This window comes from Microtus pennsylvanicus, chromosome 2 (genome assembly GCF_037038515.1).
Source record: "Microtus pennsylvanicus isolate mMicPen1 chromosome 2, mMicPen1.hap1, whole genome shotgun sequence".
Taxonomy (NCBI): Eukaryota; Metazoa; Chordata; class Mammalia; order Rodentia; family Cricetidae; genus Microtus; species Microtus pennsylvanicus.
In genome coordinates, this window is record NC_134580.1 from 149,511,557 (window position 1) to 149,655,396 (window position 143,840).

The 143,840-nt window shown below is 49.0% G+C and overlaps 1 protein-coding gene across 2 annotated transcripts; it reads left to right on the plus strand.

Moving 5' to 3' along the window:
* The first annotated feature begins 17,404 nt into the window (after positions 1-17,404).
* On the plus strand, positions 17,405-40,851 carry Edn3 (endothelin 3). 2 transcript variants are annotated; one of them, XM_075963270.1, is made up of 5 exons: positions 17,405-18,041; positions 18,547-18,835; positions 36,069-36,245; positions 37,157-37,213; positions 39,266-40,851. In XM_075963270.1, exons 1-5 carry the CDS (start codon positions 17,990-17,992, stop codon positions 39,300-39,302), a joined length of 612 nt encoding a protein of 203 aa, XP_075819385.1. In that variant the 5' UTR covers positions 17,405-17,989; the 3' UTR covers positions 39,303-40,851. The 2 variants fall into 2 exon arrangements, with proteins under 2 accessions (XP_075819385.1, XP_075819386.1); XM_075963271.1 differs by having other exon boundaries at positions 17,621-18,041; positions 36,073-36,245.
* Positions 40,852-143,840: the final 102,989 nt, after the last annotated feature.

Genomic DNA, 143,840 nt, shown 5'->3' on the forward strand with positions numbered 1-143,840 from the left:
AATGTGGCGAGGAGAGTAGGTGGCCTGGTGGCAGCTGATGGGATGCTGGAATAAACGTGAGCCTGTTCTAGACAGCATCAGAGATGCTGAGCGGGGGTGAGGAGCAGGGCATGGGGGTGCAGAGCACTGGGGTCCTGAGAGCAAGCTGGGCTATGGCTGCTGGCCTTCAAGAAGAACTCTTTCGATCTTTCCCCACAAAACCTCTTCTCTCACGTGTTCAGGTCTGCTATGGAGGCCATGGGGCCTACTCTAGTTTCAGCTGCTGGGCGGGCGGGTGGGGGTTCTGCTATGCAGCTCACGTTTCCACACACTTCCTCAGCAGCCCCTCCTCCCAATGGTATTTTAGTCCGAGAAGCCTTTCTGATTCTCTCCGTGTAGTCTTTGCTGCCTTCCAACTTCAACTCATGCAAGCATTCAGCTGTCTCTGCTTCTATGGCAGCTCTTGATCTGACCATGGACCTGTATTCTGACTACTGATGCGTCCAGACAAAGTCACCAACAGCTCCTGTCTTATCTACACCAGCATCCCAAGCAGCTTCCTGTCTCTTCCTTTATCAACACAGTGCATTCTCTTACACACCCCTAGAGCAGCAGTTCCCAACCTGTGGGTTGAGACCCCTTTGAGGATTGAATGACCCTTTCACAGGGTCTCCTAAGACCACCAGAAAATGCAGATATTGATCATACAATTCACAACAGTGGCAAAATTATAAAGCAGCAATGAAAATAATTTTATGGATGGGGTCACCACAGCATGAGGAACTGTATTAAAGGGCTGCAGAATTAGGAAGGTGGAGACCCACTGCCCTAGAAGGTCCAGAGGGTGTTTCTGAGAGCCACCAAATGTGGGGTCTGACCCAAAGAATGGGCTGAGAGCTACTGGGGCCCAGCCTTACACAAGATGAGGAGCCAAGATGAAGAGAATAGTCCCTAGCTTTGCAGGATGAAGTCTTCAGCCAAAGTGGGGTATCCTTGGGCCTTCAACCTTGGACTGCCCTCTCACATCTCTGACATGCTTGGGCCCAGTGTCTCTTCCATTTCAGGGCCTCCCCTCCTGAGTGGGAAAGTCATTCCTACACTGGTCCCACCACCATATTTTGGAAATGTAACTTGATTTCTGATCCTAGCATCCATAGCTGAAGGCATGTTTTCCAAGGTCAGAGCAAGCCCAGTGTCTCCCCTTTGTCTTGGTTAGACCATGACCTTTGGGATTCTTGAGCTGATGGTACCCAGAGGAGACTTTGGACACAGGGTAGATGTCATCAGGTTTTAGACTTTACATGTTGGAAAGATGTTAATGTGTTTTACATGTGGAATGAATATGGATTTTGGGGAGCCAGAGGGAAGAATATAGTGAGTGAAATGGTGACCCCCTCCCCCAAAAGATTTGCCCAGAACCTGGGAATGTGGACTTACGGGGAGAAAGGATGTTTTGTGGCTATAATGAAGTACCAAGATAAAACCATTCTGTGTTAGTGTGGGGTTGAAACCCAGAGACAGATGTTCTCACACCATGGAGGAGATAGGGCAGGGAGGAGGGGGAAGCCAGGCAAGGATGAGGACAGGGTATGAGGTGGTCCTAGGACCACTGGAAGCCAGATGCAAGACAAGAAGGTCTCTGCTCTAGGACTTTCACAGCAGACTCAGCTGTGGCGTCCTTGGCTTTAGGTCTCTGCCAGTGAGAGAAGTGTTCTGTTTAAGGCCCCAACCGTGAGGTCACTGGTGACAGCAGCCTGGGCTGTCCACAGATTTACTCCGGCTTTTCTTCTCCACCCGACCAGGCTCTCCACACTCGCCTATCCTTTGCTGAGAACACCTTTGGCAGGTATGTAAATGCTTGGCTCCTCCATCTTTGGGATGAGCTCAAATATCGACCCCTAGGGAGGTCTTTGCAGACCGCGTCTGGTCAGTGTCCTCCCTCAGCTACTCCGTGTTGCCTCACCCCATCCAGGTCCTGATGGAAACTTCAGCATGTGTTTTCCTTTTGTGTTATTCACCTGCCTACTGACAGATCTCTCTCCACCGTCACCATGCTCACCCAGAGGGCTCAGCCTTGTTCCCTTGTGTCCCTGGTGAGTGGGACTTGGTCTGAGTGAATGAGAATCAGAGGCCTTTGTCCCTCCTTTCCTTAGCTTGGGCGGAGGAAGGAAGTGCACAAGGCTATAGCCAACTGTGACTGTGCCTGGTGGACCCTGGGAGCCTGCAGGGCATCCACCTCACTGGGCTGTTTCTATCCTTTCTTCTCTCAGCACTGGGGTCCATTCTCCCACACTCTGTCACAGGCTACCTGGATTCTGACTGTAAGTTTGGGGAGGACATATAACACGCCATTTGTTCTTAGTCTGTGTACTGGATAGTTTTATGTCAATTTAACACAAGCTATAGTTATCTAAGAGAAGGGGACCTCAATTTAGAAAATGCCTCAGTAAGATGGGGCTGTAGGCAAGCCCGTAAGGCATTTTCTTAATTTGTGATTGACGGGAAAGACCACTGTGGGTGTTGCCATCTCCGGGGTGGTAGTCCCGTGTTCTATAAGAAAGGAGATGGAACAAGCCACCAGGAACAAGCCAGTAAGCAGCACCCTCCATGGTGTCTGATCAGCTCCTGCCTGCCGATCCCTGTGCTGCTTGAGTTCTCTCCCCGATGTCCTTGGACGGCGAAAAGTAATGTGTAAGCCGAGCAAAATAAACCTTCCCCTCCACAATTCGCTCTTGAGAAACCCTAAGAAATTCTGTCTAGCCTTGATTAGTTTTTTTTTTCTTTCTTCTCCTCTTCAGGGGCAGGATCCCTCAAGACCCAGATCACCTTATTCGGACTAACACATTAATGGCCTCCATTTTGTCTGACGCTGTTCAGCTCCACATAGAGCGGCCATGGCCAGGCACTCCTGCGGAGCACAGAAGGGCGTGTGTTCTGTGTTAGCAGACCATCAAATGCCACAGATGTTTACGCAGGGTGTGAACATGCTTTCAAGTGGTCTAAGGTTCTGACTCACCTGCCTCTTATCTCTGGGCTAAAGGAAGGCTAGCCAGGAGTAGGAGGAGCGCTCAGATTACCATGGAAACTGGCAGTTGGGAGGTCAAACTCATAAGCAAGTGAACCTGGTCAGGTAGTGGTGGGGAGTCCCCCACCTTCTGCACCTAGAACAGTGCTTGGAATGAATCAGTTTCTAGTGGAGAAAGGAACAAGGTCCCCCAAGTCCAGGAGACCCCTGTAGGGTCCTCAAGGGAGGCACTCAGTTCCCTTCAGGTGTCAGAGCTCATCTTATCCCTGAGCACTCCTCATTCACCTTTGCAGAGGTCAGCTCACCTCTGCAAAATTATCAGATGAGCTACCCAATACTGACAACGGCTGAGGTCATCAAGATGACAACAGTATTCACCTGACCCTCAAATGGGCACTACCACACCAAAGGGCCATGCTAGGGTGAGGAGAGGTGACCACAGAGAGGGAAAAGCTGAGGGAACATGGGAATCTGGCAGCAGACAGATCTGAGTTCCTGACCCAGCTTCTTACGTCTTAGCTTTATGACCCACGGCCAGTCACTGAGTCTTATAGTTGCTGGGTTTCCCTGGCAGTAGACATGTTCATGAACATCTGTTCTATGTAGACGTCAGAGTGAAAGACTGGCTCAGCAGATGGAGTCGTCTACAAGATGCAAAACCTTCCTTCAGTTCCACCCTGACCAGGGGAAGGGATGCAGCCTTTCCCATTGGCGGTGCTAGGCAAAGCTCTCACCTCAGGTGCACGTTGGGTGCTGAAGTCCGCCTACGGGATCCCACGCTCCCCTTGAAGTAGATTCTTTCCATCAACATTTTCAATGTTGATGTTCATGCTTAGATTTTGCAAAAGGGGTGATCCCCACCACCATGCAAACTGGGATAACTTTAGAGAGATCGTCTTGTAGTACCTGACCTCAGCTTCCATCACCTGTGGTCATCTGGTCATCAGCAAGCTCTCTGTGGGCAGTCGTGGATCCTTGGATCTACGGTAGGAACAGAGGCTGTGGCCGCACTTTGCTAAGTGGCTGTGAGGCACACCCCAGCAGCCCTTTGGAACCAGTGCCAAGCAGGCCTGAGTGAACACACCCTCATCTGGGAGGCCCCTCTGGCCTTCGCCCAGAGTGGAGGGCACTGGGTGGAGATCCCCAGGACTCAAGTCAGAGTTGTCTGGAAGCAACCACACTGGGACAGCAGATTGTTAGATCTGCTCTCCTGTTGGCTGCCTGTACCTGCTCGTTAGCATGCAGGATGTTCCCTCTTCCTGGTTCTCCTTCCGTCTCAGCACAGAGGAATGAGCTGGACCCTTCTCTGCGTGCATGGAAGAGACTGACTTGCTGGGGTCTCTCTAGGGCCTTCTCTGCTTGCACAGAAGAGACTGGCTTGCTGGGGTATATCTAGCACTTTGGACTTCGCCTTCCAACCACTGTCACCTCTACCCCTGAACTTTGCCCAGACTAAAATCACCCTCCTGCTAAAGTCTTAACTCTTAGAAGGATGGCTACGTGTTTGCTAGATGAGCAAGGAGTGGCGTTGGTGCCAAGGTCTGTCACGCCACCATCAAACAGAGGCAGGGAGTCTCCAAAGACTAGCATTGGCATTGGCTTTGTAGCAAGAAGACGATGGACTCCATGTGTGGAGTTATTCTGAGGAGCATATTGTCATCCCAGTTACAATCTTCCCAACCGTGTTGGGAGCCACTGAGGCAATGTCATTGCTACCATTTTGTCTTCCCTAGGAGGAAGTTAAGGCTTGGGGAACGGAGCCACAGGCTCAGAGCCCATGTTCAGGGTGGCACCTGAACAAACCCAAGCTGGAGTGCTGAAGCCTTGGCCCGCAGTCCCCTGAAAAGCCGCAGGAAAGGGTCAACTAAAACCTTAATCTTCAGTAAACAATAATATCCGGTTAGGTCATTGATAGTCACGGTTTGGGCTTTCATTGTATTTAATTTTATAATCCCTTTCTGTAGATTACACGTGAGACTGGTTTTCCATTTGTGCAACTGATGCCATCTCTTTCTAAAGCAAACATTTTGAGAGGATTGTTTTTCTTTTAAGGCAAAAGACAAATGCAAAGTGGCCAGGGACAGGAGAGCACCCAGTTACAGCAAAGCTCTGGGAAGACAGACCCAGGGGACTTGGCCTTGCCTCTGCTGAACGCCTCCTTCGCAGACAGACTCCACTTGCTTCCAGCTGTGTCTGTCTCCCACTGTTGGATGGCAATCCCCTGCCTCTTCCTTCAGTTTTCTGGCAAATCACGTGCTTTTAAAGTGCAGAGCCTGTGACGCCTCTACAAGCTGCTGGGCACCAACCGCAACGCTGGGGAATCCTGATGATTGACAGATTCGTCCCTGGTGGGCCTAACTGAAATCACATGACAGCACCTTGGCCTCCACATCTGGCATAAAAACAATCATTTATTCACAGACTGAGGAAGAGGCAGGAGCCAGGGTTGGAATTTATCACTGGAGTCACCGGGCACCCCCTCTCTTTAAAAGCTTGGTTTGAGTTGTGGGGCCCAGGCTAGGAGAGGAGATGAGGGGCTCTGTTCTCTAAGGTGATCTGAGGGAGCTAGAGGATGAAGGGAGGTGAAGAACCAGGGGTACTTCTTCTAGACAACTGAGTGTGTAAGCACTTTTGGTAAAATACATATCTAATGTCTCAACCCACTTTGTATCACAGTTTCTTCTCTAAAAATAACGCTGGTGGTGATGATGGCAATGGCCGAGACCAAGCAGCAAGGTATAGGAGGCGGAAAATAGAAATGCTTTAATGTTTTCATAGTTTGGAGTTGGCTCAGGTTACAAAGATAGGCATGTCCAGGTGCGTGTCTGTTTCAAGTCAGGCTTGATCTGGGTCCTGAACCTGTGCCACTGTGACTCCAGCTCTCCAGCTCTCAATCCCACGGTATTCTGTTGCACTTCAGCCTAGGTCCCGGCTGGAGAGCTGATTTCTCCTTCCCGAACACCCAGTCAATGCCTCCTGGTACACGCCCATGGCTCCAAATGCTGATGTTCCCGTCTGGAGAGTAAGGGCTGTTTGTTGAACCTTGGAGTTCGTAACATCTAATATATCATCCATGGCCCCTCCAGCCAGCTCGCCTCCTCCTGAGTGATGTGGGATTCCCCTCTGTATGCTGTGAATATTGGTTAATACAGGAACTGCTTTGGGCCTATAGCAGAGCTATAGGGGAACAGAGGTAGGCAGGGAAAGCTAAACAAAATCCTGGGAGAAGGAAGGTGAAGTCAGAGAGAAGACATGTAGTCCCACTGGAGACAGACAGCAGAACTTTAGTTGGCAAGCCACACGTGATATACAGATTAACAGAAATGGGTTAAATTAATATGTAAGAGTTAGCCAATCTGAATTTAGAGCTAATGGTCCAAACAGTGATTTAATTAATACAATTTCTGTGTGATTATTTCAGGGCTAAGCTGCCAGGAACAAACAAGTGGGCTCCTTACTACAATTTGGCACCCATGTGGCCAACTAAAATCCACTTAAAAACCTGAAAGGGCTTGAAAAGAAATTCTAGATACTAAAAAACAAAGTTTAGCAACATTTTTTTCCTCAAACGGGCTTTGATTGCTAGCAGCATGTGCAGCTCTCTTAAGAGAGGTTTTCCTGATTCAGCAGTAGCAGGGAAAAAAAAGCCACACCATTTTGAAATACTGGCTTTCTGGGCCATGCGGCCAGCATGACCTCTGGCTCTTTCAGGAGACAGAGCATTGGAATGGAGTTTGTAAGCAACGTGTGATGGCGTGTTGGTGGCAACATGGACTGGCTATGTGTGTAGAGATGGGCATTGTACATGGCTCTTGGAGGTGGTGAGCAGCTCTGCCATGCTGGGCTGGGCAGGGCAAGCAGGCAGTGCTGTATTTCCCCTAGCAATGGCACAACTTAAGTTTTAAGAAGCGCTTAGCATTTTAAGAAGTGTTCCTGGACAGTAAAGAATTACAGATACACAATAGGACAGATTTGGACATAAAAGACCTCTAAATAGGTCACAGTGTTGGATAAATATACATAGGCTTGGGGGAGAGAACAAAAAGAATATAGAAGAAGTAAATGGTTATATATATATATATATATATATATATATATATATATATATATATATATAAAAGTCTTTAAAGAGATACAGTTTCTGTGTGATTATTTTGGGGCTAAATGGCCAGGAACCAACAAGTGGCCTCCTCCAACACCTGAGTCTCAGTCTTCTCTCCTGACAAGTGGGCAGGCAGTGGCACTCACTTGCTCGACCGGTGTGAGCAAGCTGAGTCAAGTTAGGGGTGGGATTTGGGGTGCAGCAGGGGTCAGATAGGTGTGACCCATGGCTCCTAATGACATCACAGGGAGACAGTCCAACTAATTGTCACTGGAACTGGCATTTTGTGACAATTCCAAAGAGGGCTTTCTCATTTACTTCTCTGGTCACTATAACTAAATACTTAAAAAAAAAAAAATCAACTTATGGGAGAAAGTCTTTATTTTTGTTTCCAGTTTGATGGGATTCAATCCATTCTGGTGGGAAAGGCTTGGTGGCAGTATCATGAGGCAGCTAATCACTTTGGATCTGCAATCAGGAAGCTAACAGGGGATGTGAAGTGGGATCAGATAATAAAACCTCAAGGCCTACCTTGAATGACCCACTGTGTCCAGCTAGGCTCGGTTCTATAGCCTTCGGAAAGAACACCATTAGCTGGGGACCCAGCGTTCACACACGTTAGCCTGGAAGGAGGGCATTTCACATTCAGGTCACTGCAGAGGGTCTATGGAAAAGCCTGGGTCCTCCTAAGGATGTCAGTAACGGGGAACACAGTGCAGTTGGAGGGGCTGGCAGAGTCTTTCCCAGAAAGTGGCTCTTTCTCTGTGATGGGAGGCACAGAGGGGTGATCTGTGGAGAGCCACTGGTAGGCCGACTTCACACTGCTTCCTGGAGCAAATCGGAAGGAGCTCTGCAGCCATTCGGGTCCCTTGGGGTGCATGCTGCCCTGGGGTACCCTTCCTGCCCCTCTCTTCACTCTGGTCTCTTCACCAATGCTAATGCCCAACCCCTCAATGCTCAGCACACCACAATGGACCCAGGAGCACCAGAGCCTAGGGATGGTGGCCTGAACCCTCAAAGATCATGAACAAAACAAAATCCATTCTCTCTTAACTTTTCTTCTCAGTTCTCCATCACAACAAGGAACAGCCAAGACGCCAACCCTGGCATCTTGTTAATTATTTGTTTTTGTCTCCCTGTCTTTCTCGCACAGAGACACTTCTTGTCCCCACGCAGTGCCAACTCCCTGAAGGTACTTAATGAAGAGCGGCGTGAACGAAGAAATAAACACAGAAGATGTCTTTCCGATTGATGTGTTTTCACGGTGACTACGGTTGACAGTTCTGTAAACTAAGAGTTTAAGCTGAAGGTTTTAAGGAAAATAACACCAAACTCTTTCTCTCTCCCCTCCCCACCCCTCCCAGGGCTCTGGTAGACTCCCAGGCTCTGAGAAGGTAGCCGGGTAAACCTTAGCCTCTTATGGATTTCTGAACTTGAGTTATGACTTCCAGGCTGAAGAGCATCATCCCTTTGTTTAACTGCTGTCCTGCTGAGGCCATTGCTCTGGTCTTTTGGAAGAAAATGGTTTTCACACGAGAAAATGTGGAGCTCATTAAAAACACAATTGTGAAATTTCTTTCCAAAGGAAACTCATCAGACCCATAGCTTGAGACGCTTTTAAGAGAGACTTGAGTTGAGTCTTAGGAGTTGCAGAACCAGCAGCCATGCAGGATCCTGTCTTGCCTTCAGCCCTTCCCTCTTCCTTCCTGCCAGTGGTTTCTTCTGAAACCCTGAAAAGGTGGAAGGTAAACCTCAGTGGGAAAATTCGGTCTCCCCTCCCCCCCATTTGAATTAGAGGATTTTATTATCTCTTTGGGAAGTTCATGCAATGTATTTTAATCATATCCACCCTGTCTCCCAGTTCCTCTCCGATGGACCCCATTCCTAACCCACACAACTCTGCTCTTCCGATTTCCTCATCAAGTTCAATTAGGGTTGCCCATATACTCTTGGGTAAGTGGCCATCCACCAGAGCCTGGTTGACCAACAGAGGTCATGCCCTTTACCAGAACTGCCTTTCTGTCTCCCAAGAGCCATCAATTGCCAATAACTCTTCAGCGAGGGGGTACGATTCATGCCCACCTCAGCACTCCATGCTGGGCCCTTGTCTGACTTGAGTGTACTTGGAACTTGGGCGTTCTGTCACAAGTGCAGTGAGTTCCTACGTGCAGTGCCCTGCTGTGTTCAGAGGATAGTGCTTCCTTGTCACCCACTGCCTCTGGCTCTTACCCTCTTTCCGTCCCCTCTTTCTCAGCTATCCCAGAGCCTTGGGAGGAGGGAGTGTATATAGGTTTCCACTTGGTGCTGAGCATCCCAGTCTCTCATTCCTTATCACGTTGGAACCAAATGCCTGAAGTAAGGTTATAGAAATACCTACTACTAGCTGGGCGGTGGTGGTGCATGCCTTTAATCCCAGCACTCGGGAGGCAGAGGCAGGCAGATCTCTGTGAGTTCGAGGCCAGCCTGGTCTACAAGAGCTAGTTCCAGGACAGGAACCAAAAAAAGCTACGGAGAAACCCTGTCTCGAAAATTCAAAAAAAAAAAAAAGAAAAGAAAAGAAATGCATATGACTAGCCATAGTAGGAGGCACCAAACATATATTTCAAAGGCAACGAGTTACCGACACCCTATACATTCTTCTATTTTTAGCCACTGACTGTGATGTCTAACATTGGTGAGTTAGGTGTGGGTGGGTCCCAAACCCTTGTTTGACTCATCCAGCGTTTATTTACAGATGGATTTCCCCAGTTCAGCATCACGTTGTTAGATATTATTTCCTGGTAGGGTTGGTTGGAAGTGGCCCCATGTCTTCATAACACCTGTGTCACATGATCGTTTCCCACGTGTGTCTTTCTGCGTCACTAGGGATTGGCTATAGGATAAAAGCATGGACACCAGGAGAACTTGCAAATTGCTTGCTCACTGAGCTTTTTTGGTCTCTACTGCCTGTTAGGGACACTACTGGGTGGCCCGTGGAGAAAGAGGGATACGTGCGTGTGACGGAGCTGGATCATTCTTGTCTCTCTCAAGGACACCATGTGTCCTCCGGCAGCTGATCAAGTGGGCTCTGCAGTGTCACCAGTCCACTCAGACGACAGATGCCTTATTGACCATCAGTACCACACTGGAGGACATTTGCAATGTCCATTGTTGTGTCAAAAGACAACTAGGACCAGGTGCTGTGGTACACACATGCTATTCCAGCACTCAGGAACAGATGTGGTGGTACACACATGCTATTCCAGCACTCGGGACCAGATGTGGTGGTACACACATGCTATTCCAGCACTCAGACCAGATGTGGTGGTACACACATGCTATTCCAGCACTCGGGACCAGATGTGGTGGTACACACATGCTATTCCAGCACTCGGGACCAGATGTGGTGGTACACACATGCTATTCCAGCACTCAGACCAGATGTGGTGGTACACACATGCTATTCCAGCACTAGGACCAGGTGTGGTGGTACACACATGCTATTCCAGCACTCGGGACCAGATGTGGTGGTACACACATGCTATTCCAGCACTCGGGACCAGATTTGGTGGTACACACATGCTATTCCAGCACTCAGACCAGATGTGGTGGTACACACATGCTATTCCAGCACTCAGACCAGATGTGGTGGTACACACATGCTATTCCAGCACTCAGACCAGATGTGGTGGTACATACATGCTATTCCAGCACTCGGGACCAGGTGCGGTGGTACACACATGCTATTCCAGCACTCAGGACCAGGTGCGGTGGTACATACATGCTATTCCAGCCCTCGGGACCAGATGTGGTGGTACACACATGCTATTCCAGCGCTCAGGACCAGATGTGGTGGTACACACATGCTATTCCAGCACTCAGGACCAGGTGTAGTGGTACACACATGCTATTCCAGCACTCGGGACCAGATGTGGTGGTACACACATGCTATTCCAGCACTCGGGACCAGATGTGGTGGTACACACATGCTATTCCAGCACTCGGGACCAGGCGTGGTACACACATGCTATTCCAGCACTCGGGACCAGGTGCCATGGTACATACATGCTAATTCCAGCACTCAGGTGGTACAGGCAGAAGGAGAGCCGGTTTGAGGGCAGTCTGGTATAGAGACGGAATATTCTAAGATTCCCAAATCAGTCAATCAGACGAACAAGAAGCATCTCATGTGCCACCTTCAAAGAGCTTCTCATCCCGTGGGAGAAGCGCATCCCCTCAACTTTGTCACTGTACCTGCAAAGGCCTTCTCATCCCGTGGGAGAAGCGCATCCCCTCAACTACAGTCGCTGCACCTGCTGCCACTGATGGGGATTCGTAGTAAGTGTTTGTTTTATTTCTTCTGGGTGTAAACTACACACTTTACCCATGCACACTCACGAATGTGCACACCCATGCACACTTAGAACATGTACAACCTCTCAGTGGACTCTATCATTATCCCGTTCCACAGATGAGGGAACAACTGGGAGAGTTTCAGAGCTGGGAATTGGGGACTTCAAGAAGTGGGCTTTGAAGTGGCTTTGGGTAGGGTTTCATGCAATGAGGTGAAACGCAAGAAGCACACACATGGGCGGTTTTAACCTGCAAACAGATCAAGGTATCCAACAGCTGCTGGAATCAAGTTTCCCAAACCCAGCGACTGGTCTCATTCAGAGGACACAGGAACTCCCCAGAATATCAGCTTCAGGAAAATGCAGTTTGTGAAAAAAAAAGAAAGAAAAAGCAAAAAAGATGCCTGTGCTAAAAATCAATGTTGCTTCAAGGTGGTGTAACAGGCAGGTGTGTTTGTATTGTGTTGACTTAACTTACACAGAAACATCCTCTCATGGATCTGCTGGAATGCCTGAAATTCTCACCGCTAGCTGAGGCACCAAAGGGGCCAGAAAGAATGCACAAGTGTTTGAGGTCTATTGAGAAGAGCTGTGGTGTGTGTGTGAGTGTGTGTGTGTGTGTGTGTGTGTGTGTGTATGAGCACATCTAGGCATAAAGTCTGATAGGGCTTCCTGGGAGCCCTATCAGATATAAGTTGGTGATGTGGTTGAGGAGAAGCCTCTAATTCTCAAGCCAGAGCTGCTCCTTGCGCAAGCTTTCCCCCCAAGGCTGTTTGCTCATCTGTGGGAAGACAGACACATTCCCATCTAGGAATGGGTACTTGTGCCAGGAGGTGTCTGTGGTTAGCTCAGCTTTGCACCTGGGAGCTCTAGGGTATGAACCTCAGGGTTCCCCCGAATACTGTTGACTCCACAAGAAGGGGTTTTGCAGGAGCGTGCATGTGTTGCTGGCCGGCGTGGGTTGTAGATTCTCCACTCGTGGCAGGTGCTGCTCTCTCCTGCGTGCTCATTCTGCTTCCTGAGCACTTCCATGGCTGCATTTCCTTCTGTGGTCCTTGGGTTCCAGAACAACCACAGAGTGGGGTAACCACAGTAAGATGCTTCTGGATAAAGTGGAAGTAACCCAATGGGTAGGGGAAGCAAAAAGGCAGGGTCTTGGCTAAGTGGATAAGTTCTGTGTAGCCATATTGGATCCAAGGACTCATATCTTATTCTGTCCTTCCTGCTGTATCTCCCCCACCCACTCACTCTCCCCTCTCTCTCTCTCTCTCTCTCCTCTCTCATTCACTCTCTCTGCCAGTTCCACTCACGGGGTTGCATCTCAACATATGCTATGCACGGCCACCAGCAGCCTCAGGCTCCATCCGGTGCTGTCCACGGAGACACAGAATCATCTCGGCTCTGGCTTGCTGGGCTCAGCTCTCGGGAGCATCCCCGGGACCATCTTTGTAGGTTGTGTTGAGTCCTGTGGCTCTACAGTTCACACAAATAGTGGTTGAGAACAATACAAATGCCTCCAGCTTCTGACATACAAAGAATGTATGAGCATGTTGGTATCCACAGGTAATCCTGTGTGCCTCCTGTGTCAGGGTTCCCTTTCTATTTTAGTTGACATAACCACAGGTTCTGGGGACTAAGATACAGACCTTCGGGGAATTGCTATCCTGCTTGCGGCAAAGGGAACAAGGATTTTGGATTGGTGGGTGCAGAGTCTCAAGCCTGGTCGTGCAGTGCCATCCAGAAGTGGGAGAAATGACACAGGAATGGGACACTGAGAGCCACTGAGAGCCACTGAGAGCCACTGAGAGCCACTGAGAGCCACTGAGGGCCACTGAGGGCCACTGAGAGCCACTGAGAGCCACTGAGAGCCACTGAGGGCCACTGAGGGCCACTGAGAGCCACTGAGAGCCACTGAGGGCCACTGAGGGACACTGAGAGCCACTGAGAGCCACTGAGGGCCACTGAGGGCCACTGAGGGCCACTGAGAGCCACTGAGGGCCACTGAGAGCCACTGAGAGCCACTGAGAGCCACTGAGGGCCACTGAGGGCCACTGAGAGCCACTGAGAGCCACTGAGGGCCACTGAGAGCCACTGAGAGCCACTGAGGGCCACTGAGAGCCAGTGGGGCTAATCAGGCAGTTCTCTAACGATTCTGGCTGGAGTTGTCCGATTTCTCGCAGAGATCACCTGTTTTCTTTTAAGCCTTGAATGCATGGACTTGAACAAAGTTTAAAGTTCACTGTGATTCTCTCTGTCTCTGTCTGTCTGTCTCTGTGTGTGTGTGTGTGTGTGTGTGTGCACGTGTGTGCATGTATGTGTGCCTGTCTGTGTGTGTCTGTGGTTTGGGGAATAGAATTTGAGGACTCACACATACTAAGCAAGTGATTTACCACTGAGATACATTCCCAGTCTTAAAAACAAATAGATAAAAGTTAGGGTCTCCTTGAGTTAGACAGGCTGCCTTGAACTGATTCTCCTGCCTCATTCAGCATCTTGAGTAAGTAGCTGGGCTGATGGGCTGCAGCCCCAGCGAGTCTGGCTTGTTGTGATGGGTTTATTTCACAGAATCGTAATTGTGATGTAAATTGTTTTTAAAGCCAGAGATCTGGAGTCTTAGGATGAACGATCATGGCTACAGGATGCCCAGGTAGAGCATGGAGAGGAACTTAATTAGCTGACTTCTGCGCAAGTCCCAGGCATCCCCCACTTGTCAGGATGGGTGGGGTAGGGGGAAGAAAGTTTATGATAATGGAAAACTACAAAATGTATTTTGTTCCTGTCTCTTGCATCCCCTAAATTTAAGGGAAAACAATCTTCAAAAGAGTCATAAAGTACAGGCAGGGCAACTGGAGGGACGCTTAGCTGAGATAAACCACAATGTTCTCAACTCTGGGGTTTTGAATCAACCCGTAAGAAGTACAGTGTCAAAGCAACGGCCACACATCTGCCGGCTGAGAGGAAGCAGATGAGAAGCAGAGCGGCAGAGGCATGCCCTTGGCGGAGGCGCAGTACTGTCCTGACAGACGATTCCTCTTGGGACACATTTGATGGCAGAGGCACTCAAGGAAGATCAAGGGATGCTGGTGGACCTCAGAGGGGAGAGGATCATTTACTGGTGTCCTCTGTGGTAGACACATGGTCATCATTCCTCAGCTTGACTTCTCAAGAGAGAATATGGGGACCAGGAAATTCAAGAGATGCAGAGCCCACAGCTCGCCAGGGACACACTGGACAGAATGGAGTCAAGTCTCAACTCGGGGCATGAGTTCAAGAGTCAGCACAGCTTAATGGGTATGAACTCTGCCCCAGAACGAGATAGCGCTGAATTCAAACTGGACTCTGATAATTAGCAGTATTGGGATGCCAGGCCAGGGAGTCTAAACATTTTGAACTAAATAAAACCCTCATTGCCAGTTTACAGCGGAGCCGTCTAAGTCACGTGGTTTCTTTACACCTTGCTGAGGCTGGAGTCCTGTAGAGCGGGGCATGTTCCAGCCAGGATTTCTCTGGTTGGAAGGGATGACATCCCACAGAAGTTGTGCAAAAAGAATCATGGCCTGCTGTAAATAAGTCACAGGCAGTGTGGATTTCAAGTCCAACTGGATCCAGGGGCTTAAATGATGCATCAAAGCTTAAACTCAGTGTCTCCATTGCTTGAATTCCATTTCTTCCAGGTTAGGGTTGTTCATCCTCAGGCCGGCTTGGGTCAAGGTGCCTCGCAGAAGCTGAGGTTGTGAGTCCTTTCTTCTCTATAACACCACTGACTCTGATTCGCCCAACAGGGACACGTACCTAATCCAGACTTGAACTTGTAGCCAGACAGATGGATTGTGTCGGTTGGGTTCTTATCTTAAAATTTCAGACTCAGGAGGTAGAGGACCTCTCTGAACCAAATGGTGGGCAGGGTGTTAACGGGGAGTTTGGATCTCTAGATAAGAGATAGAGAGAAGATGCTGGAGGTAGACAGTAAACAAGGCTCACTGTTGTGACCTTCAAGGTGACTGTGAATAACTCTGTGGATGTGCTAACTGTTGATATTGTGGGCACAGAATGGTCCAGCAGATGGAGGGAAGATGGACTTGTCTGCCTTCCTTGTGACAGTCCTCCAGGTTGGTCAAAGCTCAACACAATGGGGATGAAGTCTTTGGTTGCCCAAAGCTTCGCTAGGTCAGTCAATTACCAGAAATGGACCACTAGGTAGTGGAGTTCCTTCATACCAATTTCTCAAATACCAGTTCCCTGGTGGTAAACACTGCTGTCTCAGGGACACTGCCATCGACTGGCCCTCAGATCTCCCTTCTGTCCCCCTCACCTGGTTTTGTGATTCCCTCCCGATAGAGTCCAGCTGTCCAGGAGTTGGTGGCAGGCAAAGCAGCTTCGTGCTATTTTGCACCCCACCAAACCATCTGAGCCGTGAGTTACAGTGTGTTCCTATCCAGATTTCTTCCCTTTAATTTAATGAAATGAACTTAGAAAGGAATGTTCTAACTCTATGACACAAGGAATGCCAGCATTGGTGGCCATAAATAAAAATGAGCCCACGTAAGAGCAGTGTAGAACATCACTAAAACCCAGCTGGGCTCCAGTCCTGCCCAGCGTCCACCCACTGCCTGCTCTCCTTGGGCACGGAGAGCGAAGTGCTGGCTGGAAAGTTGTTGAGGAGATGCCCACTATTTTCCTGGGATGGCAGCAAGATCAGAACAGGAATGGAGAGGCCTTCGGGAATCCCTACAATGGTGGTGTCCAGGTCACTGCAATGCGCCGCCTCCTCTGAGGGCCAGCTGCCTTGGCTCTGCCTGCCCTGTTGTACTTAACCCTGCTTCTCCACCTTTAACCTTTCTTATCTCAGCTGGAGTGAAGACCCAGGGCACACATTGATCCAGGCACTGCTTTGCTTTGGCCTCGCCCACAGATGCCAGGGAAGACGACAGGCCTGTCAGGGCCCACAGCCACAGATGGATAGTTTAGGGGAAGAAACAATGACAGATATGTCCCTTGACCTGCTGAAACCCTAACATCCAAGATGACTGTGTTAGGAGGTGGTGCCTTGGAGGTGACGGGGTCATGAGGGGAGAGACTTCAAGAATAGGGCTGGTGACCTGATAAATAAGACCCCGGGGAGTACCTGTGCCTCCCACCACAAACCACTATTAAAGCAGAACCATCCATGAGCAAGAAAGAGAACCCATGGTAGACAGAGGGCATGCTGGGACTTCCAAGGCCTCGGAATTGGGAGCGGTGCATCTCTGGTTTTCATGTACCCTCAGTCGAAGGGACTTGGGACAGAAAGCAGCCCAAACCAGCTGACCACCCCTGCTGGCATCCTTGAAGGCAGGGACTTGGGTCACCCTACTCACGCCATGCCAATAGCTGGCATTGGCTGTGAGGCCTCAGCGTCCCTTTAGGTAGAATCCCCCTTGGCACTTCTCTGCTTGGCTGGTTTGGGCTTCTCCCTGGCATGGTAGCTGTGTTCAGCAGGCAAATGTCCTGAGAGACTGAGCCAGTTCGTGAAAATTACATCCGGTTCATGGCTTGCCTCGAGAGCTACCTGGTCATTTCTGAGGATTCTACTTTTTAGAATGCCAGACGTTTGGAAAGTGGGGGGTAGAGGGGCAGGAATGACGTTGAAATCTACCTTTAAAGGTTTGCAGACCTATTAAACCACCAGAGTGTCCTGAGAAGTTAGCCACCTGTGGGGCAGTTGAGGCATGAGAGTGTCTCTAGGTAGGAGCACCTGCCCCTCCTCACTGAATGGGTAGTGAGGAAATGCAACTCCTTGGGATGCTACCTCAGGCTCAATGGAATCTTCCTAACTTTGCTCTGGGCCCACTGCCCCATCTGCCACCGGAACTTTCAGCCGCCAGGGAGCTGGCTGAGCACCCATGAATCAGGAGTGTAAAGTACACTCAAAGCCTTGGCGAGTAGGCCTCAGCAAGGGTAAGCCACTGGTGAACAGGTCTTTCACACAGACTGATTTCAAACAAACAAGAAGCCTGCAGCCCTTCTGTGCAGCTCTTTCATGCTCTTGGAACTCCTGGTGTGGGGTAGGGTTGCTTTGGGCTGGGGAGGGTGTTGCACGTGTGAATCTGAGTGTAAGTGACCAGGGTGCGCAGGGGCAGAGGGTGGCCTTCGTGCAGCTGTTCGGGGGCCCCCACCCTACTCCACCCACGGGGAGCGCGGCGTCCCCGCCTCTTGCTGGCTCTGGGTGCGCCTGGGGCAAATGCGCCTCTGGTCGGCTCCCCCCTCTGCGCTTGGAAAACGACCCCCGTGCGCCCCGGGTTCAAAGGCCCGACGCCTCAGCTCCAGCCCCTCGGAGGGGCGGGGAGGCGAAGGGGGTGGTGCGGGAGCCAGAAAAAGCCGAGCCACAGCCGGCCAGCCCTGCGCAGGGATGGGCAGCGCGCTCTGAAAGTTCGTGACCGCCGCAGGCAACTAACTCTTTGCCGGGACGCGCAGCTCAGGCAGAGGCAGGACTCGAAAGCTATACCCGATTCCAGTGCCCTTTCGAGAGCGGCCACCCTCCAGGCCCGGTGCTCCGGCGCCTGACCAGGGTTCATGGAGCCGGGGCTGTGGCTCCTTCTCGGGCTCACAGTGACCTCCGCAGCAGGTAAGCGGGAGGGGCGGGGCGGCGCGCCTCTCCACGCGGGAGTGCACACAAAAGGAAGCCAGGCGCGGGTCTGTGCTGCGGGAAAGCTAAGTGAGCCTGACTCTTCACCCTCAAGTCTCCCAGGGACGGGCAGAGGGGCCTGAAGACACAATGATTACTTCCACTGAGTCTGGGGCTTTCAGTCTGGGACACTTTGGGCACTTTTCAGAGACTACACAAAATAAATAAATAAATAAATAAATAAATCGTGTTTTCACCAGCAAGAGCAAGTAGTTTTCAGACTTCACAGGGACTGAAAATAACTCAAGTTTTTTGTTTCTTTCTGAGTTTGCAGAGAGCTTTGCAAACTTTTCTAGGCATTTGACTTAGTTTGGAGGCTGCAGGGGAAATGCAACCAGCCCCAGACTTTGCAGAAGTTTGGTTGATTCTCATTCCGGTTTGTGGGGTGCGAAGGGGGGTAGTGAATGCTAAGCAATTTAGGAACCCTTCAATCTGCCTCCTGCAGGATTTGTGCCTTGCCCCCAACCTAGGGGCTCTGGCAGAACCAGCGTGTCCCAGGGCCCCTCTGAAGCTGGCTCAGAGGGGAACTGTGAAGAGACTGTGGCCCCAACAGTTGCACAGCCTGCAAGTCCTGGAAGTGCTGGTCCGGAACGGGGACTGGGCAGGTCTGGGGAGCAGGAGGCTCAGGGGGTTTCTGCACACCCCCGACCCCGGCGGTGCACATGCTTCACATATAAGGACAAGGAGTGCGTCTACTACTGCCACCTGGACATCATCTGGATCAACACCCCTGAGTGAGTTGGCCTGGGGGGTAGGAGCATGGCTCTGTGCCAGACCTGAGGCGTCAGGTTCTTTGCATGGCCCTCAGCCCACCTTAGTCAGACCCCTGAATCTGCCGTGATATAGAGGTCAAATCTTGCAGTGTTTCCAGCCACCATAGGTCCTATCACAGGTCAGGGGTGACTCACCTTTCCTCTGAGGACCTAGCCCCAGAGAAACTCAATCCTGGGCTTGAGATGTGGTGGGCAGGGAGCTAGGCAGGGGCTTTAGATGCCTGAGAAGTGTCTGAGTTCCAGTCCTGGGGTGGCTAAGTGGACTGAGTCTTGCTCTTAACCCTCCTTGGAATTCTTGGCGAACATCCTGGGGCATAGGGGAGAGCAGGAAGGTGGGCTTGGCAGACCCGGATGGCATCCATCCTGTGAAATCGTTTCTTCCTTCCCTTCTGGTCTTGGAAGTCAAGCCAGAGTGACACAAGAGCCTCACAGGACTGCCCTTCTCCAGGGCTGACCCCAGAGTCAACAGCCATGGCCACAGAGGGCCCCTCTGTCCACTCTTAAAATCTCTTAAACTCTACAAGGACCCAGGAGTAGGGTGCTGATGCAGTCTAGAACCAGCCTTTGGTGAGGAGCACCTTTTCCGCGGGGGCTGGGGGGCACAGGGAGGGCCTGGCCGTCTTGTCTTCCACTCGCACTGAACCTCTGGGATCATGCTACACTAAGATGCACCTTGTAAGCAGGTAGGTGGCTTGACCTTGCTCCGGCCACCATCTCCAGGCTTCGTCTCTTGCATTGCTTGCATCTTAGACTTGGTCTGGATGCTGCTAAAGTCAGTTCCTTGGGTGTTCTCTGCATTTCCAGGGACTTCTACTCAAACCCGCCTAAGGATTCTAGTTTGGGAGCTGGGGGATGTCTAGGTGCAAATCCTCAGCCTAGAAAGGTCACCGACTATTCTTCTTTGTGGCTCCCTTTCTCCAAAGCCCCATCCATCTCAGAGATCTGTGGGGAGTGGCCTTGAGGAGCCACTCACCCACCTAGACATTCCAATGATGCCGTGCACAGGAGAGAGGGTCCCTGTGGGGTTCAGTGTCTTTTGAACCTGGTGGCAAGATGTCTAACCACATCCAGGTAGGTCTGAAATCTCCCCTACTTTGAGTGGCAGACAGAGTTGGTTTAGCCACCCTGCATAGGTCCTGGGCTCAGGTGAACCCTGGGTTTGTCTAATCATGGCTGCTGCTGTATTGAATTCCATTGTCCTTTGCTGGACCGAGAGCTTCCTGGGTCCCTTCTGTAGATGACCCCAATGCATCATTTACTCTCCGTTTATGTCTGATGAGGCCCTTGGACAAACTATCAGCCCACCATGGGGAGATGGGAGGCTAACAAGGATGCATCTTGGGCAGTTATAGATTGATTTCGGTTCTCCGAGCCTCAGACTCTTCCCTTCTTAGAACCACTAGTCCCCTGACCATTGTTTTCCTTGACTCCTAACCATCTGCCATCATGGTTCCACCAAATGAGCACCACAGAAATGGGGACACTGGGCAATCAGCACCAAAGAAATGGGGACACTTGGCAATCAATAGCAGCTCTGGGTTCTAGTCTTAGCTGGAGTCTCATAGGAGAAAGAAGAAACTGAGCAATAAGGGACAGACAAGATGGAGTCAGGAATTGGAAAACACCTTAGATTTCTGCCTGTCTTCAAGACCCCTGAGCACTCCTTGGGCAGGAAGTGGGGACTGGGACATGTCCAGAGGCTCTGTAAACACCAGAGATATTTAAGGTCCCGTGTTGGAATTATGAACTGTCTTGTGAGGTGAGAAACGAAGCTCTGGGTCTTCTGTCTTTGCTAGGACAGCCACCTGAGGAGTGTTTCTGGGTGTCTGGTTGATCTCGCCCTTTCTTCTCCCACCTCGTTTTACTTTAAGCAGTGGGGAGAAAGGGGTGAACCCAGTGTCCTGGTGTCCCATTCAACCTCTTGGGAAAGAAAAATGACAGTTGCCAGACTTGAGAGTTTGGAAATTTAAACAAGATACATATGTTAGCAGGGAGATGTTTCCTGGATAGCCTTATTCTCTTCCTGCATGTGTGCGCTCTCTCTCTCTCTCTCTCTCTCTCTCTCTCTCTCTCTCTCTCTCCAATCCAATCCTTCTCTCCTTACTTCTATTAAGTAGATCCATTTTCTCTCTTTAAAATGCTTGGACTAAGGTACTATGAGAGAAAAAGCTCAGCGGGCCTCCAGTGGAATGGGAGCATCTGAAAAGGTACCGAATGGCACACACATATCTACTCCCCATCCCCCAGCCTCAGCCCTCCCTCTCACATTAGCTCTGTCCTAAGCAGACCTCATCTCATTCTCCAGATGCCCCACCAGGATGTGGTTGCTCTTGGTCCTTGTGGCTGACTGCTCAGGTTAGAGGAGGAGCCTTGTTCCTTGCTCCCAAACTAAGGACTTAGACTTTGGGTATTTCTGCTTCTTTGTGGTCTTCCTCTTCTTGCCCGCTCCATTGCATGGAGATCAAGTCCACCCTCTGCCTTTGTCTTTTAAGGGCACCAGTGAGGACCATGAGGATCATGTTGAGGGTAGGCTTGGTTCTACATCCGACACTCTGAAGGAGTGATGTTCGAAGTGGCCATCAAGCCCCATTCCACGTCTTTATGGAAAGTTAACTGCTAGTTTAGGCCCAAGGGACCTTTACTCTCCCAAGAAGATCTGAGATTCTCTGGTTCTCCCATGTTTCTCACACCCTGAGCCCAATCAGCCTCTTCCGGCAGCTCTCAGCATAGATGCTCCATCCATGTTGGCTGACTTTTAGATAAACCCTGAACCCGGTTGTGTTTCCTCCACTTAACTGTTGCTGTGACTATGGTCTGAAGGGCTTTCTCTCTCCCAGAAGGTCTCTTTGTCTAGTGTGTGTGGCCCTCTTCAGAGACCCTGCACGTCACTGCACTGTGGAGGTGCCTGTCTTTCCCAGTGCCTTCCTTACACGTAACTCTCCTGTGCTCTCCGGCAAAGCCCACCGCCCCAAAGAGAAGTGCATTCTCCCTTTCGCAGTTGCACTTTTTGGCATCTGAGATCATAACTAACAGATGGCACAGTAACGTCCTCCGAAAACTTGTCTTGGACGTGTGAGGAACTCCAACTCCCCACAAGCTACAAGCAATTCAAATGTTGTCAACAAAGACAGAGACAAGATTCAAACCAAGGAAAACCCATCCCATCTTGTCCTGGAAATTTCAAAAGCCTTATATAGGGAGTGGGGAGGGGAATGCATGGGATGTCACGTGTGTACACACTTGCATGCTTCAGACTTCCCTGCACGTGTGTACTTAAAGTACATATATCCTATCTTCAAGACGGGGCGGGGGGGAATTGGACCATTCAGGTCTCACCAGAGAGACGGAAGCCATAGGGTTTGCATGTGTCACATGTAGACACAGAGAAAATACTCTCAGGTGATCCCAGCTGAAGGCTACCCATTGCTGAAAATTCCAGTGGGAGGTAGTGACACAGACTGGAGACCAAAGGGAACCTAGACTCAAACTTCCATCTTTGGTAGGGAACCTCCATCTTGACTCTTGCGCTGCTAACTGGTGAGATGAGGCCTATCTAGGTTGTGGGAGGCAATCTGCTGGCTCAGAGGGTACTATGAAAGTGATAACAACATCTGAAAAGGACCTTCACATCAGCTTCTAGACTGGCGCTTGACTCAGCAACTGGGCGTTGAGACACAATTAACCCCATTGAGACATTGGATCTATGAGGCAGTTTCCTTCTGAGGTGGATAGCTGACTGTAAACCAGTCCTACAAATAGCAACAGAGCAGTCAAAGACACCCAGCAAAGAGCCCAATGTGTGCTTCCCCAACTCTGCGCCAGGGGACCTACCATCTGTTAATCCCCTAGGGACATCTGAGGGAGGCCCTGTGAGGCTGTGATGGCTACCATGTTTCCCAAACAAAAATCTGAGCCACATGGCTGACACCAGGAATGTATTTATGGAAAGAGTGGAGCAAGCCGTTGGGAATCGTGACTGCTGTCGTGGAAAGACTGGTAACTCTGATCTCCCGCTCACTCGCTCGCGGGCAGACTCCAGCAGCCCAGAGCCCTGCCCTTGAGTCCTGGCCATCTTCTCTGTATGGTAGGAGGGGCCATCAGCTCTCTGTTTCCTCTCTGTATGGGTGCAGATTCTGCTTCCAGTGGTGGGGCAGTGACCAAGGGGGTCTCCCTGAGTTACTCCAACTATCTTCTCCTAAAGACATCTAGCCTGCCGCCCAACCTTTGCCAAAGCATGCCATGCTGACTTAATCCCACAGGAATGCCATTTGTTTTGGGTTCTTTCCCTCCCCTAAGAAGCAAAGGGTAGACTGATAATAATAACAGCCAGTGCCGCAGTTGAACTTGCATTTGAAAGTCTTCTACCACAGAGAAGCACATACCCCACTTTTACCATCTCTGTTCTTCAAGAAAGGCATTTTAGCAGGCTTCTCAGAGAGTCTGCCCGACTGTTAGAAGATCCTAATGGAGCCTGTGGGCCGGGGGTCACAGTTTCCTGCAGACTGGAGCCAGCTGTATTTCCCCTCATGAGTTCTGGGGATCCCAATAGAAGTCCCCCTATTCTGTGAGCCAGCCCTGGTGGGATTGGTCCTGGAGATGCGTTTATCTGAGAGTGTTGGGAACGTGGAATGAGTAACCGACTAGTCCTGATGACAGTGGCAGTGTGGATTGGTCACACATCACTTTGTGAGAGCTACCCGACTCCGTGTAAGTGTGCCTCCTCCAGAGTTTGCAGGAGGCTGGGTCATTTCCTGAAGTTACAGGGACACTTAGCGCAGGTGTGTGGCTTCTGGATCTGCCCTCCCGGACTCCCTCCGTTCACCTTTCCCAGCACAGGCCTCCCTTCTGGGCTGTAATGAACCCTTTCGTCCATGCATTTGACGTGTGTGTGTGTGTGTGTGTGTGTGTGTGTGTGTGTGTGTGTGTTCATATGTGTATGCCTACATGTGTCATGGAAGTGGAGGTGAAAGGTCAACATTGTGTGTTGTATTCAGGCATTCTCCACATTAGTTTTTGAGACAGAGTCTCTCACTGGGCCTGGGGCTCACAGATTAAGTTAGGGTGCCCACCCAAAAGCTTCCATGGGTCCCCCTGTCTTTATCTTCTCAACACTGAAATTATGGACACAATACCACTATTCCCAACTCAGAACTTCAGGCATGTGTTGCTTCACTGACTGAGCCATCTCCCCTTCCCAAGAAACGCTTTTATGGGTGCCATGTCACCATGGCAGTGGGGTGGGCTCTGGGACAAGGCTTTCATCTCTCGCTGCTTTTGTTCTTTGCAGCAGTGATATTGATCCACATACGTGACTCTTTGGGATAACACATCTGGCTCTTTGCAGGATTATTATTATAAATATGAAGAAATGTATAAGCAAAAGCACAAATCGTGGGTCCATCCCATGCCCTCCATTTTATTTTGGAAGCAGAATGTTGACTTGAGAAGAACATGACTCCCTGTTAACCTTCAAGAGCCCCGCGTGGGCCCTCAGAGATGGTACTATGCATGCCTGCCATACCGGGAGGTTAAATCTGATGATGGAGATGCTGGGATAGCCCACTGGCTCTATCCTCTGAGTGGGATTTTCTTTTTTCCGACTGTTGCTTCATGTACATTTACTCTCTAAGGCCATGCCCTGCCCCACTCCTCACTGCCTGCTGCTTTCACTAAGGGTCTGCAGAGAAGAGAGTGGGTGGGTTTGCTTGAATCCATCCCTTCTTGATGTCCAGATTCTCATGAACTTTGGGTGAAAGACTCATGGCATTTAGAGAGTGAAAAGTTTATGAAATGACCAGTACAAGTATCTGGGGACTGGTCAGCACCATGCTTTGCGCTCGTCACATGCAAGGTCTTGAAAATGTAGCCGTCACATCAGTTCAGACACACCTCTCCGTGGACTGGCTGTCTTGCTAGTTCCCATCCCATGCTTGGAAGGCATCAATGACTAGAAAATTCTTTCTCAAGTGCTAGAGAAGTCGACTTCTTGGACCATCTAACTTTGATCTTTTTCTTGGCCCGGAGTACCTACCAGTAAGTGCCTACCCTCTGTCTCTCTCAGACCTGCAGCACTTCCGGAGGCTTTGCTTCCAGTCTGCTAACTGCTGTCCAGTTAGCAGAAAGGTTTGCAGACCTTGGGAGAAGGCGTGTCTGGCTGTCTCAGTGGCTGATAAGCAGGCACCATAAAGACACCTGTGGCCAAAGGTTGTTGCAGGTGGGAAGGGATTTTTGTTCCACCCTCTCCTGTTATTTCCTGTTGCTCCTCTTTGTTCTTGGTAAATAATCAGAAGGCTTGGGGACTGGGGCACAGTGCTCCCTGAGGTCCCCAGGACAGGCTCCCTTGGCACACTAGGTGGCACCTTGCCCAGTGCAAGGTAAAGGCTGTGTTTGGAGTCTCTCCATTAAATCTCATGGGGAGTTGAAAGGAAGATAGGCCTGCCTTCTTATCTGGGAGAGTCTAGTGGACTCCCAAGAAGAGATTTGTAGCTGACAACCCCCAGGGTTGAGAACTCCGTTCTCAATTTCACTCCAGACCCAGGCCCTGAAGCAGGTACAAGGGACCAGGGGTCACCAGAAGTAATGCAGAGAAGGTTATGTACATGGGGCTGCTCCGAAATAACTCCATGGTGTGCTTTCAAGAGGGATGTGGAGAAAATGATGCCAGCCAGATGCAGTGAGGCCAGGATCAAGGTTCTGACTACTCCCAGTTGCCCCCACTCCTGAGCTTGTGTTTTTCCACGCATCTGTTTCCACCTCCTCCTCGGGAGTCTAACACCTTGCATGTCAGTGTGAGTTTGAATAACTTAGTTCTTAGATCATTGACAGAAATACGCCTTTCTTGAGAACCTTGGGTTTCAGTTTCCAAGTAGGTTGCAAAGGTCTGCCCCTCAAGGTGACCTTTCCTTGAGTTCCCACTGACTGAAAGCCCCTGAGTCAAGGAGGGTGAGAGATGCCTGGAAGCAAAGTCAGGCCAGGCTGGAATGCCGCTGAACCCTGCCTGAAACACATAGGCAGCTTGATTTGAAGCAAGAAAGACTGGTAAGAGGTTGTGACCCTGTGTGACCCCAAGGGAGCTTTTGGATTTCTGCTAGATGAAAGGGGCGTTGCATCTAGGAACTTGGCCTTAAATCTGAAGGCCTTTGCAAGTCCCTGACATCTCTGGTGTGGCTTATTCCTACAAGAATTAAAACAAAGGAAGCTGGGAGGTAAACAATGCTTTCTTCAAGGAGGTTCCACGGCAGTGGCTGGGACCCGCCTGACTTCAACATTCCAGCTCTCAGTCCCAGCTGCACCCTTGGCTCTCAGCACATCTGCTGGGGAGCTGTTAGAGGGTCCATTCCATACTGCAGGAGCCCCTGCTGAGCCCCTACTCAGTTCTATGTCACTTGAGAAAATGACCCACTCCTGATCCTTGTGAGTACCATGGGTGTGAAACACATCTATGAGAAACATATCCATGCAAAAACTCACATGTGCATGCATGCACACTCAACATACCTACATGGGTGCAAACACCTATGCCCCTCAGCTGTGCTCAAAGGGAGAACTGGTTTGCAGAATGGCCAGATGTGATGATTGATGGTTGCTGTAGGAACAGGTTGCTTACCTAGGCACAGTTGAGGAGGTTAAATTCCCAGCAGTTCCCAGGTCTTCCTAGCATAAACCATCAGGGCAGGACCGTCCTGCTACATCTGCCTCAGCCCTGGCACAGCCTCTAAAAGCCAAGAGTTCTTGTAGAACTTGGCAGTACTCAGCCTGCCCTTCTTCACAGCCTTCTGAGGCTGACTTAGCAAGAGGCTCTAATAAGCCGTGACTGGGACAGGCTCTTCGGCTCAGAGTCCTGTATCCCGACCCAGTAAGCTAAAAACCAGAGACAGATTTGTTTCCTAGTCTGCTCCAGATGCCCAGAGACAGGATGGCCAGAGGGACAAATGGCCTATGGAGGATAGGGGATGGAAAATTGCTTTGCTGAAAGACAGAAGCGACTGAGAACACAGACCTGATTTCTCTGTGTGCCTCTTGTCTGTCTCTAACAGGGACCCAGATATTTTTAGTTTGAGGGAAGTATTGGATTTATTGGCACCGCACAATGGCACTGGGACAATCCACAAGCAAGACCTTGTCATAATGAGATGTTGTTAAGCAAGCTGGGTCACCTTTTCCTCCTGACATGGACTCTCCTGGAAAGTAGCTGGGTGGGCGCCATTCACATCCCATGGGTGGTTTAAAGGGAGAAGTGACAGTGTCAGCGTTTTTGAAAACCCCATCTACGGGGACCTCTCCTTCCAATACCTGCTCCGTTTTACCTCCCCTGGCTCCATGTCTGGCAGCTAGTTTGAGCCCCATCTGTCTACAGCTTTGCATAAAATTGTAATGAAGCCAGGTCTTGTGCCTACATCTGACTTGGAGATAGCCATGGTCAATTGGGGTGGCGGGGCTGGAGAAACTCTAGCTCCTTTAATGCCTTTGTTCATACAGTGGTGGGGAAGCTGGCTACTCCAGGCCTCTTTAGACGTCTTATTTTCTACATACCTTATTTCTCTTGACTTTTCAGGGCAAAACAAAGCCTTAACTCTTAAGTTTCCCCATAAACATGCCAGAGTGTGTTCCTATCTCCTCTATTCCTCAGACCCTCTGTGTGAAGAAGCAAGAGCTAGTTCTGTGTCCCACTGAGCTGGGAGCTGATGGTTTCTGTGGCTTTGGGTTTTTCTTATTTGCTTTTCTAAGGCCCAATTGGGTAAAAGCTTTCTAAACATGGTTGGTAAGATCCTGGGAATGTCTCAGAGTGGTGGGGCTGGGGGGGGAGGGGGGATGATGCTGAGTTGTGGTTGCTTTGGAGTCACGTTCTAGGGCTTTCTCTGGAGATGGTTCCATTGATGATGCTTGTGTAGCAGCAAGGGTTCTTGAAAAGACCCAGGTGGGATGTGGAGCTGGGTGGCCTTTCTAAGGAGCCAAACAACATGCCACTTCTCAGGTCCTCCAGCAGTGAAGAAACTCACCTAGGATCTCAGAGAGTCATCAGATTGCCTGGAGCCTCCCTACTGAGGGCCACTTCCAGTCAGGCTCATGCCTCGTCCCTCTAGTTACCCTGAGGTGGAGCAATCTGAAGACCACACTTCTCCCAAGGAGACCCCTCTTATCACTAATGGTTTGCCTTCCCGTCGCCATAGCAACCATCTAAAACAACTTTTTATATTGTCTGTCAACTGGATGGTCCAGAAGCAGCTAGTCTAGTGGAGAAAGTTGTCGCATGTCTGAGGGAGTTTGCAGGTGGGTAGACGCTCCCTAAATGTGAGCAGCACCAACCCGTGGGCTGGGGTCCTGGGCTGAATATGAAAAGGGAAAATGAGCTGAGCAGCAGTGTTCATCCCTCACTGCTTCCTGCCTGCAAGCGCGATGTGCCAGCTGCCGCCTGCTCCCGCTGCGGAGCCCTGCCCGCTGTGATAGTCTGTGTTCCCGAATGGTGACCCTAAACCAACGTCTCCTTCCTTAGCTGGCTCTTGCCCGCTGTTGGAACACATCAAGAAGAACAGTCACTAACATGAGGAGGAGGAGAGATTGGCTTTGTTCATGGGAAGGGACACACCTCTCCGCAGTAACCTTCCTCCTCCTCCTGTTCCTTCTCCTCCCCTCGTTCTTTTGGTTTTGTTTTTTTTTTTTTTATTTTGTTTTTTCAAGACAGGGTTTTTCTGTGTAGCCTTGACCGTCCTGGAACTCACTCTGTAGACCAGGCTGGCCTGGAACTTGGAGATCCACTTGCCTCTGCCTCCTGAGTGCTGGGATTACCCGCCTCAGCCACCCCTGCAGGGCTCAGTGACATACTTCTAATACTTTATATCTACTCTCAGGGACGCCATCATGCTATGACTCCAGCCAGGGCTTAATCCTTTGATTAGGTCAGAGCCTTCTGACCACTAATCCCCTAGGGTTTTGCAATCCAATAAAGTTGACAATTAAGATTAATTACCACATCTTGGCATGCATGGCAGGCATCTCAGCTTCTCGGGGAGCTGAGATGAGAGGATTGGAAATTAAAAGTGACCCAATCAGTTGAAGGCCAGAGTAGGCAACTTAGTAATAGTAGGGAAAAGAAAGCATAGAGCCATGGTGGAAGAGTTGGCTCAGTGGTAGAGCATTTTTCTAGTTGATGGAGGCCCTAGGTTCAATTCCCAACATGGGGAGGGGGATTAAGCGTATCTCCTAAAATGGGTGGATGTAGGACCCAAACAGTAGAAACCTACTCAGCCAGGAAGGCATTCTGTGCAGTTAGGCGACAGGGAGGAGACATCACCCTCATCACGGAGCAGATACTTGTTATTGAGACGTTATGATAGTGTGCAGAGGTGACCAGGCAGACACAGTCAGTGACTCAGCTGGACAAAGTTCTGCTGTTTTGACCCCAGGAGATAGTGTCAAGGCTAGTCCCCAAGGATACCATACCTCTAGAAGAAGATATGTCTGCCAGTCTCAGAACTGATGGTGAGGGGTCAGTGCTCAATAGTGATAACCATTGTTTAGAATTGTCTTAGAAGTCACCCATCAATCCCAGCATGGGACCCTTGGTGTCTCATAGCTCTGCAATCTCCATAGTCTTTAGCTCTTCCAGGGGGCTGGAAGGACTCTGCCATGGGCTTTTTCAACGTTGATCTGCAGCGGAAGCAAAGGAAGCTGCAGGTGGCCAGTTTTCTGCCCCCATGTTTATGAAACAAAAGGTGTGGATGAGATCCTATGCAGGCAGCAACTGCACATGCGTATTTCCTGCTTGGGGACTGAGGACATGTGGAATGTAGGTTTCCTGTGCCATTTTATCCTTAGAGGTTGGAAAGCCACCCTGTAGGTGGTCTGGCGTAAGGCCTGACCCATAGCAGACTTTTGTAAAAGCTTGACGAGCAAGCAAGGAAGGAGGCAAGAAAACCTCAAGGATCCCAATTGGTTCAACCAATTGTCTGGAGCTGGGCTTTGGGCGGAGGGATGGAGGCAGGTAATGTGTTTGCTTCCACCTGCTCAAGGATGGCACATCGAACTTGCCATTTTACCATGGCACAGATGGAAAAAAAGGACTTCAGCCAGCTCAGTGTGTTGCCTTTGTCCTAATTCTTTAGTTTATTGGTGCAGTGAAAAACGTCTCTGCCTGGAGAGTTGGAGGCCTTCTTGTCATACCTGAGAGTGTGGTTGCCAACTCTTAAGTATAGGGTCCAAGCTCATTGGGTAGAGCCACCTGGCACTGAGCAGCCCCACAATGCCTTTTGACCTTGTACCCCGTCATTAGGAATTTTGGGAGAGAGACTGGGTGGCTCATCTGAGGAACAGCAGGGGAAACTGAGGCAGGTAGCCGGAGGGATGAGTCCCCAAAGGAACATGGGAAACTGGATTCAAGGAGACAGGAAGCCCTGATATGAGCCCCAGGCTCTGGATGGAAAAGTTTCTACGTCCCATCATTGGTAGCAAGGCTCCTCTCTCCAAGGCTGTCTCCCCCCATCCCATGCCTTTGTACACAGTAGGCATCTAATAGATGTTTATTGACATGATGAGAGCTGCTCTCTGGCACTCGCGCATCTTGCCACACTGAAGAGAACACAGTTCTAACTGACTAGTGTTTCAGAGCTAGTAAACAAGATGGAAGTCACCACCATCCTTGCCTGAAGGTTTAAGACGATGGGCAAGTGGCTCCGGCTAACGAAGGCTTTGCTAGAATCCAAAACTGAGCCATGGCTAGACAGCACACGAGGACCTCAGACGGGGTTTCTCTGGAGCTTGGGAAGTAAGTGATGCTTCTGTCCCCTGACCACCCACAGCTACTGGGAACCATTGATTTCTCCTTTTGGTGCCAGCATGCTCCCCAAAGCACTGGGAACTGCATGCTGGGTTACCCCATTGTCTTTTCTTGCCTGTTTCAGAAGAGAATGCATGAACCAAAGGAGACAGATCGTGAACTTGACACATCTCCCGAGAGTAGAATGAGCATTCTATACTGTTGCGGAGACGTTCAACCAGAACTTGGGTTTCTTCTTCTTCTTCTTTTTTTTCTTAACGTAAAACAACAACTCTGTTTATATAACAAAATAATAATAGGCACAAATTTTGTCAGTGTTTCTCTCTGCCTGGCTGGCTTCATGTTTTGAGAGAAGCCACTAGCCCAGGAGATGCTCACTATAGCCATATCTGCAATAACCAAGCAGAAACTTATCGCAAGTACTACAGCCCCGGGTTGAGTGGGCTGCTTTTCTGCACCAGCTCAAGGCATGTGGGGCTGCTTCCCAGATAACCCCGAGCTGTGCAAGAGAAGGTGAGCAGCACACTGTTGGATGGAGGCCGCTGACCATGCCAGTATGCTAGCCTGAATGTGAATCCTTGCTTCGTATGCAGGCCCTTCTGTCTGCTTTAATATGCTTGCCCAGACCCTTCTCCAGCACGTGCTGCTAAATGCCGTTCAGTGGGGAAGCGAAGAACGCTATTTCTTTCCGTTTGATCCACTTCCCTCATGGGTTTGAACTCAGCAGGTGATGCCCATCTGCCGATTCCCAGCTGTTCCCTTGTTATATCTGTGTCGGTCCTTACACGTCACATGCAGCTGCCAGCTTCACTATTAGAAGGGCAGAGCTCACTCATTTCTCTAGGAAAAAAACCCAGAACCAGAAACTTTTGTTTTGTTTTGTTTTAAGGTCATTTTCCTTGTTTGAAAACTTCTCATGGCAAGATGAATGGAGCATGTTTGCTGTGGCACTGCAGATGAAGACTGAATGCAGGCGTTTGGGGAGTTTAATATTTAATAACATTTATATATGACATTTGGGAAAACTTGAAAAATAAAGACACTGTGGTAAATAAGATTCTGGCATCTTCATCGCTGATTAAATGATGAGTGTTCTCAGTACATAAGTTGAGAGATAATTTATTACGCAAACGCACAGAGCAGTGGATACTGCATATGTAGGTATGATGGAGAATGTTTTGTTTATCCATCGCTTCATCTGCTTCTCTTGTGTGGGCCTCTGTGGTACAACTGACATCAACAGAAGCAAGGGCTGCCTGTCTATGAGGAGTTGCCTTCTCACACCCTCCTGCTCAACTGTAGGCTGTCAGAGTTGGGCTCTCTGCCAATTGAATTCCACTTCCAGGGTTCCGCTATGAAGTAGTTCACGTTGCTCATTCAGGGGATAGCGACAAAGGGTGGTAACACAAATGATTCTCGTGAGGTGGGCGGTGGTGCATGACCTACCTACCAGAATGAGGGAAGGCGGGGATGGTGTTGCTGTGGTTTTCTGGTTCCTTTATTGCTTAGTCACACATCGCAAACACAGCAGGCCCGATGAGTGGAATTTTTCTATAGATGTAGCACAACTTCTCAAACCAATTAAATAATCAAAGGACCTAATTTTCATCCACTGCTAACTCTTTGCTGAACGTTTTCCTGTGCAGTATCTCATTCCAGCAAATGCCTGACAGTCCTTTTGTATACTGAGAGGATGGGGTGCTGGTTGTGTAAACACTTTACAAGTTAGGAATGGAATTACCTCTCTGCCCTCTGTATGCTTTCTATGCCTGAACATACATGCTTGACATTTCTCTTTTATCAGTTTTCATCTCCTAGTAGCATGTGAATTCTTATAGGCATGGATGTATCTATATTTCACACTTGAAATAATCCTGGCCAGTGACGTTTCTTTGAAATGTGTTTTCCATGACTGAACTCATTAAGCTGCAAAGAATCCGGTCTTGTTAAGTTGGGATCACCTCACAATTAGCAACCAGAGGCTCAATCAATGTCTTCGTTCATTTGCTTGCTTTTTCTGTGTGTGTGTGTGTGTGTTTATGGCGGTTGTTCTCTTGAGACCAGATCTCATTCTGGAGCTCACCCTGGTCCGTGTAGCTAAGGTTAAGGTCTACTGGAAGTGGCCCTCCTCCCTCGTTCTTATTCTGCTTTGAGTCAGGTCCAGGACTAGTATAGAAGAAGTAAAAAGCCAGCTCCCTGCTCTGTTTTGTTGACTTTGACTTTGATTTCCAGACAGTCATATAGCCCAAGCCGGGCTTCAACCTTGTTATGTAATCAAGATTAGCCTTGACCGTCCATCCTCCCGTCGCCGCCTCCTGAGTGCTGGGAGTACAGGTGCTAGCTCCCATGCCCAGCTCTGCTCTCTGTTTGTGAGGAGCAGGTTTTCGGCAGTCAGATCTGGGCAGAAAACTCCCAGACCTGATGTAGAGGCCCACCCGTGGCCCTCCTTTGGCCATGCATCTTCCACCCATTGCAAGGAGACTCTGAACTAAAAAGCACACTTTCTAAACAGCGTTCCCTGTATTCTGAGTCCTGGGATACAGCTACCTGAATCTTCTGAGCTGTGACCCTTCTAGGGCGGTGTGTGGACACTATCTAGTGTCTGACACTTAAGAGTACAAAGGGCCCAGACACATATTCAACCTGCAGGACAGGTGCTGGTAGGCTGTGAGCAGCAGATCTTGGGATACAGCCTGGGAATGGCTGAGGCAGCCTTGGTGTGGGATGGAGCCGGATGGAAGCAAGGTTGTCAGTGCTGATTTGATTGTCATATTTCATCTGAGAACTCCAGTGAATACCTGGGTCCCTACTGCAAGACGACTATTCTGAGGTATTATAAATGTCATTTTTCCAGGTTGGGAGACAGGACTCTTAGAAGCATTTATCAAATTGGCCAATAATCTTTTACTATTTAGATCTGGAGTAGGTGGGCCTCCATGTTTGAACTTTTGTTCCAAACACTATAACATGTTCACTGGGGAGGGCACTCCAAGGAGCTCTGGCTGTCTCCTAAGAGCCTTCCATCCCCTGGGGAGGGGCTTAGCTCTGTAAACACTCTTTGAAGCTGTCGGGGGCGTTTGTACAGGGCTCTTCTTGAGGCTGCTGGGGAAGTGCTAACACATCTCTATTAACAAACACGCAGTCGTCTGGTTCCCTTACTTTTAAAACACTTTAGGCAGAGCGTTCGGCTTCCTCTGAGTGACTCTGTGCCCACCAATTGCACAGTCAACTGACAGCCATCTCAAGATTGCAGGTCTCGATGTCAATGGAGAAATGGGAGCCAGGCTGTTCCTCATGTGTGATTTCCACCAAGAAGCAGAGGACCTGCTTTAATGTCAACACTTAGAGATTTACTGTAACCCTGTTACTGGAAAAATATACCTTCAGCCAAATCTGGGCCCACAACAATGACCACATTATTCTTCTCCCCGCCCCCACCTCCTGTTCCTGAGAAAAACTCCAATAAGACCTTCCTTCTCCCTGCGCAGCGCTCAGCAGCTGGGCCTATCTGGGTTGGCAGGGAACCTCGCTTTTCTGCTTCTTAGGGTGCTTGGTAGCGAGGGGGCAAAAGCAAGAGGGGCAGGGGGTGGGTGAGGTTCTCTTAGGTCTCCAAGCCAGCAGGGAAGCAGGCTGCTGTGTGAGCATCTGATCCCCACAGGCCACCCAGCCTGGCTCTCCTCAAGACCCCCAAAAGCCTTCATAGCTGCGTGCTTCTAAGGAAAAGAAATTCAATTTGATTTTATTTTGAAAACACAGAGAGGATTCGAGGCCACCCTTTGAGGTGGATAATTGGTGATACTCTGTGGGACTCAGAGAAATGGGGATGAACAAGAAGGCCCTGACTTACTGGAAAAGGGCCTTTGGCCCCAGAAGTTTTCTCAGATTCTTAGTAATGTGTCCCCCAGACCAAGTTCAGTTACGTTAATGAATTAAGCATGTGGTTTTAACTTTTTCTCACTTAACTCTAGAAGTCTTTTTTCTCGGGAGAATGAGCCGTGGTTGGGCTGTGCTCGCTCTTAAAACCAGATTTAAACATTTATTGCCCTAGATGACACGCCTCCCAATCCCGGCCATAACCAGAAGTGGTTGGTCACTTCAGACACTTTTTGCTGCTCAATAAGACCTTCCCACCATGAATTCTGTTCTCAGCCGCCCCACCGAGGTAGTGGCGACGGCTCCCCGAGAGCATCGAGTATACCCGCTGGTGTTTGTCTCTTTGAGGAAGCTGCATCTGGGGGCCAGGGTGGATTTCTCAGAACTGTAATTGCATCTGCCCCATTTTCCCTAGTGCCAGCTGCAAGGCCTGCCCTGGAGTTCATTCAGTGAGCACTAAAGTTGCTAGGGTCAGCCTCAGGTATGGAAGGTCTTACTGGCACCGAGTCAGGCCCCAGACAAGGACCAGCACATGGGTCAGGTCGAATTTCTTTGTCAGGAGCACTGGGTAAATGAAGGACAGGTTCTTGGCAGGAAAGTCCAGTGGTTCATGGGTAAGTGTGTCTGTGAACGTGTGCATGAGGAGGCTGGTGTCAACCTCAGGCGTCATTCCCAGGAGTCACCCATCTTGCTTTGGGACAGTTCTCTCAGCGGCCTAAACAGTTAGACTGACTGGCCACCAAGCCCCAAGGATCCTCCTGTCCTAACTCCTCCCTAGCATTGGGAGTTTAAGCACATGCCAACACACCCAGCTCTGTGTGCATTCTGAGAGCTTAACTCAGGCCCTTGTGTGCAAGGATTTTACCTGGGGATGGGCTAGAGGTCTGGGCTGGTTCTTAGGACCTGCTATGCAGGAGTCTGCATAGTTTGATCTGGAAGAGAGAGATATAGACAGAAATTTCTGTCCCACCTGGTTCCGCAGCTATTCAGTCCCAAAGAAACTCTGAGAGGCTTATATTAATTATAAACTGTTTGGCCTATATTGTTCAAGCTTATTACTAACAAGCTCTTACAACTTAAACTAGCCCACAGTTCTTGTCTGGGTTTAGCCACGTGGCTTGGTGCCTTTTCTCAATAAGGCATTCTCATCTTGCTTCCTCTGTGTCTGGCTGGTAATGGCGTCTCTGCCTTTCCTCTTCCCAGAATTTTCCTAATCTGATTGCCCCGCCTATACTTCCTGCCTCGCTACTGGCCAAGCAATGTTTAATTAAACTAATACAAGTGACAAATCTTTACAGTGTACAAGAGTATCATCCCACAGCAGAGTGAAACCCAACAGTGTACCTGGAGGAGCTTGCAGCCTGGCTTCAGGCACCTCAGTGAGGTGTATCAATTCTGTATGGCTGTAGGGGCAATCAGTTCTTCCCTGGGCCTCCTGTATGTCTCTCCATCTCTGCCAACCATTTGGATGCTGGTTCCCTCCAGATGGTTCCCATCTAGCCCTGAAGTGCCAGGACAGACTCCCCTCATTCTCTCCATGCTCTGCAGACAGACTGTGCCCTATGGACTGTCCAACTACAGAGGAAGCCTTCGAGGAAAGAGGTCCTCCGGGCCATTTCCAAACAGCTCCCAGCCTTCTTCACGGACACGCTTGCGCTGTGCTTGTATGGGAAGAGATGACAAGGCCTGTGCACTCTTCTGTGCACACACTGCAGATATCAACAGGTATGACACACCCGCTAATCCTACTCATGTCTTGGTACAGGTCACCGGCGGGCAAAGCTAAACCTGGGGCTTCACACAGTGGGCGAAGGGTGGCTTGGCCAGGTTCTCAACTGCCCTTACCTTTCAGAGCAGAGACCAAAGCTTCTGCATCCTGGAGCTCCACAAAGAGCCAGAATGAGTTGGAAACGTTTAAAGAGTGAAGACACCACCCATCTCCATGTGTCTTTGAGTTTCTTTACAAACAGCAATCAGTAGAGTTGATATTCTCAACACCTCACTCAAAGGACCCCTTGACCTGGGTTACCCATTTGATTTCTCTATAGCCCCTGAATCTCCTCTTCGAGTCTGAAACTGCATGGTCTTCTCAGCTGCACAGAGAAGCGCATAGATCCATTTTGAGTGGAAGCCACCATGCTTGCCCTGGGGTGGCCACCTGGACCACTGTTCCTTAGATAACAGAAAGCTTTTGGCTCCTCTCTCCCTTCACACTGAGCGAAGACTCATGAAGTCCCCACAGGCAGAACAGCCTGTCATCAGCCTGAAGGAAGGGTGGAATGGTTTGGCCATGAGACTCCTGTATCCTCCTTTATGAGCCCAACAATCTGAGTAGAGAGAACCCAAAGTCGAGCGGGCGGGCGTGGTATCCACAGGGCTGGGCTCTGCCATCTGGAAAGCCTGGTGCTTGCTGCTCTTTTGTTCTTCCAACTGGGGTTTTATGAATCCAGTGAGAAGTGTGTTGGTACTCAGACGTCCACCCACTGAGTCCTCAGTCCTACAGTAGGTGCTTGGAACTCAGTTCTTGGAGAATATACTAATGTGCTTGTTGGTGGGGAAGAGGAAGTCGTAATTTGACACCCCAAAACCAACCACATGAAAATACTAATTTCTGAAAAACTGCTGTGTCCCCACAGTGATTCCTGGAGACCAGCTGCAGGAGAGAAGGGGGAGACCAGAGGCGCACGTCAGAGGTGAAGATGGGGTGCATTCGTTCAGGGGCACAGGGTGGGTGAAGAGAGGTGGCATCTGATCTCAATAAGTGACAATTGGGGCTCCAGAGCTCCAGGGGTCCCCACCAATAGACACTGGCGCCTTTTGGTCTGTCAGCTCTTGATGCATGTGGCTATTGTCCCCTCTCCGGTCCTCAGTAAACCCTCTGTGCTTTTGGGGCACCTTGTGCACCTCTTCGTTTCAGGGCGGCTACAGCCAAGCCAGCTACCTGCTGCTCTTACAGCTCTCTGGGCTGAGATGGTCAACCCCACCTTGGCCTCTGCTTCTCTAACAGAGTGATCCCTGTTAAATTATTTCTCCACACATGGGCAGTAGACCCCACCCCCATTTCCAGCTCATTTTGTTATTGTTTTAATACCTGCTTCTATTTGTTTGTTTGTTGTGTGCTGTTTTTGGGTTTTTTTGAGTTGGTTTTTTGGGGGGGGGGGTTAAGCACTCCTGAGGGCTTCCTGCAACCAGGCTGGGCTTATTTGACAATTCTATCAATCAGAAATCATTATCAATAATGGCTCAGCCACACATCTGCAATGGGATGGTAATTTATTTTTATAATAATAACCTGGAGGAGGCTTCGGGTCTAACAGGGAATAACCAAGGGGAGATCAGAACAAGGCCTGCACACAGGAGTTTCCCAAATTCACGAGATGACTTCCAGTGGTCTAGAGAAAATGGAAGGAAGCAGAGAGATCATGGAGATAGCAGGTCCTCAGAGAGAATGTGCCAGATTCCAGCTGGTCCCCACTCAGCCTCCTCCTCTTCTTTCCTTCCTTCCTTCCTTCATTCCTTCCTTCCTTCCTTCCTCCCTCCCTCCCTCCCTTTCCTTCTTCCCTCCCTCCCTCCCTCCCTCCCTTTCCTCCCTCCCTCCCTCCCTCCCTCCCTCTCTCCTTTTCCTTCCTTCCTTCCTTCCTTCCTTCCTCCCTCCCTCCCTTCCTTTCTTTCCTTCCTTCCTTTTTTTCTTTCCTTTCTCTCTTTATCACTTTTTTTCTACCCCAACCAAACTTCTGTTGGTGAGAGCACAGTGTGATTAAAGCTATCGATCCATCGAATCATTGATTAATTTCTGCATGCATTCATTCAGCCGAGCCCTGTCATGCACCTGCTACATGCTGGGTCCTCACTATCCTGGACATGCAGAGAATGGGGCAATGGGTCTTCTTTAGTTTGTTAGTGGTGAAAGCTGACAGCAGACAAATGTAGACACTACGAAGTGGAGTACAGGAAAACAGGCTAGAAAGTGCTGGGGGGGGCTGTGGTTTGTGATTGGGTAGACCGGAGCCATCTCACCAGCCAGGTGACCTTAGCACAGAAGTAGGAGGTGAGGAAGGAACTACACGGATACAGGATACGGGAGGGAGGGGTGTTTCAGACAGGGGAACTGAGGGACGGATGTTCTGGGACTTATCCAAAGAACAGCCATCATAAGAGCTGTGTGCAGAAAACACGTGATGCTGTTATGCCTGTTCTGTCACGTGATCAAAGGCTGAGATCAAGATGCTGGAGAGACAATCCGACCAGTCAAGCCCTCATTGTGCAAACCTGAGAGTGACGGCTGGGGTGGCAGAGAAACCGTTCACGGAGGCTCTCTGGACAGCTAGCCCAGCCTAAGCAAACAGCTCCAGGTCCCCGTGAGAGAGACCCTGTTTCCAAAAAAGGGGTCCTGAGGGACGACACCTGAAGTGATCTCCCCTTCACCCCATCCACACACTCAGTCAAAAATGAGGTTGAATTTGGTGGCAGGAGTCCCACTGGAGCATTCCGGAACCTTCTAAGTCATGTAAAGTTCTTAGAAGACAGTTTCTGCCAGAGGACCGTCTTTGATTCAGCCAGCCTCCCTGCTTCTCTGTGAGACTTAATAATGGCCAGAGTCACACTGAAGACTGAACAGCCAAGGAAGGCCTCCCAGTGGCCACGCCCACTGCTATTATTCTTTTCACACCTTTGTGTGCAGCCTCGGAAGAGCCTTGCTGTAGTGACACCCCTCTTTTTTCTTTTGTTCTCCTTCCTTGAAATAGGTTGAAGTCAAGGACAGATAAAGGCCACCGGCTGTAGCAGTCTGCTACCAATGCTTCTTGCTTCCTGCAGAGAACTTCACCCTCCTCTCCCTGCCTGCCAACTGCCTTCCAGGAAAGAGACATTGTGCTTACTTACACAGTTCAAATTTCCTCTGTAGGGACAAGGAGGGAATTGACCTGAGGGGGGTGGGAGAAAAAGAAAGAAAGACCCACCCAAAGAGCCCCCACTTTCCAGTACACCCCTACCCCAAGAATGCCCAAGTCCAGAAGACCCCAGCTTCCTAATGGGAAAAATGATCCCAGATGTGCCCCGGGGGCCAGATGCCTGCAGCTCCGGTTTCACGGGGAATTGTTTGGGAGGTATGTTAACTCTGAAAGCTACTGACTAGCTTCTGACATGACTCCTCTTGGAGAGTAAGTGGACACCAGGCTGGCTCTTTACAGAAGTAAACACACGCCCATCTCCTAGAAGATCAGGACACCCATGTGGCCGGAGCAGCCCTGCTCTGCAGCCTGCCAGGCCTGCCCGAGTTAGAGGGTGCAAGACCTCTGTCTGCTCCAGACCCCAGTCCTAGCTGAGCTGTAGTCTGTAAACTTGCAGTTTGTGGGATACAGAAATGTCTAGCTGTGCTTGGTACTCACCAAAAGCGTGGATCTCAAAAGTGGGAAGAAAAGGAAGACAAGTGACCTCGACGTTTGTGAGACAAACAAGAGAAAACACATTCTTGATGGTTTTGAACTCCGGGGCACCCAGCAAAGAGCTGTGGGTTCTGCGGGATGGCCTTGCAGGGAGCTGCCCCGAGGAGAGTCCAGCTCAAGGCTATTAGGCTAAATATCTGCTTTCATGAATAAATGTGGATCTTTAGGGAGTGACTGCGAAATAAGCTGGAAACACAAACTCCTTGTACATTATGTAAATTCCTGTTTATCTATATAATTGGCAACAACTGGGAATTGTAACTCCTGATGCTTTAAAATCTTTTAGTTGAACTCTTTCTGCTGTGTTCATGGAGAGTGTGCGCTGGGGAGTGGATCGTGAGTTCCCATGTAAACTCGGCTATGCGGGCCCAGCTGGGGACAGTCTGCCCACCTCCCCACCAGGCTTCACAGCAATGAGGACCTATCTTTGGGCATGTGCCAAGGGTACCATGCGGAGACACTTTAGCCGGTGTGTGAAGTGGGGCCTTAACCAGATGTTGAACTTGGGAGGAGTGCCTCCTAAGTTATTCCAGGTGTGATTGTGCCCGTCTGTTGGGGAGGGGAGGGTGAGAGTGATGGTTTGCTGGGGGGGGTGTACAGTTTAGAGAAGTAATTATTTATTGGGGAACTATTTTCTACTTAACTCCTTTATGGGATCTCTTCAAAGTAAAGGCACTGTAGATAGGTAGCTAGACAGACAGATAGAATTTAAATCATGTTCAGGATCCAAACTCATACTCCTTAGAGCTCTAGCTAGCATGTTTAAATCACATATGCACTCTTTTGGCTCAGTGGCCAGATTGTATCTCAAAGACAAATCTACTCTTTGTAACAACACTCAGAAGATACATCAAATCCATAATAATTAAAAAAAAATCTAGACGTTCGCTCTGGTTTGTGGCTTTTCCTTGCCTTGCGTACACAGTTGCATATCCATCTGGAGAGAGTGGGAGGGAGCCGCAGTTTGGGAAAGTATAGAACAAGACATGGGTGGGGTGGGGTGTTGGAATATAAACATCAAGGAAGCTGGAAAGCAGGTTGGGAGGAAGTCGGCATCTTCCCTGGTACCCTTGCCCTTCCCCTGACACCCACACAGCCTTTGCAGGGTGACACACACAGACCTATTGCTCACAGGGTGACACTCACAGGCCTGTCGCTCACAGTGTTTGTCAATGATCCCAAGTGACCACAGTAGCAAAACCACAGAGGGCAGAAAAGTGAGAGCGAGGAAGGCTGTTTGGCAGAAGGAGGGGCGGAGCATAGGAGGGTGGAAGGATTGCAAGAGCCATTAAAAAGCTACTACTATCTATCATGCATTCTAATAAACTTTTTTAAAAGATTCTTGCAGGGCAGTGGTGGCGCACGCCTTTAATCCTGGCATTTGGGAGGCAGAGGCAGGCAGATCTCTGTGAGTTCGAGGCCAACCTGGTCTTGAAAGAGAGTTCCAGGACAGCTAGGGCTGTTAGACAGAGAAACCCTGTCTTGTAAAACAAAACAACCAACCAACCAAATAACCCGCCAACCAGCAACAACAGCAACAAAGAATTCTAAAGCATCGATAGAGTCTGGTTATAAGGACTCTCTTCCCTGTCTCTGGCTCAGTTTTGAATCCAATCCCACACTCTTCGAGACTTCAGAGGAAGAGAACTGGACCAAGACAAAGACATGGAGCACCCCAAACACAGACACACACACATCCAGAAAACCAGTGTTCAGAGTGGGTTGGATCCCTATCTAATCTGAGAAAACCCAAGAGCCTCTTGTTTTAATTAAACTCATTCTAGAGAGTTTTGACCCTGATGAATTGAGAGAGTTGAGTGCTAATTTATTCAGCAGGATGTGCAGCCGTGCACAGCAGGACCATGGTGTTCTTGGGAAGTGCTGATGGGGCCTGGCATCCTTCAACCCTTGGGGAGGCTGCATGGCACAAGAGCAAGCAGGCCAGACGGTCTAGGAGCTTCCTGGGACAGCTTGGTCCTGAATAATGACCATTCCCAGCATCTGGGAAGAGCGGCAGAGGAGCCATTCTCAAGGAGGGCAAGCAGGGCCCGCTGCAGAAACCACGGACACCCCCGCCCCCCTTCTCTCCCCCCCCCCCGTTCATGAGGGAGAAGGATAAAGATGGCCACAACAGAGCGCTAAGCCAAGCCGGCCCCTGTGGCCTCGAGTCCAGGGAGCAGGACTCACCACAAACAACTGTAGCTTCTGTTCCCTTACTTCCAGGATAGATGTATTGTCTGTCCTGCCTAATTCACAGCTTTCCCGAGTTGTCTTCACCCGCTGCGCCCACACACACAAACAAGGCACCAGTCCCCCCTTTAAAAACGAACGTGTGTGTATGTGTTGTATGTGTGTACACGCACAAACAGCCGGGTGTGCACATGGGTATCCATCCTCGTGGAGGCTAGAGGTTGATGGCAAGTGTCTTCAGTCACCTCCTCCTTCTTGATTGAGGCAGAATCACTCACTGAGCCTGGAGCTGACTGGCTGGGCTAAGCTAGCGGGTCAGCGAGTCCGAGGGATCCTGCGGCTGCCACCTCCTTGGCACCAGGTTTTATGTGCGCACCACTGTGAGAACTGGGATTTGAACTCAGCTCCCTGTGCTTGCACAACAGATGCTATACCCAACTGAGCTCCTGGCAGCTTTTGCTTTGCTTTGCTTTGTTTTAAATGAGAAATTTCTCATGGAAATATACCTTGAGTTTAGAATGTACCTTCACCTAGCGGAATTCCTTTTGGTATTGTCGGGATCACCGATCCCACCCACTCCACCCCTGGAGGAGAGAAGTTCTCCAGATTCCTGAACTGTTTGCTGTGCGTGCTCGAGTGTCTTAAAGCTTGTGTGCACCAAGCCACCCGCCGTTCGGAGCTGCACAAGCCTGCCAGGGCCTCTCCCTCACCGAGCATCTGGTTCTCTCCCTGGCTGGCAGGAAGGCTTGGACTGCCTTCCGTGGTCTGAGTGGGGCTCCGTGCAGGAATGTCGTAAGACTAAGTGACTGTGAACACAGGTCCTTGGGCGAGGTGTGTCTCGTTAGTCCTCCCAGCGGTCCAGAGCTGTGGGACAGGGAGGCTGGCCGAGGACCATGAATTTCACTCCCCGCTCTACCTTCGTCTTCCCCTCTCCCCCTGCCTTTCCTTTGGTGTCTTACTTGAGCCGATCCATCAGAAAGAAACACCAGGGTTAACTTTGCTCTCCGCACTGAGGCTTCCGTAAGCCACACAGGGGCTGATGATCCTTGCAGGACTCTTGTGTCTCCTTCACATCTTTCTCCCACGTCGGCCATGGCATCCTTCGACCCTGCCTCCTCCTCTGCTCTGAACGTCACGGCGAATGGCCCCTTTGGCTATTTATTTGCCTTTTTAGTGTGTATAAGTGTGCATATGGCTGTATGCTCACATGCACATGGAGGCACAGGGTAACCATGGGTGTTATTCCTCAGGATGTGTCCCCTGCACCTCCCTTTTGCTCCAGATAGGGTCTCTAACTGGCCCCCGAGTAGGCTAGGCTGGACGGCCAGTGAAATCTAGGATCTTCTCTCTGCTGTCTCAGTCAGTGTGTTATCGCTGCCAATAGAATGAGCACGGCAACTCGAATATGGAAACGTTGGGGCCAGCTTACGGTTCCGAGCCGTGATGGGAAGCAGGTTTATGTGATGCTGGAGAGTAGCTGAAAGCTACATTCTGAACTGCAGACAGCTGGGAGAGAGGGTCCTTGGTCCTAGCGAGTTTGCGGACTTGGCTTGAGCATCTGGAATCTCCAAGTCCACTCCCAGGGACACACTTCCTCCCGCAAAGCCACACCTACTCCAACAAGGCCACACCTACTAATAGTGCTACTCTCTATGGGCCAAAAGGGCCCGCTTTCATTTAAACCATCTCTGCCTCTCCAGCTCTGGGATGGTAAGTGCACCTCACCCCCCACAGGTTCCGGATAAGGAAGCATTCTACCTACTGCACTATTTCACCAGCCATTGTCCTGGTTTCAGATGTGCATGGGCCTGGAAAGGGGACAGAGAAATAGAGGTGAGTATGTACCAGTGTGTCCAGCACACGCCTATGTGTTTGCAGACTGGTTACACTGCTAGTGATGCTGTTTAGGGAGGCAGAGGAGCCCCTAGGAGGTGGTGCCTGCTGGAGGAAGGGAGACACTAGAGGAAGCTCCACAGCCCAACTTCCTGTCCATCTCTGTCAGCCCAGCACTCCTACGGCTGTGAGCTCCCCGCGCTTTCTCAGCCACCATGGACTGTGTATTCCTAAGCCACGAACCACAGCAACGTATCCTCTGTACATTGCTTCCTGATGAGTGTTCAGGCACAGCAATGAGAAAAGTCACTAATAAAATGAACAATTGTTGTTAGTAGCTCCTTTATTGCTTTTGTACAAGGTAAGTATTCTCCGTGGAGGGGTGACACAGTGTCTATTGCAACCACCCTGCCCTGGAGACTCATAAGCAGCCATTGTGAATAAATGGGCCTGGTCATATTCTATTTTTCTGACTGAAATTAATCAGTGGACCAAGTGGCTAGTGGACCAATACAGTAAGTACTCTAAGGGACCTGAACTTCTGCACCTTCATCAGCCTGCATATGTCTTTATGTTGAGCAGTGTGTGTGATAGTTTAGCTGGTGATAGAATTGTAACTTGGCAACAAAGAGAGCTCTTGTTAGAGGAGGCTGGTCTGTTCCTTTTGGGCAACACTGAGAAATGTTCTACATTAGTGGGTTGAGTATTTTCTCTGTGTGTCTTTAAATATCATTCTTCTTGCTGTCGTGCACTAGAAAGTGACTAGGCAGCGCTTTTGTGTGGTATCATTCCGTCTATGCCAACAAACACCTGGGATGACTTTGCAGTTGAAGGAAGCCCTGCCCTTCTGTCCCTGGGAAACTCTAGGCTCTGCCACCCAGCGTTGTTACTCTGCCACTCTCTCACCACCCATTAAATGAATTTCACTGAAAGTGCATGTCCCCCCCGCCATTTCTCTCTTGTTTGTCTGTCTTCTTTTCCTTGAGTTTGAATTTAGCGTTAGAAATTCACTAACTGGAGAGAAGGTTAAACAGTTTCTGGCAGTTGCTATGCTTTTGGAGGACCTGTGGAATGGCTGACAACTGCCTTCAACTCCATTTCCGGGGAATCTGACATCCTCTTCTGGCCTCATGCATGTGTCTTTACACACACGCGCGCGCGCGCACACACACACACACACACACACACGTAAATAACCCTTTAAAAATGCAAGGTTGTTGTAAGTAGGCATTCGTCTGGGGGCATTTGTTTCTATCAAACTGCCCATCTTTCAATCCATAGATGTTCTTAAGTCTTCTCGTGTGCGTGGGAGGAGCTCACCACATATTAAGTCCCTTACTTATTCAAAGTATACATTATCTTGTCAATAGCCCGTCTGTATAATTCCATGATCTAAGGGCTGCTATGGCTCTATTTTTAGAAATAATCACAAAAGCTGGGGGCTCTAAGGGCGACTCTCCCATGGACAAACAGCTCCCGCCAAGGACTGTCTCACCTGTATACACAGTGCTCACTCCTCTGTGAACTAACTAATTAGCTGGTGAAGTGACCATGAGGGATTAAGGCTGCTCTTGGTTCTGTGGAGATGGTGCCAGCCAAAGTAACTCAGTGAGAACCCTTACATGATTCAAACATTGAGGCCACTCTAAAAGTCTACTGAGGGAAGTTGTGAGCCCAGCCCTGTCCCTGCTACCTCTAGACATCATCGTATGACTGGTCTACCATCTCCATCTCATCATCTAGGTATGAACAAGTGCCAGGGCTCAGAGAACTCTGTCTTCTGGGCATGGCAGGGTCACACCTATCTTGAGATTAGAGTGCGATTGTCCACACTCAGGAGACCCTTGCAAGATGAGGTCTGTTAATAGATGCTCATCGGCGAGCTTTACTATAGATTCCAATCGTTCATTATTTTCTGTTCTCCTGACCAGCCATTGAAGGCAGAGATGGCAGAGGTATGCCATCTATGCAGGTTTTTGGGGGGTACGGTCATCTAGAGTGAGAATTTGCAGTGATGCAGCTGTTTGGGAGTCCCCTGTGCTCCTGTAAGTAACCACTTATTCATGTCCCGGTACATCCCTCAAGCCAGATTTGGATAGAATGGTGTCTTTGGTCTGTCGCTGGGGTGCCCTGCCTGAATGACAAAGTGATGTGGGAGCTGGTCTTGTTTCTTACTACAGAAAAGTTAACAACGTGATGTTTCCCTTCTGCCACAGAATCTTTTTTAATTTCCTGATATCAAATACATGCTGTTCTTCTTCACCAATTCTCCAACACCGCTAGGTGTCCAACAACCTCACCAATTTTCCAACACTGCTGGGTGTCCAGCAGCCTCACCAATTTTCCATCACCGCTGGGTATCCAGCAACTTCACCAATTCTCCACCACCGCTGGGTGTCCAACAACTCAATTCAATTCTGATGTTGTCTACCCAGAAGTCACACCTCATTCCACCAGCTGAAGTCTCAAAACAAGGCTCTTCCTGCTGCAGACATCAGCCACGAGTGGAGTCTCCATGTGACCCACATTTCTGCCTAGCTCCTTGAGGCCCCCCTCCATGTCTGATAATTCACTCAAACACAAGACCTCTAGAAAGTGACTGCCTATGGCTTCAGTTTTGTTGGACAAGACAGGGCACATTCCAGTTGGTGTGGCTTCAGTATGCTTGTTTAGAAAGGAGACAGCTCGGAAATAAACACAGGTAAGAGTTCTGAGATGAGGTATGCAGGATGGCATAGAACTTTCTGGCATACCCTGATACATTCACCAACATGGCAGCACTTTGAACACAATGTTTAAGGGTTCCCCAAGGTTCGCCGTTAACTATCGATTATTGAACTCAACTTCGCAGGTCAGTTCATGGGAACAGAAAGTTCCAGCCCTGCACCCAAGGCCTTTCTGAGGAACTGTTTGTCAAAAATCTGTATCTTACACCATTAGTTCTTTCCTTAGCGAACCAAGGGCTGAAAACTTTCAGTGGTTCAGGAGCCCTTGCTAGGAACCAGGAAACAAAAATAAACATTTTTTGTAAGATATAGTTTTTCTTTTATGTGTATATGTTATGCGTGTGTATCTGTATGTGGTCCACACGTGTGCACAGAGACTAGAAGAAGACATCGACTACCCTTGGAACTGGAGTTCTGGCGCAAGCAGTTGTGAACGGCTGGACGTGGGTGCTGTGAGCTGAACTCAGGCCCCTCTGCAACAAACAGTGAGTGCCTCAAATACTTAAAATATGAATTTTTAAACACTATATCATGATACATACTTTAAAAAAAAGACTTTTCTGGTTTGGCTCAATGGTTTTGCTATGGGTATCCAGAGGTGGCCAGCGGGGTTGTTCTCCATATGTTGTCATAGCAATTAATACGGCAGAGACTAAGCCTGAGCTACCATTCTGCATGTGAGGCTCTCTCTGAAGACTGTGCCCAGCAGCGAGACCACCTGCACTTTTGATAGACTTTGTCAGACTCACCAGTGCTCCGCTGCCATCCTTTATCTGTAGTAAGTTATCTGCCCGAGGCTCAAAAGGTGAGATATTTTCCCCAAAGCGGTTTAAGTAAAGAGGAAGTTGAAAGAGGCAGATAATTATGAAGGGCGTGCGGGGGACCGAGGAGGCAGAATAGGAAATGCTTTTGGGTTAAAACAAGGTGAAATTGTTTAAATTTAATTTTTTATCTTAAGTCGTATTTATTATTTGTGGAGGTGGATGGGAGTTGCATACCACACATACATGGTGCCTACATGGCGGTCAGAGGGCAACATTGTGGAGTCAGTTATTTCCTTCTGCTTTGATGTGGGTCCCAGGGATTCCACCCAGGTCACTAGACTTGCATGACAAGTATCCTTATCCCCACTGTGGCATGGACCCATCTCGCACCAGGTACCTTTCAGAGTGGACTCCCTAGTTTGGGTGTCTAGGACAGCAGCTAATTTCAGAAGCAAGGAAGATTCTTGTCCTGGTCAGATTTCTACTGCTGTAATTGACAGATATCACGAGGGAGAAAGGGTTTATTCTATCGTATCCCCAGGGTCACAGTCCCTCCCTGAGCGAAGTCAGGACAGGAACTCAAAGCAGGAACCTAGAAGCAGGAACTGAAACAGAGGCCATGAAGGAGTGCTGCTTCCTGGTTTGCTCCCCCATGGCTTCTTCGGGCTGCTTTCTTGTACCATCTGGGACTACCTGCCCAGAAGAGAACTAGCTGGGCCTTTCCATATTCATCACTAATAAAGAAAGTGCGCTATAAACTTGCCTACAGGTCAATCTGATAGAGGCATTTTCTCAGGTGAGGTGACCCAGATGGCTTTAGCCTGTGTCAGGGTGACACAAACTAACCAGCTCACCAGCCCACATCTCAGGATCAGCTTTTGTACCTCGTGTGAAATCTGTGGACCTAAAGGCAAGGGGATAACTCTCGTCTAAACAGTAAATTCCCAATTTAACCAGAGTTACTTATACAGCCTCTCTCTCTCACACATACACACAAATGCACACGTGCGCGCGCGCGTGCACACACACACACACACCTTTGCAGTTTTTCACCAAGAACATCTGTTCCTCATCAAGAACACAGACGACCAGGTCCCTATCCGAGGACATCAAGCATGCCGAGTGTTATCCCAAACGTCCCCCTAATTTACCCCTCCTCTCCAGCCACTCCACCCCTAGGTTGAATCTTCATTACAAGGTGACAAAGGATATACTATATGTTATTACTGCTGTGGTTTATCTAATCAGACCAAAGCTGGATACTTCAAAACTCTCTCTCTTTGGAGTTTAGTAGAGGCATGAGTCAGCTAGTTCTCTTTGGCGTTGCACACAGTGGAAGGTGTTGTAAAGAGGGGCTGCTTGTTCATCCCAGCTGCCAGGCCAGCTTAGCCCTCAAATAACCACATGGAAACTGTATTAATTAAATCACGGCTTGGGCCATTAGCTCTAGTTTCTTAATGGCTAATTTTTGCATCTTAATTTAACCCATTTCTGTTAATCTGTGGTTCGCCATGTGGCAGTGGCTTACTGGGTAAAATTCCCAGCATCTCTCTCTGGTGGATCCATGGCATCTCTTTGATTCTGCCCTTCTTTCTCCCAGCATTCAGTTCTGTCTTCCCTGTCTACCTAAGTTCTGCCCCATCAACAGGCCCAAAGCAGTTTTTTTTTATTAACCAATGAAAGCAACACAAAGACAGAAGGACCTCCTACACCAGGAAGGGACATCAGAATCCACACATGTGGAAGAGACAGGGGTATTGGAGGAAGGAAAGAAAGGAAACTCCATGGTCCTTGGTGACATTTCACCTCTGGCTCACCGCCCTGCAAGACCGGCTCTACTTCATACTAGGGTTTCATTGCAGCAACAGAGTTTCCTCTCATGCAAGCCCTTCCAGACCCCTCTTCTCCAGTAGCTGGCTAACAACCCAGTGGGCATCCTCTTCTAAGTCACCAGAAAGCCCACTAATTATGGCTCTCGTTGCTCCACTTCCAAGGGCAAAGAGAAAGCATCGCTCTTAGCTGCCTCTAAAGAATTCTGGCTCCACTGTAATTGGATCAGACGGGTCATGTGTCCAACTGCTCGCTGGCCTAGGAAGTCACTATAGGTGAGAGGGTGTGGGGCTGATATCCAGTCTTTGGGCCCAAAAGATGCTTTTCCCGGAGAAGAAAATGAGTGACAGGCAGAAATGACCACCAAGAGCCCACTGAAGGTGCTTAGCAACACAAGAGCCTTGATTAAGACATCATTCCTGTCTTGAGTTAAGTGGAGTGCTTCTTAAAAAAATAAAAGCCGTGGTTTTCATCAATTTCCAGACTACCAATAGGAAATGTGCCCTGACAGGCTTATTCAGACTCTTCCTTCAAGCGTGTCTTTTCAAGGTTTCTAGAGATTCAAAACATCTTTATTTCTCCCCTCACCCCATGATTTAAGAACCGGGGTGTGTGTATGTGGAGGGGGGATATTCAACAGGGAAACTCACACTGTGATAAAAGAGGCAGCCCCTCCCCCAGTCATATGATAACCTTCAGTTGGGGGCCAATGATACTGCTGCCACGGGGATACCCTGTTGGGTCCAGCCTGACTTGTTTGAATGTTCCAGAAAAGGGGAGTGGGGATTGAGGAAAGAAATAAACAAGAGACAGAAGAGAGAGTTGGGAGGGCTTCCAGTGAACACTGTAACAGCTTCAATTTTATTATTCATAGCCCTTATACACACCAATCAAAAGGGGAGGGGCAAAGACTGCCTCTTATGATGCAAGGAACAGACAAGCCTAATTACCTCCTTACATCTCCAAATACCCAGTAACCACGTCCCCAGTCAAACATTCTCTTGTCTGGTCTTTGAGTAGCAAGACATCCAGTAGACACACTTTTGGCCAGATATCATGCCTGTTATTTGTCCTTGAGGATCCTGAATAGGTTAGTTATGAGCCCTCGGAACTTTAGTCAAGATGGAACGGATTCAAAATGGTGGGCTCCAACAATACCCCAAACCCTTTTATCTACAGTTAGGTCCCAGTCACCCCTGGGATCAGAGTGTCTTGGGTTTCAAAACTTCACTGTCTTAAGGATTGATTTCATTAGCATTCAAACACCGGGGGAAATACTTCCCAAATAAGTGAATGATTTACTTTGGGGCTTAGGATCCAGAAGCCCAGATGTGTCACTGAATATTCTTTAAAGATATTTGGTGGTGACAGAGATGCATCCCGTTGGATGAAAACAGGGTGGGGGTGAAGTCTGACGGGTTTGATTTCTTCACTTGGTATCAAGTCAGTATTTAAAAATCAAAGCCATTCTTAACTCCCCTCTTTCCTGGGTATTCTTGAGTCAAAGAATGTTTGGAACTTGTGGGTGGCTGTAAGTTCCAATGCAATCCACCCCCCAGCTTCATACTTCAGAGTGACTGTAAGGTCCAATGCAATCCACCTCCTTCCCAGCTTCATACTTCTGGGTGGCTTTAGTCCAATTCAATCTGTCCCCCCAGCTTCATTTCCCCCTTCCTTACAATGTCTTGAATTTCTACCGATCTCATGACCTTCACTTAAGTCTCAGACTGTTTCTTTTCTAGAATATTCTCCTCTTCCTCCAGCTCCACTCTGCCCAGACCACATTTATTCCATCCCTACCCAACCAGGTCAAAGCGTTGTGGGTTTATGTCCCAACAGCCTTCATCATGGTTATTCATGTGACAATACCACCTATGTATTCCGGTCTCATAACAAACCGTATCTGAAGCAGTGCGGGGATCAAAGACAGCTCTGTCCAGCAACCATGGTTTCCCAAATGCCCAGCAGAGAGAGAGGTTCATGGGTCAGCCATGGAAGAAATTCTACCGCTATTTCCTTGATCCACTTCAGGTGCCTTGCAGCAGCTTGCACCATCTCCCCAGCACTCTTCATGCCCAACGTCCTATAGCGCTTCGCCTCTCCACAGAACTCCTCATCTTCAGCCAGTGGCCCAATTCTACCACAGTAGCCTCGACAGGGTGGGCATGAAGGGTCGTTCTCCCTGGACAGGGGAGAGCAAGGTGTCAGTTGAGGACAGAGATCCCTTTGCTAATTCACCCATAGCTCCTGAGCAAACGTACTTGTCATTTTAGTCTATTTCTCATCCTCCCTGTTTGCTAAGGATAGAGCTGATGTGTGCTCTGTTTGCTGCTTAGATAAGAACCTGGTACTTGGTTGCTCGCAGTGAACATCTGTTGAGTAAATGAAGACATAAAGATGAGCCCCGCGTAGCCCTTGCCTCGAGGGACTTGGAGTCTACAGGGAAAGGAAGCAAGCAAAAAGAGCATTGCCCAGTGGCTCGGGGATTGATAGGCTATTCTGCAGCAAGGATGAAGGAAGGTTTCTTAGCTGACAGGTACAGAACAGAACCTGTCCCCTGATGAGACCCCTTGCTGGCCTTGGTCAATTACCCTTAATGTCAGCACAAGCCTCTTCCTTCATACCTGAAGTGAATGTTGTGTGTCTGCCTGTGCCTGTGTATGTGCATGGGTGTGTAGCTCTGTGGGTGTGTGTGTGAGGGGTGAGGTGGGTTTGTATACACACATATGTTTGTATATGCCTGTGGAGGCCAGAGATGGTCACCTTCAATTGTTGTTCCTCAAGAGCCATTTCATGTTTGTTGAAATCGAGTTTCTCATTGACTAGGCAGAATGGCCGTGTGATCCCAGGGATCCTCCAGCTTCCACGCTGTAGTCTGGAGTCATAGCATGAGCCCCCACACCTAACACTTTTACCTACTTTTGAGGCTCAAGCTGAATCCTCTACAAATTGAGCTATCTCCCCTCAGCCCAAGTTTGTAGTGTTCCCACGTGAGGACCAAAGACTTTTCCCAGGGGCTTCTCGTAAGATTCCCAGAGGCCCCAGGGACTGCCGTCTGCAGGGCTGCCTGTTGTCAGCAGCCAGGGCACATTGAGAGGATGAAAGGGCACACACAACCCACGCTGAGCAGCTACTGGGAAGGGACATAAAATTCTCTGAAAAGTAGATTATTTTTCTTTGTAACTGTGAGTGGAGTTTGGCACAGTACAAGTGGCAAAGATAATAATTTGAATTTCCTCATGATTTCTTTTAATTTTGGATTTTATTAGGGAGGAATTATTCATTTGGCTTATACGCATTAAATTTTATTCAAGTCGTATGATTGCATATTAATAGAGTTACAGCTTTCTCGCTGCCTTAATGCTATATTTTCAAGGGACTTGATGAAGAATTTCTCAATTTTGTTATGCAAGGTTGTTTTTTTTGCTATCCTTTGCTTTGTTTTGAACTTCAGAGTCAATAGTCTCCATTTATTTCAGACCTCCAGAGACTCCTAGGCCATGGTGACTTACCTTCAAGGACATGCCCAAGGGTGCAGGGGCTCTGGGTGGCCAGTATTGTTGCTTGGTGTTCACATGTTGCCTCAGTGCACTTGGTCAGATTTGGAAGATGAAGCAAAGCGCTTCATGTTTCGGCTGTTGCTCTGTCAGTCATGTGCTGATTTACTGTAGGGCATCCCACACTTTAGGAGCTCAGCTTTAATTGTCATGTGACTTTTCCTTGGGCAACTTGGGGCTGGAGAAATGGCTCAGTGGTTTAGAGCCTTGGCTGCTCTTGCAGAAGACCCAGATTCAATTCCCAGGACCCACGTGGTGTCTCATAACCATCTCCGACTCCTCTGACCTCTATGGGCACCAAACATGCATATGGTGCACATACATGCAGCTGGAACACTCACTTAGAAAATAAAAGGAAATGAATACATTTAATAGAAAGGAAGCCCTTGCCCAACTTTAAAAAGAAAAAAAAAAGGACAAAGTTACCAACTAAACCATTGGGTGACTTAACAAAATATCTGTCCATTCCAACATAGATTGGGCTCCATCCAAGACCATCCTGGTGAAACAATGCATTTATTGGGGTTGCTTACAGAAGTATTGATGACTTCTGATCAGCTGTGAGTCCCAACCTACTGCAGCAATGGCAACCAAGGGAAAACTACATCGCCCAAGAGTTTCTCTTAGGTCAGGGAAAGGCGTGGCCTTGGGAAGGTCTTTTGGTGATTGACTTGCCTGTGAGCCTCTCCCCTCCCTCTTCATCTGGTAAAGGTCACGTCTCACTGACTGTAGGTATTCTGATTCGAAGCCATTGTCGATCACAGGCAGGAAGAAAACACAGCTGCACATCATTTATGTTCCCTTCCCCCAAGACTAGGCCCTGGGCTGTTCTGCTGAGCTGAGCCATGCTCGGGTGCTCTCTGCTGGACTTGCTGGGTGTCTGTAGCCAATGGGTGGCTTGCTGGGTGATCCCATGTAGTCTTGACTGGGGTGACTCGGCCCTGCTTTCTGGAGTCGCTCATCTTCCAGGAGGCTTGCCCAGGCTTGTCCTTATGGCTGAGGCAGGGGCAAAGGAGACTAGAAGGACAAATGGGCTGCATATATCACATCCTTCCACCTTGAATTAGTCAACGGAAGCGCCAAGGCACCCCCCAATCAAGAAGCACGGCAAGAAAGTACCTCCTAATAGCAGGAGCTACACAATCACATGATAAGAGGCAAAGCATGGAAAAAGAGAGGAACTGCGATTAAACTTACCTGTGTTTGGCACAGCCTAGTAGAAAATGTGCATTGTGTGTCCTGTTCAAGGGGGTGTTTAGCCCCACTGTGAACTATGACTCTGCTCAGATTGGGTTTGCTCCTTCCAACATCGTCACTGCCACCTTGACCTTAGGGCAAGGGTGCAAGATGTGCCTGGGCTGGAATGGCCTCTGCCACCCTCCGGTTGTGTGGGGTCGGTGTGCAGACGCTGCCCCTGCTGTAAAATTACCCTGTAATCCCTTTCTGGTGTCAAATGCCCAGGCTGTGACACTATGAATAAGGGAGTAACCCAAGACAATGAAAGGACAAGGGCATAGACTTTCCTTAGAACTTCAAAACACCCCTTTCCCTGTTAGAGCACTATGCCATGTAGACACCCAAGGGTGCTGGAGGTGCCTGGAGGACTCCATAGGCATTCTAACCGATGCTTGAAAAAGGATCTGCACTGAGCCCCCTTCCAGAGATAAGATGGAAGTGTGGGAGGAGGCAGGGCCTCGGTGGACAAGGATTAAAGTGTCTCAGGGACTAGCTGGACTGTGAGTGGAGTCTCTGAGGACACTGGGGTATCTGAAACAGGACACTTTGGCCTAGGAAGGAGATTCTGTTCGTGGAATTTCTGAGCCCAGATGGTGGGAAAATCCTCAGAAAAACGTGAAATTTGGGTCTTCACACTGAGCAACAGCTGTGGGGCTGGAACTGGAACCAATCACAGGAGGAGGCCCCTGCGCTGCTTACCAAGTTTCCCCCACTCCCATCACGGAGGCCTTTACCCCCTTCTAGGGGGGGGGTGAAGTACTGACAAAGACCATTTGCTGAAAGGATTAAGACGGGCATTCGTCCTGAACTCAGGGTTGACGGTCCAGGGCCAGAAAAGCAGAAAGTGTCCTGATAGAGCCTCCTCTGATGTCACCCTCTGCGCCTGCGCGGTGTGGACTCCAAAGTCGGAGTTTGTAATCATTCTGACAGAGTGTGGACTGGATCATCTTTTTAAACTATGTATGAAAAGCCAATTAAGAGCCTAATCCTGCTTGCATGGGACAGGCCCACTTAGAGGAACAAACTCTCCCGCTGCCATCCAGGGCTTCTGTTGCTCTGTCATGAAGGAATAAGGTAATTGCCGGAGAGTCCTCTGGCGGGCGGCATTCTCTTCGTGCTGATTTTGAACCCGTACCTAGGGGTTGGGGGAAATGGCTCAGCTGGTAAAATGCCGACTGCACAGCAATGAGGATCCTAGTTCTCGTCTTCATCACCCACCTAAATCCAGGCAGGATGCTGGGAGTAGAAGAGGCCAGCGTTGGTGGGCTGGAGACAAGCGGATCCCTGAAGCTTGGCAGTCAGCCAGCCTTGGGGATTCAGGTTCAATGACAGACCCTGCTCCCAAAATTATATGGAGAGCAATCAAGGAAGACACCAAACATTAGGCTCTGTCCTCCACAGCATGCGCGTGTGCATGGACCCACACAAATATGTACACACACCTCACACAAATAACAGCAACGCTGATGATGATACCGTATGTAAAGCCCCAGCGATGACTACCCACAGTGCACAAAATCCCTACCACAAAATCCTTCCCACTCATATGCAGGCTGAGGAGGAGTTGAGGGGCTCACTTCCATCTTTTAACATGTAAAATGGGGGAAGCTAAGGGACTATAGACCTCTTGCCAAAAGGCAGCACCAATCTGAAGATGAAGGTACCTAGAGATCACAAGACGGTGAAGGATCCCATCCTAGACCTTCCTGGCTAAGTCCTCATGATATCAGAAGACAGATGTTTAAGATCACATATTGTTACTGAAAGTCCAATCGCTGCACACAGGGTCAGGAGGATAAACAAGCCAAGGCAGGAGGAAGCCTAGACGGCTGTGACACAGGATGAAGGCCCATCCTGGAGGGCCTGGGTCACACACACCTGCTCGTGCTCACAAGGAAAGGGAAGGGCATGAAGTGAGGGACACTTCACTGCACGTGAAGACACGAGCCTGTAATCCTAGGACTCAGAAAGCTGAGTGATGGACTTCAGAGCCAGCCTGTCTCAAAACGAACCAAGTAATTAAGTCCTAAATGTTTTCATCAGAAATAACAATTTAACGTTAGTTGGAATGGATCAGTCTACCTTGATTTTGACATGGCAGTACATAGATGGATATAGATATGAATATAGACATAGATACATAGATATAAACATATGCATTTAAATTGCATGGGGGCAGGCTGAAGGGGTGGAATGTGCTCCGGAAGCAAGAGCCAGGAGTGAGCACACACTTTACAGCTGCATTGATAGTATAAATATAGTATAAGAGACCAAGTGGGCTGGTATCGTAAAGGCTATTGGCTGAAGGAGCTGAAGGAGCTCCCACAGCAGGGTGGGGGTTGGAAAATGACTCAGTGGTTGAAACAATTGCTGCTCTTCCAGAGGACCTGGGTTCAATTCCCAGCACCCATGTGGCAGCTCACAACTGTCCGCAACTCCATTTCCTGGGAATCTGATACCCCCCTCTGACGTCACCTTATACCAGGCACACGTGGTGCCCAGACATACATGCTAGCAAAACAACCTACACATAGAATAAGTTTTTAAAGTTTAATTTAAAAAACCATATGCTAACCCATGAATATGAACAATGTTATCCCTTTTCTGTTGGTTAAAAAATAAGTAAATAAACAAACAAATAAATAGAAAGGCAAAAAGAAAACCCTTCGCCTTAAACCATCCCTACTGGGCTTGGTCCTAAATGCCCCAGCCTTCCAAATTGTGAGAAAATACATTTCTGGATTTTTGGGGTTTTTTTTTAAAATGTAGACACATATTCACAAAATGGTTTCATATTTAACAAATAAAGTAGAGCAAATCCAAAAATTTAAATTTCAGATGAAGAATAAGTAAAATTGAAGTATCAGTATGTTTCATGCAGTAATTGGGACATATACTGAGTAATCACTCACTGTCTGAAATTCAAATTTAATGGTGGCCTGTGTTTTTAACTGGCAATTCTAAATCAAAAGGACCCTGTTCGTCATAACATGAGAGACATCTGTCTCCTGTATGCTTCATCCTTCCTTCTCTAATGAAAAACACATCTTTTTTTTTTAAGTACTAAAATTTATTTTGGCATTTTTAACCCCAGCACAGCACAGAGGGAGCTGTCGCTCTCACGTTGTATGGGCAGAAATGCAAGCTGAAAGGATCCGTATGGAAACAGTTTGCCAAAATGATTGAAGTACTCAAAAATTCTCAAACTCCAACTTTTGATTACAAAGATATCAGCCAAGTTACTTAATATTGTAAAATACCTAGGAGCAAGCACTGCTGAAGTAACAGCAATAATCTGACAGCCTCCTCTGACTTCTCCAGCTAGAAGCCAGGCATACTGTGATGATCGGCCATGAAGGTTCACCTGACATGGAAGGAAAGAGAAAGAAAGGAAGGAGGGAAGGAAGGAAGGAGGAGGGAGGGAAGGAGGGAGGGAGGGAGGCAGGCAGGCAGGCAGGCAAGCACCATCTTCTTGGGTGGTGGCCTTAGAAGGGCATTCCATAAGTGAGTGTTACAGAAAGAGTTTAGTCCTAGGCGAATGCTGGCCCCTCTGCAGTCCAAGACACCCGGGAAGTCTGAATGGGAAAGCTGTGGGGTTGGAGGATTGTCCACTCTCTGACTCGGTTTCCTATCGTGTGATGCTAGATGACAGTGACCCTTTTGCATGGTCTAGTGATGCCATCTAAACAAAATAAGGCATCTGAGTGCTTGGCCAGGCACCGTGAAGCAGGAGTCATCGGGAGAAACAAGTCGAACAGATGGGAAGGAAAGAAGGCCTTTCCTAACACCCTGTAGGAAAGAGGTCTGGTTTCAAGTTGCTCTCTGGGTTTTGGGAACGCCCCCAGGTTAGGCCAGGCATCCCAAAGCGGTTGCATCTGCAGAGCGCGAGCCGTGAACCCGTGTTAACGACTGTCTGGTTAGGGCACATCTGCTGTGGGGGAAAAGCTTTGCCGGCAGCGGAGGACATCTGTACTCAGCATGGCGGCCCGGGGCGTCTGCCAGAGAGTGGTTGGAGAGATGGAAGCTGATGAAAAGAAAGTCTTCCAGGCAATCCTTCAGACAGCTCGACAGACCCTGGAGCCAAAAGGACCTCCTGTCCACAATTATGTAAAACACACCGGGTGCCAGACCTAGGGCTGGGCCAGGGCTCTGAAGACAGCGCTCCTAGAATCTGGCTCTATGGGTAGACGTGTCTAGAAAGCCCATTGCAGGGCATCAGAGCTCTGAGAGGCATCGAAGCATGATGGTGCTCTAGCATGGCAAGCTATTCTGCAGCCTGCTAGCCCAGGGAAAGTATGGTCAGAAACAAACCCTGGCTCTGCACTGAGTGCCTGATGGTCAAGGCAGGTTATTCAACCTCCTGGCGCTCTGGTATTCTTGTGTGTGGTTTTTCTGAGGTAGTGCAGCCACTGCCTCCTTGGTACCATTATTCAGCCTTGGTGTTCAGGCATCAAGTGGGAAGGCTTCTCTGGAGAAGGAAATCTTGACTGAAAACTCAAAAGATAAACTGGTGTGTCTAAATAGAGGAGGGAATTCACACAGGAAAGGGAGGGAGCGAGGGAAAGCAGACATGTAGGCCAGTGCTCCTAGAACTTGAGGATGGAGAGGTGTGTGCGTGTGTGCCTGCCTGTCTGTCTGTCTGTCTGGATGTGTACAAAAGGGACAGGCAACTGTGACCACATGGAGTACAGGTGAAGGTTTCAGGCTTTTCTAACAAGTCATGGGACTTAAAGTCAAGCCTAGTTTCAAAGCAATGGGCATACGGAGGGAAGGAGACAGCTAGATTAACACTCCAGGAAGTGTTAGGGTGTGGGTGGGTTAATGCAGAGTCCCCAGAGTTGCAAGACAATAGCCTAGACAGACAGGAGGTGACCTTGTGAAAACTGGAGAAGGCTGCCCCACTAGGCCTCCAGGCTACTCAGTGTGCTAGGACAGAAAGCCTCCTCAGGAGAGACATGCGGCTGGTGGCCACTCTCCTGTCTCTGTAGGGCGACACTGGCTGTCACTGAGCTTGGGTGTATGCAGAGTACGGTCTGTCCAAGAAGGCTCTAGGGCCTTGACAAGCAGAGCCCCCACGGTCTTCTGTTATATGAAGTGCCCCTGGGGCATTCATGAAGACAATGAGCCCATCATCTGACAGAGAAGCTGTGATTTAGAGGGAGCGGCAGACATCCCTACAGATGGCCCTGGGTTCTGTCATGTGGCCTTCTCTCATCTGGGCCAATTCAGCCCCCCCCCACTCCCAACATATGGCTGCACCATGGAGAAAGAAAAATGAGGACAAGGGGCTTTGGGTGTGTCATCAGGGTGACAGTGGCAGTGGCATCAACATCTGCTTTGTGTTGGCCAGTTGTCATCTCTGACAAGAGCTGGCCTTGCATATGGGCAGCAGACTGTAGGGTGTGGGCTTGGAGATTGATCTATAGACCAGCCCCTGACTGCTCAGATGTTGTTGGTTTGAGTGACTCTCCTCCAGCTGAAGAAACCCGGGACAGGGAAGGAATCCTGAAGGACATCTCAGGTTGCCTTTGACCTTGAGCCCTTTGACTTCATTCTGCCTGAGTTTCAGAGTCAGAGTCTCCTGCAGCCACCCAAGCTGCTCTCTATCATCTGTCTGTCCTTAATAGTTCAACTGCAGAGTTAAGTCAAGGTGAAAAGCGGAGAAAAGATGAGCAGATGAAGAGGTCAGATGACGCCCCACCAAGTCTGACTCCACAGTCTTGACATAAAGCATCTAGTTCTTGGAGGCCAAAGATGCTACAGTCCTGGGCAGGGTGTGGTCCTGTCCATCACCGACCCATCATTGTCTCAGATCCCGCCCATCACTGTCTGGGCTCCAGTTTCCCCTGCAAATGGGTCTGACAAGTTATCGGCACTGGGTGGAATCTCTCCCTGGGAAATAAGTTCCTCGGGTCTGTCCCAGTCTTCAGTCTTTTCCTTCTACCAGCGTGAGATTCCTGGGGAAATTATAGTTTTGGTGGGGCTGTGTGTGAGAGGTCCATTGTCTCAGTAGTCTGACAGTGGAAGGGAAGGATGCATGTGTGTCTTTAGAACACAAGCTTGGCCCTTCACTGCTCTGTCCTCCCGAGGGCTCTAGACCATCATTGCTGACCCAGGAGACTGTGTGGCCAGCCTATGTATTTCAGGTTGGTAAGCAGCATCCTTGGCCAATTGTTACATCCAAAACTTGCTCCTGATATTGCCAGATATCCCCTTTGAGGCAACGTCCATGGCGCCTTAGGGAGAAACTCAGAAATATTCTGGCTTACCTCTTTTGTCTAAGCCTATCATCAGACATGAATGTCCTGAAAACATTCTCTCAGACTCTGTTACCTGCTAGGGCCAAATTGGAAGCAAAGGTCACCTGGAAACTGACTCATCTTCCTATCTGAGTCCATCTGACTTGGGTTTTGTTCCATTTCTGCCTACGCGAGCTTGGGAAAGGTGTTTAAACAAGTTTTCAACACCTTTGTATGCCGTTGTCCCAAACCTTGGGTCATATTCAGGTGGAGAGATTAACCAAAGTCCAGGGTCTTTGAGTGTTCGGGGTAGGGAACTCAGGCATGGGGGGGGGGGAGATCAAGAGCTGGGTAGACTCCATAGCATGGGTCACTGTTAAAGACAAAGGTATCCAACTCCATTGAAGGATGCGTGTTCTTAGCAGAAAAGGCAGGGACATGTTGCAGACACAAAGTTGGAGGCAGACTGGAGTGGTGATGTGTTGACAGGGGAGGGTACAGACTGAAGGGTGCTGCAGGCCCTGGAGTGGAGAGAGACATGGCTGAGAAGAGGGTCTATTCCTAAGGACCCATAGGAGGAAGCAGCTCAACCTGCTCCATGACTCTGGATTTCCACTTCCTGGATGATAGGAATCTGAAGTCTGAGTTAAAGCATCCAGGTGAGGAACAAGCAGCACAATTTATTCTCTTATTTTCATTCTTTCATTTAAGGAGGGTCTCATGTAGCCCAGCATCTTAGTTAGAGTTTCTATTGCTGTGAGGAGACACCATGATCATGGCAACTCTTATGAAGGAAAACCTCTAATTGGGTGGGTTACAATTTCAGAGGTTTAGTCCATCATCACGGCAGACATGGAGGCATTCAGGCAGATATGGGGTTGAAGAAGGAGCTGAAAGTTCTACATCTTGATCCGTAGGCAACAGGAAGTGAACTGTCTACCACACTGAGCATAGTTTGAGCAAAGAAGACCTTAAAGCCTACCCCCCCACACACCACAAGACACTTCTTTCAAGAGAGCCACAACTTCTCCAGCAAAGCCACACCTCCTAAGAGTGCCACTCCTTTTGGGAATCATTTTCTTTTAAACCACCACACCTGGGCTGGCCTTGAATGACTTGTGTAGCCAGATTGGACCTTGAACCTCTGATCGCTCTACCTCTACTCTCAGAGTACTCTGGTTACAGGTGCACACCATCACATCCTGTTTGAGCAGTGCTGGGCTGAAGGGGCAGAATGTGTTGAGTGCCAGATGATGATGTAACTCACAAAACAATCCCACACCAGTTCAGAATTATGAATAATAAAAGAGTTATTTATTTAAGGGGAAAACTTACAGATCACTGGCCTAGACAACAGTCCTCTGCACAAACAGGAACAGAGTCTAGCAGCTGGAAGTGGGAGCTAGAAGCAAGAGAGGGGGTGCATGGTTACCACTGCTTTTACAGTATAAGAGACCACGCCCAAGTGGGCTGGTATCTTAAAGGCTATTGGCTGAAGGAGCAGAATATGCTCCCACAGCAGTGCTGGGAATTGAGCCTAGGGCCCTGTGCCTGCTAGGGCAATATTCTTCCAACAGAGCCACATCTATAGCCTCTCTCAGTGCCTTTTGTCATAACATCAAAACATCCCAGTGCCAGAAAATATGAGTTATTGAATATGTTCAAAAAACTGTTGAAAACACTGTATGTCGTAGTTCCTTCGATGCGGCCATGAGGAGACACCAAGACTTCTAAAGAAAGCATTTAATGGGGGCCTTGCTTACTGTTTCAGAGGGTGAGTCCACAGCCGTCATAGCAAGGAGTATGGCAACACACAGGAGGGCTATGGTGCTGGAGACGTAGCTTAGAGCTTCTACAAGTTGAAGGCAGAGGGAGAGGGACTGGGACTGGTGTGGGCCTTTTAAAGCCTCAAGATCCACTCCCAGTACACACCTCCTCCAACAAGGCCACACCTCCTCATCTTTCCCAAAAATAATTCTACTGACTTCAAACTAAAGCATTCAAATAGATGAGCCATCCATACCACCATGGTGTCATCAAAACACTGACCAGGAGTCATTCCCCACTGCTATTCACAGGAACAAGGCTCCCTGCTCCCTGCCTTCAAGACACTTGATTTTGTGTGGAGGCAGGAATTAATGTAACCACACATACACTTTTTCGATTTTATTTCTTTTTGCTTCTCAGAGACAAGAGTCAAACGTAGGACCTTGTGCATGCCAGACAAGCATTCTACCAGTCACCTGGGGCCATAGTCATGAACACATTTCTTAAACATGTCTTAGGTTCTGAAAAATGTTTTAAAGGAAAAAGCGAACTTGTCTGACACAGGAAGAAGCAAGGGAGCTCAGGAAAGGTACTTCTTCCCCGTATGCTTTGTCTTGAGAGGGAGTCTCACATCTTGAACTGGCCTCAAGCTTGCTGTCTAGCTGAGCATCCCTTGAACGTCCGTCCTCCTGCTGCCTCCTTCCGAGGGCTAGAATTACAGCTGTGCATTGGCATGCTGGGTTTTATGACGTATAGTGTCTGCATGCAGTTTCTTGGGTTCTCCAGCCTGCTCCTGACCTGGAGGACTGCTGTATGGATTTCTGGGAACACATACTCACCCCAGACAGGGCACCCCAGACCAAGGAAACTTCCCCCTAAGTCTGGCTGTGGGAAGCAGCAAGCAACGGCAATGGGATGAGAGAGCTGCTGATGAGGTCAGAGGATACACGGTCCAGCCAGGCTCTCTAACGCTACCCTTAGTTTGCCACATGGTCGTCTTAGAGAGGGTTTCTATTGCTGTGAAGAGACACCATGCCCACAGCAAGTCTCATAAAGAAGAAAAACATTTAATTGACTTACATTTTCAGAGGTTTAGCCCATTTTCATCACGGAGCGACATGGTGGCAGCCAAGCAGCACAGGTGCTGGAGAAGGAGCTGAGAGTCCTTTTATCTTGATTCGCAGGAAGTGGTCTGTATCACTGGGCATGGCTTGAGCATATATGAGGAACCAATGTCCTCCTCCACAGTGACACACTTCCTCTAACAAGCCCACCCCTCCTAATAGTGTCACTCCCTTTGGGAGCTTTTTCTTTCAAACCACCACAGTGGTCACGGGTCAGTTTCTAGGCCAGGGGCTACCGAGACTTTTAGTGGAACTATTTAATGGTGTTATGAATACATAAAGGGAATTCTCCAATACGGTTACAGGGGAGAGCCAAGACTTCCACAGGTGTAATGATATCCAGAGCCATATTTTCTTGAGGTGCTGTCAACAAACATCAATTCATTTCAGATAGGACACCAGCAAGAGAACAAAGCCATCATTCTGCTAAAATTCAGCTTGGGGAGCCATGAGTTTATTGGATTTGCTTAGAGCACATGGGAGGGGTTATTTATAGGAGGGTGACCCCAAGCAGCTACATCACTGCCGAGTCCCACCCCATCATAGACGGCACCTCATAGAGTTGCGTCATGGACCCCTGCTTGTTAGTCTTCAGGCTTGCTATCTACCCTAGTGTCTCCTGAGTTCACTTGCACAGGGTGGGAGGTGGAGTGGGGGTTGGGGCAGAAAGAACTAATAGCCCCCTTCCTTCTTTCTGTCAGGGAGTATGGATAGCTCTGTTATTGTTATCATTACCACAGACCACTGTATTGCTTTGCTAATTAGTATCGTGGTTACCCAGCCAACGAATTTTCTACCCCAAGATGGCAATGAGGTGAAAATATTCTGCCAGAGGATAAACATCATTCTATACCATCTGGTTACTTTTGGCTGCGTGCCTTCTCCTGCTCTCACAATAGCAATGAGACTGTGTGGCTTCTCCCAACTGTTCCTTACCCTTGAGTGCTAGCGAGCCTGTGATGCTGGTCAATAGAATAAGTCAGAATATATTACTGGTCATCCTGGCATCCCAGGAAGCAAAAGGTCTTCCCCATCGCCCTGAGAACTAGCCTGGCCTTACCTGCAAAGGACAAGGAGCCCCGTGGAGAGCACAGCAGTCCCAGCAAGGCTACCACAGCCAGCTGACAGCCATCCAATAACCAGCCAAATCCCACACACGTAAGATGGTGAAGCCTGTCAGAGCCTTTCTTCCAAACTGCAGCTGGCCACTGACTAATGAGCAGATCTAGAGATCTGAAAGCCTGCTGACCTGTGTAGCCTCATGGACAATAGGTGCTTGGTTCATAAGCCATATGGACATGTTTGTTACCCAGCAAATGCTGGCTGGTACACAACAAGTGGGCTCAGAGTAAGGTAAGATAGAAAGACAGGAGAAGTTATGGGGACACAAGAGAAGCCATGATAAAGGGGGTCTGACTTGTATGTCCTCCTGACAGAATCAAAAATCTTCAGACATGACTGCCGAGTCCACCGTCACCCATGGAGACAAGAGACATCTTTGTCAGTGATGGTAACTAAACCGCACTTACTTGGGGCCAAAACGATGTGACTGAGTTTCTACCCTATACCTGTTATCCCTGAAACCCAACAGCTCCCTTCATAAATACATAAACGGCTCAGAAACAGCTCTTTAACTTCTAAAAACCTTGCTGCAATCTGCATTCTCTGAGCAATGTTAAAGTAGTCTTGGAGGGTCTTAGCAGCCCTAAAAGATGGAAGTTGAGAGGCCACCGAAGTCACATTAATCCCCTCTGTGTAAAAGCGCCTGATTGTCACTCTTCCTTGAGAAGCCCACCCCCACAGTGGGCACCACTTCTTTTCCTGAATGCCTTTCTTCATCGTATCCTATGTGTTTAAAAACTGTCTTCAATAAACTCCAGAACACTTGTCCTGTCTCATCCTAAAATTGTTTTCAGTAGTGAGGCCACAAATCCCCATTTTGCCTGAATGGAGGTCAGGAAGGAAGAGAGAGCTTTTCTCCAGGCTCCCCTGGAGGAATGGTATGGATCTGTGCCACTGTGCACATTCCTTGTGGCCAGAAGTTCTCTCATTTTACCAGTGTAAAAGCCTGCATGTAGATCCTGATCCTCATGGACCCAATCCCCGTGATACTGCAGCCAGGGTAGCAGCCTTAAAATAGGAGACCAAGAAGTTTCTGGTTCTGACTGTGTGGCCAGAGCCTCTTCTGAGTTCCTAAGCTGAGCAGCAAGAGAACATTTAGACATGTCTGCCACATAGACTGTGTCTTAGCACCTCACGGGAGCTCCTGGCTCCTGGAGACAAACAGATTGGGCTTCAGCAATGTGAGAGAAGAGAGAGACAGTGAGTCCTAAAGCAGCTCTGACTGGAACGGCAGCAAAGCCCATTTGGTGGGACTCTGGTGTCTGTGAAGACCTCAAGGCCCCCAGAAACCTCAGCTCTAGGCTAAACACAGAGGCTGTCACTCAGGGGTTAGGTTCCTCACCCAGTGCAGTAATTTGAATAAGAATGGCTCCCATAGACCCATAGATTTGAGTCCTTAGTCACCAGGGAGTGGCACTCTTAGAAAGGATTAAAAGAATTAGGAGGTGTGGCCTTGCTGGAGGAGGTACATCACTGGCAGTGGGCTTTGAGGCTTAAAACCCACACCAGGCCCAGTCACTCTTCCTCTGCCTCCAGTTTGTAGAAGCTCTCGGCTACTTCTGCAAGACCATAGGCCTGCCTGTCTGTCGCCATACTCCTTGCCCAGATGGTCGTGGACCCATCCTTTGAAACTGTAAGCAAGGGCCCAGTGAAATGTTTTCTTTTATGATGTGGGAATGTCTTTATCTATCTGTTGCTTTCATTTGTTAATTAATAAAGAAACGGCTTGGCCTTTGATAGGACAGAACAGAATGCTGGGAGGAAGAAGGCAGTGAGCCAGACGCCATGCCTCTCCTCTCCAAGCAGTCGCCATAGCTCTCCTCTCCAAGATGGACGCAGGTTAAGATCCTTTCCGGTAAGCCACCACCTTGTGGTGCTACACAGATTATTAGAAATGGGTTAATCAAGATTTAAGAATTAGCCAGTAAGAGGCTAGAGCTAATGGGCCAAGCAGTGTTTAAAAGAATACAGTTTCTGTGTAATTATTTCAGGGCACAAGCTAGCCAGGCGGCTGGGAGCTGGGCAGAACACAGCCCGCCGCTCCATCAACACTTTTATAAGTTGCCATGGTCATGGCATCTCCACACAGCCGTAGACTAACACCCATAGCAAAATGAGATTCATTTGGTTCACTTACAGGATGCGGTTTCACAGGCTGAGGTGTGGTTGAGTCCATGAGGCTGGATGTCTCAGCAGTTTCAGTCTGGTGCTGGAGGCCTGGAAGATTCCTAGAGAGCTACTGGTCTTCATTCTACACTGGAATCCCTAAGAATAGTTCGAACACCAGTGGAGGAGACCACAGCAGCAGAGTAGATGGACTTGCCAGTGAGAGTGAGCACAAGCAGGCAAGAAGCAAGGGTTTTAGCCTTTTATCTGGGCTGCCACCAGAGATACCATCACTTTGGGGGTGGGTATTCCAACTTCAAATACCACGATCATTGTGATAAGGTTTGCACTTGAAGATGTGACATCATTAGGGTCTAGTGGAGGGGAGACGGTCCTTATCCTTGTGACTGGAGAGGAAACAAAGAGGAGGAGGTGGCCAAAAGCAGCAAGAACTCACGCCAAGGCCTTGTGGCCAGGAGGTGCTGGGGATTTGAGAAGAGTTTCTGGAGATGTGACCAGCCAGTCGGTAGCAGTTATGCTCCAGGGGTCCTAGAAGCAGAGGTGTGGGAATTGTTGGAGGCTTCTGCCTAGGGCCCGAGGGGTGCAGAAGACAGGGATGTTGAGCCAGGCAACAGAAGGTTGTCAGGGTGCAAGACCGATGTGGAAGAGCAAAGAGGTAGATTTGTGGCCAGGATGAGGGCTTTGTCCTAGGATCTAGGGCTCTTGCTATGGCGTGATGGCTGAGTCTAAGATGTGGGTTCAAAAGAAAGGGCACGTTGACACCACCGTCACACACCTGTAGACAGACATGGGCATCCTATGGTGCTAGCTCTTCACAGGGGCGTTAGTAACAGTGTTCTGTGACTGGTGATGTCTGAGGCGGGGGCCCTGGACCAGAGGAGATGCGAGTCTCCCTCAGCCCTTGTCTGGCTTTTCTTATGATACACCCTTTGGTTATCAGAAAAGTTGCCTTTGATAATTAACTTCCAATGTAAACCTTCCTGGGGCAGATGGTCTCCCCACCCTTGTTGTTCCAAGATGAATGAGGTCAGATTGGGTGAGGGACAACTGTAGGGTGACAGCTTCCAGATGTGGGGGCAGAGCCCACCAAATGGTGACCCACCTAGAGCCTTTTCTAAGGGAGATGATGAGTCAAGTGGCAAAGTGACAGGGCAGCAGCCAGGATCCCTGCTGGATGATACACTCCAAAGCAGAGAGACCCCCCCCCCCAGATACACTCTGAGCCTCTTCTGCTACTAGTCCATGCATTGTGGAACGTGGTCCTCCAAGCAAAACAACCTCTTTCCTCATAAGATCAGCTGTGACTGTTTGCAAGAGTCCATCATGATTGATTGGGCTTGTTGAATGTTGATAGAGAGAGAAAGACAGAGACAGAGAGAATTGGGAGGGGGCTTGGATCATCACCCAAGACTGAGGCTGCTCCTCTCATATTTCTGAATGAAGCTCTACCCTAACTGCCATGGCCTGGGGAAGGTCCACTGAAGAGGCTTGATTCTATGCATGATGAAGACTTTGCAGTCCAGCTGCTTTAGGCTCTTCCATGCTCCTGTAGGCAGCCCCTCCCTCACACAAGCCCTGTAAACTCTCTACCTCCCCAGGATGAGCTTTATGGAAAAAATGTTGGCTTGTCACTGGGAACTTACCAGGAGACTTAGACATTATTTACATCCTCAGGGTTCAAATCCAAAGAGAAGATCTGGGGTAAAGAGGTTCTAATCCAGGCAGCATTAGAGCCAGAGAGGCAAGTATCTGAGGCCTGATGGGCTTGGTGCTCCTAAATCCCACTTCAGGCTCTTGATGGCCTTCAGATAAAACACCAGCTCTGTGATGAGCCACTGAGGTTGGAACACAAATTGAAAGAAGGCTATTCGATGACATAAATCATGTAAACACTTTGTTGTCTGGAAGCAAAGCCTTGTGGAAGCCCTGTGTGTGGTCCTGCACTGATGTCGGATGTTGTCATCCCTGGGAAGAGCTGCTGGGTGCTAAATAGCTGCCTGTGTCCTCATTTCCTCCATGGGAGATTGAGAACCTCTTCAGATTTATCCACAGAGCCTGGCCGGCTGGGAAGGAGGTTCTAGAGCCATACATAAACCTATGCATGAGTGTGTCTCCTCTGATGGCTTTCTCCCGTTGTTCCCCATACTTCTCTGACTTTGGGGTCATGTGATTTGATTTGAGTCATGTGGCTGCTGCTTCTACCAGTCACTTTTCCCTTAGCCCACTGATTTCCCTGAGCCTATGACACTCTCCCCTCCATCTCAACCACACAACCAGATAGCGCCTTCACCTCATCAGGGCTGAATTAGGTCAGTCCTCTGAGAAGGAGGTGATGATGGTGATGGTGATGGTGGTGATGATAGGGATGACAGTAATGATAGGGATAGTAGGGATGATAGTGATGGTGGTGGTGATGATGATGGTAATGATGGTGACAGCTATGGTGTGATGATAGGGATGACAGTAATGATGGGAATAGTAGGGATAATGGTGCCGATGGTGGTGCTGATGGTGGCGGCTATGGTGGTGATGGTGGTGGCTATGGTGGTGATGATAGGGATGACAGTAAAGATGGGAAGAGTAGGGATGATGGTGATGGTGGTGGTGGTGATGCTGGCAATGACAGTGGAGATGATGGTGGGACTACTGAGGATAAGGGTATGATGGTGGGATAACGTCAGCGGTAGTGAAGTTCCCGTCTATCCATCCATGCCTGCATCCATTCACCTACTTAGACACCACTAAATATCTCCATAATGTTGGGAGGGTGTCTGTGGAGCTCAGTACGTGGCCTGTGGGGATGTGATACTGAAGCCCCCAGGAAGTCCTTAGCTAATCATTCTGAGGGGTGACAATTTAAAAAATACCTATATTCCTCTACTCCATCTGGACAAGGGTAGTAGCAGAAGATTGGAGTCCAGAGGACGGAGAAGCCCATGGTCCTGAGGGCAAGCAATGCCAGGGCGATTGGGTAATCCTAGGGTGTCTGGCGCGTCAATGCGTGCAGTTTGGATCCATCCTGTAGCAAGAAACTTTAGTGCAGGTCATAGCAGGTAAACTAAGTTTGAAGAGAGAAAGAAACAAACAAGAAGAAAGGCTTTATCTCTGTCGCCACTGCGGCAGGATCACAGTCCCGAGGGCTCTGAACGGTTTCGACTCTCTTTACCTAATGGAGCGTGGTAATAACTACGTGGGCGCCTATCTGGAGATCTTCCGTCTGAGGGATGCAGACACTGTCTTCCTCTCCAGGCGGGGAGCTGTTTATCCACTGTGCCTTAGCATAAGCGTGGGAGCGGCAGAGGGACTCAGGGCTGGCATCACCGGAATGAATCTGAGTCATTAATAATTCGCTCCCAGGAGGAGATGGTGAAGCTGATAAACTCCCTGGATGGTGAGACGCTTCCTCTGGCCTCTGCGGGAGCTAAAGCCTTATTCCGGTCTAGGTGATTTGATGATTTGTCAGATGACAGATGGGAGGTTCTGGGACCTCCTGTTCCAGCTCTGATGCAGCCCCTCTTCTCCTCTGGACTCTGACAGTGTGGCAGGTCATTTGTTTAAATGGTCACTTGAGGGGTTGGGGGGCTGGCTCGGTGGGTAAAAGGCTTGCTGTGCAGGCTTGAACATGTGACTCCAGATCCCAACAATCTCATAAAAATCTGACACATGGCAATCCTGGCACTGAGGGTACGAAAGGAGGACCCTGGCCTCACCAACCAGCTGCATCCGCGACTGTAAGTTAAAGAGCAGCTGAGGAAGACACACCCAACATTGACGTGTGACCTCTATGCACACATGCATGCTTGTATGTGCACACTGACAGACACATATGCACATGTGCATGTACATACACACACATGAGTCACAAGCTACTTTCCCTTATTATTTTTCTTTCTCTTATATTTTGATGCCTTGTTCTCCAGAAAGGTGCATGTTACAGATTTGAGGGCTATCACCCAATTGTCTTTCCTTTCCATCCAAAATAGCCTGCCATGAACCGGCCAGGACCAATGCTGCCTTCTGTCTCCCCGTGACAACAGTGGACACCTGAAGGCCAGGTGCATCTTCAGATAGCATCTACATGTCCAGCTACCACTTTCCCCACTTGACAGTGGACATTTATAGAACGAAGGCTGGCCATCCTAGGAGAAGCGGGAAGAGAGACAAGGAATGATTTATCAGAGAAGGAGGGTGGCAAGAAGGTGGAAAGCCATGCTGCCCTCATCCAGGACAGATGGATCTGAGAGGAACGGGGGGGGGGGGGGGCGACTATAGGAGCTGAAGTCTGATTGTGTGGTTAGAGACAATAACATTTCCACAGTGACCAGCACGGACAAGTGGACCCGATGAGGAAGGTCACTCCTACGGATGGGCTCCTGCTCACACCTTTAGCTGTGGGGCAGTCTTGGGTGCATCTGGACATGCCATGGCAGAGGGACACGGGAAGGTAAAGCTCATCGCAGGAAGACTATGCATCACAAGGCTCTGTGTCCCTGAATGTCCCAGACAGCCTCACCATCTGAGGGCCTCTTGATTGGCTTTTCCTGGGAAGATGGCCACAGAAATCTATCCAGCCTAAATAAGGCATCAACGTTAGAGCAAAGGAATAACTAATCCCTCCCAAGCTTGCTTAGTGAACCAGAGAGTTACTTACAAGAACATGGGAGACTCCAAAACAGCTGAAAAGCCCACCAGGGCATGGTCAATGACTCAGGAAGGGTGTGTCTCCAGAAATCCCCGAAGGACTAGCAAGCAGCTCTGCCATCGGGTTAGTGGTGCCGGGCCTCAACAATTGTTACTGTTTGTATAACCCTGGGGAGGGGCCTTGTGGATCTTGTAAGTTTTAGGAGCTTTCTGGAACTTTTATGTTTCATTTACTTCCTGCATCTTAAGGAGCCTCCTTCCTTCCTCAAGGAGGGAATGTTTTAATTCGGAGGAAAGAAAGCTACACAATGCCTGTCAGGGAGGCAGCCATCTTCTCTCCTCACAGTCTCATGCCATGCACAAGCCTGACCCACACAAGTCCTCTGTTGTTTGTTAGCAGAATGTATGGCTGGTGTCAGGTCGGGGGTCTGAGTGGATGAAACCAGAAGCGCTTTTCTCTCTACCCCAGCTTTTCTGTGTCCTTCCAAGCTCCTTGAGGTACCATTGGCTTTCTGCAGTGGTATTTCATTTGTATTTTAATAACTAAAGCTTGCCTGAGGATCAGAAAAGTAACACAGCAACACTAGCCAGCCTTACAGACCATGCAGCAATGACACACACCTTTAATCCCAGCAGCCACATCGCTAGCTTGCCATAGCAACCAGGTGGTAGTGTTACATGCCCTTAATCTCAGAACTAGAGAGGATTACACAACTGGAGGAGACAGTTCTGTCTCAGTTTCATTCTGAGGTTTTCTGCGGGCAGGATCACTGTTTTCAGACTGAGGTCAAGGTAAGAACCAATGGCTAGATGCTTTGCTTTTCTGGTCTGCAAGTTGAGCCACAATATTTGTCTGAAGCACGATTAATAAAAACTCAGGGTTAGAAATTGGGGTTCAACCTGAAGATCCAAACATCCAGCCACTGGCTCTTACCTTGACCTCAGTCTGAAATGGTGATCCTGCCTCCAGGAATCTCAGAATGAGACTGTGTCTGAGAGCTGTTTCCTTCCATTTTATAATCCTCTTTAGGGCTGGAATTAAAGGCATGCACCACTATGACTAAAGGCATGCACTGCCCAGTTTCTATGGTAACTAGTGTGGCTACTGGAATTTAATGGTGTGTGTTATCATAACCTGGTCTGTAAGACCGACCAATAGGACTGTTTTACTCTCAAATCTTCAGGCAGTCTTTATTTATTAAAATACAATTGAAATGCCACTACATTTCCTCTTTTTGTCTAAAATAAAAAAGGAGATTATAACTAGCATAAGAAAACTAGATACCATAAGTACAATAACTATATGTATATAATACATACAGGCAATAATTACATCAATGTTTGAAAAAATCAGAGAAAATACTCCATATTTATCCTATCTTAGTGAGTCCAGGATCTTATACCTAATTCACTATCCTAACTTGCTTTCTGAGTCTGATAAACTATAACTATCTAATCTTTAACTCCCTGAGAGACCCAAGAAGGAAATAATATTAACTGAGTAAGCAGGAAGTGCAAGCAGGCAACTTCCAAAAAATGTGAGTAATGACAGAAACAGCTGGCTGCCTGGACAGGCACCCAAAGTTCCTCTGCAAGGTTGGGGCATCCTTCTTCGGTCTATGGGCCTAGCATATTCAACAGACTTCTGTGAAGCAGGATATTTTGTGTCCTGCTTGTCTAATTAGGACATCATAATGGCAGCAGTCAAGGCAGGGGCATTTTCTTGCACGGTGGCTTACTTTTGTCACAAAGAAAGTAAACTCCATGTGGATTTTCTTTAATACCTGTTATCTTCTCTGCAGTAGATTGGTGCTATCAGGAGCAGATATGTCTCATTGTCATAAAAAAGAACCTAGGTGAGGGGGAGGGGACTTAATTGGGGGAGGGGGAGGGAAATGGGAGGCGGTGGCGGGGAAGAGACAGAAATCTATAATAAATAAATAAATTTAAAAAAAGAAGAAAAAAAGAAGAACCTAGGTTATTAAAATATCTTAAATACCATATTCTATAGATCTCTGAAGTGTTTGAAGATAACCTATCTACCTAAATTATATCTTTGTTTGACCTTGAAAACATACTTAATATGACTACAAGTTCAATTATACTTAGTGATTAACTACTAACCTATATTTCTTTATTTTCATAAACAGTTGATAATAATTTTCAAGGACTAGAGATTTGCATTACATTGTTAAATGAGCTGTACAGGTACAATAACTTGAACAAGATTAGAAATGCATGTACAATATGTTTTAACTAAATTAATCTCAAATTTGTATCAATATACAAAATTTGTATGCAATATGCAAAAGTAAAACCAATATAAAACATTTAAAACTAAAAGTTGCTTTTAAAAAGTGAATTCAATGATCTACCTTTTTATCTGATCATATCTAATACTCCCCTTTTCTTTTCAGAGTAGATTCAATAATCTACCTTTCTATCTTATCATATCTATATCTTTTTTCCTTTCTTTTTTCTTCTTTCTTTCTTTCTTTTGTTTTTTGAGACAGGGTTTCTCAGTAGCTGTGGATCCTATCCTGGAACTCACTCTGTAGACCAGGCTGACCTTGAACTCACAGAGATCCACCAGCTTCTGCCTCCTAGTGCTAGGATTAAAGGCTTGCACCAATACCTCCGGCCTCTCTTTTTTTTTTAAAACAAGAACAACAACAACAACAAGAACCTTGAATCTAATTTCTTTTGTTTAGCTTTTCTCTTGACCATTATCCATAACAACTTGTAACCAACACATTAAACAAAAATAAGCATCCATAATCCATTTTTTTGGGAATGTGAACATAGATTTCTAGGCTACTTCCTGCTGATTGGTGGCACTGATAATCTTATGGGGACCCAAAGAAAATTTAGGATTATGGTCAAGTCCTTACTGGAGTATTCTGTGAGGCTGGATCATTTTAGCCAGCAGTCTTGATGCGGTTTTGGATGTAGAACTGAGAGGAAACTACAACAAATGTACTCTGAAGCATTGGGTCATCTGGACCATCCGTTCCAACTGGAGATTTTTCAGGGGGTCTTCCTCAATAAAACCTCATTTTTCTTAACCCAGAATGAATCCACAGTTTCTTACTTCCTGTAGAAATAAAAGCAAAACCTCTTCTCCAAAGTAACATATCTTTTTAATTAAATTTTGAAGTTAAGGCATTTTCAAAATATATAAATTGGATTAATTCAGCGACATTTATAATCAAATGTATTTGAGCAGCTGTTGCTCCTTCCTCAGCAGTCAAACAATTCAAAGACAACACAATAACATACACTATCCAGATACTCTGTGTATTTTCCATCTTTACATGGAAGCTAAGCTGGGGATGAGAGCTGGGAGCATTAGTTTTTCTCCCAAACCCTGGTAGCTAGGTTTAGGTTCTGATTCCTAGAGCTGGAATTCCAATCCCGGCCCTGACCTGGGGTGGTGGCTAACAAGCCGCAGGCAAATAGCTTTATATACATTTGTGCCATAAAAAGTTATATGTGCCAAATGAAGCGTGATTAATAAAAACTCAGGGTCAGAAACTGGGGTTCAACCTGAAGATCCGAAAAGCCAAACATCCAGCCACTGGCTCTTACCTTGACCTCAGTCTGAAAATGGTGATCCTGCCTCCAGGAATCTCAGAATGAGACTCTGTGTTGAGAGCTGTCTCCTTCCATTTTATAATCCTCTCTAGGGATGGGATTAAAGGCTTAAAGTTTGCAGCACCATAATTAAAGACATGCACTGCCAGATTTCTGTAGCAACTACTGTGGCTTCTAGGACTAAAGGTGTGTGTCACTGTGGCTACTGGGGTGAAAGGTGTGTGTTACCATAACCTGGTCTGTAAGGCTGACGATTGGGACAGTTTTACCCTCAGATCTTCAGGCAGTCTTTATTTATTAAAATGCAGTTGAAATGCCACTACATCTGTCTCTGAGCTTTGATTAATCTTGCTTCAGTTTTCTCTGCCTGATGCATGAGACACCAAGTCAAAAGGCTGGAACTCAGACCCCAGTGGAGTTGGCTCACACCTATGTGAGAACACTTGAACCTATGTGGAGACTTGGATGAGACACAGTGGTACATGTCTCTCTGCCTGCCTGGGAAGGATATGGTCGCCTCTCTGATCATGTCCAGGTACTTAGGATGAAGCTGCTCCCTGACCTTCTCTGCTACAGGACACACACTACTGTAGCATGTTTCTTCCAGCCTCTACCTGGAAATCCCACCTCTCTGGCGTTTTTATTTTTTGATGATCAAATGCGTGCAATTGTTTACATTAACAAGCAACAACAGATCAACACCTCCAACAGCAAACACCCGTTTTGTTTTTCACTCGGCATCACTATGCACAGGCAAAGGTTAGCTGGTGGAGCTGGGAGGGACAGTCCCCTTTCCCAAACAGGCCAGTGGTCAATAATGGCCTGGGAGACCTGGGGAGGCAGGCCTTCTTTGGGACTTTCCTTTCAGAGAAGTCTCCATCCCTACAGTGGGTGGCCACTCAGAGGGCTTGGGGCCTCCAGTCTGTCTGGTGTGGGTATCTCTGAGGAAAAGCGCACAGAGAACAGTGAGCATCAAGCCTATAAGCCTTCAACTCTGTCGCCTCCCAGCGAGAACCTTGGGCAGTTTTTTTTTTTTTTTTTTTTTTTTACCTCTCTTAACACTGGTCTGACCGTGAACTCCCCATAGGAGGCTGATACGAGCTGTATTTAAGGGCTTAGTATTGTTGTTGCTAGCACACAAGGGTAGAAAGGAAGACACCACCCCCAGGGTCCTCCATTGTCACAGGTGTTATCTGCAGACTGCAGGACAATTGGGCGGATGAGAGGCTCGGGCACGTTTACCAGGTAACTCCTGGAATCCAGGAAGGCTGAGAGGAAATGATGCAGCAGCCCCCTGACCCTCCATCCCCCCACTCCCCTGTCTGGCTCAGCTACTGTGGAAGTGGGGGCTTGGGGGCCAGGGCCCAGGCTTCCTGGCCATTGTCTGTGAAGCGGATGCAGCCCTCTCCCCACCTCTCAGCCTCGTGGGGGTCCTCCACTCCTGTGTATCTCGTTCTGTCTCTCCATTTTATCTCTGTGCCCAGGTACCAGGACTAGCCTTGAGACCCTGTGGATATATCAGGGAACACCTTCATATTTCCAGTAGTGTGTCCTGTAGCTGCTAGGTGGGTTCTGAGGTAGTTTTGGCTGGAGTTGCTCTCTGAAGAACTTGGGGGTCACATTGTAGCTCAGTGTTGAAACTCAAGACAGGACTTCTTGGGATGCTCCCCCAAGGCTGTATCCAGGCTATGGCTGGAGGGAAGGGTGAGAGCATCAGCTTCATGCTAACCAGATACAAGCAGGCCTGTGCCCTGGCCAGCCCTTCACCAGAAGAAAAGAAGCCTTTACAGAGCCTTCCCAGGTGAAGCCCTGGCCTTGTCACATGGTGGGAAAGCCTTGTCCCATCTGGAGAGCAAGGTATTGGAGGCCTCTGCCTTCCATGCTTAGCTAAAATCACATCTCAACCTCCCACCTGGCAGCTGTGTGACTGGGCTGACCCTCTAGGAGTCTTGGTTCTTCGTTACTGTTATATAGGAGAACAGGGACCACTGGGAAGGTCAGACATCAGAACCAGAGCACAGAGAGCTGGCAGACATGTGGGCACACGGCCATGCTCCAAACCAGCAGCTAGTCCCATCTGTCAGACAAAGAAGGAAGTGGAGGCCCCGGAGGCTGTAGAGGGTGAACTGGGTTTAATTCCAGAGGAATGGCTCCAGGGACCATATCCTTGACGGAGAGCCATGCAGTGTACACAGAGGAAGGCAAACACCACTGTCACAATGTAGGTGGTTCTGGACCTTGCTTTGTGGCCCAGGAAGTCAAATAGTGACAAGTTTCTCAGAAGCACTCTCTGTTTTCAGTGTCCTCCCCGGCTCAGGTGTGCCCTGGGCACCATCTTGTTTCCAAGTATTAAAACCAATGTCCCATCTGATTTCACTTGGTCCAGAAACTTTCTTTTGTTGTTCCTTGGTGATCTTAGCTCTCTGGGGATTCTGTATGACACATGTGTCACAGCACTTGGTACTCAGCAGTTAAGTGTACCAGGATCAGTCAGTGCATGGATGGATAGATGCATACGTACATGGGTGGGTGGATAGATGCATACATGATTGGGTGGGTGGGTGGGTGGATAGGTGCATGCATGCATGAGTGGGTGTATGAATAGATGGATTGTGCTTGGGTGGGTGTATGGATAGATGCATGCATGTATAGGTAGGTGGGTGGACAGATGCTCATATACATGGGTGGTGGATAGATAGATGCAAGCATGTATGAGTGGATGAATAGGTGCATGCATGCATGGGTGGTGGGTGGATAGATGCGTGCATGCATGGGTGGGTGGATAGGTGCATGCATGCTTGGGTGGGTAGGTGGTGGATAGATGAAAGCATATATGCATGGGAGGACAGATGCACGCATGCATGCATGCATGGGTGGGTGGATGGACAGATGCACACATATATGGGTATGAATGGGTGGGTAGCTGTATGCATGCATGGGTGGGTGGGGAGATAGATAGATGCATGTGTGTATGAATGGGTGGGTAGGTGGACAAAAGAGCACATGCATGGGTAGATGAATGCATAAATACGTGCATGCATGGGTGGGTGGGTAGATTGATGCAGAGATGGATGAAAGGAAGATGGATACATGACTTCATGGACAGATGGACTAATGGGTGAAAATGAATGAATGAATGAATGAATGAATGAATGAATGAATGAATGAATGAATGCACTTGCTAGCTAGGATGTCAGGGGATCACTGTGTCATTCCTCAGAGGACACAAGCTTATGGAACACAAAAACCTTGTTGAAATAAAACTGAGTGTCCTGATGGACATTCACTGTGGGCTAAAGCTGAAAGTGAAAGGCCCTGGGGGTCAGCACAGATACACAAGGGGAGCAAGCATCCGGCATGGACAAGCTTTGTGAATTTCTAAAGGTAGAGGGAATTTGGGGGGCTAAAGCCATATGTTAGGCACAAGCAAGGCTATCCTTGGCAGTCAGCAAGTCACCAGCATGTGCCTGCTCATCACTTAAGCTTCAGAGGAACAAGGCCTTTGAACAGCAACATTCTCTGAGAATGTGTTGCTGCCCTGTATCCAGCAGGGTCCCCAGAGAGGGAGGAAGCAGGAAGGCTCCAAGCCTGGGAAAGCAGCAGCCCCCTCATTCTTTTGCTGAAGCCTCATTTTTTTTAAAGGTGTTAAAAATTAATGAGCAAAATATTGAACTCTCAGCCTTGGCAACAGAAGGATAAACACAGGTGCACTTTGTCATGGTGACAGACTCAATGGCGTTCATCTCTAACAAGGCGGACATCACTGGAATGAGGACACAGCCATCAGTTAAACAAATGGCTGTGCTGTGGTGGGCTCAATAGGCAGCCAGCGCCAGAGCGGCTTTGGATGGGTGTTCAGTGACTTCTGAACTTTGGGGCATGTGGGGTTCACTATGAGCCCTAAAGCAGGAGGAGGAATCCTGCTCCAGGCGCAAACAGGAATTGCATCTCTTCCAGAAAAGAATAGAGCTGGCTGTGGAACTTTTAAATTTAGACTTTCCCCAGCTAAAGTATAAAGAAATCCCACATGCTCTTGATAGTATATCTAGAAATTAATCATAGGGAAAGGAAATACAATAAAAAGAAAAATGTACCCATCGTGTTCACCCTAAAGTTACATTTTCCAGAAACTTCCATATATGTCTCCACTCACTGGTTTGTGTATCTTATGTTTAATGCCTATGCTGGGATCATCTCATACATCCTGAGAGGCGTGAGCTCTCACCGCCTGGGTGAATCCGCAGGACATCTTTCCATCCTGCCTCTTGAAGTGTGGAGACTGAGTGGGGTCAACACCTCATCACCATGGTTTCTCTTGGATGGGATGATATAGCGCCCAGCTCACAGAGAGCTCAGGTCCCTTTTCCACCAGAATGATGCTATGTCCTTGGCTCCCAGGTTAAGGACACTCCCACCCTAGTTCAAGCAATGTTTTTATCATTCATCCTCTACATCTGACTCTTGGATTGAAGCAAAAACGAATGGGCTACTTTAAATGGTGTTTGTAATGTCGGATTTTAACGAATACACTAGACTGAATACACTTAGCTGGACATGCTGCCCAATCCATCCAATTACATGGCCTCATTATGCAACTCAATTGCATTTTCCCTTACTTGGGGACCTTGCCGAATAGGTGTCCATGCTGCAGGCCAGCAGCCCATACCAATAATGATGAGAGAACACACGTTTGATAGCCAACAGAGGTCGTGCCTGGGGCTGCATCTCTCTGTGCTGTGCGCCCCTGCTTCTTTCCAGCGTCTGGGCAGAGGGCAGAACCGTCTTTGGATGAAGCGTTCCCGCATCGACCCTCCTATCTCCTGCCTTTTGCTTAATTGAATTGCCTTCTCTCTTCCAATTCCCCCAGAGCACAGTCAAGGACCTATCCTGCCTTAATGGCTGAAACCAAGTTGCTGTGTCCACCATCTTTCCCGCAAGAGAGCAGCAGGGGACCAGACACAGGTTCTCGCTGGCCTAGGGACGTGACTCCTGGCAGACACCAGTTCCTCTTACTTTGTTGTAGCCTCCAGCCCTCAGTGGGATAGAGAAGCAGCGGGAGGTTGGCCAGCTGTCTCCCTGGCTTGTTTTAAGGATGTGGTTACGGTTCTGTGGGTTCCCTCTCGGGCTCACCTCTTCCAGTGTCAAGGGCAGTCTTTCATGTGGCTGGGTCTTCAGTTCCTCATAGCCCATTGGCACTGGTCAACGTGTTTCCCTATGGAGACACCCAGAAAAGGAGAAAGAATGACAAAGAGTAAGGAATAGAGCAAGGGCCCTGCTGGTCCCCCCCCCCATAAACCAGGCGACCACACCGGGCACGGTGCCCTTCTCACCTCCAGTCCTCAGACACACTGGAAAGTATGTGCTTGGGTTCATTCCTTTTAAACCTTCTTCTCAGACCTCCCTCACCCAGCTCCCTCTAATGAAATGTTTTCATTAGCCATCTGTGCAAAGGAAGGCCGAGGTTCAGGACACACAGCAGTGGTGGGATCTGAGCCTGAACGGGGTTGAGTTTTGCTCTTGACACTCAGCCAGCATGGAGCCTTGCCTTCCAAAGGGCTTTGAAGGAAGAAGCAGGTGCTTGTTATGCACCATGAACTCTGGAACCAGAGAGCCCATCTTCGTTTGAGTCCAGTGGGTCCTGGCTGCACAGAGATGCGGGGACATTTGAAGTCCTACAGGATTGGGGGGAATGCAGGGTATTGAGCCCTGCACCCTGCCGCAGCGTCCTTCCCCTCTCATTTGGACTCCATTAGTCTCGTTTGTGAGCCACGTCCTGCCCGCAGGGTCTGCCTCCAGCCTCCCTCTCCCAGCCAGTCAGCAGCCAGCACCTCTAATGTGGGTTTATGTTGATACTTCTGCTGGCAATCTAGCAGGGAAATTAGCAACAATTAACCTTGAGAATAAACCAAGCAACCCACAGCAAAAGTTTCGTGTTTGCCAAGCGCAACAGACAGTCTTTCAACAAAGCCCATTTGGGAGTTCTGGATGCTCCTAACGAGGAAAGAAATCACGGGCAAGTTAAGTAAATAGACTTAAGGGCCGAAAATAAATCCCATTTATTAAGTACACACGGATGCCGGGCTGGGCACTCAGTATTCAACATTGACTTAGCTCTCTGGAAAATGCCTTTTAAAAATTGTGAAATGGGTTTTGTCATCATACCCTTTAAACCTCCCCAACACTCCCCCCCCCCACACACACACATTAGCACTGTAGTGATGGCTCAGTAGGCAAAGTGCTTGTTGCAACCAGGGTGTGGCAGTATATACCTGTAGCCCTAGGAACACTCTGGGGAAGCAAAGACCGGAGGAACCCCGGGGCTCACCGGCCAGCGAGCCTAGCCTGAACAATGAGTTCTAGGTTCTGAAATCCTGTCTCAGAAAGCATGGCTGGCAAAGAGACTGAGGAAGACAGCAGAAGTCGACCCCTAATGTATGCACACACCTACACGCACGACCAACATTGACATTTAGAGTAAAGAGAGGTCTGCGGGGAAATTATCAGAATAGTAGAGGGCAGTGTGTGTCCTTCCTACTACTCCCCCTAATGCTGACCTCAGGGCAGCATCAAATGCACCACACTGACATAGTCCCACCCTCCGCTCTTTGAATCTCACCATTTTAAACGTACCGTGTGTGTGTGTGTGTGTGTGTGTGTGTGTGTGTGTACACCTGTGCATGCGCACACGTGTGTGTGTGTGTTTATGCAGCTTGGTCACCACTGGCCCCCTTTCACAGATGCGAAAGGTTGTGCAGAGGGTTGGGACTTGCCATATCGGTGCGGCCAAAGGCTGCTGGTCCCAGCCTATTTGTGTCTTTTGCATCACTGACCGGAACACCCAACAGGAACAACTTACAGGTAGGTGGATTTATTTTGGCTTATGATTTCAGGGGGTTTCAGATCATCACGGCTGACATGATGGTTAGTCCTGATTGTCAGCTTGATCTAGAATCATCCAGAAGGCAAATCTCTGTGTCTGTGGAGACCTTCCCAAAGAGGTTTGACTGAGAGGGGGATGACACACTTTAAAATGTGTGGCGCCTTCCAATGGAGAGAGTCAGTCCTGCCTGCTTGCACTGGCTTCTTCTTCCTAAGCTACTATGTCTGTTTCTGTAGCAACCACCATGCATGGCTCCAGACTCCAGCTTCTTTGGCTTTCCAATGTAGACTGAATACTAGTGACTATCCAGAGAAGCTAAGGCCTTCTGTGCCCAAATGGAACTGCTATGGCATTTAGCCTCATGGACCGAGGGCTGTCACTGGATTTCTTAGATCCCACTGTGCAAAGGAATCTCGTAAAATCTCTTCTGATCACGTATACATGGCCTGGGTGCTCTAGGGAATGGGGGAGAAATGACAGGACTTGGCAGCACATTACAGAGGCTAGTCACATCAAGATCAACCAGAAAGCAGAGAGCAAGGCTGTAAGCAGACAAACTACATCCTTCAAAGTCCTGTTGTCAACTTCTGCCGGTTCAACCCCAGCTTCTAGAGGCCTCTCAAAATAATGTCACCATCTAGATAACAGTTGGGGCCTATGGGAGGACATTTCAGATTCAAATCATGACTTGAACAAGCAAAAGCACCTTGGCCTGAGTACTGCCATTTTGACTCCAGACTCCATTTTACCTGTAGGGCGAAATAAAGTTCAGGTTTCCAAACCGTAGGGGAGCTGAGAACTTTCTAACGGCTGACCTCCTCCCTAAACCATAGAAATAATAATTATTAGTTCTCTAAAAACATATAGAATATTAGTTTAAGATCTGTTACGTTTATTTATGCTATGGCACATTTGTTTAATGATGCAAAGACATGTTGCGTTCTTTAATGTTGTATTTAACTCTGTGAAGCAATGTTGCTTTGCCTGGTGGTCTAATAAAAAGCTGAACTGCCAATAGCAAGGCAGGAGAAAGGATAGACGGTGTTGGCAGGCAGAGAGGATAAACACGAGGGAAAATCTGGGAAGAGAGGAGCAAGGAGCAAAAGGAGGAGAGGAGTACTCCAGGGACCAGCTACACAGGTATACAGAAGTAGAGAAAGATAAAAAACCCAGAGGGAAAAGAAAGACAGGATAACTTAAGAAAAGCCGGCAAGAAACAAGCCAAGCTAAGGCTGGGCATTCTTAAGTAAGATTAAGACTATGTTTATTTGGGAGCTGACTGGCTGGACCACCGAAACAGCCAAGAGCCAAAGAGTAAAAACAACCAACTACAAGAAACATTGTGGCTCTTCCCAATAACAGAAAGAACAAACGAATCTGACTGGTCGGACTGAAAGGCTTGCATTGTATACCAGTCGACAATGATTGACACTCAAGGAAGTCCCTAATCTCTAAATCCCTATTGGTGAAAACTGTGGCTGTAACTTGGCAACAAATGTCTGCGATTCTGGTGCTTATGAAGCCACTTCTGGCCCTGCTTGGGGCTGTCATGAGGAAAAGGGTTCCCGAGTCCTCGTCCCGTGGTTCTGCTTGGGGCTGTCATGAGGGAAAGGGCTCTGAGTCCTCGTCCCGTGGTCCTGCTTGACCAGTGATCCGCTTCTGTGGTGGTTTAATAAAATTTTTGGAACCCATGGAGTGCTGTTTCTCTCCTTCCTCGCAGCTAATAACAGGGTAGGGGTAACAGACTCAAGCTACACTTGAGGTCGGACCCTCCTCTTTAGGCTGTCTATAACCCTTTCTTCCAAGAACAGACAACTTGCAGATGAACGAAGCCCTTGGAAACACCACCCCTACGGCCGGTAGTAAAAATGTCTCCTTGGGATTTGTTTCTCTGAACGTGACACTCACAAAATGCCTCCCAGCTTGTGCTTGACCTTGATGGAGTCAGGGGAGAGAAGAACCTTGTGCTCCAGCCTGAGAAAGTGACTTTGAGTGTGTGTGGCTGCCTGGTGGGGCTAGCCTGAGGTCCAGGAAGACTCGTGGGCAAATGAAACCTACCTCACCATGAAGTACATACAGACACTGTAGCTAGACCATCATACCGCAGGAATGGATAACCAAGTAAATGTACGATGGCCGCTTAGGTCTGCTCACCAAGCTGTGAGTGTGAAAGTTGGTAGAGCAACAGTGAGAATAAAGGAAGGCGTCTCCTCGTAGGTTTAGGAGATCGGGGTATTCTGATAGAAGAAGGGGTGTTTCAGGGGTCCTGCAATGGGCACGTGCAATGAAAAAAAAAAGCCTTCCTTCTGAGTGGGAGTGGAAACTGAATCAATAGCATTTCAGTTGATTGTAAGTGACGGGCTATTTGCTTGGAGAAATTAAGGGTGAACTCTGAAGAGGATCAATGAGCAATTACTCAGGCAGCGGAGGGGCCCCTGTAGTGGAGGGTGGGCGGAGGGCAGGGCCAGCCTGGCCTCCCTGGCTCCTTTTAACACCTAAAGTACACAGTACATCACACTCAGAGAAGCAAGTCTCTGATGCATTAAGTCCATCTGCCAAGTTGCTGGCTCTCCCCACTCTCTCCCCACTCCGCTGTGCCACTTCTCCCGGAAGGGACACATCCACTCTCCATTCAGAGACCCAGCAGACAAAGGCAGAGGTGCAGGCCTACAGCTGCCTCTATGCCAATCAAAGCTGGGGATGGAATATCTACAATTTCCTGATTTGAAAGCAAAAGCAAAATAACCCAGAGGCATAATTCAGACCGCACACAGGCCTCTTCCTCGGAAAGAGTACAAATTGATTCTGCCTTTCATAAGCCCAATTTTAGGGAGCTCATCGACCCTCCTCCATCATTTCCGAGCTCTTTTCTCCCCATTTGCCAAGGCATAATTAAGTCGGACCCAGCAAGTCTTTCGCTTTGAGTTTTCAGCTTTGTTGGCTGAGCTCAGTTTTTTGGTTATTTTGTTGTTGGTGGTGGTTTTGTTTTTGCTTGGTTTTTTTTTTTTTTTGGCCTGGCATATGGTAAGACTTCAGAAGCCCCAGGATGATCTTGGAAGGTTGTAGGGCTGTTGGTCCCAGCCCCCCACCTCTGTTTCCAAAGTCAAAGTTGAGGGCTTGGAGTTGGAAGTATGTCCACCTTTGCCGTAGTCTCGGCTCTTCAGGATCGTCTCCAGCCCGACTTCGCCAGGGCCCCTGGCTCAGGCTCTCTTGGTTCACCTCTCCTTCAAGCCCGCATTTCATTGTTTATCCAGCTTGGAGTTCCCCAGGGTTACCACCTTGCTCAGCCTGAAACTCACGGTTGGGGTTCAGACCACAGGGTCTCCATCTTCATTGTAGTCTACAACCTGAAGCAGCTCCTCCTCCCTCCTCCTACCCCTGGTAAGGGGCACCCCAACTCCCCAGCTGAGCACTCATTCTAGGGCCTCCGCCTCTGCTGCCCTAAGATAGCCACTCCTCTTTTCACCCCTGCTAAGGCGCACCCCAACTCCCCACTCATCCTAGAACCTTGGTCTGATGCTCTGCAGTGCACAGGGCCCACTCATGCTGTTAAAAAGCCTCAGCTCTTCCATGTGAGTCTCATGGTGCAGACTCATGGTACTCATCCCGGCCCTCGCCTTCCCGCCTCCTGTTTGTTGACCTTCTTAGGATTCTCACAAGCCCTGTGTTGACATCTGGGGCTGAGGAAGTGAAAACCTGAGTGAAGAAACACTGGGGAAGAGACGCATCCTCCGTGAAGATCTTTCTCTGCTGTCACCTTTCACTCCTCTGGTTTCAGCCTCTTTTTACACGTGAGGAAACCCAGGGACCAGTGGATCTAGGTGTAACGTAGACACCCCCTCCAGAGCTGTTAGAACATCCACCCTGGGCAGCTCCAGGCTGCTCCACGAAGCCTCTGAGTCCGGCCAGAAGATGCTTGGAGCCTGTGGAGACACTTGGTCCTGTCCATGATGAAATCTTACCACCCCAAGCAAGAGCTAGGCTGGTGCCAGGAACTCAGCTGGGCCTGGAGTTGTGCATGTCCTGCTTGGGGACAGGGGCTTCAGAGACAGAGCAGCTCCTCTGCAGCCAGGGAGGTGGGCCTGGCCCTTTCTGAACTCTCAAGCCTTTTCTCTGAGATGCTCATCAGCTCATTCCTGCATTTAAAATAGTCTGCAATCCAGCCTCTTCTCTGAGGGGCCCTGCCTGGGAGGGCTCCGTAAGGAAACTGAACCCGGCCTTCCCTTCCCCAGGGAACTATTCTAAGCCCCATAGGATCAGCTGTGACTTCCCAGAGCTGCTGGCTATGTTTCAGAGCCTAACTACCCTGTCCCGACACCCTGTCCCCACCTGGGTGACCTGTTAGGATGCCTGTAAATCTCTTCCCTCTTCTCTCTCTCCTCTCCTCTCCTCTTCTTCTCCTCTCCCTCTCCCTCTCTCTCTTTCTCTCCCTCTCTTCATCATCAAGGACCAAAACCCCATTCAAGCTCTGTGCTTGTTCCCCTGTACTCTGAACAACTCCCTTTGTTCAGATGTTCAGATGACAACTGGATGGCTGCTTCTCTTTTGTCCTGAAACCTCTTCTGGAAGCGTACAGTCAGCTGTGGGCAGATTCCCCTCAACCTACATAGGGGCGAGTTCCTGTTAGAGGGTGGCTAGGGCAAAGCCAAAGACCTCTGTCACTTGTGGGCTAGCACGTGGCAGGGGCAGCTGATACCCTGGGGCCTCACACCTGCCTCATCTCCTGGCCCTGTGCACAGAGATGACAAACAGGAACCACTTGAGTTCCATCAGCCGCTGCTGATGCAAATCAAAGAGCGTGAGGGCCCAGGCCGGGGCGAAAGCACACTGGTCAGCCATTAGTTGTTATGGAAACTCATTACCCCAAGAGGTCATTCATCTGAAAATATAAACATTTCCCGAAAAGGTTTTTAGAGAAATTCATGGGTGGCTGCCGTAATGGTACAGCGAGGGCTGAACTCTTGAAGCCTGGGCCCGCTGCTGCCAGGTGGGGCTCCCTGCCCATCCCTACAGACTTCTGTCCAACAGCATAAGACCAGGACATGACCTCCAGAGCCTCGTGAGTCCTGCAGGCTTCTCTCAAACACTGTCTTATGGGCAAAGGGGCATCAAATGGCAAGATGCCCTTCTGTGTTCCTGAACAAACTTCTCCCTTCAACACAGACAAATACCACATGCAATGCCCTCGACTTACAACGATAAAGCTATATGCTAATTTGCCATCGGCGGTTATTATCATTATACTTTGTTGTGTATGTTATTAATGATTAGCTGACAATATTTATTAATAGTAGTATCCATAGGCCATGTGACCAATCTCCAGTATCTCAAGAGTTGGATTCTGATCACAAGCCTTTAAGGTAGGCTCCATGCCCCCACTTTACAGACGAGCACGTGTTCTCTCCTTTAATGTCTGTTGGTTCCATTGAAATCATGGCTGGCACTCTGCTAAGCCCATCTCTCTCTCCTCCTCTGTCACCCCGCAAGTACTCATGCCTATGCTTGTGCGGGAAGTGCACCCCAACACATTCACCTGTTCTACTAGGTCTTCATCCGGGCTCAGAGTCTATGTCAATCTCCCAGGAAGCTTTCCTGGACTAGAAAGAAAGGGTCAGGATCTTCAAGGTGTGTGTGTGTGTGTGTGTGTGTGTGTGTGTGTGTGTGTACCTGTTCATGGATGTATGTGTGTATACACACTTATACATACAGATGTTATTTTATGTGTATGTGTTTGTCTTTGAGTGTATGTATGTGCACCGTGTATGTGCCTATAGAGATCACAGAGGCAACAGATTCCCTTGGAATTGGAGTTACAGTCAGTTGTGAACTGTCATGTGGGTGCTGGAACTAAACCCAGTTCTCTGAAAAAGCAACAAGTTCTCTTAACTGTTGAACTGTTTATCCACTTTTTTTTTTTTGAGACAATTTTTTTTTCAGTGACCTGGGTATTGTTGATTAAACAAGCCTGGCCAGCCAGGATGCTCTAGGGGGTCCCTCTGTTTCTACCTCCCCAGCACTGGGGTTACATATACCTGCCACTGGGCCTTGATTTTATGGGTTGAGGGTCCAAACTCAAGTCCTCATTCTTGAACAAGCAACAGTTACTGATTGTGATATCTCCTAGGTACTCAAAGTCTATAGATGTTGAACCTCGGGCTTTTTTTCAAGTCTTGTTTTCTATCTGCCTTCCTTTCCAGACTAGGAACCCTTTGCAGACTTAAACTATTTTGTTTTTGTATTTCCAGAGCTAGGCACAAAATAAGACAAAATAATTTCTCACTTTATTACTAGGAAAAATGCTTCCAAAAAGTTAGATCTTTCCTGTCCACCATACATAAAACAAAGTCTATTACACAGTTGGTGCAAAACTCACATTTGTATGATGGCTGGGTGGGTGATTGCATAGCTAATGTCCAAATAGTTGCCCAGATGTTTGTGGGTGGGTGAATGAATGGGAAGAAGAATTTGTGTGTGGGTGGGTAGGATGAGTACTTGGGTGGATGGAAAAAAAGGCGAAACAAAAAAGTGGGTGGTCCATTGGTTAAATTGATGAATAATGTATGCATAGGCAAACACAGATGAAGCGCCTGTTGTTGGAATAGATTGGATGATTGAATAGATATTTGGATGCTGGGTCATTAGATAGGCTGACCACTGAACATGGTCAGGTGGATAAATAGAAGATGGTCAGTAAAAAGAGTTGGATGGGTTGGATCAGTGGGCAATTAGACACTGGATTGATAGATGAATTACAGACATCTAGAGTCAACATCATTTCCCCTGGGCAGTAGACTTTGTACTGGCGTTTTAAACAAAGACAAAAGACTGGATGAGCCTGAAGAACCAACACCTGTGGGAAATTGAAGATTAAACCAATCGTGAGGGGTAGGGACAAACAATGATGGCACCCTAGCGCAGGCTCTAGACAACTCTGTGGGGCACTTCTGTCTTGATGTCATCTTCCGGTTGTCCTCCTTAGAGGAGACAGGTCACTGGTTTGGTAACTACCATGAGCCAGTTATTGGGTGCGCACTGATCATGGGGAGAAGCTTGCTTACAGACTGGCACCTTTCTTAGCCAAAGGCCGGCTCTGGAGAGAAACTCAACCGTAAGCCCTGGGACATTAACCCTGGTTGCCTCTGGAAGAAGGGATGTACTTCTGTTTACAAGGCTGGTCTCCCTGCACCATTCTGATACAAGTATATAGCCCCTCCATGATTGTAGGGCTTCTTGCCATTGCCTTGACTCATAGCTTTCACCTTTCCCCTCTGCTACCCTTTCCAAATCCTGCCCCCACTTGAGTAACACCTCTGCTTCCCAAGTGATTGAAGCCATGGTTACAAGCCTCTTTCCCTTTATCCCCAAGCAAATGAAGTCTGCAGTCTAATTGGGGTCATTGGTATAACATCCAATCCACAGTGCCCCAATGAAGGATGCACAGTTCCCTACAAGTGGATCACTCATAGCAGTAACAACTAGAGTGAGTCACTGGTAGCCCCACCAGCCCAACCCCTGGCTTCTGTACTCAGACATGTCACAGGTGAGGTCATAGCATCACATGACTGCCAGAGATTTTGCTGTCTGAGGAAAGGTGGTACTCCAGCCTATCAGGGCATTGCTGCAGAATAATGATCTTGTACCCTGTAAAGATTTGTCACTTGTATTGGTTTAATAAAATGCTGATTGGCCAGTAGCCAGGCAGAAAGTATAGGTGGGGCCACTAGATGAGGAGAATTCTGGGAAGAGGAAAGGCTCAGTCTGTAGTCACCAGACAGACACAGAGGAAGCAAGATGAGAATGTCTCACTGATAAAAGGTACCAAGCCACGTGGCTAACACAGATAAGAATTATGGGTTAATTTAAGTTGTAAGAGCTAGTTACTAATAAGCCTGAGCTAACAAGCCAAATAGTTTATAATTAAAATAAGCCTCTGTGTGTTTTGTTGGGACCAAATGACTGAAGGACCAGAAAGGACAGAAACTTCCATGTACAGGGCCAGATATGTAAGCTGATATCTTTGGAAAGCCATTCCTTCCCTCTATTGCATTGGCAGCATTTTAGGACACACTAGGTGACAGACAGAACTGGTAACATCTATATTCATATGGGCACTGCCCACCTTTTTCTGATGAAGGTCTTCCTAGTTCTAACTGTTCATGTCTGTGTTGACCTGACAGCAGCAAATCTGGTCCCCATTGCCCAAGAGTTCATGTTTCTCCCATAGAGAAATGGATGACCAGGCATGCTGTCCAGAGCTGTCTTGAGATGTTTTCTGCCCACCACTCTATTTCAAAGTCTTTCTGCCTGGTGCTGCAGGTGCCGTGGCATCCACTTTATGGCCAAGCAATATATTCCTGCTGACTGTGAAGATGCTCCTGTAGGTGGTGCTGTAGCTTAAGGAAGAAGCACTGCGTAACCAGGGTAGACGTCATAAGTAAATAATATCTTTAAAAATAAGATGTTAGAGAAGAAATGAGTGAAAGGCCTTGAGATCAGCACGTCCCAGGTGTTGCAAGGAAGGTATTAACAGGAGGGCATGGTAGGCAGAGGATGCCTTGGTTGTGGGAACACCAAGGACCCAACAGCTAGCTCTCTGTTCACCGTGAGTGTTGACATGTGTGGAGCCAGAGCTCCTGATTCTGAAGCAGACAGCAAAAGAGTCCTGTTTCTATGGAATCCCACCTCTCCCAACTCCCTATTGGCTGTAGGAGGATGAGGGGCTGACACTGTTCCTATGGAATCCCACCTCTCCCAACTCCCTATTGGCTGTAGGAGGATGAGGGGCTGACACTGTTCCTATGGAATCCCACCTCTCCCAACTCCCTATTGGCTGCAGGAGGAGGGGCTGATGGTGCTTCTGCTCTGCGAAAGCTTGGGCATCCAAGTATGGAAGCAGGGGAACCGAGCAGCCCAGGCCTCTCTCCAGCATCCACAGCTGCAGAAAGCTGAAGGTCAAGAGGCTGCATCCACACAGCCCTTCGCCACCTCACCCAGTGTGCTCTACCCACAAGATCACGATGCACTCCTGAATAGAATGTTTTCCACTGGGTGGTACGTATGTGTGTGTGTGTGTGTGTGTGCGTGTGCATGTGTGTGTGTGCGCACGCACGCGCATGTGTGTATGCATGCACACATGCATGCTCAAACTCCATGTTTTGTTTTTAAGTTTGTGATTCATCAATTAAGTTAGGGTGGACATCCAATGAACGCAAGGGGTGTGTCTTTTTCTGCCTCCTCAACTCTGGGATTACAAGCACATTCCATCATGCCCAGATTCGTTGGCTGTTTCCTAAGAGCAAGAGTAACAGAGAGGAAGGAGCATTGGGAGAACGCACCTCCCAACCCACAGCTCCTCTGGCCCTCTTCCTTTCTTCTCTTCCACCTCCCTGCCCGGATTACCTCTTCCCATCTCCTGTCCACAGCTATTTCTGCTTTTCCTTCACTTCCTGTTTCATGCTGGCTTCCGATCTCTGGGCCAAGAATCCAAACCACAAATCAGATCCTAGAATGGAGCAGGGTCCTTCTGAGGGTACAGACAGCTGAACAACCAAATGTTGACCTGGATCTCCTCAACTGGCTGGAGGCAGTCTTGTATCCAGAGCTATGAAACCTGGCATCCTTTATCATGAGACCTTTGGCTCCCAAGATGTTGGCCATAACAAACCATCTTTGTTTAATCTTTGAGATTGTTTCCCATGAAAGAGGCAGTTGTTTGTGACCATTCCTGTGGGCCTGGAGCCCACAGGGCTGGAGTCCAACACCATAACCACCTCTGCTGGCCCTAGTGAAAAGAGTCTATGCAGACATGGTTTTGGAAAATGGAAATACACAATGAGGACAGGCTGGACCACCAAGAATTGGGGACTCTGGGTAGTCACTCCAAAGCTTATGAACCCCTCCACTGCAGTGACCAGCAATGGTCTCACAGCTGTCTATACAACATGTTCTGGGGACCAGCTTGTTGAAATATGAGCGGCGGGGCTGCGTCCCCAGCACCCCGGCCGCCTGCATGGCTAGCTTATGCCCCGAAATAATTACACGGACACTGTATTCTTTTAAACACTGCTTGGCCCATTAGCTTTAGCCCTTACTGGCTAATTCTGATATCCCAATCAACCCATCTCTAATAAACTGTAGCACCGGTCTTACCGGGAAAGATTCTAGCCTATGTCCATCCTGGGTTGGAGCTTCATCGCATGTGTCTGCCCCGGAGAGAGGAGCCTGGCATCTCTGTCTGAGGCGTCTTACCTCACTTCCTCTTCCTCCCAGCATTCTGTTCTGTTTACTCCACCCACCTATGTTCTAAGCTATGAGCCCAAGCAGTTTGTTTATTACTTAACCAATGAAATCAACAGATTGATATATGACACTCCCACATCACCAGCTACTTATATGTGTCCTTGGGCAGAGTGGCCAAGTGTCTTTGGTAAATGCCAGCAGGAAGGTTTGGGTCACTGGTAGTGGTGTTGGCAAGAGGGCATAGTAGGCAGGGATGCTATAGTCCATCAGAGTAAACCTGGAGACTGCTTTACTGCAGATGCTTTCAAAGGACTCTAAACTTGAGTTGTATGTGTTCTTTCTGTGTGTTCATGTTAGTGTGTGCACTTGTAGGTGTGTCTATACATGTGTGTGTGTAGATACCAGAAGTCAATCTCAGCCTTTTTTCTTTTTTTTCAGAAAGCCTCTCATTGAACCTAGAGCTCGCTGGTAGTGAGACTGGTGGACCAGCAAGCCCCAGGGATCCTGTCTCTGCCTCCCCCGTGCTGGGGTTTCAGAAGCACGGGCCATGCCTGACATTTTTATGTGGGCACTGGGTATCTAGAATGCAGATCCTCATTCTTGATGCCAAACACTCCCCAGTTGAGTTGTCGCCCATTTCTCAGAACCTGAGCAAGGATGGGTCTCGGTGTGATGGCCTCACAGAGTCCAGGGTTTTTATTGCAAGCGTGAGTAGTGAGGAGGGCATTCTTCAATCACTCCTGAGCACTGAGCAGGCTCCTGGTTCTTCTTTCCAGGGCTGCAGGGCTCCACATCTGCAGGGCTCCACATCTGCAGGGCTCCACATCTGCAGGGCTCCACTCTAGTTCCATCCGTCCTGTTGAGGCTGTCCCCTCTAATGGCAGCCACTCCAAACTCCTTGCTCTTTCTTAAAAACCAAGCTAAGAATGGCATGGTAGTTAGTACATGCCCATAATCCTGACACTTAGGCAAAGACAGACATAACCCAGCGAGTACAAGGGCAGCCTGATCTGCGCAGTGAGCTCCCTGTGAGCCAGAGCTAAGCAGGAAAAAAGCCTTCACCCTCCTTCGGGGCCCTTTGTGTTACTGAACCCTCAGCTTTCACTGATGTCACCCCTATCCCTTCTCCATATCCCTTTATGCCGAGCATATTCACCATGTTTTTCCTGTGCTTACTTGGCTGTGGGTCAGTAGCTGCATGGAGACAGGACTTTGTTGTGCACAGCTTGACCCTCAGGACTGCACAGTACCTGGCATGCAACTGGTGCTTAATGAGTGCTGGTGGAGAATGCGAGTGTGCCCAGCCCCATGGAGGTATACAGTAGGCAGAGGGGCCTTAACCATATACACAAAAATAACTAACTAGAGCAGGATGAGTCCGAGTCTGGAGCTTTAGACCATTCAGTCATCCCGATACCCAGACACACCGCCTGGAGGAAGACGCCAGCAAAGCCTTCCCAAGGAGATCCAGTCAGTAGGGTGTGGCCCGGTCTCTAGGGTTTAATTGGCTGCCCAGGTGTTTTAAATGCGCTAGGCTTCTGGAAGCTGGGCAATGACCTACCCAAGAGACCAATGGCTTCTCAGCAGGCGCCGGTTACCTGACATGAATATATGTATGAGCTCAACAGAAGCCGTGTGCTAAATGTTCATAGCTCCATATGTCTACAAGCTGAGCCTGGGGCTAATCAATGCCCCACAGCGTTACAACTGGTGCAGCAGAGAATGGATCTACCTCCCACAGGAGACGTGTCCCTGCCTCCTCCCTCACAGGAGATAACCAGTCCTCCAGGTCTCCCACTGAGCCGAGGATCCATGCTCCTGAAGTCAGGTTCATCTCAAGTCGTACTAAATCAGCCACTTTCCTTTCCCAGAATTCCCAGTCCCCAGAGCAGTCGCTCCGGTGCCACTGAGAAGCTCCTGGAGTCGGCCACCATTGGCGACCCTCTCTTTTTTGTCTTTCTTTGGATGCTGGCCTGAGCCTCAGGAGGGCTTTTCTATGGTGCTGTGAGCTTCTGCATTTTTCTCTGGAGCCCCTCTCCCCTCCAGGTGGCTGGCTTCTAAGTCAGCTTAGCCCAACCCCGCCATTCTCTCTCCCACCTCTCCCTCCTCGGGACAGCTGTGTGGAGTAGTACTTTCCCGTCGGGACCGCCAGCCCACAAAAACTGACATGAAGACTTAATATTAATTATGAAAGCTTGGCCTTAGCTTGGGCTTTTTTCCCCAACTAGTTCTTATAACTTAAATTAACCTGTCTCTATTAATCAACAGTCTGCCATGTGGCTCGGTTACCTCTGCTCTATACCATATGTCCATTCGACTTCTTCAGACTCGTTCCCAAAATCCACACACCTGGATTCCTCCTCCTTTCTTTTCCCAGAAATCCCACCTGTCTCTCCCGCCTAGCTGTTGACCGTTGAGCTTTATTAAACCAATCAGAAGGCACCTGAGGCAGAGACAGCTTCACAGCTCACACAGATGTCCTGCCACACTGTTGAGAGGCTAATTTTAGGCTTGCTTGCTCCAGGCTTTCCTCTTTAACCCTAATAAATTGTCCTGGAGCTTTCTTTTGAATCAGTTCTTAAATTCTTTCATTAATGAGACTAAGGACCCCAAGAGAGGACCCTGTTTTCCCCAGGATACATGTGTGTGTCTTCTGTGACTCAACAACAAGCAACGGTCTGTAACTCTTGTCACATGAACAGTTACACAGACATGAACACACGTGGAACTGGGGAGACAGCTCAGTCAGTAAAGCATTGGCCTCCATATGCATGCATGCATGCATACATGCGTGTACACTCCATATATGTGCACCCACGTGCAAATACTGTGGTGTGTTTAAGTGGCATCCAGGAGATTTACAGAGCTCACCAACCTGATAAGTCCCACTGTGAGCAAGAGGAGTACGCCTGCCGCCTGGAAGATGGGAAACTTCTGGTCCTGACCCTGCTGGAGGCTCGGCCTGGGGTGGTTCCCACAGGGCCGTGTGGAGTGCGTGACTTCATTGAGTAATAACTGGGGGTACACACTTTTCTGCATGCATGGCGCACACCTGCGTGTCTGAGAAGGGAGGAAAGATGGACGCACTTAAGTGGCTCCGCGGGGAACAGGAGTGTTCCCAGCAAAGACAGGAGCACTGTCCAGTCAGGACGAGGGCCTAACGCTGCTCCTGCCCTTTGCCCTCGCACACCTTCTCCCCTTAATACTTTCTCCATAACAGGCCCACTCGCTAGCTGGCCTTCCACACCCTGCCCGTCCACACACACACCTGAATCACTTCACAGCAAAGGGACCTCCTCAAAGCCAACCCCTCAGCCTAACCCCTCTCTCTCTGACAGGTCTCCTTCCTGTCCATGTGTCTGTCCATCTTTCCTAAAGAGTGGTCCTACATTCTTCATCTTCACTCCGAAAGAGGATTTCACTAAGATCACGGGGCTGCCCTTGAACTTGGCAATCCCCCTGCTTTGGCCTCCAGATTACTTAGGAGGACAGTCCATCCCTGACTGGCCGTGATGTGCTCAAGCCAAACTGACTTCTGAAGCCAGGCAGCAATGGCTGCTTGTTGAGAGAAATGAGAAGCTTAGACCGGTGTTTCTGCTGGGTGGATTGGGGCGGTGAGTGGAGAGCGAGCCGTGGCACCCTTAGGGAGTTCTGCTTAGCCCGGGATCAGAGACTCATTAAATTCCCAATTAGATCTTCCCGCCTCACTGTGACTTCTGCTTAAACCCAGAGGAACTAAGAAGTCTCGGATGTTCTCCCGCACGGCTGCCAGGAGGCACGCTCTCCTTGTTTATGCCAGCTCCTCCACTGGGGTCAGACATTTCCATGTTGAGGACTTTTTCGAGTGGTCCAGCTCAGAGCTGAGAAGAACGGCAGTGTCACGCCCCCAGTTTCCCTGGGCCCACTTTTGGGATGGGCCTCCTCTCAGGCTGTCCCTGCAAGCATCTTAATTGAAGTTTGTGTTTAGGGCTGGCGTTTTGAAAGAAGAGTTAGCATAATTTTAATTTATACTATCATGAATCCAATTTGCTAGTTCAGGCGGTTAATAAGGTTGGCTGCTGGAACCGCACGCTCCTCTTGCCTCCCTGTGGGTCTGGCTGTCCTCACTAGGGCAGGGAGGGAGGGAGCCATAAGGTAGAGGCTACCGATGTGGACCAGTGAGGCTGAGCAGAGCAGTGGATGAAAGTCGGAGGGTGTTCAAGGTCTGAGGCACAGTGGGCCTCACCTCACCCAGCAGCTTTACCTGCCAACACATCAGTCTGTTCCAGGCTGTTCTCTCAGCTTGTGAAGTTTTGGAAGTATTAGGCAAGAAACGGAAAGGTGGGTGAGATGGCTCGGCTGGCAATGTGCTTGTCTTGCAAGAATGATGACCTGAGTTGGCATCACCCGCACCTGTTCAGAGGCTAAGCGTGGTGGTGTGGATCTGTAACCCCAGTGCATGACATGGTGGAAATCAGGCTATTGCTGACCAGCTAGTCTGAAAAAAAAACATACAAAAAAAGCATGGTGGAAAAGCAACAGAGGAAGACACTCATTGCTGACCTCTGACCTCCACATGCACACCCAAGGGGCTAATATCCCCACATGCATATACCACACAATCACATGAGAGGGAGGGGGCTAAAAGAGAGGCAAAAAGTCAAGACCAACATGATATAAACCCCAGCAATTGCTGCTAGGGTTGCATCCCAGGGAAGGATGAAGGTTGCCTGGACAGAACACTTTTCCCCATCCTGCGTGTCTTCTTTACTACTTGGTTTTCACTTGGGCAGCACATTCCACTGTTTAATTCTGGAGTAGAAGACAATCGATAGATTGATGAAGGCCAAATGCCCTTGCAGTTGAGCAAAAGGCTGGTGGAGCTGTCTTCACCTGAATGATAATGACACTGGGGGCCTGTGATTCATGTGGGTCCCACCTGGAATGTCTGTACTGCTTAAGATGTTTGCTGTTCTCCAGCCTCGCCTCTCAGGCCTGGGATCTAGGGTCAGTAGGTAAGCCTGCTCTCAAAGCAGGCTCTAAACATTATGGCAAGCTCTGCCTCTGGCTGCCGTGACATGCTTACATCCGGCAGCCGCAGTAGACAGAGTGGCAGCCTAACCAGGAGGACGGCATGCAAAGGGGATCCAGAAAATATCCAGAAGCGTTCGTGAACACAGAAATTCCATACATGTCACAAAAGATTGGCAAGAGCCAATCTACTCGCCAGTCAGTCAATCCGTGAATATCACCGACCAGGCTATCAACATACCACCTCCTTCCCCTGAGTCAGTTCAGCCCTGAACCCTGTTCTGTGAAAGCTCAACTAAAGATTTCCACAGTCTGAAACACTGTGTCAGGAAGACTCGGTCAGTCAAAGGGGAAAAGGCTCAAGGCATGGACAAATGCAAGGAGGAAGAGAGTTTGGTGGCCAAATCAGCAGAGGCTTCTGGGGAAAGTGGATGAGGATGTAAATGGCCAGAGGACAATGCCAGCAGAAGTACCATCTGGGGTGCTAACCTGGCTCTGTCCCATATGGGCAAACCTCACAGGTTCTTCCATGACCCCTTCTGGCCCTGTCTCTCGGGGCTGCTGTGGGGTTCTGGTAGCAGAAAAGAGGCTGTCGATCCTCAGGGAGACCGTGAAAACAGTCAAGAGCTAGGGATATGGATAGCTGCCATAAGACACAAGGATCTGTGTCTGCTCCCCAAAACCCAAGTCAAAAAGTTGGTCATGGTGACTCATAATCTCAGCACCAGGGAGGCAGATACAGGTGGATCATTGGGGCTCACTAGCATGGGAATTCCAGGCCAGTGAGACAGCCTGTCCTAAAAAAACAATGCAGCTGGCATCTGAGGAAAACACTCAAGGTTGTAGATACACACACACACACACACACACACACACACACACACACTAAGAAGAAGAAGGAAGAAGAGGAAGAGGGTGAGGAGGAGAAAGAAGAAGGAGGAGGAGGAGGAGGAAGAGGAGGAGGAGGAGGAAGAGGAGGAGGAGGAGAAGGAGGATGAAGGAAGGAGAAATACTAGGCTGTAGTAGCTTGGGTGGTAGAACACTGGCCAAGCAAGTACCAGCCCTGAGTTCTATCCCTGAGAAAAAATCCTCCATTAAAATAGAGTTGGTGGTAGACTAGCTAAAGTTTGGGTAGGTAAGGAAACTATCTAGAAATAGAAATGTGTAGCCCAACCATCCCACTGAGGAGTTGGGCTGTCTATGGAGGCCCAGGTCCCAGCTGCAGTCCTGCAGGCTTCTTAGCAATTAAACCGTTCCATCAATCACCTGAGTGGCTGCCCACATCCTCTCCCAGCTCCCAGGCAGGCTCCAGCGTACCTGTCTCTCCATAAACAAAATTCCACCACTGATAATGCAGACCCTCCTCTGCCTCCGTATATTGCTCTGACAGCAATCCGCTGGTTGAGAAATGGCACGTATAACTTTCTCCTTATTAGGCAATAAAATATCCAGAAGTGTTCCTGTACACAGAGCAATTCCATACGTGTCAACTGCGGCTTCACAATAATCTGAAATTATTCCTGCCTTCCTCCTCGCCACAAACTGCATAAAGCATGTGCATTTAAAATACAGACATTGGGAACACAGAACTAACAGACAGTGCCCCCTTGGCATGTACCGTGGGGTCAGTTTAAAATGAAAGCCATGGGCACTCCATCTAGCAGAACAAGGCGGGTTTTCTAACACACTTCTGTGTGCCCATGGCCTATTTACTATCAGTAATGTGTTTAAAGTGCAAGCTTACAAGTCTATAAATTCTGCGATGTGTGTATCCCTTTAGCTACCAACCTGACCACGAGTCACCACTGTGTCTGACTTCACAGCGCTGCAAGGCCATGTTTTCACCAACAATTACACTATCGAGCCCGTGGAAAGCCTTCCTCTTCCCTCGAGTCCATCACCCCTTCCTCTGCCTATTCCAGGAAAACAATATTCTGATGCCAATGTGATAATTAGTTCTGTCTGCTCTTCACCTTCCTCAAACGATGCATCTGTGCTTGCCTGAATCTGGACTCTTCTACTCCAGATAAGGCAGGGAGTGTGGGAATTCTTGCTAATATTTTATCATGGAGCTGTCTCCCAGCTACTTAGTGTCTTACAACTGTAGCCATTAGGGTTGTTCCAATTTAGGGCTTTTATGGATGAATCTATTGCTAAGAACACGCTTCTCTGGACCTTTATCCCCGCTCCCCATGAGTAGACTCAGGGGCCAAATGGCTGGATGTGTTGCTAAGATCAGATGCAAAGTTAAATATAAAAGAAGTAGAGAAAAAAAAACAAAAAAGCCATGTAAAGGTAGAAAATATACAGAGAATCTGGGCACTGTATATTATTGTGTTGTCTTTGAATTGTTTGACAACTGAGGAAGGAGCATCAACTACTAAAAGACATTTGACCATAAATGCTGCTGAATTAATCTAATATATATGTATATATATTATATATAAAATATAAAATATCTTGACTTCAAAATATAAGTCCAAAGATATGTTACTTTGGGAAAGAGGTTCTGCTTTTGTTTCCATAGAAAATGAGAGGCTTCGGATTAATTCTGGGTTAAGAAATATCAGGTTTTATTGACGGAGACCCCCTGAAGAATCTCCAATAGGAGCAGATGGCCCAGCTGATCCAATGTTTCAGAGCACCTCTGCTGCAGTTCCCTCTGAGTTCTACGTCCAGAACAGCATCAAGACTGCTGGCTGAGATGATCCAGCCTCACAGAATACTCCAGACAGGACTTGACCATAATCCTAAATTTTCTTTGGGTGCCTATAATATTATCAGAGCTCCCAATCAGCAGGAAGTAGCCTAGAAAACTATGTCCACATCCCCAAAAGATGAATTATGAATGTTTGTCTTTGTTTAGAGTATTAGTTACTAATTGTTATAGATAATGGTCAGGAAAAAAGCTAAACAAAGGAGATTAGAGTCGGGGGTTCTTGTTTTGAAAAGAAAAAAGGAGAAATGCTGTGGGTTAATACTCTTGCACACTGTAAAGCTTTGTCACCCATATTGATTTAATAAAACATGGATTGGCCAGTAGCCAGGCAGAAAGTATAGATGGGGCAACCAAACTAAGAGAATTTTGAGGATAGGAAAGGCAAGAGATGCAGTCACCAGCCAGACACAGAGGAAGCAAGTTGAGAATGCTTTACTGATAAAAGGTACCAAGCCACATGGCTAAACATAGACAAGAATTATGGGTTAATTTAAGTTGTAAGAGCTAATTATTAATAAGCCTGAGCAATAGGCCAGACCGTTTGTAATTAATATAAGTCTCTGAGTGTTTCTTTGGGCCTGAAGACCTGAAGGACTGGGAAGGACAGAAATGTCTGTTTACAACTCTTCTCTAATTTTATTTCTTTTTCATTGACTCATTTGTCAAAGTCACTCACCCCCTCCTCTATTCCCCACCTCCCAAGACCCAGCATTGATCCCACAGCCCCACAGCCAACTCCTAGAGACCTGGGTTCCTAGCCCTTTACGTCCTTATTGCATGGATACATCTGTAGAAAGTGGGACTCTGCTGACCAAGATGGCGGCCTCCTGGCAAGATGACACCACATTCACAATACAGAAGACAGTGAGTGACAAGATTGGCACATGCTCTGCAGCCCAATGCGAGCTTTATCACGACAGATACCGTTGAGTTGCCAGGAGTCTGTTCCTGGGTCCAGCCACACAGATGGACTTCAAGCTTTGAGTGTCCTTAGGTAGAGAGAATAGGTCTGGCCCTAGATCTATCTCCAGACCACTGCAGAGGGCTGTGGCTTCCTTCTGCTCCCCAAATGAGACATCCCACACTTGTTCATTAAATATCAGCTACAAAGTGAAGAATGAAAATGATGATGGTGACATTGCTAATCTTCTCTTGATTGCTTGCTGCACATTGGTCTCATTCCCTCAAGCAATAAATAGCCCATGGAGGGAGAAACAGGCATGCTAGAGATGGACTTGCCTGAGATCTTCAAGGGGGTCCAGGTATGAGTCTCTATCTGAGAACTTGAAGGCCACCTGAAGTGGAAATGTGGGAAATGAAATGGAGTGGGCTCCAGAAGGAAGTGTTTGCAGTGTTAGTGATATCAAATACAAAGATCCAAATTGGAAGAGGAACATGGTACATGGGTGTGTAGGCATGTCAGTTTGATGGAAGTTGAAGAGCTTATAGGACTAAGTGGTGAGGGTGTGGCCTGCACAAGACACAACCACAGGAATCAGGGTCAGGTCAGACAGGAGACCAGACGTGCTGTAGAGTTCAGAGTACCCTGAGAAGCAACCACAGAGAGCACTGAGCTCACCTGAGGAATACTGCATACAGAAGTGGGTAGCCATGCAGACTGTGTTTTGTGCATGTAGCTATGTCTAATGTACATTTCTCTCAACCTTGCTTTTCTCAGTTTCCTGTTAGTGTAGATGAGCTACTGGCTCACAATGGTGGCTTGTGGCTTTGCATGGAAAGCCACAGTTCATGGAGGATGTTCCCTGCTTCTACACACCTGAGCTTTCCAGGGGTTTCTGTGTCTGTGGGCAAGTGGAAGGCACACTATGGGACACATGCCTGGAAGAGTACTCTCCAAGGCAAAGGGTACTCCCACTTGGCTTCAGTGGATACCATCATGACTCTTGGGAGCTCTTCTTCTCTCCTCTCCTCAGCAAAAGTCAGAGAGCCCTTGTTTCTCTCTGCAGGGCAGAGAAAGCACAGGGTGTGGTCAACCTGATGGATGCCTCAGTGGCTTTGTTAATGACCTGTATGCATTGCTCTTATCATGAGGAAACCTGAGTAAACTTCTTAGACTTTCACAATCAGTCAGATTTCCTTCCCTGGGGCATGGCTGTTCCCATCTCCTTGGGGATCCTTGAAGGAAGACACGGGAAGTGTGCTTGAAGTGGGGAGGGGGTCCTTAAAGAGTTTGCAGGAATCTTGACCCCTAATCTTAGCCCTGCATACAATTCTCTTTGCAGTCTTTCTGAGACATTTGACCACCTTCAAGTATGCCTTCCTTCTGGAAGAGAGGTTGGGTTAGGTCATGCTAAGAATTGATATATCTCTGGTTATCACACAGACAGTGTGCCTGGCAGTTCGCTATCTCCTGAGAAGGAAATGGACCTGTGCTTCAGAAGAAAGAATTTAATTTAGATACTGTGGACGACTTCCTGATGTCTCAGGATATTAAATTCGAGAATGAATGAGACAGGCCAAGGCAGAATGTCTTTCTAATGCAGAGACCTTTGAAAGAGAGATGACTCATTTGTTCTCCTGGGGAATGTTTGCTTCTGGCGATGAGCTGGAGTTGGAACCAGTCTGGACTTGGGGTCTTGCAGGGCTCCATATGTGGCAGGGGCCAACTGTGTCCATGACAGAGAGCTGTCTCTTCCTGGGCCTTCCCATACTCTACTCCCAAGACTTGGCTCATTATGGATGTTCGGAGCAGAGGCACTGTCGGGTCTGACTTAATGAATTACTGAAATTAGCATTATTGAAAAGATGAAGCACAGGGGGAGATGCTGATTTTAATCAATAGTCCAAATGAGTACAAGAAAGATGATCAGAACTCGGCAAAGTCATCTAGAAAGTTGACAGCAACACTGTACACCTGGCCTTTCTAGGGCATAAAGTGTTCTGGGCATGAAACGGTGTTCGTTCGGAGCCCCCAGTTTGTTCCTAGTGGCTCCTCTTGACAGATGTCACTCATGGCTTCTCACCTTCATTACCAGCACACAAGTGGCATCTTTCAGGGCTCTTAACTCAAGGTCAAATTAGTAATGTTCGTTCCTAGTTCACAGAGCTGACCTCTTGTTTTGCAGAATTCTAGAACATTGGCAGTTGAAAGGAACTTGAATTATCTAATATGCCTTCCATGATTGGGGGAGAAACTTCCAGAAGTCCCCCAAGGCTAGACAACCTCCACCCATGTGTCCTTGAGGCCAGTTGAGCGGTCTGTAATTGGGTGGAAGGCAGATGTGATGCCGCCTACCACCAGCAAGCTTGGACTCTCCTCTGGGGGCAATTATCAACCAGTTTCCAGCCCAGCTGACCACAAAGCATGGATACCAACTATCAACAAGCCCCAGAATGGTGATAGGAAACTAATTCAGCAGTTGCTTCTAAGTTATTTCACCAATACATTTTCCTGGTAGTTGGACTAAGTCGCCATATCTTCCATGAATTACTTTAAGAATTTCCTGGAGTCTTGGTCCTTGGAGGAGCAAAGTGGACCATTGAATGAATCACTTAGAGTCTAAGGCACTTGGATATCCTCCTGGGGCTCTCAAGATAATATTCCCCTGACATTTGTGACATCCGCTATCATGAGGGAAGCCCAAAATAGTGGGGAGCAGAGAGACCCCAGAGCCCACACATCTTCAAAATACTCTGTGGAGATACAGGAAGACCTAGGACATGCTGCCCGTGTGTGTGTGTGTGTGTGTGTGTGTGTGTGTGTGTGTGTGTGTGTGTGTTAGTGTGCACACATGTGATCTTGTGTTTGGGGGCTGTCCCTGCCTGTGTATAGGACAGAGGATAATCTCAAGCATTGTTCCTCAGAAACCATTTTTTTTTTTTTAAATAGAGCCTGATGTCATTGGCCTGGGACTCTTACACTCAGTTACTCTGCCCAGACAGTGAACCCCAGAGATCTTCCTGCATCTGGCTCCCCAGTACAGGGACAGAATCCATACCACCATGCCCAGTCTCCTTCCATGGGACCTGGGCATCATGCTCATGCGTGTACAGCTAGGACATCAGCAGATGAGCTGACTCCCCAGCCTCCAGGGCCCTTGTCACAGTTACTGGTGGTAGAAGATCCATATCCTAAAAATGCAAGGTGGAGCTCTGGCCCAGGGAGCCAGACCAGAGCAAGGATCTTCTGGTTTCTTTGTTCTCTGGGGTGCATACATAAGGAGGGGTGACTTTCTGGGGTGCTGGGCTCTAATAGAGTTTGTCAACTCCCACTAGACAGGAAAGGGACCCAGCACAGCTCTGACGCACTAGGGTATCCAGGATCTCATCTCCTCCCCTCTGATATGTGGAGCCCAACCCCTCTCCGGAAAAAAAAAAATAAGCCTGCTAATAGCCAAGTTCAATTAAAAGAGCTGATAGATCCGGTGACGAAGTCACCCATCCTGCTTCTGCTCAGCAGGTGCCTGCTAAGGCTAGTCATGCCCATAATAGCACCATTTGGTGTGCAGCTTTTTCTGTGGCCAAGAGTTTGCTTTTGTGAGGAGAACGTTGCGTACTTACAAAAATCTATAAGCGTGGTTACAATGGGGCATAGCGCTGGCTGGGTGGTGGTACCACACAGACACCTGTGACCCAAACTTGTTTCCTCTGGTAAAGCCAACGTCATCCTGCGGCTCCTTAGGAGGGAGAAACAAATTGTTCCCGGAAGACTTCTCTGTGATTTATTGATCAGTGTTGTGGAAACCAAATTAATTGCAAAATGTTCTACTGAGTAGCTCGCCTCCAGCCTTGAAGATTCTGGCACAGGGAGGGTTGGGAGAATGCAACATGGGCATCTCTCAGAAGTGGTCTCTTCCGGAAAGAAGTGAAGCCCACGCACTGGGGTCTGGCTGATGGGCGGAAAGGTCACACGCTTCTCTGCACAGACCAACTGTCTGAGTTTCCAAGGGATCAGAGCAGGGAGCAGGCAGTAGCCATGCTGCTTCCCAGGATCCCCAGATCTGGTGACTCTGGGAGAATGCCTTGACTATGGCCTGGAGAGAGAGAGCGTGCGCGCATGTGTGCGTGCATGTGCATGCCTGCATACAAGCCTCCAGCTGTCGGTCTGTCTGCACAAGCCCCCTAGGCTTTGGGAAAGGGAGGCGCTCTGTTGCTCAGCATCCAACCACAGTGGGTATGGGGCATGACTCAACCCCTGCTCCTCAGAGGGCGGGATCTTCCTAGGCAGGAAATATGGGACCCTTTTCAACAAGTTTGAGTCCCTATGATCAAATGTGTCTTGAATGCTCCCTCCTGCTCCCAGGGCTGATCTGCTCAGCGGCCTGTCCAGCCTCTAAGCCTCTTTTTCTGGCGTCTTTATAATATAGGATGCCCTACTCACTGACTTCAAAGGCCTGTTTCTTAGGGTTCTCAGCGGAGGCTAAGACCTCAAACCTGATCACTGGTCTGGCTCCTGGCACGTCCTACATCCCCATGAGATGTTGACCAAACCCTTACTCATGCATACACATTTCCTATCACACTGATCCCAGAGAAAAAAGATAAATCAAGTCCCAGGCACCCCAAAAGGAGTAAGAATTAGATTAGGCAGGGTGGGTAGCAACCTAAGGCCCCACCACAGTCATCCCTTCTGGGAGGGTTTGTATAAATCATCAATTTCAGAGTCGAAACCAAACTGAACTTAGGGAGCCTGGGAAGGAACTTCCCAGGGTGAAAACTGAATGTTGCAGGCCTGGATGGCTGCAGACCTGTGCTGTGACAGGGTCCCCAGAAGTAGCCAGTTCTGGGCTCCTTCCCCTCACGGGCTCTGTGGCACCTGGAAAGCCTAATTAGTTCCGTGGGGTTACCTACATGAACATAAGCATCTCATAGGCAACTACATGCAGACGTTTCTCCCTATTGGTTATTTACCTCTTACAGGTCACCCTTGGAGACAAAAGGGACATTGTGCGGGCCTTCCGAAGTTTGTCAAAGTCACTCTGCTTCAAGACAGCCATGGTCACATCCAATCTGAAGGAAAGAGCCACACTGCCAAGGGACAGGAGGGAGTGAAGCCCAGGGAGATGGGATAGATGGCATGGACTTGCTGATTGGGTAGACACGTGGTCATCGGCCTCTTTCTTTTCATTATGAGAGGCACTGGGCTAACAGGGAAACCTACGCAACACCCGCAGCACATCCTTGCAAAGAACAGAGTCTGGCAAAGTGCGGTCCTCACCTGAGTTATTAAAGGGGGACTAGTACCTCGGTGGCCACCAGAAAGCCATGCGTTGCACATAAAGACATTGGCGGAGTCAGAACAACCCAACAGCCATCTCTGGGGACAGTGGCAAATGTCAGTGGAGGGAGATTCAGAAAGCTGGCTTTTGGGACCTCTGGTCAGAGAAAGGGGGACACAACTGAGGACCTCACTTTTGTTATGCTGTCCCCAGAGAGCACCGAGACCTGGGGGAGAAGAGGAATAAACTGCATTCCAGGGAACTTTCTGGAAAGTTGTGTGCGCTCAGTTCTTCAGCACAATGGGGACTGGCAGGTCATCTCCATTCCTGGAGCCATCAGACAGCTGGGCCGCCACAGTGTGTTCTTGCAGACCGTGATCTGGGGAAAGTTAAGGGGAATGCAGGGTGGCCTATTCAATGTCGCCAACACTCGCTGGCCACAGTGCACCCCCTTTCTATTTAGCCTAGTCTAAGGTCTCCTTCCTTACACAGATCTTAAAACTTGCTCAACTCTCAAGATTTTGGCTCCCTATTTGATATTACTACACCATGAATTGTCGTCAAACCCACAGGTAGCTCCTCACTCCAAATTATGGGACCACTCTTACCCTGCATAGAAAAAAATCACAGTAGGCAGGTCCTAGCTGGTGGGGTTTTGTTTGCTTGCTTGCTTATTTACTATTTTTGAATTATATGTATATGGGAGCATACGTGTGAGTGCAGGCATCCCCAGAGTCCAGAATCTAGGCTTACAGGCAGTTCTGAGCTGTCCAAGTAAGCTCTGGGAACCTAACTTGGGGCTAAAATGCTAAATACTTTTAACCACTGAACCATGTCCAGCCCCCTACAGTTTCTTTTTGCTTTTTAAATGTTAATTAACTATCAAGTCCCCCAAATCTGACATGGTTCCAAGAGCTGATAACGAAGTCTTGCTGAGAGGCTCACGGAAAGAACATTTCAAGCTGGCTCATATTCACTCTGGATATGACTGGATTGTGGATCTAAAATTCCAAGGGGTAGACTTCCTGTAGTGATATTTTGTTTGTAGTCTAACAAAGTTTGTCTGAAGATCAGAGTGCAGAGCTAAGCTACTACCAGTTAGCCATAGAGGCCAGGCAGTGGTGGTGCACAGCTTTAATCCCCGGACTCAGGAGACAGAGGCAGAGGGATCTCTGTTAGTTCAAGACCACCCTGGGCTACATGAGATTGAATCTGTCTAAAAGAGAAACAGAACTCACATGAAGGTGATCCCAGCACCTGGGATCCCACACCTTTATCTCTCTACTAGGGAAGTGGAGACAGGTGATATGGCTGGGGGAGAGAAGAATATAAGGTGGGAGGAGACAGGAGCTCAGAGCAGTCGTAGATTCTGTAGGAAGAGGATCACTCCTTTGGTCTGAGCATTGGTAGAGGTAAGAACTCTCCTAGAACTTGGCTGCTCTGCTTCTCTGATCTTTCAGCATTAACCCCTGTATCTGACTCTAGGTTTTTATTATTAATACCAGTTAGAATTCATGTTCCAACTTCCTTTAGGCATGACTGGACCTAGTTACTCCAGTATCATCACAGGACTCTGGGGGGAAAACAGACTCAGAATTAACTCCGATCAAGCGACCTCATCACATGCCCATCCCTCGGCCATGTGGTCAGGACCATGCAAACTGATCCATGGATGGGTTACAAGCCCTACCCCTGTCCTAGTCAAAGCTTAGGGACCAAATAAGGGAATTAATTTTCCAATGAACAACAGAACGCAGCTCCTGGAGGAAAGGAAGCGCATGCTGAGCCACCTCCACAGTGAGTTTTGTGCAAATCAGGACACCCTCTGGCACATTCTGCAGATAAGGAGGTAAGGCACAGAGCCATTTAAGTCACTTGCCCAAAGGCACAGTAAAAAATTGATAAGATGACTCCAGCCCTGCCAGAGAGCTCTCCGCAAGTGTTCTTTGCAAGCTCTTACTATTTTCTTGCTTTCTTTTGTCAGTGGCTCCCCAAGCTAGCACACGGCCACACACAGTAGGTCTGAATATACTTACCGGTTAAATGCAAGGGTCCTCCTACCACTGCTCAGGTGACCATGTACTTCCCAGGGTTTGCAAGACCTGCAGAGAAAGTCCAATGGAAAAACACATCAATTTCTCTTGCGAATTATTTTTGTTAATAAATGATATATAAGTTTATGCATCCTAATTAACCAAAGATTATTTATTACAGCAATTAAAGTGAAGTCATGCAAATGCCTGCAATTTTAAGTTCTTGACAACGTGATAAAGTTTGCTCATGTGTGTCTGCTTTGCCGACGCTCCTGGAAACTTAGTCAGAGACTCAGCTGCCCGGTCTCTCCTGAGCCCACAGAGGGCAGTTAGAGGGTCAGGGGAGCCAGGTCTCCCAGGGACATGCTCAGGCTGAGGGCCACTCCAATCCCTCCTGAAGAGTAAGTGATGCAGGAACACAAGGGAAGGAATTATAAACCACTAGATGGATAGCCGGCCCAGAACAGTGAGTGGGGGGCCATGGCTCTACCCTGGGGGAAGGGCTGGATATTGCTGCACTCACTGTTCAGGCTTCATCCTTTGACTTATGAGACCAACTTTAATGTCCCCTCTTTGCATGCCAGTGTTTATTCATCCATATATGTAATCATCTATCCATCCAGCCATCCATCTTCCAGCAGCTGCCTGTCCACTTGTTATCCATTCAACCACACATTCATCCATCCATCGTCCACCCATTTACCTACCCAACATCCATTATCTATCCATCCATATGTGCATATACCACCCATCTGTCCATCTACCCATACAGACATGAACTCCGTATGTTCGTATACTCATCCACCCACGCATCCACCCCTCCTTCCATCCATCTCTTACACACCCATCCATCATCAATCCATATATGCGCTTCTCCATCCACCCACCCGACCATCCTCCACTCTATCCCTCCAGCTACACTTACACACATATATCGCACCAACAGACCAGCACCCACCCACCTCTCTGTACTCCTGTGTCAGCATGCTTGAGAGTGTAATGACTACTCACAAATTGCTGAGAGACTAGCAAGTGACATGCTCAGCCAAGAACTAGGGGAAAAGTCAGGACAACATCCCCTGGAGAACAGCTGTCTTGCCTGTGCCCAGGTCCACAAGGATTCCCCCAGCAAATGAGAAGGAAGTTGATCCCTTTCCCTATGTGAAGAATGAAGGTTGAAGAATGGGATGGGAAAAAAGATAGAGACAGAGAGAAATGAAAGGCCTTTTAAAGAAACAGGGCCATGAGCCAAGGGAATGGACACGGACAAGGTCTATATTTTATGACGTGTCCCTGTGGATGGAGGCTGGAGTGTGTATGTAGTGGCAGTGGATAAATGCTAAATTATAATTTCTAGAAGACAGCAATAATTTTTTTAGCAACGTATTGTATAGGGAGGGTATACTTTAAAAGGTCATTGTTCATTTAAAATTAAAACTTAATTAAACTTCCTGTTTTCTCTCTCTTCCCCTCCCTCCCATCTTCCTACCTCCATCTTTATCTTCCTTATTCAACTCTAAGGTCGCAGACGAATCTGGATTCTGCCTTTTATGGGTAGGGTGGCCACAAGTGGATGACTTGAACTCTGTGGGACTCACCTTTGTTATTCATACAATGGGATGACGACAAAGCTTTAGAATGTGATTCACTTGGTGACCAGCCCTACCGGACAGGACTCCAGGGCTCAACAAGAGATTTAGGACATAGGCTTCAGGCAGGAACAGTCAAGACTTGACTTCAATATGCCTGTGAACAGTTGGGACAGCAGGGCAAATCAAAATCTCTCATCTACCCTACCCAGGGCTGTCAACAGGGTGACAGGGAGGTGTGTGTGAGAGAGAGCGTGTGTGTGTGAGTGTGTGTGTGCACGCACGTGTGTGCACTGTGGCCCTCTGTGAGGCCAGCACTATGCAAACAGCCAACGTGAGGACTCAGATAATCCCTTTGTTTCCAGGCCACTCTGGCTACAGCTCCCTCTTCTCAGACTCCACTCACCCGCATGCACCCATTGCAGTGACTCTGACATCTGCCTATGACTGCGGACCCCTTCCTAGTCCCAGTGAGCATTTGCTGATGGAAGAAAGAGACACCCCAAACTTTAGAGGGCACCTCAAGCAGCCATGTTGAAACTGGGCTGTGAATGAGACAGTCTTAAACTTGAGCTGGACCAGGGACCTCTGTGGTAGCGCGTGTGTGCCCGTGGGTCTCACTGATTTCCTTGGAGTCCTTGTCTACTGCAAGGAAATGTGTCGTCCTGGCCTAAAGCTCAACAGAACCAGTTGCTGTGCAGAAAGCCACCTTAGCCAACAAAGGATCCATCAGAGTCATGCGCACCCACCCTGGGAGGGAGCAGCGGCCCAGCACAGTGACCCCAACACCCAACAGGGGCGGAGTTGAGCTGCAGCTCTTCCTCACACGTAGATTTTGAAGGCCAAGGGGTAAGGTGACAGCGTGCATCAGAAGCTGTCAGATGATGATTCCGTCACCAGCTTGTTGCTTGGTTCCAAACACCCACCCACCTGCAGAATCCAAGGGAGGTCACGACAGCGTGTGGCTGGTACACCCACTAAGTCTATGGAGTGGCCAGCTCTAAGTGGCTCCGGCAGCGGGGCTGGTGAGTCACACACAGGCAGAGGTGGAAAGTGACTCAGACTCATGCTTCCCACTCTTCTGTACCATTGTCCTCGTGGTCACAAGAGGACTGTCGCAGCCCTGAGGGTCACATCCTTATACAAGCTTTCTCTTTAAAAAGTTACTTTTTTGTATGGAGAGATGACGTCTTCCTCTAGCAGCTGCATGCTCTCATCTTCGTTTTCAGGTTAGGGAGAAGGTGGCATGTCCACCCCTCCGCCTGACACACAGGGAAGGGGATTACAATGATTTGGGACAGTGTGCTGCCACCTTGACAGACTCTAGAATCACCCGGAATGTGGGGCTTTGGACTTGTCTGTAGAGGATTATCTTGACTGAGTTTATTGATTAAGGAAGATGTGCCCACTGAGGGTGGCACCATTCCCTAGATGGGATTCTAGACCATGTAAATGGAGAAAGAGCTGGGCATGCTCGCCAGGACCCACTCACCAGCTGACTGATCCTCTGCACAGCAGCCAACCCCTGCAGCAACCATGCCCCGCCATCAGACCCAGAAAAGCAACTGTGTGAACACAGCACCCTGAGACTTCTGTCTTCCAGCACTGTGCAAGCTGGAAAATGGCTGGCCTATAGGCATGCAGTTTGAGAAGACAGGCTGACTTGGGAGGCAGAGGCAGGCGGATCTCTGTGAGTTCGAGACCAGCCTGGTCTACAGAGCTAGTTCCAGGACAGGCTCCAAAGCCACAGCGAAACCCTGTCTCGAAAAACCAAAAAAAAAAAAAAAAAAAAAAAAAAGAAGAAGACAGGCTGACTTTACAGTTTCCTGGAGGTCATCCCACCCCCAGCAGAAAAAGTCTGTGTTCTCACTGGACATCGCCCCCCTCATTCTTACCCATGGCCTGCTTTCTCTCCCCACTCTCTGCTTATCTCTTTGTCTGTCTGTCTGTCTTTGTGTTTGTCTCCCTGTCTGTTCTGGTCCTCTCTCTCTCTCTCTCTCTCTCTCCTTTCTGCATTGGTATCTCTGTTTCTGTCTCTCCATCTCTCTGTCTCTTTGCATTTCTCTGTCTCTCTGAGTTTGTATGTCTCTTTCCTTCTCTGTCTGAAAATTCTTTTCTTTTGTGTGAGCATGCTTGTGTGTGTGTGTGTGTGTGTGTGTGTGTGTGTGTGTGTGAAAAACCATTCATTCGCTGAGAATCTCTCTAATACCTTATCACTGGGCAGAAATACTAGCTCCCTTGAGAAAATCTGTACCAGAGAGAAAAACACACATAAATCTGTCTGTGTAAGAAGAGGAGAGAGCGTGAGGGGGCACACGTGTGTGCAGACACATCTCTTCCTGCTCTGGGTCTCACCCTGTAATAGGGAAACCACTTGGTTTCCATATACACAGGAAAGCACTCCCCTGTCTGTGCTAGCCAGCATGTCTGCCCTCCCTCCCTGTGACTACATAGCCTGAAAAATCAGCTCTGCTCAGCACCCTGCAGCAGGTGTTACTCCAGGCAGAACTCCCAACCTCTCTCCTCTGAGGAAAGTCTCTAGAGCTGTCTGTGAGTCTGTGCAAGGGCTCTCGCTCCAGTGTGCAAGGCTCTCGCTCCAGTGTGCAAGGCTCTCGCTCCAGTGTGTAAGGCTCTCGCTCCAGTGTGCAAGGCTCTCGCTCCAGTGTGCAAGGCTCTCGCTCCAGTGTGCAAGGCTCTCACTTCCGTGTGCAAGGCTCTCACTTCCGTGTGCACTGCTGCCACACAGACACCCTCACATCAGGTTTAAAACAGCGCTCTCGAGTAGGAAGGAGTGTGTGTGCCCTCAGGTCTGGGTCTGTCTGGAGGCAGAAAACCTCTCTGTCCTTCTGTCTATCTCTTTTTCTGTCTCTCTGTCTCCATCTCTGTGTCTCTCTCCGTTTCTATGTCTCTTTCTGTCTTCGTCTCCATTTCTGATTCTGTTGTTGTCTCTCTATCTCTGTCACTCCCAGTGTCTCTTTGCCTCTCTCTGCCTTTCTCTCTCTCTCTCTCTCTCTCTCTCTCTCTCTCTCTCTCTCTCTCTCTCTCTCTCGTTTTTACACACACCATCTTGGGCTTTGTTGCCAGGATGCAAGCCTGGCTCCTGTCTCTGAAGTCAGTTCTTGTCCTGGGTCCCCTCAGAGATGGGACTGGTTTTGATCTCCATCCTCCCCACTTGGAGTGTGACCCCATGCCATCTCACACTCGTCTCTAGTTATGCTGAGCTGGGGACCCTCTGTCCTGGGCTGTTTGTGTCTCCTGCGTACGGGAAAATTATGTATACTTCAGTCCTCAGAAGAGTTGGCCTCACAAACAAACGTCGGCGCACACACTCAGGGAAGGCTCCGCACAGTACAGACTGGAGGCTCAAATCTTTCCTATGCCTGTGGTCAGGAGCTAGGTCACTCTCCTTCACACTCAGGAGCTGTGATTTGTGAATGTCCAGGGGGGAAGAAACCCCCCAAAACGTGTGCTTGAGCCTGTCTTCCTGATATTCAATTATTTTGCAGCCAACATAAAAAAATAAAACAGTAACATCCTTCCATCAGGTGTGTGTGTGTGTGCGGCACACACACACACACACACACACACACACACACGTGTGCACAGCACAGGGGCAGGAATCCTTCTTCATTGCCCCAGCACTCTGTGAGCCCCTCCCTCATCAAGCCCTGGGAGTGCGGTGCTTTTCTTTCTCCTCCATCACAGAAAATTGTGTGTGTGTGTGTGTGTGTGTGTGTGTGTGTGTGTGCAGGATGGCAGTTCTCCCTCTCTTTGACAGGACACTTGAGAAATCACAGGTCAGAGGTTGGATGAGCAAACACACACATGAGCGTGCACGTGTCCCTCAGCCTCACCACCTGAAATGCCGCATCTCGGCTCATGGAAAATTTTGCGTTTGCAACTGAAAAACAACCTGTCTCTCAGGGATCTGTTCTGATCCTCTCAACGCCTCCCCACACCGGAGAGAAAGGCCACTCATCTCTCCCTCTCTCCCTCCCTCCCTCCCTCCCTGCCTCCCTCTTCACAGGAGTGTGTGTGTGTGCGCGCGTGCACACACAGCTGTATGAGCTTCTCATGAACACGAGCTGAAAAAAATATCCGTTTGTCTATCTCCTCTGACAAGCACAAAGGTGTCCCTCTCCAGATTGAAACCCACCCCACTGGCAAGCTCCTCTCCCCTCTCTCTGTGACCTTGCACACCAAAAACCCCCGTATCTGTCTCTAGTTTCTGGGTCTATTCAGGCAGAAAATGGCCCCAGAGGCTAAAGATGTCTGAAGCCCCTGTCACCCGGCAGAATAAACCACCCTCGAAAGTCCAGAGGCCTATAGCATGCCGGCTTCACGGCAAGAACATGTACATGTGTGCATCTGTCTGTCCTCCCTCTGCGCTCACATGCACACCCACTCCGTGAGAAATGCCCCCTGCCCGCCAAATGGGGCCACTTAAGAAGCAACTCTCGTTCTACTTCTCTCCAGGCATGGTTACAGAAACCGCCCTTCTGAATGGCTTCAGCTGGAGCCCCTTCATCACCGAGAGAAGCAAGCTGCCCTCATACAGTGCGGGGCATATGAGAGGCAGTCCCCTGCCTCACTCCCTTTCCTCACCTGGCAATTGCATGTGTGCATATGGGGGGGGAAGATTATTCCTTGATGGTCTATCTTTTTTTTTTCTAGGCAGAAAAACTTCACTGTCTCTTCGTGTCTCCATCTCTGTCTCTCACACATATTCAAGGAAGTGAAGCTTCTCTCAAGACAGGCCACTGGGGTGGGGTGGGGGGACAAAAACAACATGGTACGGGATTCTTAGATCACAGGAAAATGTATCCTCAGGCAGAAAATTTTCCCTTTGTTTTTCATAAAAGCCTCTTTCCGGAGCCTAGCCGACAGGCAGAAATCTCCCCCACACACACACACACACAGAGACAGAGAGACAGAGAGAGAGAGAGAGAGAGAGAGAGAGAGAGAGAGAGAGAGAGAGAGAGAGAGAGAGAGTTGTGCATGTACTTGTGGTCGTTATTTAAAAAAAAAAAAAAGTCCGTGTTACGATGACTCCCTGAATATAGAAAATACATTATTTTTCAAGGAAGAAAAAATACCCAACACACCTCTGTGAAAACACACACATGTGGGTGCCCATGCACAAACACAGTGGAAGTGTAACTCTTCTCTGACTGTGCCACCTGGAGAACAAACAGATGCTGAGTGTCAGCGTGCGGAGATTGAAAAGATGTTTATCTCAGGCCGCAACACAAAAATGTTCATTTTCTCTCAGAAAAATTGCTTTTTAAAAATCTCATGCTAAACACGTCGTTCCCCCATGGGGAAAAAAGCCTGCCTTCTCCCACCTTCTACACTTGGGGAGCGCATGTGGGGTGCGCACCAGGGAGGGGGGCAACTCCATGTGTCAGGCCCCCTTTTCCTGCAGGCAGAAAACAAGCATCTCTTGTCCGTAAAGGAAAACGCACACAGAGCCTGAGCCGATGGGCCACATACGGTCTCCCTTGTGTTTGCACACACACGTGTGTGCGCCTAGGCAGCGAGTGTGTGTCCTCACTGAGGAGACCCCACAGAAGAGCCAGCATCTTGTAATTCCCGGCTCCCAGAGACACATCTGTCTTCCCAGGCAGAACACGGGGTTTTTGTCTGTTTTGTTTTTACCTTCCTCGGGAAAATCTCTCTCTAAAGCTTTCATCACTGGGGTAAAATAATTCTCCTTCCCCCAAATAACACACGTGAACTGTGACACACACATGTGAAGTGTGTGTTAATGTATGTGTGATTCTAATCAAAGCATGTCACTCTGTGTCTGTCTCCCCACAAGCTGAAAAAAAACAAGAAACCAAAGAAGTACTGTTTTCTAAATGCGGGGAAAAATCTTTCCCTGTCTCTGTCTCTCTCAGCACGCGCGCGCGCACACAAACACACACACACACCCAAGCAGGGCACTCGGATCTCTACCGGCCCCCGTGGCTAGCCCCCCTGCCCTCTCATTAATTGCACACTTCCGGAGAAACTGAGTGTGTGTGTGTGTGTGTGTGTGTGTGTGTGTGTGTGTGTGTGTATCTAGGCAGAAAATGACCTCTTGGGAACATTTCCTCTACCGCAGCCAAGAAACACAGACCAAGTTGGAAAAACACACGTCCACACTCAATCCCCAACTACAGTATTTTACAGATGCAAAAGGATGCATGAAAAGTGTTGGTTTGTCTCCCTGCACACAAGCAAACGTGCAAATGTGTGTGCGTGTCCTTGGAGAAAATGAATCTCTCTCCTTCTCTCTGTCACTCTCCCCTCTGGTGGAAAAATCATGGTTTATTGCCCTCCGCCTCTGGCAGACTCAGAGGCCCCCTTCTTTAACCCTTAGTTAGGTCTAGAAGCCTGCAAGTCCCAGTTCCGAACATTCAGAAGGAAGAAAAGGGGGCCGGGGCCTCTTGTGGTTTCTTTACAGGTACATAGATTAGCCCCCCCCCAACACACACAACACACACACACTCATGGTCGTGTGTGTTGTGTGTCTGTCTTTCATATACATCTTTTTTTCCTGTTTTTTTTTCCCTTTTTTTTTTCTTCCCCCGAAGCTGAAAAATACTGCGTCATTGTCCAGGCCCGAAGCCTGTGCCACAGTACCGTGGGCACACAGTGACCTTCAGAGCAGGAAGAGGGGAACGGGGCACATTTCCCTGGAGCCCTGACCACATACATACCCCGCTAGCAGCATGGCTCTATGCCAGTGAGACCCCTGGTCTCCTCTTCTGGGGCATGGTACCCAAGGGGTCCCTCGCTGTTAGATACCACCGTGAAAAGGCACCGGGGACTCTTTCAGAACCCACCTCCCTCCACCGCAGTGTGCCTAGCTCAGCTCAGTACCCCCTCTCCCCACACCAAGACCACTAAGCCGTCATCAGAACTGACAAGCTGGGGTGGGGGTCTCAGTCTGGGTCAGGTGGGGTTTTCACGGACCCTCTCCTTCCTCCTAGACCCCAGCAGTATCTAGTTTCACACTTGGGAGGGCGGGGGGATGCTGTTAGTCACGACTTTGCCCCAGGACCTGGACTCCGAGCCACGCAGAAAAGAGGGTCTGCAGTCCCAGAGGTAGCCGCCACCCCCACTCGTCTGGCTCACTCGCTGCACAACAGCGCGTCCATGTGGCTGCCGGTGTAACTGCAGTCAAGCAGTCTGCAGCAGGCAAGCAGATCCCCGAGATGGCTGTCCCCTGGTACAAAGGGCCGCCAGGGGGTCTGCAGGGAGCCAAGTTCTCTGCAGTTCTCCCCGGGAAACGCTCCCCCGCCCAAGACTGTAATAGACCTTTCCAGAAACTTCGACTAGCCTTTCCTTTTGCAGTCAACCAGGACCTACTTCTCACGGTTCAGGCAGCCTCCTTGAGACCCCAAGAAAACAGGTTTGCTCCAAATCTCAAGTCCTGACTTTAGGGGAGAAAGTGTAGTTCCCAACTGACACGTTCTCCTGACACATTTGCCTCCCCCGGCCCCATAGCAAAAGCCTGAACATGACAATTTACTGTCGAAGCACACAGAGGTACTAGAGACTAGCCTTCAACTCTCTGTTTTGCTCTTACCTGACTGAGGGAACAGCCATGTTCCTTCCCGGTCTCAGCTTCCCTATGGGCATAGGGACACACTCCTGGTAGACAGGGCATGGGGCTACGTGAACCGTTGCAGGCTGAGAGCTATGCCCGGCTTAGAGACTCTCCGGAGGTAGGCGTTCTCCCTGTGACAGCATCTTGCCATTATTATTACATTATCAAAAAAATACAAATAAAAAGAGGAGGGCTTTATTTGGGCTCACAGATTTATAGGGTTTAATCCACGTCTGTTTCTGGGTTCGCCGTGAGACAGAGCATCGTGATCTTGGGAACACTACTGAGAAGATGCTCCCTGGAGCAGATAGGAGGGGCAAAGGACCAAAAGAAGCCAGAGCAAGACACGACTCCCAAAACGGGACTTTTCCGACCTCCTTCCTCCACCAGGTTTTGCCTCCTGCCTCCTGCCTTTCAGAACCTCCCAATAATGCTATCATATTGTGGATTGATCAAGAAATGAATTAATTCTCTTAGTCCTTATAGCCTAATTGTCTCTGAAAACACCACACCCAGACACCCTCAGAGAGACTAACTACATGAGCCTCCGAGCTGATTCTCAACCCAATCACAAGGACAAGGTCAAGGGTCACAGCTGAGTTCATTGAGCTACAAAACAAAACGGAACTTTGTCAGCAATGATTGAGTGCCTACTGTCTCCCGGGTACCATGCTCCATTCTGAGATCACAGCCATGGTTCTGACTTTGGTCCTCGGTGAACCTTTTGTCTGTTCTATACCCACACTCGTTACAGCAGAAACACAAGGCAGTTTTTCTTTGGCTTGCTTTTTATCCTCTTTCCCCCTCTACTTCTCCTTTGCCCTTTTCAGTGACCTACTCGCCCCCCCCCCCCGCTTGCTATGCCTGACTTTTGACAGGTGCACACATACGCATTTATTTATTGAGCGCACTGTGCGGAGTTTTATTTCTCATGTTCTTTAATTTAGAAGTTCATGGGTGTGCACTGAACTTCATACACAACATTTATTTGTTTCTGACAGATGGTGCCTGGGTGGAAAAAAGTTTTGTTTTTCAAATCTAGGGTGGGGGGTCTAATAATTGCCTCCCAGAACAAGACTGGAAGTTCCGTTGGTTATAATTATGTAGGACTTGTTAATTATAAACACATAGACTCAGGATGCCACCTAGGAAGCTGGGATCAGGTGTGGGTGGCACCGGGGGGGGGGGAGTGAAAGCTGATTTGATTCTAGGGTACGGTGGTGCTCCGAGCTGATGAATGGAGGGTCTGTGATGACAGAAGCCAGCTGAAGGCACTGTGGGGTAGGAAGGACGCCTCCAACTTCCCTTCCTTAGGCAGTGTGGAGCTTTCCAAACCTTACCTTCTGTTTAGCCAGATCCATCAGCTTCTGTCAATAAGAGCAAAAGCAAAAGGTCATGATTTCTCACTGTCAACCAATTAGTGGCTGACTCCGCGCAGCAAAGTCAGGCGTCCAGGGCTCTGGTCTTCACGTGTTACTTCCCAACTCCAGGCTAGAAGATGACCCTTACTTCCAGAAGCAGGTCCTTCGGCTCTTCATATCTTTGAGTTCTAGGGCCATCGCTTCATCAAAGGGGAGGGCACAAAGGAAGATAGATGATAACAATAGATGTGGACCCCATTCGGAAGAGGTAAAAAGAAAGAAAAAAAAACTGGTATCCACCCATGGTTCCAACCAATGACCTGCCATCTCTCTTCAGTTTTTGAACACAAGTCCTGGGCACATGTTTGCAACTTAGACTAGTGTTCCGTGCACCATTCTGCTTGAAATCATCTTTAAAAGTGAGCCAGGAAATTCATACAACAACCCAACCAAGCAGGTCTTGTGGAAGGTATGTTAGTGTATGCAGGTGTGTGTGCAAGTTTATGGGGATGTATAGATATTCACACATACCTCGTGTGTGTGTGTGTGTGTGTGTGTGTGTGTGTGTGTGTGTGTGTGTGCAGATGCCATCCACTTTGGGTCTCACCCTCCTCAGCCTCCAGCACATGTCTGTGACTGTCTTCTGACCTCTCAGCCTCCAGCACATGTCTGTGACTGTCTTCTGACCTCCATCAGGCAGAGCTCATGGGGGACAAGGACACTTATCAAGAAGAAGAATCGCTCCAGGTGGGGGGGGGACCTCTGAGTGCACTGTCTAGATTCTCGTTAGCATGGAAAACTTATAGAGCAGCTGACAGAACCTTCTAGATCACTTACAACCAGGGGACCTGGCAAACTGGGAGAGAACAAGAAAACAAAAAAACAAGAAAACCTCTGCCAGCTGTGAAACCCAATGGATTAGGAAAGAAAGCTCACAGGCTGGATGGTTCAGTGGGTAAAGACACTTGCCACTCAAGGATGCAAGCCTGGTAGCCTGTTCCCTGAAAGCTATGTAAAAGTGGAAGCAGAGAACCACTGTCCTGAGTTGTCCTCTGACTTCTGTGTGTGTGCTGTGGCAGGCCCTCTGACCCCCACAAAAATAAATAAATCAACAAAAACAAATGTTTGGAAGAGAACAAAAATCCCTGGTTGATAATGGGCTCTACAATGCATTCAGGAAAGGTGAATGTCGAATGGTATGCTTAGGAAACAGAAAGAGGACCCTTGTAGACCCTAAAATTGGCCTCTGAGATAGTCATACAAATCAAGTCTAAAACCCCTGATATCTATCTTCGAGTTCCATTAATGAGACAGGGGTGGGAGCCAGAGTGAGAGGGAGATTGGTCTTTAAAGTAAATATAGACGAGTAGGGTTTAAGAGGCCCTGAGTCTCCATCAAGAGCGATCCAGGAAAAAAATGCCAGGAGGATTCCTGTTAGTTCAGCAAATAAAGTTGTCCCTAAAGAAGCTGACGAGTGTTTATTCACAGCCCCCACCATGGGGGCTAGCTGAGATAAGCATGCGGGCCTGCTCACCGGCCCTGCTGTCATCGCCCGGTTCATTTATCCTCTTCCAAATGTTGACGGAGAATTGACGCCTCTGAGTGTCTGCCTGCCATGGCTGACTGCCCCTCGCTGGAGAAATCAAGCTCATATCCACGGTTGCCTGGATTGAGGGCCCTCTCCAGGCCCCCCTGGCCCCAGCACGGAAGCTCCACCAGCTGCTGTGGCTTAACCCTCCCCACTCCCCCCCCCCCCCCCGCTGCAAACTGATTCAGCATGGTCAAATCCTCTGGGTTTCCCTGGAAATGCACCCATCTGGGCCTTCACCTCAAACAACAGTGTCGCAAAATAGGGGTGAATAGGGCTACCCCCCAGAAATGGGCCAGCAGATGTGCTGGCCCACAGTGGTGTTTTTCAAGGATGAGACATGGCTCCTAGGCAGGAGGAGGTCTGGACAGTCTTCTCTTCTCCATCTTATCTGCTGCCCATCCCTCATTCCCTTTCCTGGACTTGGTACGCCTATCTCCAGCTGCTACTTCTACATCCTGGCCATGGTCCTCCTAGGATCACCAACCCCATCCTCACCTGTGTAGTGACTTGTGGGAAAACTCTATAGTTTCAGTTTGGGGAGGACTGTATTCCTGGCTAATTGTTGTCGCCAAAGGAAATTGCCTGGTGCCTAGAAGGAGAGTCTATGGAAGCGACCACCATGTGCCCTGGGGTGGGATCTGGGTCCTAAGAAGATTCTAGCATTTCTGCTATGGATTCCAACATCAAGCCAAGTAAAACGGTCTTCCCAGAGGATATAGCCGGGGGCGGGGGGGGGGGGGGGATGGTACACGGGAGCACAGGGAAACACTGTTAGGCCATGTGAAACCTCAGGTCTGTGGAGGACCTGGGCACAGAGACCAGCCTTCTTCCATGATCTGCCACCTTCAGGTATGCTGGGCACTGAGCAGACATGGGCCCCCGAGCAGCTGGACTGGTTTCTACTGCAGAGCCAGGAAAGTGTGAGTCAGGAGCCTCCTAGAGAGAAGTTTAGGCCTGGGCCTCCTTCAAACTCCCAATCCTGAGCATCTTTTTTTTTTTTCCTGTTCATCTGTCTTTTGTGTTTTCGTCTTTTATGTGTCTGAATGGGGTTTGATTAGGCATGCTCAGAGAGCCTGACGTCTTCCTAACCACTCTGCCTTTTCATTTTGTGTGTTTCAGTTAGTTTTGTTTGTTTGATTTTGGGGTATGTGAGGGTGTGTGGACGGACACCAGACAAACAGAAAGACAGACAGACTGCCTGACTATGAAGCCCTGGCTGGCCTGGAACTTGACGCATAGACCAGGCTGACCTCAAACTCACAGCAATCTGCCTACTTTTGCTTCTCAAGTGTTGGAATTAAAGGCGTGTGCCGCCATGCCTGTCTCTCCTCCTCATCTTTGGAAACAGGGCTTTTTGCTGTTCTGAAAACTCACCAGTGAGCCCCAGAGATCCTCCTGCCTCTGCCTCCCCAGCACTGGAATTACAAGAACATGTCACTGTTTCTGGCTATTCCATGGGTGCTAGGAATCCAACTCAAGTCCTCGTGTTGCCTGGTATGTACTTAACCAACTGCTCCATCTTTCCAGCACTGCACAGACCAGCTCTCTGAGCCCTCACAATGCTCAAGATGCCACTCACAGGAAGGGCTGGCTATCTGGTGAAAGCCAGAGGTATTCTTGATTGTCACCTCTAGCAGACAGAGGTAAAAGGTCTTGGGGCAGGAACACACGTCATCAACCCATTTCACAGACATAAGAGAGGTAAATTGACGTCTTTGGGGACGCATCTGAGAAGAAACAGTCCAGGTCAGACTCTGCCCCAGATGTCTGCTGAGTCCTGTCTGGTGTGCTCCTCTGAGCAACCACTGCCTCTCTACTGGGCCAGAGGTGGCCCTGGAGTGGCCGACTCGGACCCTTAGAAAAAGGCTTCATGAGTGGTTTAAAGCAAGTGGTTTAAATAAACCTTTAAAATCCAGAGTCAGGGAACAAGAGCTCCCTTTGGTGTTGATATCCAGGGAGTTTGTGGCAAACTCAGGAAAGGTTTTTTGACCTAACAAACCTCACTTTCTTGGGGCATAAAAACGCAACATCTGAATTTTCACCTATTTTTAACATTCAACAACCCAGAAAGTCCAACTCCTAAACGTTCTGATGGATCCAATCTTCCCTCGGCTCCTTTCTCTGTTTCATCTGGCAGGCAACTCCGAATGCTGTAGGTGTCACTCTAGGGGTCACCTTCAAGATGCACAGACGGTACCCCAGAACTCAGGTGGGGTTGAGGGGGGGACTCTGGGGCTGTGCACCAGCCTGTCGCTCAAATGCAGATTCATGTGCCTGCCTGCCGAGGTCATGGTGGGCTTCCATCCTGAGAGAGTCTGTTTTACTTGCCCCCAGCCTCACCGACGTGAGAACAGTCTGTTAAATGCTCTACAGGAAGCCTTCCCAACAGCTGGGCTGCCGTCATGGTTTTCTATCAGCCTGGAAGGAGAGAGAAATGGCCTCGGCGGCAAAGACCACCAGCAGCCAGCTGCTGTGGCCTGATCCCAAACCCCAACCTGGAACTCTGCAACCACAAAACCCATTTCACCAGGCTGGGGTGCTTGCTTTTAAAACTGAGGCTCAGGGCTGGAGGGACAGAGAAAGAGTATGGGCTTTCTGTTTTCCTGGGGGGCTTTTTTCTGTTTCAGAGGGGGCAAAAAGGCAGACCCTACTCGTGTCTAAGCAGAAGAACTCTGAGGCCCACACAGGTTAGGTAAGAGGCCCATTTGCCTTCTTTTCATCTCTGTGAAAAACAACCTCAGAATCCTGAAAAAATAAATAAAAAAATAAAGGCAGCTTGTGGCGCAGTAAAATAAAAAATCCGGTCTTTTCCATTAAAGTGCCTGCAGCAGGCAGTCTGAGAAAGCGCTCTACTGCCATCTACAGATGCCGCATTGGAAGGATTCGAATGTTCCAGAAACTTCCAGTCCGGTTTCCAAGGCAATCGCTCACAGCCTGCAGTGTTCTCATCTCCCGGTTTCCAGCACTTGGCATTTGCTCCCCCCGAATCCCCGAGAGACCCGGCTGACCCCCATCAAGTGGGAAAGCTGTGCGGGGACCAGGAGCTGGCGCCTGAGCTGAGCCAGCCCTACTTTTCCCTCCTGCGGCCCTGAGGCCTCCTCTGAGGAGGGTGGGGGGCCCTGCAGCCCCTGTCTGCAAAGCAAGCAGAATTAACTCGGTCACTCCTGGCCTGGCTCTCCAAATGTCACTTAGTAACAATTAGGTAATTAGGGGGAGGTAGGTTTCCTTGAAAATTAGCCCAGGATTTGGGGCATAAAGGACCGCAGGGGGCCAGGGGAGACCAAAGCTGGCGTTGTTTACCAAAGCTGTCTCTCCCCACCTCTGTGTTCCTTCCAACTAATCAACCACCCGGAACTCTCGCTGCAGCCGCGGCCTGGGAACTTTCAAAGGCTCCCAAGAGCCTCTCACCCCCCAGACCTGCCTCAGTGAGCCTCACTCCAAGGGCTCCGGTTTCAGCAGCCCCTCAGCCGGTCCTGCCCCCAGCATGTGTTTCCATGTAACGTGGGAGGAAGGGCAGGGACCCTGGCTGGAGGAACTTCACCCTCCACACTTCATGCCCCTCATCCTTGGGGTACCACAGCCTGCCCCCCCCCCGCCCCCGAGCCTAGTCTGAAAACGTGTTCTTCTCCAAGGAAGGGCACCCACTGTCGCCCCCTAGAGGGAGACAGTGTTTTCTGGGTGCTTCTCTAGGACTGTTACGCAGTTAGGTAACCAAGAAGGAAGGGTTTGTTATTTCTCAGCGTTATTGATGTTTTGTTCTGAAGTAGAACATTCATGAGGCAGTAGGTCCCAACGCACCCCCCGGGAAACATGGAGTAAGATCTAAAGATACTACTGATGTTCGCAGCAGGCCTGGTTTCTGCTACTGTGTGTCCGATATGCTAAGCGCAGCCCTTTGTGTTCAGAACAGCCTCCCTTCATGAACACCCGACCAGACCCCGGGGTTGGGCACTAAGTGACCAGACCCACAGATAGAGAGAGTTTACCAATGCATTCTCAAGAATAGACACACCGTGCTGGTCTCTTCATGCCACTGTTTGGGGAACTAGAAACAGAATAGCTTGAACAACACAAATTCATTATTTTGCCACCAGCACCACCCGCATTGGGGAGGTCACAGCTCCTAGCAGTCAAGCGTATACAAGTGAGAGCGCCCCCTGGAGGCCGCAGAGGGGAAATCTTTGTTTTTGCCTTTTTCAGTCTTTCCATGTTGTTTGCTGGGGCGGTTCTGACCCCGACCCTCCATCTTCAAAGCCAGTGCGTGTGCAGCCTGTGTAAATCAGCGCCCGGCTCATGCTGCCACTCTCGTAAGAAATCTGCAAGTGTGTCACACGTGCCAAGTCCTTGTCATGGAGGTCACAACTTCAAGGTTTGGCCTTGGTCTCAGCCCCTGAGTCTGTCCCAACTTGTGGTTCAATGTCCAACCCATGGTTTATTGTAGTTAATTACTCATTCTTAGCTCTAATGATTTTCAAATCCATTCTTACTAAATGCTGCGTATAAACATAGCTACAGTTACGAAAAGAATCCGAACACCGGATCCCCAGAAAGGAAGGGTGAGTGTAGACGTGTGTGTGTGTGTGTGTGTGTGTGTGTGTGTGTGTGTGTGTGTGTGTTTATGTACACAGGCCTTTGAAGGTCAGAGGTCACCATCGGGTGTCCTCCCTTCACTGTTCACCTTATATTTTGAGACAGTCTCTTACTGAACTTGGAGCTCAGCTAGGCTGACTGGGCATAAAGCCCCAAGGTTTCTCCTGTCCCCACCTCCTCAGACTGAGGCTATGTCATGCTGAGTGTTGGGTGTGGGACCAGGAAGACAGGACTTCTCTGAGGACCACTGAGGACGTGAGCCTGATTATGCATTTCAGAAAAGGGCAAAAGGTAAGCAGAGATGGGCAGTAAACAATGACATTGAGCCATATTTTCAAGAGTCCTGAAGGCCTGGGAAGGAGTCACCTGGCTGGCCTTGCTGAGCTGTGACCTAGGTCCATCACACTGGACCAAATAAGGCAGTAAGGGGACGTACACTCAGACAGGAAGGCCGGAACCTAGAGAGAGTAAACTGAATGGAAAGGTGACCAAGAAGGGTGAGCACAGGTCCAGGATAGCGTTGGGCCTGCGGAGGGCTTTTATTCTGGGCAGTGAGTACGGTTTCACAGAATGCCATAACCGACTGTGGTAAGCCAACAGAGCTCCCTGGGGAGAGCAGAAGGCATAGAAGTGAGCTGCCCGTCTCAGGGTCTCTTCTCCAAGAGTTGACTGGATTTCTGTCGCTCTTGTAGTTGCGTCCTGAGATTCAAATCTAGGCATTCATGCATGCTAGGCCAGAGATGGACCACTGAACAATATTCCCTGACATTTGGCTCTTTATTTGATTTACTCACTAAATTGCCCAAGCTGACCGTGAATTTACTCTGTGTGCAATGCCCCTGACTCAGCCTTCCGGCTCACTGGGTCACAGGCCAGTGCTACCAGAGCTGGCAAGACCTGAGTTTTCCTACGAGCAGCTTTACATTCAGAGAAGAGTGGCGTGGTGGGTACAAGGACTTCCCACATACACCTTCCCCATTTCCCTCCGGCTGACATTTTGCATTTGTAAGGTTTTTATTGCAGATCATGGCTGACATCAAGGCATCGCTGTGGCAAAAGTCCATTGTTAACATTAGGGCCAAATCTTGGTGTTCCATAGTTGGTGTAATGCCGTGCACCACGCAGAAGAAGCCTGTAGGGGAGCTGCTCAGTGCTCCGCATGCCCCTCCCCAGGAGGTAACTGCTGATCTCTTGCCCCTCTCTCCAGCTTTAAATTTCTTAGCATGGTCTGCAGACAGAATCCTGCAGCCTGTCGTTTTTTTCAGACTTGCTTCTTTCACTCAGAAAGATGTCTTGAGTCCACCCCCGACCCCACCCCTGCCGCCGACAACACGTCTTTCTGCAGCTTGCTGTATCTGGGCTTTCCAGGTCATCTATTGGCAAGAGCTTGTGGAATCCGGTATTTTTTCCTCGATTTTTGCAGTTTAAAAATGTGCTGAGATACAAATTAAGAGAAGAAAGTTTGACTTTTAGCTCAACAGGTGAAGTGCTAGCGATAGCACCAGGCACCCCTGTGACAGGGGGCACTTGATACTGCTTACACACATCTCAGTGGGTCAGGAAAGGGTTCGTACCCTAGTCCAGCAGGTACTGCTGCCAACATTCGGGACAGGGCTCCTCCCTTCTCTGGAAAAGCCAGGCACACACGTGTGTCACTAGTGTCCTAGATGTTTGCTATGGCAATGAGGGATCAATTACATTAGCCAGCACATCAAAGATGTCGGGATGTGGGATAAAGCCAAGGAGTGCCGTGTAAGGCCACCAAAGGAACTGCGTGTTTGCAGCTCATTGCATGGTCCGTGCATCTGTTCCCTCCTGCCTCTAGACCCCACACCCAGTTCTGGGAGGGCCAAAGTCAGTATCGACTTTGAGGAGTCGTGGCTCGGTGGCCTCCACTTCCCTGGAGAGTCTCGGCTACATACCTTCACCCAGAAGAACTCACATTCCTAAGAAATGTCTCCGGTGTGTAACTGAAGTCCCCGGATGGACAGTCCTTTGGCCGTGAGTCTGGGGGTGTTCCCGGGGGCTGGGACTCTTCCTACCAAGCAAGCACTGACTCCTCACTTGGGCCCCAAGGTCCTTAAATGTAGATGAGAGCCCGGCGCCTCGGCTTCACTTAGCTATCTGCCTTCTTTCAGAATCAGATTCTGTCCCTGCATGGGCAGGGGAAGTCCCTCAAGGAATATGGATCTGACTTGCTTCATAGCCCTTTGAGCCCAGTGCATGCTGGGCAACAACTACCGCACTAACCTAGCCACCTAGAGCTAACCTCAAGATGAGAACATTTGCATATGATGGAGAAATTTCATCCCGCAGAAGATCCATCCTGCAGGCCCAAGAAGACAGCGAATAGTAGCATATTAACAGCTAATTGGTTTATCAACCACCTTGTAGCACCAGAGCAGAGACAATGACGGGCTGGACCACACCTTGACCACGACTGATGAATGGTGTACATCGCCTGTCCCCTGCGCCAGTCCTCCCTCTATTTAAACTAAGTTCACGTCAGTGGCCTGAAGGCAGCTTGGGGTGATTGGGGGGTCACTGGACCCATCTGTTCATTCATCTTCCCAACACATTTTTCATTCTCCTTTCAATTCTTACTCTGACAGCCTGGGCCTGAGCCTAACCTGTCCGGGATGCCAAAGATAGGGACCTTACCTGTCCTTCAGCTGCAGTGTGGACATGGTGGAGTGTCCTTGTCCCCTATCTGGGACACCATCACTGTTTTGGTCCAGCTATCCAGAACTTCACTTGGTTGTCCCCCCTTGACTCCTTCATCCTGCTGTAGGATGTGTGTAGAACCGCTTCAAATTAATCTAGCCATCTATTCTTAGGAGAACTTTATTGCTGCGGTTTTATTTCAGAGATTGGCCATATAGCCCTAGAGACACACGTAATTGAAAAGCTAAAAGCTATTCAAGTTTGAGATGATGCACCTTTGGCTGAAAGTTCTGAAAACCACCTTCCCTTTCCCCACTGAGTGCTGTACCGCTGGATCCTAAGGCCAAGGAGTAGCACAGCCGTGTTTAGGGCCCATGGTGGGATTGTTCCCACCCAGCCTTCTTCACGTTGTTCCCAGGGCTCACCCACTTCCTCTCACCGGCTTTGGGTTTCAGAGGGTGCTTACTGTACCTTAATGCCCTGGAAACCCTTGGGGTTCCTGAAAGTGGCTTGACTCAGACTGTTGAGCTCCCATCGGGGTCCAGGTGTTTCCAGGACTGTGGAGAATTGTGAGACCAGTGAGTGTGGAGATGGGGAGAAGATTGCAGAAATAAGATGGAGGGGCAGAGAGGCTCCTGTTTTCTGGAGCCTCCGATAAAGACCATTCAAAGAAAGGAGGAAGGAGGTGGGCGCTGGAGGAGGCTAGGGTCCCCTGCTGTATCAGAGGCCGAAGTCTCACTGGGGTGGGGCCTACATGCTTGAGCACTGAACGAGCTACCCTTGCTCTGGTGGGGCAGCCTTAGACTCATGGAGGCCAATTCCAGAAAGCTCATTGCTTTGGCGCTTGTTGCTGTTGCTCTGTCTGGTCTGTGCAAACCTAAGAAAGAAGAGCAGCAGAGAAGAAAAGGAAGAGAAGGTGACCCAGGTCTGGCAGGAGAGAGGTCATGGTGGGAAGAAGAGCTCAGTCAGTCTCCCGTGGCCACTGCATGGATTCCAGAGTCTGTTTTTCCACCACTAAGCTACAGTTATTTTTTGTGGTAAGTCCACCAGAGTCTGTGTGAGGGTCAAGCCTCCTATTTGGACCACGTATCCAGGACCCTTGGAAGAAATGCTGAGACCAGCACTGAGGCAGGGAGGTGCTCCTGGCTTCGCTGTACAGGCAGCCCCCACTACTGCGGAAGATTGCGGAGGAAAACGCCCTGCATCTGTCGGGAGGCCTGGCGCTCTCCGGGAGGATTAAGCTTTGTTTAGTTTTCTTGGACCCACGCAGAACTATGTAAAATGATGCTCACAAAAGGCTGGGAAAATGGCTGGGCTGCACAGCTGGCTGGGCCCCCTAATGAAATTAAAAATAAAAGAGAAACGATGGGAAATTATTGCAAGAAAATCTTCTCCCCATGGAGAAGGGGAGTGGGAGAAGAGGAAAAATAATTTATTGGAGATTGGGGAAAAGAGCAGGATTTAACGAACTTAACACCATGTAAGAAAGCTAAGACTCCCTGGCCAGCCGTGTACTCTGTGTGCCCCAGGGAGGAGGCCAACGGGCTTAGCAGAGGGATGGGGATGCTAGCAACATATGGAATGGCGCACACACCCTCAAATGAAGCAGATGGGGCCATGGTTGAGCCAAGGACTACTTTCCAGAGGTTTCTTGAGCAATGATCTTAAGTTATCCCTCTGTCTTGGTAAACAGGTCAGCACCACAAGGACCCTTGCCCAGCTGGCAGGAACAAAACACCAGAGACCATCGCAAAGGTTGGTTGACTTGCCCAATAGACCATGATGGGATCCTAAGAGACCTCTCTATACTGTCTGCATCACGACCTCTCACTGTTCTTCTCTGGAGGTTGAAAACTGGGACAGTATCTGCTTCGTGGGATGTCAAAGAAGTCTCTCCAACCCTCTCTTTTTGTCTCCTTCCACTGAGTCATTTACACTGAGAAACTGGGGGAACTGGGCACTGTGCCCATGCCTGTAATTCTAGTACTTAAGAGGCAAAAGCACAAAGACACAGAGCCTAGAAACACCCTGTCTCAGAAAACACACACACACACACACACACACACACACACACACACACACGCACAAGCACCATTCCTTGAGAAGCCAGAGAACTCGCAACAATGACTATGTCCTCATGTGGGCAGTCGCTGCTACTATGTGGCTGATTCGTTTGTGTATTTTCTTGGTTTATCCATGCCGTGCTCACCCTTCATATAGGTGTGCCCACCTGCCAGAACCCTGTAGGTAGATAAATTAATGTGTAGGCCCTGATTCTTGGCCAGAAACAATGGGAAATTATCAAAAACAAACAAACAAACCAAACTTAGGTGGAGTACTTGCCCAAGTTTCCAAAACAAAGACAAAAGTAGGCTGGGAGAATGTTCTGGATGCTTAGGGGAAGGTTTACCTGTCAAAACTGGTTTGGCTTACAGACGCTCTGTCGCCTTCAGGTTCTCCCATGTTTGACTCTACGCAGACCATCCTGGAGTTTTGGGTTCAGACCCAGTACGTTTGGGTCAAGTCCAGTCCATCTAACCTGTCTGGTCATGTCCAAGGTCTTTAAAAATATTACTGGCAACGTGAAGGCCATTAGAAACCCCTTTCCAAGTACAATGAGGCCCAGGCGCTCTTTTTGGCTGTACAGTGAGTTAGACTGAAATGCGCACACAACCACAAGCTCTACAGCAGGAGCGGGCGAACTATCGCCCCCCCCACACACACACACAGCCTGTTCTGTGTGAATAAAGTTTTACTGTTTCCAATCTGTGTCCATTTGCTCACATGAACCACGGCAGAAGCACTAAGAAGCTTCAGCAGGGACTGTGCGGTCCATAGGGCCCAACATGTTGACTAGCGGGGCCACCTGAGGAACAGAACCCTCACCTCTATGCTGTGGGAGGCAGACTAGAAAGATGGAGACCCTGTGGGGGTACAGGAAAGGAGAGGAATCCCTCCACCTTGGAGTCTGTGGGAAGACTCTCGCCAGCTGGAAAGCAAGAATTCCAGCACTGTTATCATTTGCTGTGAAGGCTGCCAACAGATAGCCTTCCTTTCCTACAGAGATATTTTATGTTAAAACAGCAAGGGCCCAGGCTCAAGGCCTGAATGTATATGACCTTGTGCCTCCTTCCTTCCCCCGGACATATTCTTGGAATCTTGAACGAGATTGTTAACTTTGTTTACAGCACAGATGGCCTGCTTCCCTGCGCCCTCTGACCTAAACTCTGACCTTCTCCTTTGCAGTCCTTGCTGGCCACCACTCTCAGGGACACCCTGTGATCTCATGAAGAACTTTCGTCACCTTCGAAGATAACAGCTTCCAGCTCACCAAAACCCAGCACAGAGTGTTGTAAAGATGCTAAAGGGGACTCTCGGAGAGAGCATCCTGCTCCTAGGTAGGTCTTCCTTTCTACTCGCCAAAACCCCATAAAGAGTGCTGTAAAGATAATAAAGGAGACTTTCAGAGGGGCCCATATCCTGCTTCTGGCTAGATTTTCCTTCCATTGAACCTTTCTCTGAACCCTCATGGCTTAAAATCTGTATCAAAAATCCTAACTATGACTAGAGAGTTCAGCAGTTAGGGACGTAGGCTGCTCCTGGAGAGGACCCGAGTTCGATTCTCAGTACCCACGTTGAATGGCTTATAATCTTATCTGTGACTCTAACTCCAGGCAATCCAAGACCTTCATCTGGACTCCTTGAGCACCTCCACTCCTGTGTGTATGTAGAACACACACGTACATGATTTTAAAATAATAAAAATAAATCTTGAAAAAAAAGAAAGAGAATTAAGTTTGCTTCATACTGGCTCTCTGAAATCTTTTCTGGGTAGAAACCAAGGATCCAGTTTTACTTGAGTCGAGATTAAGGGGCCTCCCCAGGTCACTGTAGGCAGCAGCATGAAGCTCATTTCTGCCCGTGTCACCTCCGGTACTACCCACCTAGGGAAAGAAGACTGTGTGGAGGCTCTCTCTGAACAAGGGCCCAGAGACAGGGAGTGGATCACGTACACACATAGAGTTCTTCATTCAGAAATTCAATATCTTTAGCCAAGAAGATAATAACGATGATCCTTGGGATAGCCTGAAGAACTATAAACAGTATCAGGTTCCTGTTGAGTCTGGTTCTCAACACCCACACTGTGGCTCACAACTACCTATGACTCCAGCTTCAAGGGACTCCATGGCCTCTCTGGACTCCTGGAGCACCTCTACCCACATGCACATACCACACATGCAAGTCCGCGCATGCACACGGGCACACACACACAGAGTCATACAATTTTAAATTAATATAAATAAATCTTCTTGAACTGGGTGTGGTGGCACATGCCTTTAATCTTAGCACTTGGGAAGCAGAGGCAGACAGATCTCTGAGTACGATCTGTCTCAGATGTCTGAGACCAGGTCAGCCTGGTCTACAAAGTGAGTTCCAGGAGAGCCAAAGATACACAGAGAAACCCTGTGTTTTGGAAAAAATCTTGTCTCATACTGGCTTTCTCTGTTTTGTTTTGTTTCTTCTGGGTAGAAACCAAGGACTCAGTTTTACCTGAGGACACCTGGAGATTTGTTTTATTAATCTTTGAGCTCGTTTCTGGATTTTCAATGTCTTGCATAAAAATTATTTCATACAAGAACAAAACAAGTTCTAGGAACGGGGTGAGCACATGCACGCCTTGGATGGATGCTTTCCTTGCATTCTTGAAATGATCCAGCCAAGCTTGAACATTTTGTATGTTGTTTCCCATTTTAGCCTAAATTATTTGAGGAAAGAACTTCCGTTTTGGGTTTCCTGGTATTGTTGTTTTTCTTTATTCTGTCCTGTATCTTTCTGAGAAGTTTCTAGGCACAGGGGAGCTCACTTAATCCGGGCACCAGCTTTCCATCAAGGTCCTGCTTTCTATGTGTCAACACAGAAGCGACCAGCAGAGGAGTCCAGGAACTCGGTCCAACTCTGCAACTGGAACCTTCCAACATGTCAATAAGCCTTGCTCCAGTTCCAGGAAAAATAACTAGCCGTGGGTCTCACCATCACATGGATAACTTACATCCCTGAACTGGAATTTCGATTTCATCTCGGAGGCCACTTTCAGGGGCCAAGACACACTATAGGAGGAGGGAGGGGCTGCTGAAACAGGGGTTAAGGTAATGCAGAACAGATGCAGGAGCTTCGGGACCGCCACTCCGAGCCAGATGTGACGCTGTTTTGGGCAGGTGACTTGGGGAGAGAAAGCTCCCTCCTTCGTGTACCCTGGCAACTTGGGGACAGTGTATAGATGGATTTGGGGTTTGCGGTGGCTTGTCTCCAGGTTCTCCTGCCTCCAAAACTGAGTAGAGAATATGGACATGTCAGCAGGACGCGTCCCCTTCCGCACCTGAATGAGGGATTATTTTCAAGATGCTGGGTAGCCAAGTGGGTGTCCTTTGAAAACAGACTTGTGGAATTTCCCAGACTTCTTGCAAATAATCCACAGCACTTTGTCAGGGTGGAAAAACCTGAATTTCTTCTACTCCGTCTGGAAAATATACACAGTACAGTCTTTGTGACTTGGCAGGGTGTGCCTGGCCACGATGACCCCCTGCTCTTGGCAGGGCTCTCTAGCAGTGAACTTGGTGACCTTGAGAGGTCGGATGCCTCAGGGGTCTCTGCCTGCTCATCTGTGGGTGGGGGTCTGAGGCATGCTGGGGTTTGGGGAGGAGGTAGCCTTTGTCCTCAGACTTCCCGAAAGTCCTTGGACATAATGTGTGATTAGGCAGATGTATCCGTATTGGCTGCCAGCTTCTGTGAGGCCTAGAGAGAGAGGAGACAGTGAGCAACTGGCCATAGAGGGGCAGGAAGGGCCTCTTTTCTTTGGCGGGCACAGACTGCAATCAGGGGGCCTGATGAGGGCCTCTCCCAAGAATCCGCAGCTTCAGAGCTCGTGATTCATGACGACCTGGCTCTGTGGAGCAGACTCTTCTCCCAGCCCACAGTATCTGCTCCCAGCTCTAATCTGCAAGAGGCCTCTCCGACCCCAGTCTGCAAAGTCAGCTCCTTCGTATACACCCGCCCAGGGCACCCACCGTCTCCGACAGGGTCCTCACTCAGGTCTGCAGAGTGACCACAGTGTCCTCTGTGTAGAGTTGTGACAAAGATTCAGGATATCAGGACCAAAGCCGGAGGCCTTGGCCAGTCCGCTGCAAGCACTCACCCCAGGATACTGGTTTTGTTTGTGGCTGGGGTCTCAAGGAGCCCGGGTTTGCCTCAAGCTTGCTATGCAAACAAAGGCTAACTTTGAACTTCTCATCCTCCTGCCTCCACCTCCCAAGCGCCTAGGATGACAGATTTCCCCAATCTTCCAAGATTCCTGTTCTCCTCTGCGCAGTGGACTGACTGTAGGTGGGTTAAAGAATCTGATGCCCACCCACCCCTGTCCCAATCTTCCGTCGGAAAGCCCCCATTTGGTTCCTTTCCACAGTTTCTCGGCTTCCTGTTGGGTTTGCCAATGGCGCAACCTGGTGGGAGGGCCAGTGGGAGGGGAACCGGGGACCAATGTGGAAGATGAGGTAGGGGGTTAATATGGGAGCTTGGCCGTATCTTTGCTGATTCTGCAGCCTCAGGAGGAGCCAGTGGTGCAGTGAATCCCTCTTGGCACCCTCACCTTGTCAACTGCCCCCCTTTCCTTGACTATGTCCTGAGCTCCATACACTAGCCCACAGGGTCTTCTGGACGATGCTGGCCTACAACGCGGTCCGTGGAAGCAAGAAGGCTGGTCTAGAGGGCTAGGCTGGAACAAAGACTACAGAGAACATGAAGAGACACAAAGGCTGGGTGAGGATTTTCCGCGAAAACAGCCCAGAATGCCACAGGACTGCTAGCGGTGCTCTGTGTGGGGATTTAGGAAAAGCTGTGCTGGGGGCGCACACTGGGCCCACAGAGGAGGGGACAATGGATACAAATGTCCAGAAGTTGGGGGACAGCCCACCAGAGAGACAGAGAACTCAAGTATCTCAAGAGAGAGAGCAGAGAGGTGGGGCATGGGTGCAATGGCTCGGCCCATGGCCGGGAAAGCCTGTTGGGTGAAAGGCAAGCAAAGCCGAGCTGCTGGGATTGCTGGAGGGCACTCTGGTATCCATTTTAGAAAGACCGCCCCCTGCTGGTGGAGAATGGCAGTGGCAGAGAAGGGAAACCAGAGAGCTGGCAGGAGGGAAGGGCATGGCAGTGGCTTACCACAAATGCACTCCTGAAGCAGGAGCGATGGCCTTTTCACAGCCTCCTCTGCCCTTACCATGGGGCACATTTTCCAATTTAAATTCAAGCCAAATTAAACTAATTTCGCTTCATGGAACCTCAGAATTAATGGACGGTCCAATGACCTCAAAGGAGCTGAAAAGGAAAGAATACAAGTCCTCGTGTGTTGGGATAATGGAAAATGTGTACGGGTTCTGACCTGCTCAGCCACCACTGGGGCTTAGTGAAATTAACACTTTGGGGTACCACGCTGTATTTCCGCTCCTCAAAACAAAACAAGAACAACAAACAGAAGCCTTGGCTCCCGCGGAGAACACGGCGCTGCGCTGGCCAACGTTAGCACCTGCTCCTTCATTATCTGGGCTTCTCATCTGCCCCTCCCCTGCAAGGCAGCTCTCAAAGGAAAGCTTGGCTTTAATTAAATTATCAAGAATTATTTTAAGTTTAATGTTTTCCCTCATATTACTAAAAAGTGTTTGCTGTCATAATGAAGACCGCGTGTGTCCTGGATCTAATTATTAAGCCGTTAGATTGCTTTATAGTTCTTATTAGCTGCTTTGGTGAGAAAAGGCAGACATAGTCTTTCTTTCTCACTTTGACATTCATTTTCTGTCAGTGTGGTTTCAGCCAGTCTGAGGGAGATGAGCACGTAGAGCCTCCTTGGTGGGGGGCTGAAGGCTTGACAGATGGAGGTGGGTTGGACACACTTACACCCCACCCCGGCTGCTGGCCTGGAGTAGAAGCCCAGGCTGGGTCCCTCAACGCTGGGCTTCGTTCTGTCCCAGGGAGACTGGCGTTATTGCTGGGGCATACCCGTGGGCCCCTCAGGGACCTTGTGCCTGCCTACTTTCTTCAGAGACTCCAAGTGTTTAGTCTGTAAAAGATCAGCCTAAAACAGCCCAAGTAGAATGAGTAGATGTTTGGTTACATTCTGGAAGGTTCTATTACTTCAACAAGGAAGCTGTGAGGCACTCCCTCGCCATAAAGTTTAAGTCATCACAGCTAACTGAGTGAAACAGATGTGTCTCCAAATGCAAGCTAAAACATTACAAGAAAACAGAGCACAAATTACAGTAATTTGTGGATGTGTGTGTAAAATCACGAATAATTGGAAGCAAGATTAGTGAAGTCTTTCCGGAATATTCTACCGTGAAACATGCCCTCGCGGGGATGCCAGCTTTGGGAGTTTGCTGCAACCAAGATCTTAAGGCCCTGACCATTGGCTGTGGGGTGAGGCTTCTGTGTTGATTGCTTGGTAAATTCCCCCAGGGATGGCTCGTCTGCTACCTCCTCCCCTCCCTAAAAGCCAGGTTTGCTGGGCTCCAGGCAGAGGGATTGTAATTTGATTTTTGTCCCCTGAGACAGCACTGATTAGGGCCACTGTAAAGTGAATTAACCAAGTCAGTTCCAGGAAAAGCTGGAGCTGCAGGCGGCCCGTGTGCTTCACGGTACTCAAGGAGCGTGCAGGCTTCAACACGTGGAGGGGAGGCAACACTTGCTATCTCCATGTGGTCTCGGGCTGCAGGTGTAGAACAGCTTTGTGCTTTTCTGGGGACCTTGTACAGAGTCTCCCATTTGAGGCTCCTGCAAGGAACTGGATGTGTCCGAGATCTTTAAAAGTGTGCCTAGCACGAAGCTACCCTGTACGACAATGTCCGTCACCCACAAGACACCGCCAAATCAAGCATTGGTTTATCTAGTCCTACAACACATGCAAGCCCCTAAGTACCACCGAACACCAATCTCGCACCCAGAGACGCCCATCCACCCCTCAATCAATAAGCACTGGGTTTGGCTGGAGACACTGGAGCTGGCTGACACACTCACCCATTCAGTCGCTCACGAACTCATTCTTGCACCCACCACTTGTGCGTTCGTCCATTTATTTGTCCGTTTGGATATTTCCAGAGTGATGGTATGAGCACTAACAGTTATAGGTGTTGAGGACCTGATGCTAGGCAGGCTCCTGCTGTCCCAAAACTGCCCACAGGGACAGCTAGATCTGCCCCACACAGGCAACCCTACAGATGTGCAGGCAGAGCTGTGGGTGCAGGTGCTCTGGGACTCCAGCAGGGTGGAAAGAAGCAGTCAGCGGAGGGTGAGGGCGGTGGTCGAGCCTGCGGTTGCAGGCCAGAAGAGCGACAGCTGTCTCCCACTACTTAACTTTGGCTTAGGCATATAGATACACATCTGCTGAGTCCTCCCCTGCACGCTGCAGGGCTCCAGGTTCAGGAGCTACCTTGTTGCTCTGCTTCTGGATACTGGAGGGACCAGGAGCACCTTGGCAGGGATCCTACACCCCAACACATGGAGCTGGTCACCCCAGCAGTTGCTGCCTTTAGAGGCCTCAGAACCCCATTGTGGACCATTTGGGAGATGCCCAGAGACTTGTCCTCCTAGGAAGACAATTCTGGCCAAGGGGAATATCAGCAACCTTTCCCAGGAGAATTCCAAAGTTGCTTAGGGGAAACTATATGGTGGGCTGCCTGCTTCTCAAAAACTGGAGGCCGGATCAAGGAAGCCAAAGTTAGAACTCAGTGAGAGGGGCCAGAATCCCCCACTTCTACCCGATCCCCAGACTTCAGAAGACAGACCAGCAGAGGCCCTTGAGAGGCAAGAGATGGCTCAATAAGTGGGTTAATTTCCATTTAACAGGAGTACAAATTACAGCAGCCTCCAACCATAGCAACGAGCAATTACATTAGACTGAAATTAAATGGGGGAAGGGGAACAAGGGCTGCAGCAAGTCCCTTCCTGGCCGTGGGGACAGTGGGAGAAGCAAAGACCCATGGCTCCACTGACAAGCACAGGGCCCATTGCTCGGGAGAGCACACTTAAAAAATTTATTTATTTCATCATATGCATATGTTTGCCTGAGTGTGTATGCGCCATGTGCATAAAGGGGCCTGGGAAGGTCAGGAGAGGGCATCAGATGCCCTGGAACTGCAGTAACAATACCCTAAGGTGAGCCACTCTCTAAGAGCAACTGAGCCATCTCTCCAGCCTTGTAAGAAGTCTCTGTGGGTGCCAATGCCTCCCTCTTGAATGGTTGAACAGTTTCCCTGACCCTACCTGCCATTGCAACCCTATATGACTATGGTACCACACCTTAGTCATATTGGTCTATGCCTCTGGGACACCTTTTCAGTGTCTTCCTGATCCTGGAGCTACAGTCAGAGTCTGTGTCCTGAGGGTCCCAAGAGAGCCAGGTCAGCCACTCATTCCCTGTAGGCCAATTAAAAACATAGTAAGAAACAGGAAAAAAAAGAGGTTTATTTAATACAACCACATTGGGAAGACGAATAAAGAGTTCCAATGACCCCCAAGTCCATCTTTGGGGTCCTGCTAGGATGAGGCCTGCACAGCTAAGCCATTCCTGCCCTGCACTGACCCATCACTGTCTGGGCTCCAACCCCTCCTGTAAAATGGTCTGTCAGATTGTGTGGAATCTCTTTCCTGGAGACAAGATCCCTCTCTAGACAGCACCAGGCTTCAGCCTTTTTCTTCTCTCAGCGTGAGATTTCTGGGCAATTCCAATTTCTTGGGATCCATTGTCTTAATGGTCTGGCAACTGAGGGGAGGGCCACAGGGGTCTCCTTCGAATACCTGCTCTCCTTCCCCGAGAGCACCACTACTTCACCCCTTTCTGGTCCCTTTCTCAGGGTAGTGACTTGTGTAGACCTTTCTTCTTCTTTATTTAACTGGTGTTTTAGTTAATATCTAACACTGGAGCAGTGCAGTTCACAAACCTCCGTTGATGACTTTTTACATATGATGGGACCTTCCTAAGGGTCCTCCCGTAAGGCTCCCGCCAGTGTCTTCAGAATCCATACTATCCCAAATGCAAGCCATCCTGATGGCCACAAAAGACACATTTTGTGACAGTCATATGTCTCAGAAAGGTTTTCTTTCTCAACCTCCCAAGCTTCTTTTACATGTTACTGAGTTTCAGAATAATCTAGAAAACTCTCAAGGGACAAAGCCCAAGTGAGACCTGCGTCATATATCCCTTAGCCACAACCGAGACGCCCCATGCCGAAGCAGACCTAAGTCCCGGTAATGTGTGACCAGGGCTGTCCTGGAGGTTCGTTTCTGCAGTGAGGTCCTCAGGTCTCTGAGGCTATGCTTTCAGAGGTCCGAATGCTGCACTTTCAGGAGATTTATTATCTTAAATCATCTTAATTGTTTCATGAATGTGAACTTGATATAAAGTAGCCTTCTGAAGTACTTGGCTGAGAAGGAAAGGGGATTAATGACCTAATCAAGCATTTGGAAACAAGAAACCATGCCTCGTGGACAGAGCACTCCACAATCTTCATTTAAAAACGTAATTATATTGATTGGGGAGACGTATTCCTTTGTTTCAGAGAGTGGATCTTATAGTTTGAGAGCATTTAGCTGAATTGATGGGATTGTATTTAAAATGCTATCTTCCTAATTGTATCAAAATGCAATTTTCAGGCTTTTACTGCAGGGAGGTTTGGGTTTCTGGAGTCTTCTATCGCTCTGATGCTGATGTGGGGTGAGCACTGGCTGTGTGAGGGCAGGAACCATGCAGAAAGAGAGATCTGGGCATGGATAACACAGCTCACATCCTATCTGGACACAGGGAAGGAGCTAGGGCCTCCAGGTGGGTTAGGGTGGGAAGTGGGAAACCCTGCACACCTCTTAAGAATCTGTGTGTGTGTGTGTGTGTGTGTGTGTGTGTGCAAGCGCATTCCTTAAAGTTTTGTCATGAGGGGTTTTAGTGCCCCAAGAAAGGGTAGGAGTTTATGAAGTGGCTCATCTAAACCTGAGATTTGAGGTGATAAACTGGAAGATATTCTAGACAGAAAAGTGAACCCCAAAGTTGTAAAACTGACTCCCTAGCATGGCTTTAAAAGCTCACACACTGTACCACATACTGTGTACAGTCTTCTGTTCATCCAAACATAATTAACCTAAGAAAGAAAATGTGCAAATTGAAAATGCCACATTACAGGGAGGGCTGTGGGATGGTGGGCCGCATGAGTGGGCTCTCTCCCTGCCCCGTCTCTGTCTCCTTCTCTCCTATTTTATTTTTATGCGTACGTATACATGTGTGCTTCTATGTGTGGAGGGCAGAGGTGAACACCAAGTGTCCTCCTCAGATACCCCGTGGGATCTGTGTGCCTGCTTCTCCATGCTGGTACTGTGGGTATATACCAATGGGTCTGGGTTTTATGTGGATTTTCTGCTAGAGATCAGACTTGGTCCTCATGTTTGCACGGCAGGTTTGTTACTAATTGGACGGGTCTCTTTGCTACTTTCCAGCATTTGATTCTTATCCCGTAGTAAAACAGACTTAGTAAGCAATTCCCTGTTGAAGGTTTGCAGGGCAGAAAGGGCTCCTGTGCTTCCCCCACCCCCAATCCAGGTTCTCCTAGACGGTTATCAGAAGGACAGGAGGCCTGGGCAATAAAGAGTGAGCTCTGTGCGGATGTCAGGGGCCTGGATTATAGCAAGGAGTAAACAGCACGCAGACTCAGCCTGAGGGCGTGTGGAGGGGCATGTCCTCTGCATCTCATCAAGTCAGTCCCATCAGCTTGACATCTGGCTGGGTTCTGACAGAAGCAGACCCTGGGACTCCAGAGAGACTGTAGGGAAACTGAGGCACAAGCCCCCAGGTACCCCTACAGATAACACAGAAAATCTGTCCTGATCCCAGGAGAAAGGACAACTGCCAAGTTTCCACTGAAACCTGCACGCTGTGTCATTCCAGAAGCAGGAACGGTGAAGAGCTCATGGGGAGTGGAGCCTCGGCAGGGTCCGGGGAAACCGGGTCTGAAGGCAGGCTGACCACTCTCTGCATACACCACAGTAACAACTCAGGCCATTGCTGGCAGGGGCAGCAGCTGTTGGAAACACGTGTTTGGATGTAGACACCTAGCAATACACACGTGTACATCTTTAGGAAGTTTCCTGCAGGAGAACTGACACTTCTAAGTACCATCGGAGAGCATTTTATCATAGAACAGGGAGGAACCTGGATCTGCAGACCTTTGGGGCCCTTCCTGGTGGACGCAGACTCTGTAGACATCCCTACCTCCAAGCCTTGTGGAGAGAGGGACTTGGAAAGACTCTCTCATCCACACTCAGCCTCACTCCCCCCGTCCGTGTGGCAGCCCTCATCACACCTGCTGCCTCCTTGGTTTGCTTACCCTCCGAGGTGGAAGATGGAACCCCAGCTTTAAGCTAGATGGAAAACTCTACTCTCCAGAACCAGAGTGTGGGATACCAGTTTTGTCCTTGTGTTAATTATGTAGGAATAGCCTAGACAACACCACGTCTGAGTTCTCTCCTGACTGCAGGGAACTGTTGATTTGCTTTTTAATAAGTTTCATTTACTTGCCTTTAGAATAATAAAATGAATGCTCTCTTCCCTATTTGACTCTGCTTCTCCAATGAAAACACGCAGCCCCTCTGCTCTGTCCGCCGCTGTCTCTCAGGCATCTTGAAAAACAGGCAAATATCTGGGCAACTTAAGAACACCACCAAGAAACTAAATGGTAATTGGCAATGAAAATAACCTAGAGAACACACTAGAGAATGGTGGGGGAGTGTGGCAAAGTCAAAGAGTTCATATTCCTTGCAAAGGGTGCATGGTTTTAACTGGGAGCTACCATGTGGCATGAGTTTTAGCAACCTGTGAATTGGTACTCATTGCCAGTCCTAGAGACCCAGAAGCTCCAGGCTGGAGGTCAACCGTTGCAGCTTAAGGTCAAGCTAGGAGCTTCCCCTCCCCCCAGCCAGCTGAGGAGGGGACAGCCTTGTTCTCACATATTTGACCTTTCCTGGGCTTGACTTCTTTTTTTTTCAAAGGGCCCAGAGTGAACTCATTTTCATAGAAATTGCATTATTTAAATAAATAGCAAGCTTAAGTTCTGTTCCCTGCCACTAAACCACGCCAATTAGTTCAAGGCATTAAAACCACTTAAAAAGCAGCCCAGAAGATGTGCTGGGCTGTGTGGCCAGAGCCACCCCTCTGTTCCTTATCAGCAGTGGCAGATGATAAACTGGCCTCTGCAATGAGACACCTTCTTTACTAATAGACCATTAAGCTGTCTAAAGCTGTCTGAAGCAGAGGTCCCACCAATTAAACAGGAAATGCCATCTCCGGGGTCTGGGATCCTTGCAGGCCTGTTTGTGCAGGATGAGATCAGACAGAGAATTAAAGCCTTTTGCTGACACTATGGATTCTTCATTGTTTTGTTTTCAACAAGATCTTACTGTGTGATTGTGGTATGCATCTATGGCTGGCCGGGAGCTCGCTATGTAGCCCTGGCTCAAACTTACAGCGACCCTCAGCTCTCGATTGTTGAGATTGTAGGCAGTACCACTTCACCTGGCTGCATCATTTTGCTTTTCATCTTCCAAGGTGCCTTCGTATAAATAATCAAAAAAAGCCTCATCAGAACCCTCCCAGAGGGAGAGATTTGAGTATGGTAGTAATGTCACCATTTAGGGGCAAGAACACAGAAAGAAATGAGACCTGTGGATATGTAAATTTGTTGATATTGGGTCTCAGTCCAGGGGGTTTCTTCCCTTTTTCCCACAACCTGATCTTGGCTGCGTTTGCTTAAATGAAGACATCCTGACACACCCAAGAAGCGCTGGAGGACCTAGGGCTTCCCATAAGCCCGCTGTTCCAACCAGGGTAGCACAGCTACTCTGTGTACAACTTCACCATCACGGGCCAGACCTGTGAGCCTGTGACCTCACTCCCAGACCGCTGGGGTTTGAGCAGTACCTCCATGTTGCCAGGGACTCTGATAGAGACAGAAGGGTTTCATTAAACAGATAATGGGTCCTCAGAATACAAAGCAAAAAGAATGAAAAAATTGCCCGTGTGCTCATCCATCAAGTAAACAACCCACATTAATTTGGAGGTTTAATTCCCCTGTATGTGTTGCTGTCTTCGTTACCACTGGGTCTCATTTGGGGTTACTTTGTCCTACTTCACACCTTCAGGGTGCTGGGCAATGTCTGGGGGCTCTTCTAGTTGTCACCACCAAGGGATGGGGTGCTGACGAAATCTAGTAGGTGGAAGTCAGGGTTGCATGTGATCCCACAGTACACAGAATAGCCCCAATCGGGACAACTGTGTAGCCCAGGCTGAGAAATACCACTGATTCAGTGGTACCCAGTAAATCATAACAAACAACACAATACTCAAGCAAAATAGAAGGGGCTGAGGGGCTGTGGGCACTAGAAGAAAAGATGAGCTCGTAGATGACGCAAGGCTGATGGTTTGGGCACCTCTTTGCAGGCAGAAGGCTTTCCCGCTGAGAGTTCATTAGCCCGTGTCTTTCCACGCTATGTTAGGGAAGCAGATTCTCACCTTAGGCAAACCACATTGAAACACGGATCAGGAAGGCACAGATCCCAGCCTCCTCCTATGCTGCTCAGCCACTGGGCGAAAGAAGATATGTGTCATTCTTGGGTTAGCTCCAGTCCATGGCTTTTAAGCAAATGTCTACTATGTTGGCTGCTGTGGGCCACCACTAGGTGGGGAGGATTAGGTGGGGAGAGGGAGCCTGGAAAGAGAGAGCCAGGGAGGGAGAGAAAGAGGGAGACATGGGCCCAGCCCGGCCCTGAGGACACTAGGCCTCTCTGGTGGTACACTGCCTCCACTCCCAGGGAATCGGCTCTGAGATCATGTGGGATGGATTTTGAAGTTCCTTTCTGAAGACAGTGTCCCATGCCCTTCACTTTTGTTGGTTCACATCCCCCTCCTCATACCAGCTTCCCCACACACTGGCAGCAAGAAGAAAGGGAAGTGTGCCAGCTCCCTGGGGCCTCGCCTCAGGTCCAGTGTTTTAACTGCCACTCCCGCTTCTGTGTAAGTGGATTCATTTTCGGTAATCTGCTCAAGCACACACTCAAGTCTGAGAGGAACCGTCGTGGGCACACCTCTGAAGCACATCTTGCTTCTCTCTCTCCTAAGCACACATTTACACACTAACTTCATTCGTGTGAACATGGAGACCAGTGTTCAGTGACGGCTGCATGGCTAACGTTAACAATATTTGCTGTGCCCTGAAAAGCTTGATCTAGCGCTTGAAAAGAGGGGGCAGCCATGACATAATTCTTACTGTGGAGGTGCGGGTCTCACATCAAGCAGTGGTGCTCTAAGGGAAAAGGGTTCCCCTGAATCTGTAAAGAAAAGACTCCTCTTCAGACACAGGTCAGACCCACAAACCCCAGTTCCCAGGCCCTGGGCCTGTGACTCCTCCCCCTTTCCCTGTTTTCCAAGAAGTCGAAAGGCTGCATCATTTATTTCTCACCTTAGATTTATTTATTTTTATATGTATAGGCACTGTGCCTGCATGTATATTTGTGCATCCCATGCATGCATGGTGCCTGAGAAGACCAGAGGAGGGTGTTTGAGCCCCTGAAACTGGAGTTAAACAGTTGTAAGCT

Coding starts and splice junctions, on each gene's coding strand:
- Edn3 (XM_075963270.1), top strand. CDS start 17,990: ATGGAGCCGGGGCTGTGGCTCCTTCTCGGGCTCACAGTGACCTCCGCA. Junction 18,836..36,068: donor ATCTGGATCAACACCCCTGA/GTGAGTTGGCCT, acceptor CATGCTCTGCAG/ACAGACTGTGCCCTATGGAC. Junction 36,246..37,156: donor CACACTGCAGATATCAACAG/GTATGACACACC, acceptor GTGTCCCCACAG/TGATTCCTGGAGACCAGCTG.